Below are 116,520 nucleotides of genomic sequence, written 5' to 3'. Positions count from 1 at the left end.
TCTCCGATAAATTCGAAAATAATTTGATAATACATTGCACTTTCTGTCACATAATTGGCCTGGCCACTGAGAAGATCCGAGCATGATTACTTTTAGCCCACCGAAAACTATTTAGCAACTCTTGGACTTTATGTATTGACCATTCGCTATTTGTCTCTTTCGCACGCCTATGGAAATACTGCTATCCTGCTCCTGCGGGTACGGAATATTTATATCTTATTCACGCGCGACTGAAAGAGACAAGTAGCGATCGGTCAATGTAAGAATTTGTATGTGATCCCTGACCTTCAGATGTTACATAATATCTCATCGACTAAATATCGTGGACGACAGAATCCATGCTTGGTCTGTACTAATTTTGAATATTGAAAAGTTTGCTTATGTTCGGCCAGGCCCAATATAATAAAAATAATTGACATACATAAAAACAATTCCAAAAAATAAATATGAGAGGAACTTAATCTGCTATAATAACACTAATATTTTACAGTGAAAATGCTAAAGACAGCGTAACTTAGTTCTTACAGGACCACACTCGGGTGCTTGCAGATACGCAATGGCCGCGTTCTTCGGCGTAATTTTTGGCACATACGCCGCAAAACCTTTTACTGCGCATGTCAAAATCATGTCATGTCGTGACAACACCAACGACAATGAGTTGTGTACAACTTAACAGTTAATCAAATATATTATACAACGTGTTCGTAGCGTTCGCGTTGCTATGACATGACATGATTTTGACATGCCCAGTAAAAGGTTTTGCGGCGCATGCCCAATAAATCATACCAACGAACACTATTACAAACATGTCGCTGATGTTAATGGCGTTTCAAATATATCACATTTACGCAGAATAAAAATTTAAGAGATCGTAAATGTATCTACCAGCACTGTTGGAAGTTAAACATTTGGTGGGTTATTTCCCAATTTCACCGACCCGTGTTACTTGTAAAGATTTGTCTAAATATCGCGTCTTTGATAGAGATATTGAATATACCTTTATCGAAGAGATGCCAGACGATATAGAAGAGATTCCATACGAGGAACAAGAGAGATAGTATGATATTTCATCACTTATATACTTTAATTGGATTCGGTGAAATCGGTGTGTCGAATACACATGGATGTATCAGACTATCATAGACGAACTTTGAGATTGTGGCACAAATCTTGCGGATACCATAAAAAAAATTGATTCATAACATGCAGATAGCGGACCTTTGTTGTTTGGTCGTGTTATGTCCAGCTAATGTGAGTCGTGATTCAACGGCTAGGCTTGTCATAACACCTTACATTAGTGCCGAATTTTTATTTTTTATGAGAGTAGGCCACTTTATTTCCGCCAACCCATGTACGAAATGCACCTATTTATAAATCCTGGGCAGCATAACGCGACCAAATTACATGTACAAATCAAATTATTCAGGCCCATACTTAGTATAATTTAGCTTAAGCTATTATTGTTATTTTGCACCTTTTTGGTAAAAGGTGGCCCCGTGCGAGTTTCTTACGCCGGTTCTTCTCGGCGGGGTAGTTCCCGAACCGGTGGTAGGCCTCATGTAGACACGACGTTCTATAAGTGTTAACTTTGTTAACCTACTTAGAAATAAATATTTTTCATTTCATTTCATTTCTATGAATAAATTTCTTTGACAGCACAATCTCGTACACCGAGATATCGCTACTAGCCTTTTTACTCACGCACAATCAATTTGTTATCAGGGGCCGTACCACGAAACCGTTTTGAGACTCAAACAATCGAACGAGAATGCCGCATCCTACTCTACAAACGTGAAATGACGTTGTTAGAGCGGGACGCGGCATTCTCGTTCGATTGTTTGAGTCTCAAAACGGTTTCAGAGTAGGCCTCCTGGCTATGTCCTTCCTTTTAGTCTGTGACTACACTTTAGAAAGTATAAATAATATTGTTTCAACACAACTCCACCAATATTTAACTCGACTCATAAGGCACCCTGATATACAACAAAATCTTATGCATAAACTCGACGATCATGCACCATTAATTTAGACATTACTATTACTTGTTGCCATGTCTAAACATAAAATAATTGCAGTTCCGATATAAAAATAAATTCGTTTATAGATGTATGTAAAAACACATATAAATACTCGTGTCTATATCTTTTTACATACTTCTATACTTTTGTTAGTTAACGTTAAGCATCTTGGCGGTAAATAAAATTCTCTACTTAACACTAAGCGATTTAAGTTTACAAATATTTCAGTTCATATTATAACATACAACAATAAAGAGTTTACTAAGAATACTGTAATCAGGAAACATCAAAAACTAAAACTTAGCGCGCCAGGCGGTGGAATTGTGAACTAGGTACTAGTGACGCCATATTGGACAGTCACATCAAACGTCAACTTTGTTTTTTTTTTACTAAAAAGAATTTTCAAATATTTTTATGAGCGAGGTGCCCACCGGGGCCAACAGGCAACAACTATGCTACACAATACTAATAATTATTCACACTATAAGTACACAAACATTCAATATTACTGGCAGCGAATACCCTGTCCTCTTTTTGTAGACAGATTATGTTGTTTTCTGGATATCAGTCTTAAAATTCATATCGTAATAAATGTCCTCTATATTGTCATATACTTATAAAATGACTGAAACACTTTACCGTTAATATTATTATAAGAAAGTCGTGCAGAAATTGTATATAATGTAGACTTTTACAAGGAAATTGTCATACATTTTGTGTAACACAAATCTCATCTTAATAAGCATATACGTCATAATATTGTTAATGAATATTATAAAAAAAATGTATTTGAAGTACAAACGAGACAGACTTCTATTAAAATTAAACCCAACATAATTTTATAAGACTGAACACAATCTGTATGTGAAATATTATATAGTTTCAAAAGTGATTGAAGTTTATACTCATTATTTGTATACGTACAATGGTCAGTTATTACATTGTAACAGGTTTAAAACAATCTTTTTGGTGTTTGATGTCGCGACAGCAGCGGAGCGAAGGGTGTACTTATGGCATCATCATCAATACTTCAGGTAAATGGCATTCATTAAAATAATACTTTTTTGGGCAGCTCATTAAAAATGTATCGTCGGGAGTAAATTTTTTGTAAAAAAAAATACAGGCAGAAAAATCATCTATCGCTCCGCCCCCGGGTTTTCATCGGTTTCAACATCAATTACACGATACACTCAAACGATCCACATAATCGGCCGCACTATAAAAATACCGTGGGATTACCGGAGCCTCCTGCCCGGACGCGGGCAAACTCGGATACATTACGTTATCTACAGTCACATAGGAGCACCTACTGCCACGTCGAGTTGCTCGCGACGTTTGCGTTGGGCGCGCCGAACGCTCCAGGAAAACTCTGACCTAGGCTGAGGCCGCCGAACTGCTGGGCCAGGTTGGGCTGCTGCGCCGGCTGGCCGAACAGCTGCTGGCTCGGCGGGAAGGCCGGCACCGGGGCCGCCTGCGCTGGCGCCGCGCCGAACTGCTGGAACTGGCCGCTCATGGCCGGGAACTGGTTGAACATGCCGTTCTGCCCCATTCCGCCGAACGCGGGCGCCGCCTGCTGGAACGCGCTCCCGAACTGCGCGTTGAACTGCTGCGGCTGGGGATTGAATTGCTGCGGCTGAGGGTTGAACTGCTGCGGCTGGGCATTGAATTGCTGCGGCTGGGGGTTGAACTGCTGCGGCTGGGGGTTGAACTGCTGTGGCTGGGGGTTGAACTGATTCATGGTGTTGCTGGGCGTCTGGCTGTAGAGCGCCAAGATGCTGTCCTTGGTCAGCTTCGTCTTCTCCTTCTCCGTGGGCGCGGGCTGCTTAAAGAAGTTCTCCTCCTCCGTTCTGAGATCAGTTTTGGGCGCGGCGGCGGGCTCGGCAGGCTTCTCCTGCGGCGCGGAGAAGAAGCTCGAGAATATGTCGTCATTGGCCGGCTTGGGGGGCTCGGGCTTGGTGGTGTCCAAGCCGAGCAGGTCCGCAGACCCGTTGGACGGCTTGCTGGGCTCGGCGAGGGTGGGCGGCGTGTTCCTCCCCAGCTTTGGACTGACGGACGATTTGGGTTTGGGTATGCTAGGAATGACGTCTGATTTCTGAAAGATAAAAGTTATATATAAAGCACACCTCATATATTCAAATAATGAACTTCAATATCCTTATAACTCATAATAATATAAAGATTATAAAATACTTTAGCTTACATTATATTTCTTATCTCCTGTGGGCGCAGGCAGTGGTCCGAGACCTGATGTGGTGGCTCTCTTTTTCCTTCTTTGTTTTTCTAATTCTTCATCGATTTCTTTATCCCTGAAATTTGGAAACAATGATTTACAGATAATATCACTACCACACACTACACGGCATTCCTCTGGGGTCTAGAAAAAGCGCACGCGGATGCACGAGAGACAATATGGATCTATATATTTCTTGCACAACCAGATAAAAGTTTGTTGTTATCTAAATATTACGTTACACAAAATTTAGGTTTAAGCCATTAAAAAAACGGGACCCTATTACCAAGATTTCGATGTTTATCCAACATGATTTTTTGCTCTTTTTTGCTCGATATCAATGGCAACACATAGGCACTTAAAATGTTCACAAAATACTGTTGTATTTATACTTTAATAATCTATACTAATATTATAAATGCGAAAGTATCGCTGTCTGTATGTCTGTCTGTCTCGCTTTCACGCCAAACCTACTGAACCGATTGTAATAAAATTTTGTACACAGATAGTCTAAAGCCTGAGAAAGGACATAGGCTACTTTTTAACTGGAAAAAGGGGTAGTAAGGGGGTGTTTATGCGTAAATTTGTTCAAATTAAGTTATTTCCAAAAACTTATAACAGATGGCACCAAGAGCCGCCTAGATCGCGCTATCGCTTGCTCATACGTATTTCTATAAGAGGTGGTACCATTTAAGTAACAATTCTTGATTCAGCTTACAGCTTAGTCAGAAAACAATGTACAGAGTACTGCAACAGAGAGTTATCTAAGTGTCAAAACTTTGTAAAATGATATTGTTATTTTATCGCACATGTCCATCCATAGCAATAGAAAGAATTATCACATCTTAGCACTGGAGTACTGAAATCTGCACAATAAATCGCAAAAACATAGTGCTATAATCATGCGGATAGATCTAGATCTATAGATACCTACACCATGATTTTGGTGCACCTCGGGAGGAAATAACTAAGGATTCTTTACAGAAAATATATTGTGATCGAAATGAAATGCCCTAGAACCTTATTTGATTTTATCAAAAAAAAAATTTTTTTTGAACGAAAATCGCGACGGCATTTAAAAGTAAATAGTAAAGAGCAAATATACAATTATTAATTCTTTACTCACGACAATTTGATGCAATGTACCGTTAATTTTTTCGGGATAAAAAGTATCCTTTCTAGTTTCTTACCGAATTTCATAAAAAATGGTTCAGCATGAATCAAAATCAAAGACGATAGACAGACTATTGTAATATTAGTATAGATTATTATTAAAGTAGAAAAATAATAAGGTACATATTTCGTAAATATTTCAAACACCTACCGCTTGCCATTATTGAATTATTGATGTCAAACAAAAAAGGTCTATAAATCGCGTTTTTGTTTTGAATATTCCAGTCCTCTTAAATATTCATTTTAGCTTGTTTCTATTTGTTGTTATGGTGACAACAATAATACATATTCTTTAAAATTTCAGTTCTCTAGCTACCGCGTTGCTTGATATTGTTACGTGCTATCCACTGGCTCGTCTACCAGCGGCTATTTATATGGGCCAAGACGAGTTCCAGAACGTACGAGAATTTCCTTCCATTCCTTTCTAGAATGTACCCGATTCCCGTATACAAGTGTGGAATATTTCTGAAAACCTAGCGCCATCTAGTATCGAGTAGGGGTTTTATGTTGTTTGAGAGCATAATATCCCCCGATAAGTTCCATCAGTGTGACGCTAGATGACACTATATATGTCGTAAGTTGGTAACATTAAACACCCTGGAGACAGACAGACGGATAGATAGCAAAGCGAAGACTTCCCGGGCCAAGGGTCTCTTTTAGGAACAGATTCCTGAAAATGACAAAGAAAATATGAATATGATCTGCATAACTATAATGAATATTATAATCTAATTAAAAACTTGTCAAGTGGGTCAAAAACGTTACCTTGCTGCAAGTAGAGTTTTCGTTTTTGAACTTCTGGAGGGTGTTATATAGATTCCAGGTGATGCTTCAGCGACAGATACAAGTGATTGTCATGGGGTAGACCCAGGGTTAAATAAAAATAAAAATTAAAAAGCCTTTATTTCCTATAAAATACACTAAAGTTTAAGAATTACATATATTATGTTTCTTACTTTATACGTGGCTTTGCATGGCACAGTAGATACTCAAGGTAACACAAGCTCAGACAGACCCTGGAAGCAAAGCGGCAGATTTTTAAGGTAAACTGTCACCCCGACTCCCTATCTTAAGCCATTTTTTGCCTGCTGTCTTTACTAGGTCATCTGCCCATCTCCCTTTTGGCCTGCCAACTCTTCTTTTTCCAGTAGGTTTCTCCCACTCAGTGGTTTCTATTGTCCATCTGTTATCGTTATACCTAGAAACATGTCCAGCCCATTGCCACTTCAGTTTTAGAGCTTGTTTTAGGGCATCTGTTAGTTTTGTTTTTTGTCTAATTGTTTCGCTTCTCACTTTTTGTACTTTTCTTATATTTAGGATGCTCCTTTCCATAGCTCTTTGGGTTGTTATTATCTTTTGTTTGGTTAGTTTTGATAGAACCCATGTTTGGCAACCGTAAAGCAGACTGGGTAACACGCAGGTATCAAGTACAATTTTTTTCAGGTTTATTGAGTAGTCTCCCTTTAGGATTTCTTTGAGGGACCAGAATTTTTTCCAGGCTATATTTTGTCTTCGTTCTACTTCGTCTATGTTGTGAGTCTTATAAAAAGATATCTGTTTTCCTAGGTATATATAATTATCAACATATTCTATTATTGTGTCCTCTGTTTTTACAGGTCTTTTAATACTGTTAGTCATGACTTTCGTTTTTAAAGCATTCATTTCTAGTCCTATCTTTTTGCTTTCTTGGTTTAATGATTCAAGCATATTTTCCAGGTCTGATGCTGATTCTGATAGCAAGACTATGTCATCTGCGAATCTGAGATGGGTTAAGTATTTCTTGTTAATCTTTATGCATTTGGTTTCCCAGTTGATGTTTCTAAATATGTTTTCTAGAACCGCAATGAATAATTTCGGTGATAACGGGTCACCTTGTCTTACGCCCCTCTCTATACTGATTAGTTCACCTTTCGTTTCCAGCCTTACTCTGCTAGTGCTGTTTTTGTAAATAAGTTTTATGATATTAATATATTTCGAGCTGATGTTAAGCTTGTTTAATGCGGTCCATATTTATGCGTGGCTGATGCTATCAAAGGCCTTGCATTCTACAAACCCGAGATACAGCGGTTTGTTAAACTCCTCGTATTTTTCAATTACTTGTTCTAAGGCTTGAATATGGTCTCAGGTACTGAAGCCAGAACGGAAGCCAGCTTGTTCTATAGGTTGTGCGTTGTCAATAGTTTTTGAAATACGGTTTAGGATTAAAGATGAAAATACCAAAGATTTTCCATGGTTTCCATTGTTTTTATATCCAGCTTTTGGGATCTTCTTCGTCTTTTTGTTTTGGAGTACTTCTTCTTCTTTTTTTAAATATTATTCCTTAATAAGGCGCCAATCATAGACAAAAACTGTGTGCATACTCTGTGTAAGTTTTAGTTTGTTAGTCTGTGCTTTTGAGTTATCAATGTCACTTTTAGTGTCACTGTCACTGCACTGAATGAAAGCCGGGGGTATCTTTGAAAAAACGTTGTGGCTTGTGAACAAAGATCTCTTTTTGATTTGTTATATAGCTATAGAGATGTATAGTTTTTCACTTATTTATTGCACTTTTATACACAACGCTATTTGGTTTCAGTGATAATTTTTCTTGCACTTTGTAGTTTAGATGGCCTTTTTAGGATTAACGATGATTCACTGTGTTTTTTCTAGTTTTTGATGGGAGATTCTTAGAAAATCTTCAGACACTGTTTAGTTAAACTTTCTCTTGACAGCTGCCAACCGGAAGTCTCCCAGGGTTAAGGGCTATTTATTAAAGCTATTGCAATAAACCCAAACACAAAAATATATTTGAACCCTTCTCATTGAGGTCATAAAATAAGCTCCATATTTTCCAGCAGAGAGGGAGCTGACAATGATGAAATTATTGTAGCTAAGAACTTTTGAATCTACTTTACCGAACTTTAAATCGACTTCGGTATTAATACTTTGGGGTACGTATATATTATAATTTACACTGTGAAAGTAGCAGTGCTAAAAGAGTTAGTTTTGAGTGCCATGTTTTTTTTTTCACTTTTGTATGGGCGAGCGCCCCAGCGTCACGAGTTTCTCCATACAAAAGTGAAAAAAATTAGTCTTTCAGCGCTGCTACTTTCACAGTGAACTCTCTAGACAAGGAACACATACACACCCTAAAGTATTATTACTTAGTTTTGTTACACTTTGTATAGGTATGGGTAATACTTTATTTTCTTATACATTGTCTAATGTCTATGTATTTTTTATGTTTGTTTACAGTACAGAACAAACATCATATTTAAATACCTAATACATAATTTTATTATAATACGAAATTCACTAAAGATGTCGTTTATCAAGTGGTGAACATGGCCTCTCTGCTAATCCTTACTCTGTATGTCGAGTTTACCACGTGATCACATTAATTCTGAAAATATTAAAATCGACGATGGCTTGCTATGTAAATATGTACCTTTTGAGCGCCATCTATTGAGCTAGTTTGCCTCAAATTCTAAAACGTCAGTGGCCTATAATCCCGCCTTAATAAACTTTAAAATTTGGTATAAAAAAGTTTAATTTAAAAAAAATATATATTATGTGCACACTGCACAGCTGTTTTGGGTATTTGATTTGAGGGGTACCAGGGTTTTAAAAAGCTTTTTTGACACCAATTTTGTTGACACCGCGCGCTATAAACTGAAGTCCACGCGGACGAAGTCGCGGGCAACAGCTAGTTAATAATAAAATGAAAATTAATTCATCAAGCCCCATACGCTGACCAGTGAACGAGACACAATAGAATATCTATGGTGTCTCTTTTTCCCACGATCGACGGGTTAATTAAATAGTTGAGGAGGGCTCCCATACAAAAAACAAAAATTCCAGCCTGTTTTTCTCTATAGTGGTACGGAACCCTTCGTGCGCGAGTTACTCGCACTTGGCCGATTTTTTAAATACTTTTAACATGTATATTGTATCGTCATATTGGATAAACTCCACCCTCTTCTCTCTTAAGCGGGACATAAGTGGACAGAACCTTTGGGGAACTCACCAATTCACTTTAGGTATGGTAGGGGGCACCCACTCCTTAGCTATATATTTCTTCTGCTCATATTTAGCGCGTATGAAGGCCTCGAGCGGCGCGTCGTTCTGCGGCCGCCGGAACGCGTCGGGCAGGTTCGCTTCATACACCGCCCGAGCTCGGGAGTTACCCATCTGTTGGAGGTACATCTGAAAAGTGTTAACATTGAGTGATTTAGTGATATTGTCCATCGTTGTTTCGCAGTTTGCAGCTTCACGTATGTACACGGTACGCTACGCGACACTCCATTTTTCTTTTTAAAACTCAAACGTTGTGTCATGTCGCTTTAGTGAATACTGAAGTCTCGCCTTAAGGCCTCGAACTCGAAATCAGCTGGCAGCGGGGCGGAGGCGGCGACGGCGCGGGAGCGACGCGTTGTATTTGTATGGAACTGTCCTTTAAAGGCAGGAGCGCGGCGAGCGACGCGCGGCGTACTTGACAGCTCCTCGTGCCGCCACCACCGCTCTCGCTGCCCGCAAAATTCGAGGCTGAGGCCTAACGGCTTAAAGATGGAAAAAACGTAGACACTAGAAAACTTAAAGTGTGAATCATTATGTATCCAGGAAGAGTATTGAAGATAAAAATTGTTGTTATTAAAATAATGTTATCACATCATGGCAATTTGCACGAAACAAAGATAATATAATGTCAGCAATAAAACAAACATAATACTTATGAATTTATCTTATACCTGCGAAATGTCGTAAAATATTTACTATCTTCATAAGTATATGTAGGTAAAACAGTGTACTAGCTATTTTGACTTGACTCAAAAGTATATACCTATTCATGACAAAATTTATGACAAACAGGAAAAATTTAAAGATAATATTAAAATTATTTTCATTACCTGTTCGTATTTTAATATTTTACATTCATATAATGCTAAGTACTCAGATACGGTTTTACTATCGAGTTTTACTCCAAATCGAAGATGACATATTATTATTATTTACTAGCTTTTACTACCGCAAAACTGACAGCTCGAAGCGAGCCTTCGAGCTGTCATTTGTCATTGTTATTGCTCGATTTGGAGTAAAACTATCGAGCAAAACCGTATGTATGTGAGTACTTAGCATAATACTTATATTACATTACTACTATAAATAAAATTAAAAATAATTAAGTACTTTCTTTCTCATATTTTATATCAGCAAGAATGTAGCCCACACTGGAGCATACATAACACAATCATTTAAAATACAAACACAACATTTTAAATTAAATCAAATCTTACCACTTGTTCTGCCGTCCAGGAATCAAGATTTACACTTTTAACTTTTGAGATGTGGACACCGAGATTTCTGTGTATGCCAGCACACCGGATGCACAGGAATATGCCCAAGTTCCATGACGCCCAGCGGGGACCTGAAAATAATATATTATTCATTAAAAAATTTATGTCGCTCAATTAGATTTCTACAGTAAAAAAAAACATAGAGGCTGGGTTGACTTTGTTCAAATTATATTTTTAATATGAAATCCATCTAATGTATATATGTTTCAATAAAAATGGTTAAATATAAACATAGAAAGCATGTACAATGATCTAATGACTAAGCCATATTCAATTGCTTATGTAATTGATAACAACCCAACACATGCTAATATGTTACATATCTGTATTTAATTAGATCAGCCATTAGTTTTGTTACTAATGATACAAGTTTTTATAACACTTAACACACAAAGTATGATTGTATCTGTATTTTGTATGTTTGCTATCCTCTCAAAGAAAATGACATACCATACACATATTATGATTTTAAAATTTTAACCTCATACCTTGTATTTCTTTTTAAATATAGGATAGGCTATCCACAAGTTATTTGACAGATTCTCCATTCTTTATCTGTCAAGTTTAGTTGTGGATATCTGGCACTTATCAGGACCTGTTTCACAACTTTCTGATAGTGTCGAATAGCCTATTCGGCACTTATCAAAAAGTGGTGAAACAGGCCCTTAGCCTTTAGAAGTTTGTTTTGTATTAACAGCAGAATAATAAAAGATTGATTAAATATCTTATACATATATATATATATATATATATATATATATATATATATATATATATATATATATATATATATATATATATATATATATATATATATATATATATATATATATATAAGATTTTCGTGTCACAATGTAAGTTACCATACTCCTCCGAAACGGCTTCACTGATTTTTACCAAATTTTATATGCATATTCAGTAGGTCTGAGAATCGGCTACTGGTTATTTTTATATTGATAAGTTCATTTGTTGAATAAATAATAGTAAATTATTACAACTCGAGATCGACAGCGACCATTTTTTGTGAGACGGGATAGCGATGGACATTGCCATGGTGACATACTTATTTAGTTACATCAATAAAATAATATAGGCGAAATCTATGATATTATATTATTAAAAAATGATGTTTTTTATAATAAAATATCACTGGGCGAAATACTTTAGATGGTAAAACAATGTTTGCCAGGACAGCTAGTTATATTAGTACTACTAACCAACACAACCACAGACAATGATCTGCTTTATTTTAAGTGTTACATTACTGATTGATTGCTGATAAATGCCTAGTTGTTCCTTGACCTCACAGTATTAACTAATAAATGCAATCAATTGAATTTTAGTTGTAACAACCTTGTGCAAATGTACTCTTGCATATCATAATTTTATGATGCAATATTTATTACGAAACCAAAATATATTTAATTAATAATTATGGTAATAACAGATTAACAACATAAAACATTTTGTTTTCATAAATTCTGTACAAACTAGAAGCTAAACACCAAGGCTTAGTGGCTAGTAACCAACAGGACATGATTAATCCAATAACTTGACAAATGTTTCACTATTCTCATTTTTAAAAATTATTTGATATTGTAGGGGTTTGATTGGCTACCAAGAGAGTATATTAGCAGTCCTTACAGTACTGAGTAAGGTAAAACAAATAATTTCAAGACATTTTGAGGATACACCAGGGGCTAGAGAAATGAAAAAAAGTATGTGTAATATCTATAGCTGTCTCCCTTACCTCAAGCCTATACCGCTGAACATGATATAGACAACTGCAGAAAATCAATGATTCGTTGTCCCCTAATTCCTTCTCCAAAACTTAACCGATTTAAATACTTTTTTCATTAAACATTAAAGAAAGGCTTGAGCTGTGTCTCTATGTTTTTTTTGTATAATCTAGCCAAATCTATTTTCTAGATGTTTGAACACAGCAGAAAATCTGGCCATTTTTTTTGGGTTTTTGAACATTCATATCTTATTTAATAAATAAATTATGAACAAAAAGACAACTTATGGACATTGTATTATAGTATATTATAGTATATTCAGGAAAAAAATTATAACTCTACTAGCATTATCCAGGGAAGAAACAGGGGACAACGTTTGTATGGAAAAAAGGGTGGTGTGGACTCCTCTTAACCGATACTGTTCCTATAAACTTCTACTGAAAACTTTTCTACCATAAAATATATTTTAAATAATTCTTCTTTACTGTATACTATTTTATTGCACATAATATAGTGGATATTTAAGGCATACAACTTGGGACCAAAGACATTCACTTACAATATATTTTCAAATATATTATAGTTGAGGAAGGGATGAATCAAGGTCCTTGACTCACCCTTGCTCTAGCTTTTTTAAGATTCCTTGGCTCAAAGAATCCTACTTAGAGTAAACTCATAAGAAACTCACAATGAAACACGCTAGGTGCATGATTCAAACAATAATAACGTTACATTTCACACTTCTTGTTCTTTATTCCTGGAATTTAAGTACAATGAATGTTTGTATGAATAAAAAAAACTAAAATTACCCTTGGCGTCGCAATCAACACAGTATTTATTGTCTTCATCTTTCAGCAACTGCATCAATATATTCTGACATCGATCTTGAATATGTTTAGCCCTATCTTTTTCACTTCTAGTAGACATTATTAAAATTATTTATTGAATTTTTATTGAAATTAATAGCGATTTGGGTGATTTGGTTCAATATAATTTTATGACAATGACATTTCACATTCCGTCCAAAAACCATAGATAACAATGACAGCTTTTGATGAGGTGTCAATGTTTTGTTTTTGGTTGATTGCAAGAAGAAGAAGAAGTTTGCAACAAAGAGAATGTCATATACTACGTAACAAGAGGTCGGACTTAGAAGAAAAAAATTAACATTTATTATTTTTTTAAATTGAAACTAAAGTTAAAAATTTTAAGTGCAAAACGTTCCACTCTAAATATATTAAAAATAAAAAAATATAAAAATTAATGAGCTCAAATAAATGTTTTATTTCAATAAAAAATATTGCACATAGCCAAATAAACACAAAACAATAAAACAGATTTAATCCACAAGGTTTAGGCAACAAATCCGTCCGCTGCGTATAGTGCGTCAAGAATGTCTAGAAGGCGAAACTTTTTTTTTAAGCAATAGCAACACTCTTTTGACATTTGTCCCTTTGTTGTATCAATACTCTATGACATAAAATTTACAAAACAAAGATTTTCAATTTGCTTAAATTTAGTTTTACAATGTGAAAACTACATGTTACTGTGATTAATATGAATAATCAAAGTGAAATACGTGTCATACGTGCTGAAAATTTGAAGATTTTCATTGTCGAAAAATAGTAAAACGCGAAAATATCACTGAAATTCTCGCGTCCATATTTCCGATTCTGATCGCTCAATCGCCATAGTAGCAGGTAATTAAGCGTTTGTTTTATAAATTTTGTTAGTTAATTTTATTGTATAATGTAATTTTAAGTAGCCTGAGTAAGTATTATGTAGTATAATAAAACAACAATTTTACATAAACCTTATGTTTACGTAAACAATGAACTGTCAAAGAAATCTATCATATAACGCGCCTAACAATGATTGATATTTTGACTTAGGCGTATTTATGTATCTTAGATGTATATAAAATTTTCGTGTCACAGTGTATGTGCGTAGCTCCTTTAACACTTTGAAGCAGCGTAATATAATATTATAATTATTACGTTTTATGTTTACAGGTAGCAGAAAAAGCGTTTAACGAAATAGCCGAAATGACTGGGAGAGCTTAAGCTATCATTTTGAAAAAAAACACTGAAAATAAATACAAGGAGTGGGAATTAACCCTTTATTAGGATATTGAAGAGCTGATTATTGAAGATGAAAGTGCCACTTCACTGTGACACCACTGCTGTAACTACATGGACCTAGAAAGTGGCGATGATTCTGTTTCCGGCTGCATTGTGGAATATTATTTGGATGATCATATTTTATTAAAATAACAAAACCCTATTTTTCATTTATTTATTTTTTGTATTTTCTTAAATAAGTAGTTCCTTAATAAAAAAGGAGTGAGCTTCTCTCAGCTCTCACTGGTCATCAAAATAGCTCTGCAGCTCTCAGGGAGAGGGTATTTAAATAACAAGTGTTATAAATTCATAATATTATGTAACACTAGTGACTAGATGAACCGGTGAACTTCGCGTCACTTATAAGCCTTCCCTGGACTTTCAGGAATATTTTAATACTAAAATTAGCAACATCGGTTCAACCGTTTAATCGAGTTATTGCATTTTTATATAGGTAGTCCGTCAAGAAAGTGAAGAAGTTAAAAAGTGGCAACATCGTAGTGTCATCCCTTTTTTCTTTTAAATTGATTTGAAATGGATGACACTACGATGTTGCCACTTTTTAATTTCTTCACTTTCTTGACAGAGACAGACTATGACATATACAAAGATTATAATACTTTACATAGATTAGATTGTTTCTTGTAATGTCGTAAATTAAACACACACTATAACTACATCATAATTATTTCAAATTTTCTTAACTACATAATATATATAAATCATAATATTTACAACGTGTTTTTTAAACTGTATTTAATATAAAGTATCAAAATCTTTTATAGTGACTGGATACAGTGTGGCCATAAGAGGCCACACCGGAAACAAGTGGCGACTCTATTAATGTCGTGACTTTTTTGACGGGCTATACGCTCCGATTCCGATCCAGTGGACGCGCACCTTTATACATACACACATAACTATTATTACTTTGTTTTGTTACATCCTGTACATACGACAGCTGAAATTTATCGCGTGGGCTCAGGCCAGCTGTATACCACCTCACTTGATCAGAGGATTTTCCCTTAGTGGCCGCACCTCTCATAATCCCATACCTTCCTTCTCCTCCTCCTAAAATCTCCATAACAACCATTGCCTGCAGACTAAAATGTTGCAAACTAGTACAGGGACCTAAAAATCTGAAATTAATGAAAAGCTTTTCATTTACTACATTTCCATACATAAATTATTATAGATAATAACCTTAACGTGTAATTAATTACTACAATAAATCAATAGACACATTTCAACACTTTCGTAATTAATTGTACATTATAATATTTTCCATGAAATAATAATCTATCTTTTTCGTATTATTATTGTTTAAGTTGTAAATTATTATACAAATTTGCAAATAATCACTATGACATACTTTGTATTAGAACACGCTATGATATAGTTATGTTTTTCTTCAATTTATCAATTTACGGTTATATTTACATTTTACAATGGCTTACCTTTCGTTTTTCAATAATTAATCCACTAATTTACAATTTTTGAAAGAGTTGCTACAAAATAATTTTCACTAACTGAAAATCGAACTTTGAGTTTTAAACTTCTTCTTCGTCTTTTTTATCAACCAATCACAGTCGATCTTGCTTAAAAATTGTACAGATTATCCAACTTACTTTAGGTGCTACGTTTAAATTTGAAACCCAATTTTTTTTTGTTCGAAAGTTTCACCCACCTGGTTTGCAACATGAATGATGAAACAGTTGCAAAACTCTGTTGCAACTGACGACTGACGTAATGTCGGCTGTACACTCTCGCCGAGACACAGCGAGGCGGCCCGAGTGCGAGAGTGTAAATGGGTGCGCTCGCCTCGCCTCGCCTGTCTCGGACCCTCTCGGTCCGGTGTCGGTATTTTGCGCCCGAGACAAAGGGTCTCGCGAGGAAAGCGAGCGCATTACTGTACACTCTCACGTTTTTCACTACTAGTCGCGCCGCGAAACAGTGCAGAACAATAGCAGAACAGAAAAATAACAATAACAAACGTCATTATTAGTCATTATCTGTGAGAAATTAAATTAGATATGATTATAGATCTTTGGATTACAATGATATCTTTCGATGCATGGTGGATGGTGATCAATGATCATTGATCGTAGATACGTTTTCGACATTTTTTTTTATCTTTATTGTATAAATATTTGGTAATTACTAATTATTATTTATAATTTTCAGCCCACACTAACGTCAAATGCCGTTAATTATCGCGTTGTTGGACGTTAGCCGTAGATGTAGCCGCAATCTGACGTGGGAGAGCCATGCTTGACGTGGGAGAGCCATGCTTCGGCACGAATGGGCCGGCTCGACCGGAGAAATACCACGTCCTCACAGAAAACCGGCGTGAAACAGCGCTTCCGCTGTGTTTCGCCGAGTGAGTGAGTTTACCGGAGGCCCAATCCCGTACCCTATTCCTTTCCATTCAAGCAAAATGAAAATAAACAAAAATATAGGAGTTTCGCCGGGAATGTGAAAGCGTGGTGTTATGTTTTTTTATTATTTTCCTAAAATTGTGTTAACTGGGTTTTTAATGTGTAATATTGGTAGGATATTAATTATTATTTATTAACACAAGTGTAGGAAAGTGATGCAATATCCAGAAACGGGCTATTTTGTGTTCCCTCCAAAACTCCATCGAAAGTTTCAGTAAAGCGTTTACCACTTCATGAACCGACCGACTTTTACTTAGAGTTTGACTAGACTTTCCACCTGACAATAACATAGAAAAACGATACTGAAAACAGGGCTTCAAATACCGGTATTTTTTCATAACGTTATTGCTTCAAGGGCCTATGCCCTTTTCATACCGTTTTACCGTAAATTTTCATACCGTTATCTATATAACGGTATGAAAATTTACCTGATACTAGAAATAACGGTAAAAATTGGAATTAATACCGGTAAATGTTATAACGGTAAATATGATTTATAACGGTAAATATATGTTCTTTGATAACGTTACCTTTTGTAAAATAAGTACCTAATGTAATCAGTCAATTCAGTATGCAGTATGCACAAAATTAAACTAGACGTGTCTGGCGACCAGTAGGTACATATTATAGGAAAAATGACGTCTAATGAGAATGACATGGTCAGTACTCAGTAGTTCAGTGCTCAGTATCTTTATCAAATATTACTAATTTATGGTTTGTATAGTAAATTATTGTATTGTCAGCACGTGCACTGGCATATTTTGCCAATCCCCCGCATTAGCCATAATTAAAACAAGTAAATAAATATGGACATAGGTACCTTGCATCATTTTCTGCATTCATTGACTAAACAAATTGCAGCACCATCTTGACTTGTTAAGTCAAAGTTTTTTTTTAATGAAAATAAGGGGGCGAACGAGCAAATGGGTCACCTGATAGAAAGCAACTTCCGTCGCCCATGGACACTCGCAGCATCAGAAGAGCTGCAGGTGCGTTGCCGGCATTTTAAGAGGGAATAGGGTAATAGGGGAGGGTAGGGAAGAGAAGGGTAGGGAAGAGAAGGGAAGGGAATAGGGGAGGGGATTATGCCTCCGGTAAACTCACTCACTCGGCGAAACACAGCGCAAGCGCTGTTTCACGCCGGTTTTCTGTGACAAGTGGTATTTCTCCGGTCGAGCCGGCCCATTCGTGCCAAAGCATGGCTCTCCCACGTATATAAAAACTGGTGCTCGGAAGTCGGAAGTTGGGCTGCGAGTGAGATTTGGTGCACGACGCATACCGCATACATGATACCAGAAAATATCGTTATATTTACCGGTATTTTTATAACGATATTTTTTGGTTATGTTACTAGGTATCGATAAAAAAAATACCGTTATCTGGCTACCATTATGAAAATACCGGTACGTAACGATATTTTTTCGGGTATTCGATAACGTTATGAAGCCCTGGCTGAAAATAACTATTGTAATATAGAATATTGTTTTCCCGCCATAATATACTCGACACCTAGCCATGGTTAAATAGCCGAAGTGCCATAATGAGAAAAAAATATAAATGTCAGTTGTCAAAATCAGTTGCAATCAGCTGTCAGTTGTCAAATGTCAAAACAAGCTGTTTCATGTTTGCATCTTGCAATTTCTTTGTTTTCTTTTTTATTTTATAATAAATAATATAAATTTTATTCTCAGTTTATCTAATAAGATATGTCGTTAAAACAAAAAGCAATAACACTGTGACTAAAAATCACTACAGACTTAAGAATACCTATCTAGTCAATAGCTGTAACAAAACAATCATAAAGATGGGAAACCAATTGGTAGGTGTTGCGCCCTCACAGATTTATCCAGTGGAACATTATTTGAATGACCACGGAGATTTAGCATTTGATCAGAGGTAAGAAGACAAAATGTGATTACAATATTTTAATTACTTACTGTAAGTAACTCAACCCTCTTTGACAGAAAACCTCTGATGTTCTGTACTCACAAATGGATTCTAATTTCAGCTTAGGCTCCACAAGATTCTTCAAGGTTGCACGGGCAAGAACACGAGAGGGCTTAGTTGTAGTCAAAGTTTTTGCTATCCATGACCCCTCTTTGCCTCTGGCTGAACATAAAGAGAGGATACTAAAGATTAAGGAACAGCTAGCATCTGCTTTCAACTGCCTACCCTTTCAACGAGTTATTGTAAGTGTTGTTTGGAATTTTATTTTTATTTTGAAATGTCAACACTAAATTAATAATGTATCTAGTCTGTCAAGAAAGTGAAGAAATTAAAAAGTGGTAACATCGTAGTGTTATCCCTTTCAAATCAATATAAGAAAAAAGGAATGATACTATGATGTTGCCACTTTTTAATTTCTTCACTTTCTTGACGGACTATATGATAAAACTAAGAAAACTAATGTTTTTAGCTTACAGACAAAGGAGATTGTCTTATTAGAAAATACTGCAAATCCTATGTTTACTATGAAAGAATGTCCATGTTTGTTCTTTATATATTATATGTGAACCCTTTATGCAGTTCATGAATGATCATAAAAACTTTTATATTTTTCAGCTTACAGACAAAGCGGGCTTACTTATAAGGGAGTACTGCAAATGTAGTGTATATGATAGAATGTCTACGAGACCTTTTCTGTCAGTGTTAGAGAAGAAATGGATTACATTCCAAGTGCTGTATGCATTGCATAGAATGCATAAACTGGGCATATGTCATGGAGATATAAAGGTATGTTTTTTTATTCATATTTACTATATTACAGACCTTTAAAGATTTTCTGTAGCCTAATACCATAATCTACAGGTATACAATAGTTCTGAAATAAAAATATTACTGTTTATGAAGGTGTACTTATTTATTTTAATTATACTATTATTTATCTATTAAGCATACATTAAGACACTGGAAACTTTTAAATTACTCTTTCTTGTGACATTTCAGTTAGAAAACATAATGGTCACATCTTGGCTGTGGGTTCTATTGACTGATATAGCATCATTCAAGCCCACATTCCTACCTGATGACAATCCAGCTGATTTCAGTTACTTCTTTGACACATCAAGAAGAAGATTGTGTTATGTAGCTCCAGAGAGATTCATACGAGCTCCAGACCCTATAAGTAGGATTGTAAGTGTATTATTATATTTACTGGCAGGTTTCAGATTTTAAAAACTTTATGGGAAATAGCAATAATTTACAATGTAATCTTGTTGAGATATTTCCTGAGATTATTCCTTTACACATTCCCCTGGCAAGTACTAACTGTCAGTTTTACCAGTCATGACTGTGACTGATGCATAACCTGTCGTGTAATGCAGTGACTGATGGTTGCATGAAGGTGATTGACGAAAATCTGGATACATATCTTGATTTTTGCTTCATGCAACCATCAGTCATGTATTTTGAGTGAGTGTTCTCACATCTGACAAAATAGGAAACAAATTAGAAATGTATTATATCTTTGAAAATTTTGGCTTTGACTGACATAAAACTGAAGAGAATTGAGTGACCGTCTAATACCATTCATCAGTCCATCAGTCACCATCAGTCAAACATAATTCATGATTGACAGAATTGACTGTCACTTGTATGATCGTATAATGGATGTCTAATATCTCAGCAGTCAATCAAATTACAAATTGTACTGGCACAATAAAGAATACATCCCAATGACTTAATGAGTAAAATATTTTTATATTACTTAGGGTGATGACAAAGCTGGTGGGATGCTATTGAGTGAATCACCTTGCAGGATTGGTGAGCTGGTGCCTAGCATGGATATCTTTTCAACAGGGTAAGAACAAAATACATTTATTTTATTTCATCTCAGAATCTATGAACAGTCGTAAATCTCAGTCACATCAACTTTCTAACAAATAAAAATAACAAGAACTAGTTTATTCCCTTGACACAAATATACACACAAAGACTCACAACAAACTTTTGACAATATAACTTATTATCAAGTGCAATATTACAGATGTGCCTTATTAGAGCTATGGAATGAGGGCACCCCAGCTTTAGATCTGACGGGATTGCTGGCGTACCGCAACGGCGAGGAGCGACCTTCCACTTTGACCCTGCCTGACACATGTGACCCTGACCTTAGAAAGCTTTTACATTCTATGACAGAAAGGAACCCGAAAGATAGACGAAGCGCCGAACTTTACCTAGATGAAGCTAGGGGCAAGTAAGTAGTTTTCATAATAACGATTTGTTAGTCTAGTTTTGGATACTGTCAATTTAATTCCTTTTTTTTCAGATTATTCCCAGAGTATTTTTATTCGTTTCTCCAGTCTTATATGCTTATATTCTCGGCACAACCAATTTTACCGGCCGACGAGAAAATTACAAGAATATATCAGGACATAAAGAATATTATCAAAATATTCACGCAGCCGTCAGATGCAAAAAATTATCAGGATTTAGTTGACGAGACGACGGAAGCGAAGAAAGTTGAAATAGATTCGTTGGAGGGATTTAAAGTACTGAATGTAAAAGTAGCGGATATTGAGGATGAGCCAGAAAAGACTCCGGAGCCCAAAGACCTGGGTCCAGACAGTGAGGGTTTGATTCTGATAACATCTTTAGTGACGTCATGTATACGAGGCTTACACCACTGTACCTCTAAGTTACATTGCCTAGAGATATTACAATTGCTCTGCGAAAACTCAAGTTCAGAAACGATTTTAGATCGAATATTACCCTATATTGTAAGTAAAAACTATTTTTACCAAACCACTTATTTAAATTATATTTTAGACTATTAGTATTGGTGGCACCAACTTTACTACTAACGAAACCCCGTGCGATCTACCAAGTTCATACTTCTCGTAATCTTAAATGAAACTGCATAGTTTAGCTTATTAGTCTGGTAGTCCGGTCTAATTATATATATTTTTCGCCTAGCCACGATCGACTGGACTAACAGTCGCGATCGACCGGTTGGCCACCCCTGATATAAGAGAAGCAGTCATAGGATTTTTGAGATAACTATTTAAACTTTCCACTAAATGTGCAAAAAGCTCGGATTTCCCAAAGCTGGTCTAGCATTTCTACATTTCACTCTTCTACTGTTACATAATAAGGTTAAATTTTGAATCGCTACGTCCAAATCACAGCGTCGCGTCCAAATACGTTTACCATTATTTTAGATCCACCTATCCCAAGCGCCCGAGGCGCGCGTCCGCGCCGCCGCGGTGCGGTGCGCGGCGCGCTGCCTGCGGTGCGTGCGCGCGCTGCCGCCGACGGACTGCCACGTGTTCCCCGAGTACGTGCTGCCCGAGCTCGCGCCGCGTGCCGCTGACCCCGCCCTGCCCGTGCGCATCGCGTACGCCGAGAGCGTTGGTGAGTCCCGCCTGCAAAACTAATAGGCCCCATTCAGAGCAACGCGAATAGTTCCGTCGCCGATCGCTCGTCGGATCGTCATGAAGTATCAATTCACAAAAAAGTGCAAATCAGGGGCCTTACCACGAAACCGTTTTGAGACTCAAACAATCGAACGAGAATGTCGCGTCCTACTCTAACAAACGTGAAATAACGTTGTTAGAGCGGGACGCGGCGGTCTTGTCCGAATGTTTGAGTCTCAAATCGGTTTCGTAGTAGGCCTACAGTTTCTGATAAGAGAAAATAACCGTCATAAAGATTGAAATAGCGTAAGCCAAAAAAATTGAAAGTAATTCTTCCTCTAGTTTTACTAATGTAAGCTTTATTCTCGACAGCAAAGTTGGCGGAGACGGCAGTGTGGTTCCTGGACCAAACGCAGAACATGGTTGAGAAAGAGGCTGTCAACATCAACTATGAAACTGAGCTGTCCGCGCTGCACGAAATGGTGTGTATTCATTTGATTAATTTACACTTTTTCAAAATAATATTTTCAAAAAAGCCCTCAGATTGCAATGACAATAAGGACGCACACTATCACATTTTTTCACAAATTTCAGGTACCATTTTAAAGAATTAGGAGTCACACTGCGAGGATATTTTGGTTTCAAATGAAAGATAATATATTCATCTCCACGTCTACACCATAAAACTTTTAAAGCCGCATACCAAATTTTCACATAAATACGTTTTACCTATCACAATAATCGCAAAAAATTTAAAAAATGGGGTCTGATTAGGAATCATTATAGCTAAATAGTAAATAAGTACACTGAACTAAGGAAAATAAATATACAAAAAAAATGGTTGCTTATTTAGTCCCCTGTACGAAGTGCTAAATATTTTATATCACAAAAATAAATAACATTTCCATTTATAAGAAAATTAAAAAACACTCTCAAATTTCTTCAAACATTTTCGCTCTATCAAGAACACGGCGAGCGTCGTAATTATGAATGTTATTTTAATGTCCTTAACGTCGATATTCGTACTGACAGACACCTGCTAATTTTTATATTGTGATAGCTTCCTTAACCTAGCGTCCTAATTATTATTGTTATTGTTAAATATCAAAATAATACGGAAATGTATAATAAATTATCCACTGCGTAATAATTACGTTAGATAAGAGTGTCAATGTAATTTTATATTGCAGGTTAGGTCCACAGTTCTAAATCTCCTGACAGACTCGCAGGCGGTGGTAAAACGTGCACTTGTCGAGAATGGAATCACCAAACTATGCGTGTTTTTTGGGAAACAAAAAGGTAACCGAATGTTATATACTTTACTACCGACTAGCTGTTGCCCGCAACTTCTTCCGCGTGAATGTATGTTATTAAAATCGAGATTTAGAAAATTGAACACCCATCTACGACTATTTTATTTGGATCTACATTACATTATATTAAACGAAATTTTTAATTTACATCAAAGACCCAGGAAACTTGAACCTCAGATACTTATCGTTTTAAAAAATCCTTTCTTCGAAGACCGCTTGGCGTGGACAGGGGATGGGGGCCACAGGACAGGGGAAAGGAACATGTGACGGAGATAGAGGATATACTTCAGGAGACGGGATTTAATGTAGGCATCTATCCCTCTTTAACCTACCTCTTATTCTCAGATTCATAATCTACAATTAAACCACAATTTCGAGGAGTTTCTTCAATTCCATTACTTATCAAGTCACCGTTTTTAGGGTTCCGTACCCAAAGGATAAAAACGGCCGGGACTCTATTACTAAGACTATGTTGTCTGTCCGTCTGTCTGTCTCCAGGCTGAATCTCAAGAACCGTTATAGCTAGAGTTCTGAAATTTTTACAGATTGTGTACTTATATCTGTTGCTGCTATAATAAAAAATAACTGAAAACAAAATAAAATCAATATTTAAGGGTGGCACCCATACAACAAACATGATTTTTTTGTTCGATATCAATAATGACAACAGGCAGGCAGTTGAAATTTTTACAAATTCCTTAATTATATGTGTACTTTAATAATTAATAATAAAATTAGAATATAATAAAAATTTAAGGGGGGCTCCCATACAAAAACACAACTTTTGGCCTATTTTTTCTCGGTACGGAACCCTACGTGCGCGAGTCCGACTCGTTCTTGGCCGATTTTATTGTAAACATGGTATCAAATTCGGGCAATCTATACAAAAAAAGAATTTTGAAAATCTGACCACAAACAGCAAAGTAAACATACTCCTCCTTTTTTGAAAGTCGGTTTAAAAAAAAGTATCTAAGATGTTGACCAGGGATGTAAGGTATCATCATGCCAAATTTCATTGAAATCGGTCCAGCGGATTCAGAGATTAGCCTGTACAAACAGACAAACAGACAAACCGACAAATAGACGAGGAACAAAAATTTCAAAAACAGTTAAAATGTGTTCTATTACTCTTCTACTATACCCCTGACTCGTTTTTTCAAGTTTATTTTCAATGTACAAAAATTTTACCTCTACGATTTTATTATATGTATAGATAATTACTTTACGGCCGTATTGGCCGCGGAGCAATTAGATATTAGTCTATTGACCCATCGCTACTTGTCTCTTTTTCACAAGCCATCTCGTTTACACAATTACGAGATATAATGGGCATAGCAATATGGCTACTAAAGGGTTGGAATAATGCTTTCGCTCTTGCATGAGTAATAATAATAATAGCTCCCACACCGGTTTCGATGACGATGGACGGTTTCATTGAAACCAGGCCAGCTACGCAGGAGTAATTTTATATTGCCAAAGTGTGTGCGCAGTACACAAGAGCACTCTCTATTCCTTTACTCTCATAACCCAGTGGGACGGCAGACCGTCACGACTGGCGAGAGATCAGGCGCAGGACCGACTTTTTACATGCCCATCCGACGCATGGATCATCTTACTTGTCAGACAATCAGGTGATCAGCCTGCATTATCCTAACCAAACTTGGAAATAACATGTTTCCAAGGCGGGAATCGAACCCAGGACCTCCGAGTCAAGAGCCGAGCTCTGAACCACTGGACCACGGAGGCGAGGCTTGCATGAGTAAAGAGACAGCGAAAAGTATCCATGGGTGGATCAACGAAATTCCAAGCGACCTAATTAGGCAATCTAAGCATGGAAACAATTAAGTGCATCAATTATTTTTGTAGCAAACGACGTGATTCTGTCGCACATGGTGACGTTTTTGAACGACAAAGAGGAGGCGGCGCTGCGTGGGTGTTTCTTCGAGCGGGTGGTGGGCGTGGCCGCGTACGTCGGCCAGCACGCCGCGTCCATACTGCTGCCGCTGCTGCAACAGGCCAGTTGCGCCTAATTAAATTATTAAAAATCCCCCCTGATTTCAATCCATACTAATATTATAAATGCAAAAGTGTGTCTGTCTGTCTGTTACCTCTTCGAGCTCAAACCGCTGAACTGATTTTGCTGAAATTTTGTATGGAGATACTTTGAACACCGGGAACGGACATAGGATACTTTTTATGCCGAAAAATGTACGGCTCCCGCGCACTAAAATAACTTAATAGCTTCTAAGGTTGATGTCATAGTTGGTACTACTTATATTATAATTTATAATATATAACTTGAGGAATTCCGCCGCTCTGCTAAAGGTTTACTGTCGCAGTCTATCCGCTAAACGTTTTTTGATCCTTTAACTGTTTTAAAGTTGTGTGTAGCCAAACGAAACCAAGCATGGAATACTTAGTTTTTAATAACTTCTTTGCTAATTTGTTATTACTTAGGAGAAACTAATGAATAGGATTATTATGTGAAATATGTTTTCAGGGCTTAACAGATCAGTCGGAGTGGATAATCGCGAAGGCACTACGCGCGGCGACAAGTCTGGCGGAGCTGGGTCTCCTGCCGAAGCCCGCATTGTGCGACCTCCTGGCTGAGAGCGCTGTATACCTTGCGCATCCTAATTTATGGGTAAAAAAAAAATATTCGTCAAATGTCATTTTTAAAATATCTCTTTCACAGTGACTGTAACTTGTCTACATTTCTGATATTTCCAGATCCGTCACGAAGTGTGTGGGTTCGTATCCTGTATCGCTGGTCTGATGAACCAAATCGACGTGCACTGTAAAATCCTGCCTCTAGTGTGGCCGCATCTCAAACACAAACTCATACAGGTAACCTTCCAACTAAATGATTCCATAATATAATATCCTTTTGCTAAATATGAGCAGTATCCTTGTAATTTCATGCTGAGTGTTTTATCGAAATTTGAAACGTTTAAGAAAAAGCCTTCATTTATCATCGTTATTACTTACTTTATACAAGACACTGTACTCTAGTCTCTCTATTTTAGGTGGAGCGAGCAGAGTTGCTATTAGAAAGTCTAGCGGAGCCGATACCGCGCAAAGTATTGGATGGAGTACTGCGGCATGGTGACGTCAATAGACTCGTGCAGACGCTGCGCGAGCGACGCAACGCACGGCTCAAGGTGAGCGTTGATTGGTGCGAACACGTATACGCGAAGTGCGTACTCGTTTACGTATAAGTACGTCCGCGTGTACGCAGATCTGCGTGCATAAATATGCAATTAACGTACAGTTATTTTTCTTTTTTAATATGAAATGTTAATAAACTTTTTTAATAAAATTGATTGCATTCTTAAAATAGTCATTGTGTAATGATCGTAGGTAAAACAAGGAACAATGCCACAATATTCCGAAATGGGACAGCAACTCAAGAATTTATTTAGGAGATTAGCCTCTGATGGTAAGAAAGTAAACAATTTATGATTTAAAATACAATTAAATGTCAAATGTTAAATAGTCATATCAAAATATTTATTTGTCAGGTATGACAGAACATGTCGAAAATCAGCTACTTGCGATGAGCGCTCACCTTATAAAGATACAGAGCTCCGCTACACAGGTAAACATTTCACTAGGATTATTTACTATTTTTCGTTTACAAGACATTTTCCGTAACTTAATCTGCGCGAAAAGAGATCACGCGGAAAGTAATATGTGGCTTGTCTGATCCTTAACAATTAAATGGTTTTAGAGGCTACCTAATGCCGAAGACAACGAAAATAATATTAATTCGAACAAATTACCTCACTTTGTGACATTATGTAAATAGTATGGTTTTAAAACGTTAGCAAAACTTTTTATTTTGTTCGTTCAGCACGCGTCAGACACTCCGGGTCGCCTGGTGTCCAACGGCATCGGCATCTCCAAGTCCGTCCAACTCGACAGCGGCCCCGCCGAAGCTATAGGCCAGAACGTTGACAAAATGTATGCCGCTACTACACAGAGCAGGTTAGATTATTCTTTAAAAAAAACGTGTGTGTGTATGTGTGTGTGTTAATGACTGAATATGTTCAGTCACAATTTTTTTAAATCAATTCTTTGATTATAAGGATAGTTTGATCTCACTCAGTTTGAGAGCGACGACGATTGACGAAAGAATTGCGTTCCTAATCGCGTTATTATATAATAATCGCTAAACGATATCTAAAATTTTGGTAATTTTATCGTCAATTTTTTTATTTCATATTATTTCATTCAAAATGTGACATACTTACATAAGTAAGAAAAACTTTCTTTTTACAGACGAGTCCAAAAAACGTCAATATCCCAAGAGACGCACATGAACACGGAATGGCAACACATGTTCGGACAGGCCTCAGAACAAGCCTCTACGATCTCAAAAGGTGTATAATAAATTCCCCTCCCGACTATCCTCGTTAAAATTTTGAATAAATTGAAAATCAAAGTGTAGTGCATTTTTAAAACTTGTATCTTGCAAGAATGTGCGTTTAGATTGATACCGGTGGTAAATACACATACTTAAAAACACGTAGGACATTCGAAAGTATTTGCTTCAAAATTATTCGGAAATAAAACATTTTTTATTTTATTTTTATACTCACGTGTCTTTCACTCGTTGTAGCGACGGAGGCGTTGCCGCAAACGGAGAGCGTGCACGCAAGTGCGGGCGCGAGCGTGCGTGCGGGCAGCGCGCCGCCGCCGCAGTTCGCGCAGAGTTCTACATACGTACAGTGTAAGTTGTAGTATAACTTTATTTTGTTTGAGTATCGTAAATATAATATTTGTTTTATTATAATAATATGTATTTTTTAATTTTAAAATATTTATAATACTCTACAGATAATATGGCCCCCTGTCGAGTGGAACTTAGAAATTTAATAGCGCGGACGCAACAGAAATTCCAGAAGTCTCTTAGGTAAGAGTTGAAAAAGAGTTTATGGTGATTTGTTTGATTGTGCGTTAAATCGTTATGTATGAAAATTAATAGTTTAAATTCCACGAGTGAAACAAGTAAAAAAGTCATTCTTTGGCTTTAATACATTGGCACGAGTAATTATTGTTATTATTTTTATAAAAATAAGTGAAATTACAATATTTCCGCAGGTCTCACGACGATCACGTGGACTCTAGCGAGGACCTGTCACCGCCGGCGAGCTGGCGGCCCGGCAACCAGCTGCTGGCCTATTTACACGAACATAGGTGAGTTAACGAGTATAATTGAACGCATATTTAAACGTATTTACTACATGATCCTTTTGGAGATGATCTTTGAACTTACTTTAACATGTTATATAAACAGGAGCCGCGTGAACCAGCTGGCGCGGCTGCCGGCGCACCGCAGCGTGTTCGCGTCGTGCTCCGACGACGGCACCGTGCGACTGTGGGACGCCGCCAAGCTGCAGGGACACGCCTACGTCAACAGGTACAATATTATGCTGCGTCAACAACTACGTCAACATAATAATATGACAGATACAAAATGCTACAGTGTTAGCGTGTTTACACACGCAACGCAGCGGCAGCGGCACCGCCACCGCGGCGGCGCCGCTGCATACTCATCCTTGTACCTTTTTCCACACGGCAAAACGCTGCCGACGCGGCGCCGTGTGTAAAATGTTATATATTTATAGCGACAGTGCTACCTAATGCTTACCCATTAGTAATTTGAAATAGATACTACTGTAGCCTGTAGGTCTGTGGCCGCTGATGCCGCGAAGCTCTGAAGCAGGCCAATACATTTTTTCTTTCCCATTGTCACAACCGGCGTGAAGATGTTATGTTCAATCAAACGATGGTTAAAATTTATAATAAAGCTTTTTCACGATATTTTTGGTATTTTTTCTTCTCATTTTAAAATTTTTTGTATGACTCGTGATAGATAGTGACAGCGATACAATTTCAGATCGAAATCGATGTATAATCGCGGCGCGGGCCCCGTGATCGGGCTGGCGGCGTGCGAGGGCGGACACTCCCTCGTCGCCGCTACTGAGGGCTCCATCTTCGTGCTCAGGTAATGGGGTCATTTGATTGCTTTTAACACATACGATGTAAATTACTAGCTAGCCCTTACTACAGGTTTCCTAACCTATATAGAGTAGCAGGCGCTTCACCTCACTTGATTTTATGTAGTGTCTAATAAATTTTATTTTATTATTATTTATTTAAATTAGTTTTATTTTTAAACTTTCGCATTGCATTATAATTAAAACTTTTTAATCGGGACTTAACGCGACTTATTCAAGTAGTAAATCGCGTTAAATCCAGATTGAAAAGTTTTAAATTAGTTTTGCTAAAGAAAAAACAGATAAAAAGTTCTTGAATGATTAAAAATTGACCATCGACACTATTTATATTGTCGGGATTCATCTCGGAAAAACACCTCTTTTCGGTTGAGTTATACCCAATTGGCACGTAAAGAGAAACTGACGCGTGACCTTCGCATAATTATAACTAAAATGTGATGTAATTATAGGGTGGACAACGCGTCAGGTCGCATGTGCCTGTCACAGTCGCGGCAGCTGAGCGGCTCGGGGCTGGGCGGAGCGGCGGCGTTGGCGTGCGCGGGCGGCGCGGGGGGCGGGGTCATCGCGTACGCCACGTACGACGGCGCGCTCGTCGGCTGGGACCTGCGGGCGCCGGGTATGTTTACTTTATGGGTGACGCGTCAGGTCGCATATTGTGCCTGTCGCAGTCGCGGTAGCGGTGAGCGGTTCGGGGTTGGGCGGGGAGTGCCCAAGTCTATAAAGTATAAGTTTTATATGAAGGCACTCTCAATTTTTTCACAAAAATATTTACACTATACAAATTACCAAGTCTTCTTCTCTCAGTCTGGCATAGTGGATAAGTCACTACATAGACAGAAACAGCGAACTAGAAATAATTATAAGCTGTGTAAATATATTTTAATCAATATGACGATTGACGACACGTCCGTGACGTGAACATGACGATCCGCTTACTAAAACAGCCCTACTCCAGGTAACGCGTGGAAGCTGCGCGGCGACGTGCGGTGCGGCGTGGTGACGGCCCTGTCGGCGCGCGCGGGCTACCTCGCCGTCGGCACCGCCAGCGGCGCGCTCGCCGTCTGGGACCTGCGCTTCCAGCTGCCCGTCACGTCGCTCAGACATCCTAACTGTGAGTGATGTTCTCAGCGCGCTACATCAAAATTACGTTTTTAAAATTAAAGTAAGAATGACTCGAATACACTGACCTCTATAACGGCCATTCCCAATATTTGATCTATCTCTGGTTTTGCCCTACTAGAGATAGGAATAACTCACATTAGACATTAGAGACATATATTTTATGTCAATTGTGAGCTATTCCTATCTCTAGTAAGGCAAAACCAGAGATAGATCAAATATTGGGAACGGCCGTAATACACTGGACAGGCGATCGCTGTCAATAAAATATTCCTATTTGAAAGTCGCCATATTGGCGCTGATTGCTATGTGAAAGCAGTAGTGAGTGTACTTGGAACTACTATTTTGCAAATGGCGGTTGTCATTTTCTATATAAATTAGTTCACAGTACGCTCACCGCGGCGCTTCAAATCAAAAATAGAGGTCAGTGCTCGAATACTATAACAAACTTGTCAAAATCGTTTCCGTCGTATGAGCGCAAAAAGATAGCAAAAAGGTAGCAAATATTTATTGATAATAATATGAGTATGGATATGGTCTAAACTCTTAAGTCACGAGTCGTCACGAGATTTGACCGAAGATAAATAATATATTAATAATTGCACACAGAGGGAGCGCGTTACGACTTGCGAATATTATTATCAGCCAACACGCTTTCTTTAAAATTTTAATTCGTATTTGTACAGTGCTGACACTTGTAGGGCGAGTCAATTAAACACAGAATACTGTATCACTTAACACTTCAACGGCGTGGTGGTTGGTAGAAGAGTGATCGTCACTCCGACTCCGGGCGAGGACTCCCCACCAATCCAACTACTTCGTGGGCGTGTATATCTTTATTTATCAATACACTACAGTATCCACAAAAGTTAGGTGATCTGTGAGTTGCTTAATGAGGTCGAAATCGAATTCATGTAATGCGCGAAATCCATAAATCAGTTTGTAACCCTTACAACATTTTTTCTAGCGGAACGCATACGTCGCATCGTATCCTTCGACAGCGAACCGGGAGGGTCGCGGGTGTGGACGGCGGGGGGACGCGACGCGGCGGCGTGGTGCCTAGAGTCCACGCAGCGCACGCACGCGCTGTGGCCCGCCACCAACTCGCCGCAGCCGCTGCACTATAGCGCACCGGTATGTTGACACCTTTATGTTTTAAATGGGGCTTAGTTAGCGTCAAGCAGCAAGAGCAGAGATGAGACGAAAGATTCTTCAATATTGAAAGAGGTTGCACAAGGTTGAAAGAAACAACATAAATATCTACGTATTTGGAGAGGAAATAAAGTGCTCACGTGCTCTGACCCGCCACCAAATGGCCGCAGCCGTTACACTATAAGGCACCGGTTTGTGACGTTTATGTTTTTAATGCTAAGTACTCACATACGGTTTTGCTCGATCGAGCAATAACGTCGAGCAAAACCCGCGGCTCGGGATTTCGTCCACACATTCAGCATTGCTGATAGTTTTATTCTAAATCGATATATTTGATTCCATCGAGCCGGCTCGATGCGAGCCTTCGAGCTGTGAGTTTTGCGGTCCACACAGTAATTATTACTCGATTTGGAGTAAAACTATCGAGCAAAACCGCATGTGATGTACTTAGCATAAAAGGGAGGAAATGGGCTTTCGTGTAGTTGAATGAAAGAGACGAGACGAATGATGCTTCAACACAAGACGTGTGAAAGAGACAGTGCAAATACCTACGTATTTGGGGAGTTTTGTACGCTAGAAGTAGTGAGAGTTTGAGTGCTTGAGGCGTATGATGCTTCAACATGAGAGTGAACACAGTTAGTGCGAACATCTACGTGTTTGGGAATGAATTTTGAGTATGGACGTAGTGACGTCAATACTCAAAATTCATAATAAAAGTTTATACTGAAAGAAATGATGTACTTAAGTAATAAGTCAAGTTGTTGAATATATATTTTTTGCGAAGCATATTCGTTGTCGATGATAACCCGAGTAATTTATCCATGTTTTAGTTTTCGACACTCTTTTCGACAAGATATTGCCCCAACTTGGTTGCGCAACAATATTATGTTATCGTATATTTATTAATCGTTTATTCTTTCGCAATACGAACTCCAAAAATATTCTATGTATTTACATTCCCGGGTCACAAAGTATCTATATACCTTTTCATCTAAAACGACTAACTGGTTTAAGCGTTATGAACTTATGACCTTAAAATATTTTCATGGATTATCACAAATATGTATCCCTCAGGCGTCGCAATACATATCGGCGTTGTGCGTGGCGGGCGGGCGGCGCGTGATCACGGGCGGGTCGGACGCGCGTCTGCGCCTGTGGGACCTCGCGCAGCCTGACGACTCGCTGCTGCTCGTGCCCGCGCAGGCCGACACGCTCGCGCCGAAGTACAGGTATGGGTCGATTGTAAGAGCTGCTATGTAGCTAGTATCACAGAATACATATTAGTTTAACAACAGAAATCTCACTCCCGAAACACGTTTAAAGAAATAACGACTCATGCTTCGATACTATAAAGTTCAAATTCCGACCGCGCAGTGCTAAGTACCTACTGGCTACTATTATATTCACCTACAAGTACCCTCTCTTTCTATCGCATAACGCGTACCTTTTCTTACAAAATCAAGGTTTTCGCTTTTTAGAAAACAAAATAATCTTTTTTAATTACTATTGGTACGAGTAGCATCACTAGCATCAAAATTTAGTAACCCACCCTATATTTTACAGTAGTTTTATATTCTATTATAATAGTGCAGGAAACTTTGACAATTTAAACATACTTAGTAACTTTATTATTGTATATTTTTGTATGAAATTGGTTTATTTGCTATGTTTGAATAGTTTTTATCTTTTTGTATTTAAATACCTTATTCAAGTACATATTTCATTCGCCTTTTTAAAATGTTCATTTTTATAAAATTTATAACGATTTTGTCATAGCGGCTAAATCAGTATCATGAATTAAATTCCTCTATGATCAGTATCTGGGGGCACGGCAGTGCCCCAGCCAAACTTTTTAGCAAAGGCCGTACCATACTTTTCTCGAAGCGGTTCGCGGCTATTTCACACCCCCTTTATCTTCGATGTTAACCAAGCTAGGGATTTAGAATTTCGGTTACTACTAGCAAGTATTAAAACTAGCTTAACCTCCAAATTACATGAAATTTGGATAAATAGTTTAATAGTTACGGATGGTCAAAGTTACTACATTTTGTCACTCACTGACTGACAGATCATCAAAATTCTAAGGTACTTCTAGCAGACTTAGAACTTTGAAATTTGGTACCCAGATAGGTCTTTATTCAAGGAAAACTTATGAAACCGGCCAAGTGCGAGTCGGACTGGCATAGGGTTCCGTATATATATATATATATATATATATATATATATATATATATATATATATATATATATATATATATATATATAAGAATTGCTCGTTTAAATATATAAGATTTAATTTTTATTATTAATTATTAAAGTTGCCAAGCCACTATAATAATAATAAAATAAAGAAATCTATTGATACATTTACTGTATGTTGATTTATATTACAAAATAAGTTGAAGGCTTGTCTTGAATGTGATCTGAAAACTTTTTACGACAGAAGTATTGAATAGCTATGCAATATTTTGCTTGGCTCCTTTAACATTTCATGTTTTGGTGGGATACAGTAGATGCGCGAAGAAAAATCTTGCGCGTGCGTCACCGCTCGCTTGTGAGTCCCTTATGATGTGCCACCCGCAGGTGGTGCTTATAGTTCGATGCCTAAACGTGCGAGTGGGACAGGCCTGCTAGTATGGAGATTGAGACTAACTGATCAAAATATCCAAACGCAAAAAAAGCGCTACTACTTTCATTCTGAATTACACAATTCTATATTACACATACACACCCTAAACCTAAAGTATTAGTTTCGTTATACCTGTATAGTGTATACAGACGTCATAGTATTGATATGCAAGACGTTAGTTTTGCCCTTGTTATGTTAGGAAAGTGGCTTGACGACTACGTTGTAAGTACGTAACTACAACGTCTCTGTATAAAGTATGTTGATCATTTTATAAGTAAGGGGTACAAACTACAAGTGAGTTTTGTAAACTACCTGCGAATAAAAAATATCTTTAAATTGCCCCCTATAAGATATGCACTTTTCTAGCAGCGATTTAGAGAAGAAAAGTAGACATTATAAAATAAATATCAAATTGTTTCAGGAGCCTAATAATAGATGGCACCACGGTAATACAGGAGTGCTGCAAGGCCAACCCGTCCACGCCAGTGCTGGACGACAACGTCTACCGGCAGGTGGAGTCGCGCACCTTCTACCACACAGCTCCGATAACTGACGTCACGCTGGTCGAGGGGAACAAGTGCTATCTGGTCAGCGCCTCCGCTGATGGCATCATTAATGTGTGGAAGTAGTGGTGAGATAAAGGCAAGTAAGGTAAATGACTAGTAGATTGGACAGTACTAGTCATTGGAAAAAGCACAAAAACACAATATTAATTTAATGTTGCTTTAAAAATTTCCTGTTTTTAAAGTAAAAGAACGCCTGTTTTTAAAGAAAAACAGTCAGTTTTTAAAGCAACATTTATAAATATGATGTTTTTGTGCTTTTTCCAATGACTACTACTGTCCAATCTACTAGTCATTTACCCTAAATGGCGCCTTACTGGCTTGAGTGGCCGAGACGAGAATGCCTTAGGTGTAGTGGTCACGATTTGGCGCCAGCAACTACAATTTACTGGCGTTTATAAACTGATACGGGTAGTAAGAGCCACTGAAGTGTATAGGCCAATGCAGATACCAGTGTCTAATTAGATCGGGTTGCCTACTTAATCAAATTGTATATCGATAATTTCGACAGCGAAGTTAGAAATAAAAAAAACATGGTATTTGCCACAGAGCATAGTGACACGTTATCTCCAATCCCAAAAATTTTTGGTAACTTTTTTTTTATAAAATAAGGGGGCAAACGAGCAAACGAGTCACGTGATGGAAAGCAACTTTCGTCGCCCATGGACACTAGCAACATCAGAAGAGCTGCAGTTGCGTTGCCGGCATTTTAAGAGAGAATAGAGTAATAGGGGAGGGGAGGGGGTTGGGCCTTCGGTAAACTCACTCACTCGGCGAAACACAGCGCAAGCGCTCTTTCACGCCGGTTTTCTGTAAACTTACTTTGCTTTCGAAATTATAGAATGCCATTTGCTTGAGAAATCTGGACTAATTCAGTCATGGAACATGTTTTAAATATTGAATGCATCAATTTGAATTTTGCTTTCCGCTAAGTAATGCTAGAAAAGCAACCAAAACCAAAATGCTTGCGAGCTGCGATAATTGATTACAAATCACTTACCCAATAACATTGAATCAGCCAAAATGCTTACTCCCTTAATTTAAAATATTTATATGGCTTAGCCTAATGTGGATCCAGTCTCCATCTTATTACAGAAAGACTGTTTAGTCTTATACAATTTTTAGTTATTTTTCGTATTTTTTTGTGTCGTCCTTTTAAGAATATATCCAGTTTTTCCTAGTCACAACTACAATTTACAGCAATAAACTAGGTTAAAAAACTGCTTTAAAGAACAATATACATAATATAACTTTTGTCAGGAGTTACAAATAATCAGTTGCTTCACTTTATTGCCACAAATACAACTGAAAAGTGAAAGATATGTTGGCAACCATACATTTTTATCTATTACAGATAATATTTATTTTAATTATAATAAAGGCCTATTATTTTTTATTGCTTAGCTTTTGTTTATGACATTGCTAGTTATTATAGATTTATGTTTTTGTTTATAAGAGTCCTTATCCTCTAAAATAGTACTAATGTACATTTTGCTCATTGTGATTATTTAGGCTAAGTGTTAGTGTAATTGACTATTTATGTATATATATTTAGGCAAATAAAATTTGTTACTATTGTTAGCGTTATTTTATATTAAAGCCCAATCTAGCCTTTGTCACATGAATCTATGGAGTAGAAATGATAAAACAAAAGAAAAATAATCTTAAAATATATTCACCACTAAGATTACCATGTTTGATCACCACACTCATTAAAAATTACAACACAAAATGCATTACAATTTAAAATTTTACAAAATTAAATAAGTATCTGATAAAATGTTTTAAATATGTAAACAAATTCTTTTATTATAGTCAGAATTGAGATACTCTATTAAACTATTAGAGGGATACACCAATTATTTCTATCATAATAAAGTGTTGCAATAAATTCACTTACATTGCATCATTAAAAAAAATTCTAGTTTACAAATTCCTGGTCAAAACCTACAAAATATTTAAATCTTATTATAATAAAAATTGCCCTATAGACATTTAAGGTACTGTACTGTTGTACTTCTGATCATAAACATTTTATTTTACTTATCACATAATAGTAATTAAATTATAAATAATGATCCTTAAGAGTCCGTATACGAAATTTTGCCGATTTCGCTGATTAACAGACGTGATTTAACAGTTAAAATACAGTATTTCTATAAGTTTTAATGCACAACATGTAAGATCATTTCAATTATAATCTAATGTTGGAGCTAGATTTTTGTTTTTTTTAAGTATTTTTAAATATTCCAGCTCAAACCCGCGACAGTTTTGTGATTTTTGCTGTAAAAGGTTTAGAATATCACCTGTTTATGGATTGCAATGACGTCTTAACGGTATGAAAAAAATACAATGTACTGTTGAGAAAGTCGTCTATACAATGTTGGAATTACTTTTTACCACTTTAACATGAAATAGTTGAGTAAAAAAATATGTAACTCGGCAAAATTTTAGAGAAAATGGGCAAAGAATTGCTGTTAATTTCGGCAACTTGGAGCTGTAATTCATAATAAGAAAACGTATAGATAAAATTCTATCCAATTCCAGAAAAAAGAAAAAAAAAGAAAAGCAAATTGTGCCAAAAAACACGATTCAAAACAACCTAAATCTCACATTAGCCTTGCGGCGAGTAATATAATGTGAGATTTAGGTTGTTTTGAATCGTGTTTTTTGGCATAATTTGTTTTTTTTTTCTTTTTTTCTCGAATTGGATAGAATTTTATCTATATAGATTAATTTCTGTCGTTTTCTTCTTTCGGCAAAATTTCGTATACGGACTCTTAATGCTTAGAGGCTAAGTTTGCAGTGTAGTAAGTAAGTTTGCAGTCAGTAAAATATTAATTGCACTATCAGAGAAGTTGATTCCTAGGCAGATGGTGGACCTAAGTAATTTGGTTGTGCTAAGTCAAACTTATCCGACAGATCACAATTATTCACAGCTAACATTAATTATCATTAGGAATCAATTTCCTCAGGTACACATATTGAAATTGACAGATTGAAGTTACTCAAATCTAATCACCAATAATGTGAACAAAATAAATTAACAATAAATCCGATTTGGTACCTATTGATGTCTCTTATAAGTCTAACCCATGTGATAAATGCCTAAGTCTAACATTATGATTTACTGTTCTTACTAGTGCTAGTTTTTACTTCGTCCACATCTTCTAAAAGTTTCTCCAAGTCAATACCTTCAAACTTGGCACTTTGTGAGTTTGATGCGTATTCCATGAAGAGATCCTTAAGAAACTGTAGATCTTTTGTTAAAGTCTTCACTTTCTCTTCGAGCATTTGATTTTCTTCTTTCAACTTGTTAACACGGGTAAAAGTCTCTTGTGTGCGCTGCTTTGACTTGTATCTACTCTTCTTTACTGCCTGTAAAATAAAAAATGGATTTGTAACAGGCAGGGCTGTAGCTAGAGTCAGATTTGACGTAGGGCAGCATTGGTTACAACAGGTAGGGCGGAAGTAAAAAAAAGTCATAATTGATTGATTTTCTTGGGTTTTGGTATTTTTGAGGTAGGGCATTATGATTTTAAGGTAGGGCATTGCCCCCCAATGCGTGCTTTGTAACAGCATAATATTTTAATGCTAAGTACTCACATATGGTTTTACTCGATAGTTTTACTCCAAATCGAGTAATAATTACTGTGTGGACCGCAAAACTCACAGCTGGCTCGATGGAATTAAATATATTTAGAGTAAAACTATCAAGCAATGCTGAATTTGTTGACGAAAGCCCGAGCCGCGGGTTTTGGGTAAATATTACATAATAATTTAAAGTTGTTTCAAGTATTTTGAATACTGAATTGTCATATGGAGACTAACATTATTCATTACCACAATGTAACTGTTATTTAATATTAAGTAATTGTTTTATCTTATCAATAGTAAGTATTTGTAGCTTCTATACATCCTATCGAGATAAACTTGGGTGAAACTTATCACAATCTACCTTATATATTGCAGAAAAAATGTTTGCAGCTGCTGCCACAGTTTCCCCCGATCGAGATGCATGTGAAATCAACTCACCTCATTATTTCTGTCTCTCCGTTTCCTGTAGTCCTCATCATCATCTTCGTGATCGCTGACCCCTCGCCTGCCCCGTTTTACTGGAGGCATCTCGCTGTTATTGTCCAATATCATCAAACGAAATTACAGACACTCCTGAAACTGAACCTTCTCGGGTCTTCAACTGCTGAGCAATGAACAGAATAAAAGTTTCAAAAATATGACGCAACTTTACATAACTTTAACTCAGAAAAACGAACGCTTTCTAGTCAGCCACTCGGTTTATTTATTATTTTTTAAACTGCGCACTAGTTTTTTACTTGTTATTACATGTTGATTTTAATATTAAAATTGTTTTTACGTTATTCGTACAGTCGTACTTGAAACCAAAATATTGGCAACCACAGATTACTGTATATATTTGTTGGCAACTGACGTAAGGCACTATTGACATTTGACAGTGACAATCATATGACGTCAGAGTACACAGATTATATTACCCGCGTTCCAATTGATGTTAACCTCTGTAAATACTCCCTTAGTTGAAACTTTATGTTCATACATTTATACTAACAGTATTAAATTGTAAGGTGTATAGGACTAACCCTAGATTTTTCAACAGTCACCATACGCGTATCATCATACCGTAACCTTCTTTCTTCATAAAGCCATCTCATAAAGTAAAGTCTTTGCCAAAACACCCTGATACTGGCAACTCACAAAGGAGCCATAAATAAAAAAGAAGAAAAACGATCAAAACGCTCAACTTAATGCCTCCTATTTTGAGCGTATTGATCGTTTTTAACATCAAATGCAACGCTCATGACAAAAAAAAAACTTTTTTTTAAGTACCTGTCGTCTGTCGGGCGTAGGCCAGTCTCCACTCTCCAGATGAGTTGTTTTACGCGCGAAGTCTATACGCGCGTTTCAAAGTCTTTTGCATCCAGATACCGCGTTTTACGCGCGTTACTACACTAGGAGGAATCAAAATTCCGTATCACGTAATAAAAGTTATCACGCTCCATCGTTATCAAATACGTCCACTCGCAACGGACTCGCGCGTAGTACTGGACGCTGCAATGGCCAATGGCACCCAACTATCTCGATTCTTGACTCGCGCGTTAAACGGGCGAGTCGAAAGTCCCGCTCCTTACACGCGTTTTACGCGCGAGTAAGGAAACGCGCGTAGGCATCTGGACGGGTTATTATATTAATTATGTAGCTCTAGTATCTCGGGTACGCGCGTAAAATGCGCGAGTCGCGCACTCGCGCGTAAAACGCCTCATCTGGACAGGCTCTAATGAGGATGAAATGAGAAAGAACCGAATAATAAAATAAATAAACGTTTATTTCTTTAACATTTTCTCTAACTGCAACAGTGGTTGATTTTTGCTTTTTCTCTTTTCCCTCTTCAATTCGCCTGTTTCGAGCGCTCTCTTCATAACCTGCAATATAGAATCTTTGTATAGTCTGTCAAGAAAGTCATGACAGGCGGGAAAATTTTTAAATGAAATAAAAAATAAGAGAACTTTATTCATTCGAAATAAAAATGTGCAAGGTGACAACATTTACAATGTAATAGGCGTTCTCTGTGAAAATACAAAGAAAAAAATACACATTTTAAGCGTGATTACGTTTAGAAAATTTTCCCGCCTGTCATGACTTTCTTGACGCACTATAGAAGCGTGGACTAAAATATAAGGACTAACAAGCAAGTAATAAAACATGACTAAAAGTTATTTAATCTCTACAAAACGGTAGAAAACATTAACAAACCTGTAGCGCATTTTCTTCAGTGACTTTAAGCGCTGAGGGATCATTTAATGTAGGATATTTAAATGAGAATCCCTTGGGGAACAGAGGCCGCGAGAGTATCGACTCCAACTGCCTTCTCTTAGCGTTCAGAGCTTTGTCTATACCGGGATCCATCTTCGTCGTTGGACTGTAGAGAGTTAAGAAATATATCGATACTTAATACTAATATTATAAAGCGGAAGAGTTTGTTTGTTTGTTTGAATGCGCTAATTTAGGAACTACTGGTCTGATTTGAAATATTCTTACCGTTAAAATGTACGGTTTCCGCGAAATTCCTAAATTACGTGGGCGAAGCCATGCGGAACATCTAGTTTTTGATATTATTCGAATTTGTAAGTCTACAATGCAACAAATTTTACTTGAAAAATAATCTTAAAACTGAAGACTGCTCACGTTTTGCTAATTTTTCAATAACTAATGATGGTATTTTTTTCTTTTACTTAAGTATATGATCTCTTGAAGTAATTTTCCTATCATAGTAAATTAATTCTCTATCGCCCTTGCTAACAAAAATATTTACGCAGCGTATAGGTACTTTTCAAAATCCGTAGTCTTTGTCAATTGACTTTCTTAGCCAGAAAAAGACATAGACCTTGTATACTTGGTTGTATCAATATTTTTAGTTTTTACTAGTTGGTTTTAGCATAACATCGTAAAGGATACATGTCGTCCTCATCGATGATCATGTCCAGCTCCTTGGCGGCCTTCTCCCGCCAGCCCTGCGCCTGTGTCGCGCGGCGCTTGCGCAGCATGAGTGCGTCCAGCTCCCGCGCGACCGCCACTAACTCCTTGAGCGGCGCTATGCTGTGCAGCTGCACCGGGAATGTGGGTATCTCTGATGCTATGGGGAGATGGTTTATATAGTATATTCCTTTGCTGTACAGTGCATCATTCCCCAGTCATTTTGGGTAACTTTGAATTGCGGTTTAACTTTGAACAATACATTATTTATGACACGAAATTCTTGGTCTTTTGTACCAGGATGGCGGTTCTTCGGGGGTCTAATTACGTAAAGGCAAGAAGGAAAATGATGGTCATAGCGCCCGCACTGGCGGCTCAAATGCGTGGGCGTTAATCGAACGCGTCGGATAAATAACGAGTGTCGAACGATTTGTTCCACAAAAATGCTTGTATCGTAATGCCATACTTCTCGAGTGTGACTTACAGCCCGCCATACCGACGCGAATACATTAATTTAAATAAAACAATTCAACCATTTGTACCAGGCTAATTTTTACATAGCTAATTATCGTCGAGTAGCCATTCTTGAAAATCTCCTTGCCATACTTTTCCGACGTTCCCAATGCCCGCCATACCACTGCAAAGGAGTGATTTTTTTCTTTCGCCAAACGATTTGCGATATATTAGGTAAATTCAAATGCAATACTGGTGTATTGCATTTGAATTTACCTAAAAATATACTTACATCTACTTACATAAACTATTTAACAAATATTAGGCTTACCTTTGTTGAGTGTTCTGCAGAGTTTGGAATAGGAGTAGGCTTCGGCGGGCTCCATCATGAGTATGGTGAGTCCCTCCTTGTTGGCGCGCGCCGTCCGCCCGCTGCGGTGCACGTAGTTCTGTCCATGACAAATATTTTACCACTTAAGTATAAAGTACCTACTATTAATCAAAATCAAAATTGTTTTATTTATGGAAAAAATTAAAATAAATATTTTCAGAATGTCCTACATGATGCCTTCCACCGGTTCGGGAACTAACCCGGCGAGGAGAACCGGCGGCGGTTATAGCCCCAAACACTGATCTCTGTTTTAACGTTTAGGGCCGGTTTACATTATTCAATCCAGTAATCCGATCCATCCATCCATCGATGGAATGCTACTGGAATAATGTAAACGGGCACTGGAATGCATTTCAGCGTATAACAGTGCATTCAAAAACTGGGATAAACCTCAGAAACTGGGCACTAGTCCTGTCAGAGTTTAAGTTTATCCTCCATATCTATACTAATATTATAAAGCGGAAGAGTTTGTTTGTTTGTTTGAACGCGCTAATCTCAGGAACTACTGGTCCGATTTGAACAATTCTTTCAGTGTTAGATAGCCCATTTATAGAGGAAGACTATAGGCTATATTTTATCACGCTAGACGGGGAAATTATTTGAAAGGGCTTATCTCTCGAACTACTGGAGCAATTTTTATGTTATTTGGCACAGATAAGAAGTAGACCACGTGAATGATAATAGGTTGTTTTTTGTGGACTAATTTGTCTGTGAAATATTTAATTTACGCGGGCAAAGCCACGCAGAACGTCTAGTTTTAATAATAAGACCAGACGGACACGCGACTAGACGGCACATCATGTCGCATGTCGATGTCTTGTTTTATTTTTAATAAATACCTCAGCGGTCTTAGGCACTTGGTAGTGCACGACGTGATCTACGTCCGGTATGTCGAGACCGCGCGCGGCCACGTCCGTCGCCACCAGCACGCCGCGCGGGTCGTCACGGAACCTGTGAAAAAGTTCTGAGATTAAGGGCCCTTCCACACGACGTTTTTACGCATACAAACGCAAGTTGAACGCTCAGTAAACGCAAGGAAGCCAGTTAAACTTTATTATATTTTCCAAAACGCGATGAAGACCCGCAGAAGATGAGCGCATCAGAAACGCGCGTCGTCAGCGCCCAAAAAGACGTCGTGTGGAAAGGCCCTGAATATAGGCTTTCTGCTGAAAGGGCTGTTTGGGAACCTGTATATTACGTTAAACACATGGGAGCTGTCAAAATGTTTATAGCAATAACTTTCAATAGCATTACGATTTTAGTAGGCAAATGATGCCTTGCACATGATAGGGAATTGTAGCAGTTTTATATTATATGAGATGTGCTTCTCGGTTCAAATATCTATAAAGTTTTAATATTATGTGATTTTAGGTCTTGGCACATTCAACGACTCTCCTGCTTATCTCACAACAGTAAAATATAAGATTACGGTATTACTTAATCCTTCGATCGTGGATCCTTGGAAATTTATTGTTATTCTATTGTGTCTCGCTCACCGGTGAGCTTAAAGGGCTTGATGGGTTAAGTCCCGTTTAATACCTTTCGAGATTCTTGAGTCTCTGCCGCTGCGGCATGCTGGCGTGTAGAGGCAGCGGGTTACATTTCAGGATACCGAAAAGCTGGGCCAGCCTGAAAAACAGAAACATTAGTGTTGCCTAGCTCTTAAGTTGATTTGTTCCAAAAGATTTCGAAAACTAAAACAAGGATTAAACTTGGAAATATCCAGAAAAAACAAACATAGATAGTTTTATAATTTTTCCTACAGCACCTAAGCAATACAGTGGTCGCTTTTATGGTTTGCCGCGGAACGTCGCCGTACGGTAATCATGGTAATACTATTGACGTTTCAAGTTATTGTGGGTCTTTGTCATCTAAGACTCAATCCACACCGCCGCGGAATGGAATGGAAGCCACCTTGATATTTTCCGGTTAATTCCCGTGTCATATGATGAAATTGACGCTTCGAGTCTGTTCCATTTCAAGGCGGTGTCAATTGAGCTTAAGCTCAATTGACACCGTCGTTAATATTAATAGGAAGGGAAAATATCGGAGTAAGACTCCCTCAACCCACAGTCGTGGCTTCTACTATAGATCTGTTACTTTTCATCTGTTTTTCATCTGTTACCTCCTGACACTGCCGATGGAGTTACAGAAGACGATGGTCCGTCCGGGATGGCGCTGCAGGATATAGTACAGGTAAGCGTCCTTGTGCTCCAGCGAGCACGCTATCTTGCACTCCGTTAGCGTTTCCGCCGTACCTGTTAAATGAAACAAACAATTAACTACAACCTGAATTCACAAATACAAGACTAGAATGATTACGCAAACTATAGAGCTTAAATCTAGTGACAAATCGACCAAAGTCTGATAAGTTATTATTTATTATATTTAAATTATAATAGGTAAGGTATTGGCTATTGCTGTGTACTCTTTGTTTCATTATGTTATATTATGTTTAAATTCAATATGCGGCCTAAGCTAGTTCCCAAATATTGCATTGGTATTTTTCAACATACAATGTCTAGGACGTATGTTTCTTTTGCCTTAACGTTTTATTTATGAATTATTAAAATTACTTACCGAAGTTCTGTGCCGTGATGTCGACAACTTTGGGATCAGTCATGCCGATCATGTTCACCAGTTTCTTAATCTTCTGCTGTGGAGTCATCTTCTCCACTTTTCTGTTTAAAATTTTGCCCCTCTTTGTAACCTGTATACAATATTAATCACTGATTATGATACATAAAGTATAATTTAAAACATACAACACTATAATAAGCAACAATATGTTATTTAATTCGGGTAAATTTTATTGGTCAAATTAATTTTAGTAATGTTTTGGTAGAATGCACCAACATTTAAAATCAGTCTTTTTACTATTGAATTTCCTTGTGCAATGTATTGCTATCTCGTTTGCACTGAAACACAATTAGAGCTCGACAGCAATATTCGTAGAAGAGTGATAGAGACAAGCAGTTATAAATCAATTCAGCATCCTCTGCAGCCAAATTTATGCGTCGTTTAGATTCAGCCCAGTTGGGCAGGGAAGTGTGCAGGGAAGTAAGCAGCTCACTCTGCCAGTCTGCCACTCGCCTAACTACGCCTATGCCTGACGCAGCAAGTATGAGAGGGCTGAGTGTTTAGGGTCACCGCAGTATACAATTTCAAGTTGGCCGACTATCGTACAACTAAATTGCATAGTTACACAATTTAATTGGACAACTTTTTAACTGTGGGTAATCGGAAAGGAATCGCGGTTCTGATACGATTGGCGTCCAATTATTTAGTTGGAAAAATATGCGAGCTCTCATAAGTCGCTATAGCTGTCAGTATACTATGCGATTTAGTTGGCCAACTTGAAACTGTAAGTCTGCGGTCGCTCTAAACACTCACTCAAGTCGCTACTGCCGCAGAAATATATTCAAAACAATATACGGCAGCGCGAGCCCATAACATACGTGGGATGGGATGGGATAGGATACGATGGGAGAGCCGTGCTTCGGCACGAATGGGCCGGCTCGACCGGAGAAATACCACGTTCTCACAGAAAACCGGCGTAAAACAGCGCTTGGGCTGTGTTTCGCCGAGTGAGTGAGTTTACCGGAGGCACAATCCCCTACCCTATTCCCTTCCCTACCCTCCCCTATTCCCTTCCCTTCCCATCCCTACCCTCCCCTATTACCCTATTCCCTCTTAAAAGGCCGGCAACCCACCTGCAGCTCTTCTGATGCTGCGAGTGTCCATGGGCGACAGAAGTTGCTTTCCATCAGGTGACCCGTTTGCTCGTTTGCCCCCTTATTTCATTTAAAAAAATGAAATTTGAACTAAAATATATAAAATTGTGTATACCTTCTTGCCCTTCATGTGGCTGGGCAAATCATGCACCATAGTGAGTGTAGCAGAGAAGACGAAGTTCTGTCGCGCGCTGCGGTGCGTTTCGTCATAGTTGAGCCTCTCCAGCAGTGGCTCCAGCTCTTCGAAATGGCCGCGCTCCACCATGCGGTCGGTTTCGTCGATAGCCAGGAATCTAGAATGTTCAAAACGGCAAATATGCTTGGTCCGCCATTTGTTTGTGGATCAATTTCTCTTAAAGTACAACTCACTTGACAGCGGCCAGCTGCTGCAGATGGGTCTCCCCCTGGTTGAGGAGCTCCCACAGCCGGCCCGGAGTCGCCACCACCACCTCGGGCCCGCTGCGCAGCACCCTCTCCTGCTTCACCGCAGCCATGCCACCCACTATCGTCGCTACACGAATACCTGAAAACGGCAAATGGTATAGGAGACTCTCATTAGAGTTCGATTCTAGTATTAAATCTAACATACAGCTTCAATATAGATTCGATGCAGCATCGATATGAAAAAAAATATCGAATATCGAGGCTGCATATGAAAAAGAAAATATCAGAGATGCAGTACCATTGCAGTACTGATATACAAAGATATAGTAGTGGCTTCTGCCCGATTATTTACTTTAGAGTTTAGAACATCAGAAAAGATTGCAGTAGGTTTGTTCAAAGAAGTTCCAAGAAATATTGTTTATTTAAAGTAAAATATTAAAAATATATTTGAAGGAAATAATAAATTCCCAAATTTTGAATTCAAATGTACAATTCCAGTATGTATTTTTTTTAGTTTTCAAGTTTATTTATTGTTTACTATAGTATTTATGCATATTATTATTTACTATAGTATTCAAGATCATAGAAAAATCCTTCATTACCTGTATATTTAGCAACAGCTATCAGATGTCTGCTGACCTGTATGGCAAGTTCCCTGGTTGGAGTGAGTATGAGTGCATAGAGTGGTTTCCCAGTCTTCACCATGACATGGCCCGGCAACTCAATGTTATCTTCCACTCTCACACAACCAATACCTAAACAGACAATTAATAATCTTATTATAATATAATATAATAAATATACTTAAAAATGAAAAATATACTTAAGTTACTATAACAACGAATCAGTGAATACAATGCACCTAGTCAACATTTAAAGAACGTGTGGATTTGTGAGAAGGTTTTGCTCTTTTCATATAAGTACTTGCATATTGAAGAACTAAAAAGATAAGAATTTATTATAAAATATTTAAATCTTAAAAATATAATTATTTCAGTCTACATATAAATAGGAATTATTATGCTCTGGTCAGATGAGGGCACTACTAGCACATACAGTAAATAATCCGACCAAAAGTCATAATATCGGAATATTAACAGAAACATTGTTAAATGTCAAACAAAACTTTTAGTTACCGTCAATGCTGGTGCTGCCTTTAGCATGAAAACATTGAAGTAATATAATTGTTAATAGGAAATTATTTTAAACATAATTTTATAAGTATGTTTAAATTATAAGTAATCACCTTCTTCAATATCATCAACTTCATCTATGCCCTCTGTTTCATTGCCATCGAATTCATCATCAATCGCCAGATCTTCATCACTAGATGCATCATCATTAGCAGCATCCTCTTCATCATCATCTTCGGAAACATCATCATCTTCAGCAACATCATCCCCTTCAGCATCTTCATCATTTTCAGAATCATCTTCATCATCTGAATTCAACATATCTGACAAATGAGTGTAATTTTCATCATCACTATCATTCCCTTCATCTTCTGAGTCCTTTTTCTTTCTCAAAGGTACATCATATTCTTCTAGAAACTTTTCTTTACTACCTTCATTTAAACCTACACCATTTTCCTCTCCTTCATTCTCATTACTATCTCCACTACTGTAGCCATCTTCAGATGGCTCTTTCAATACCTTTTTAGGCTTTTTGTTCCTTGCTTTTTTACCCTTTTTTATTTCTACAGGTTTTACTTCTACCTTTTTGGCTGATGACTTCTTATATGGTATTTCATAGACATCTAAGCCTTTGGCCAATGCCTTCTCCTTTAATTTCATAATCCCAGTTAAGATTGGAAGACCAAAAGCAAGAGTTTTACCACTGCCTGTTTCTGCTGCACCAAGTATATCCCTTCGACCTGAAAATTTATTAGTAATAGTAATTAATGAATAAAGACTTCTTAGCATTAATGTTGATCTAGTTTTTCAATTCATAAGCATAGGTTCTAAAAATAGTCTTTGAATATTATATTTTTTCTATTATAGGTGTCATTACATGCTGCCCCAATGATATGCAATTACACTCAGTAAATTTTATTTAATGCTGCAAAAAAATATGTTTAAAACAAATCTTATGGTGGGTCCAACACCCTACTACTTAACAATGTTATTTAAATATTATTAAAATATTACTTAAAATATTACTTAACAATGTAACATACCATGTATAGCAGCAGGTAGAGAAAGTTGTTGAATTTTAGTAGGTTTGGTGAATCCCAGCTCCGTCAATGCTCTCATTATTTCATCTGGCAACTTAAACTCGGCCCAAGAAAGCATATCTTCTGGAGTAAGTTTTGAAGTGTCTTCCAATGCATTTTCACCTAATTTCAATTTTTTTGCTTTAACTTTATTTGGGCTGCTACCATTGACTACTTTGGTATCTTTGCCTTTCTTATTTGTCTGATTTTTATTTGTTTTACCATTGTTGGCCTTAGGCTGATTTTCATTTCTTTTAATATCATTGATATTGGTGACACTTGAACCTTTAGATAAACTCTTCTTATCCTTTTTGTTTGGTTTTTTTCTATTTTCATTACTGAGGGATGGTTTAACAGATTGGCATGATTCCACCACAAAACCGTTCGCTAGTTTAAGTTTTTTTGTTTTTACACTTGGTATAGAATCACCGGTATTGGTTACATCTTCTAGTTTACGCTTTTCCCCTTTAGTTCTCTACAAAGACAATTTTACGAAACATATAATATAGGAAAATTTCTTAGGTGGAACAATATTCTATTATGGATATTGTACACAACCATAATATTGAGATCCCTAATAAACATAGCAACTTAACTATAAATACAGATAATTACTTTGTTCTGTATTTTATTATTTTAAGATATCACAAGCCGTTATAAAATATTCTAAACATACCTTCTTTAATTTTTTATTTTTGTCTAGTCCATAATTTGTACATTCCTCAAGACCTACAAACCCTTGAAACTTATCAGTAGTTATTGGGAGACCTTCTAATGCTACTGACTGCCAATTTAAATTTTCAATTTTTCTAGACATTATGAAATATTAGTTTATCGAGGTTTTATCGCAAATGGACAGATTTTTAATTTAACCTCACTTTTGAAAACAAAACATAAAAATGTGAGTTTGACACATGTGTGACAGGCGACAGCTGATCAGTGCACTTGACAGATTGTTTTTTTCCAAAAACATTTTTTTTTTGTTTAAATGTGAAAGGCAAAAACCCTCTTTGCCCATTTGCTTATTTCTATTAGCGTTTTCGAATTTCGGCATCTGAAGTCTGAACTGCCCCGGGGCAGGGTGGGCCGACAGAATACGGAAACATCCGAAGTTCAAATTAGGAACATAAACTACGTGTTGCATAGTACTGGTGTAAATGGTGCAATCGTATGTCTGTCAAGAAAGTGAAGAAATTAAAAAGTGGCAACATCGTAGACCGTAGCACCATCCCTTTCAAAACCTGCACAAATTTAGCACCCCATCGAAGGATTTTTGAAATCAAAATGACCTTAATCGATAGGTCTACGTTAGGTCCACCATAATTGATGATTGGTCCAAATTTTGATAGCTAACCAATCACAGAGCCTGAACCGCGTCTTGAGACCGAGATGCATCTTGAGTACTGACTATTTATACCGGCCTTTGAACTGTATTCACTTTGATTAGTGATTAAGTGTAGGTAACTAGTGGGGGTGATTAGTGATTAGGAGAAAGTAAGTGTGGACAGCGACTGATCAGTGTAAGTGATTAGTCGGCTGCGTAGTAACGAAAAAGGGCCATAAGAAAAATGACACTACGATGTTGCCACTTTTTTTTCTTCACTTTCTTGACGGACTTATAGTTCATGTTCTTAATTTATACTTTGGCTTATGGAGGGTAGATGGAGGAGAACTATCTTATATGGGGGATATTTGAAAAAGTGTCCAGCTGTACGCAGTAAATAACAGTTGAAAAATCCTCCAAGAGTGGCGCTAGCTGCAGCAAAGGGTATGGAATGAATGTAGCCGCACGTGTAGCCGTTGGTGACAAAATATAAATTGAAGTTAGCCGAATAGCCGAGTCAAAGAATTAGAGGGTTAATACCAATATATTTTGAAAAGTATACCAAAAAAGTATACCTGTTATCACTTGTAAAGTCTCTCTTGCAGTGATCTTGCAAAAAGCCCCTAAACCGCCAAGCACGTCCGTTTTATTCAGTCCAGTGGCACCCCCACTCGACATGGCGCCCCACCAGACAGCAAAAACGCGCCAATCAGCGGTCGCCGGATGTCGACTTTTAGGTATTGCCAACAGTAGTATATATATATTAATTCCATGTTATCAGGGCCCCCGCTACCATATGTGCAATGTGTGCAATGCACACGGGCGCCACCCTCTAGGGGCGCCAAATTTCCATCTTTAGGGACGCCAAAACTAAGGTCCCAAAAAACTTGCTTAAAGGGGGTTTTTTGCACACAGGCGCCCGCGCCAGTAGCCCTTACGGGGGCCCTGCATGTTTTACAATATTTTACATACAGAGATAGTTCTCCTTCATCTACACTCCATACTTCGGCTGTATCCGTATCCTGTCGGCCCACCCTGCCCCGGGGAAGTTCAGATGCTAAAAACGATATAATAATTATGATTGTTCCGGACTCCAATGTCAACAGCTTCTAACAACGCGAACGTCGCCCGGGCTATGAGTTGTGCTTGTGACCCGTGGAGGATGACCCGTGATCCTCTATAAATAAATTGGGCCTTCCCTTCCACTTATTCAGCTGTAATTGGAATTTGGTAATGAAAGTAAATAAAACAATAGTCAATTATTATTAATTTGCGGTTTTTTATTATTAATTTAAATATTCTTCCTCTTATAATAAATTGGAATAGATCAAACGATGCTGAAAGTAATAATTAATACGAAGATAAAAAATATTGTTGTATGTTATAATGAAAATCATATAACTAGATTTTATTATTTTTGCTTCGTTTCGCCCGAAGCCCCATTGCGGGTTTATCATCTGTTTTCCTTTTGCTACTTCTTAACTCTCGCATGGGCTCAACGCTTTGGCTTATAAAAGCTTCGCGATACTCATTTAAAGTCGAGTCTATATTTGTATCTTGGTTGTTCGCAAGCGCTTCCCCGGAGACAGCATTCGATGGGTTGCTTAAAACCAGTGTTTCCTGTGACATTTGCTGGTTGTCGATTAATCGGCCTATAGATTCCTGCAGGTTGACCATCTCCAAAGGACTGAGAACTTCTCCCAAAGGGTCGACTACTTCTGAAGTGGATTCCGTGACGAGTCGCTCGACGATATCGATACTGTGGAAGTATTTTTTCATGACGGATCTCAGTCCATCCGGCTGTACATGCTGTGGTGTGTCGATACTGCAAGAAAAATGAAAATTAATGAGAGTTCATAATGTTGGGCCACTGTAGTTTGGGCTAAAGAATACGAGTGTTTGTTATCGAAAGGTAGATCTAAAATAATAAAGAATTCTTTATCTATCGCCAGATGGCGATACGCAAAAATAGAGTATAGCCTTTAAAAGACCGAGTTCTTCCCATTAGTCAGCACGCTGCAACTATGCAGCATCCGTAGCGCGCGTTGTGTTGCTGTCAGCTGTAGAACAGCAGACAGCATTAGATAACTTTGAGGACAGCACTACCTGTCTTTGGAGTCGGGCAGCACGCTGCAGTTGCGTAGCATCTTCATCAAGCGCGCAGCATTGCTGTCGGTTAGTTGCAACGCGACCGCCAGCGCCTCAGCACTAACGGTTGCTGTACCAAGCGAACGGCACCATATCAACGTGCGACGGAATATGCACAGCACCTATTTATAAAACAATTTTACGGAATAAGACGGACGGGGTTGCACATAACTATAATAATAATAATTAAGTATGTTGTATTTCCGTGATTTCTGTATTTTTAAGTAACAAAAATCCATGTTGTTTTATGTAAAGTTAGGTTTATCATGCGTAAGTAGGTATATTATGTTTAATTGACCTAAGGTTAATAATACACATATTATTATATATTTACCTATTAATCGAGTCATACCTCTCGCTTTTTATCCTGCAACGAGGCCAGCTTGGGGTCCGTTGGAACCCTTGTGGGGTCGGCGTCTGAGCACCTCACACAGCAGTGTTCCCGAACCGCACTCGATATCACGCCGTAGCACGCTGCATGTTGGCGAGTGTTGCAGTAGCTGAAAGACGGGAAAGGTTGCAACGCGTGACAATGCAATGCGTGCTGGCGCGTGTTGCAGTAATGGGTAAACAACCTTTTTTTATGAAATAAGGGGGCAAACGAGCAACCTGATGGAAAGCAACTTCCGTCGCCCATGGACACTCGCAGCATCAGAAGAGCTGCAGGTGCATTGCCGGCCTTTTAAGAGGTAATAGGGGAGGGTAGGGATGGGAAGGGAAGGGTAGGGATGGGAAGGGAATAGGGTAGGTGATTGGGCCTCCGGTAAACTCACTCACTCGGCGAAACACAGTGCAAGCGCTGTTTCACGCCGGTTTTCTCTGAGAACGTGGTATTTCTCCGGACGAGCCGGCCCATTCGTCCAGCCGGCCAATCCCAATCTTGAAACATGTAACATGACGTGTGTGTTCGTTATCTGCGTATTAAATAATATTAATATTAAACATACAAACAGATCAGCAGTTCGCCTTCTACGTCGAATCTCCGACACGAGCAGATGAGCTGCGGCTCCGATTCGGAAACCATCATTTGCTCATCTGAACATAAGATATTTTTACATTAGAATTAGTTAAAGTAACATAATTACTTAAATAGTATAGTTATTTTATTTATATTTTTTAGCGAGACATTAAAGCAGGTATGCACAAAAAATTATACATTCAGATAATTTTAATGTTAACTTACCGGACGCATTGGTTTCGTTGAGTATCGGAGGACTTTGACTGGCCTTTAATAAAAACACAGTTTAATTTTAAATACCTATTCAATTCAAGATGTCTCAAAATTTTAAATAATTTATCGTAAACACTTTAAATCCGAAAAACTATATTATGAGGCTATAGCTTACTGTAACATGGATATTATTAGTTTGTGTATATCTAACAGGATTGCTGGAGTTTGGGGACTTCAGCTTTTAATGTTAAATTGTATAACAATGAGGGTTTAGATCAGAGTAATACAGATTTTTGTTTTAAGATCAGAGTAATACAGATATTAGTTTAAGTAGTATTTTTGTTTTTTGATTTTTCTTATGTCTACGTGTTATTCATTCGTGCACGCATTCGTACGTGTGAGCGTGCTAGCACGCAACACGCACAGTGTTGCGTGCGTGCGTGCATGCGATCGTGCTTGCGTGCGTGTGTGCATGCGTGCTTGCGTGCGTGCGTTCGTGTGAGCGTGTATGCGTGTCACCTGTGGCTCGTGGCTTGCGGGCACGTCACGCACGTAAGTGCGGGTGGTGAGACGGTGGAAGGGCGTGGCTACCCAGCCCAGTTTGACCGCGTGCGGCGTGAGCGGTGTGATGTGGTCCGGACCGTCTACTGGCAGGAACCCGGGCGCCTGGTAGTCCGCCGGCGCCGCTGTACGATATACAAATTTATGCACTATACAAGTTAAATGTAAGTATGACGATAATATGTAATTAAAACGAGAGATTGTTATTTATTCGCATAACTGAGGTTTGAATGTCTTTCTACAGTAGCTAGAGAGTCCAAGAAGGTATTTTGTGACATTCTCAAACGAGAAGGATAAAGCCACACAGGCATGGGCGTACCCAGGTTCTGGGCCAGGGGGGGGCAAATCAGATTTTTTATAAGCTAGGTGCTTATAAAGAATAAAAAATTAATAATTTTTAGTTATAAAAATATTGTATTGCAAACAAATGGCAACAATTCGTTTTATTATTTTTAATTTTTATAGATGAAAGTACTAGATAATATACTTAGTAGGGACGTCAACATGATCCAGGGGGGGGCAGCTGCCCCCCCTGCCCCCCTCGGTACGCCCATGCACACAGGCGCGTTATAATCGGTCGATAATATCGCATGCGTTATTGCGTCCTACTTCTATTGCGACGTTATTATCGCAGCAGTATGTATATTCTTATTACAAAATGTACGAACACAGATATATCGCATTAACGCATGCGAGATTACCGACCGATAATAACGCGCCTATGTGGGGGAGCTTTTAAGCTAGTGGGGACGTTCCACGTATTAAGTACCTACCTACAAAGTCTTCGCAACGACGCGCGACGCTCGAACATGTACACGTACCTACAGCATTCAGCGGGGCTAAAATAGTCGCTTTGAAGAATCATGATATGAATCATAATATGATTCATTTTTCTAAAATCGCAAAATGCAACTCTGCTTGCAATTCATTTCTGTATTTTTGTACTGATTTGACATTTGTCAGTTTGACAGTTTTGACAATTCATTTGCTGAATTGATTGAGAGGAATCGCTAAATGTGACCATTTTAGCCCCGCTGGGCTGGCTCATTCATACTGTGAGATAATTGATAAACTGTGGATTAAACGAAATGGTTAGCGACTTACCGTCATTATAATACAGTCGTATACCAAGTTCGTAGTTCTCTGGGAGCGGCTGGCAGGACTCCGTGATGACCACACAGGCGCGGATCAAGTGGAGAGTCCTCTCGCGGACGTTCTCAAACTTGTACATGGTAGAGTGCGAGCCGTCCCGGGTTTTGGACTCCATGCTCATTGCCGTCTCCGCGTCGGTGTATGAAAACTCGAACGAATGGTACTCTATCAAGTTTTCGGCTTTGCACTCTTTGTCGTAGAAGCACAACACCAGTTTTTTTAACTGAAAATATTCACAGCCAATTTATTATTACCTCCTCCTTTTTGGAAGTCGTCCGAAAATCTCATAGAAAATAAAAAATGGAACAGCTGCAAGAAATGGAAAGGGCGTAGGCGACAAAATGGTTTTTGTCGTGTAATTTAAAAACCAAAAATATATTTCATATAAGCTATGGGCAAATTAAAATGTATGCTTGAACCAATCTATGTACAAATTTTGGAAGCTTAAATCTCTCTCTTTTGTTGGCAAAATTAGAATCCCTTTTTTACAGAGGTCTTTTTGATTAATTATTCTATGTTATAAAAGTTGACTAAACGTGTTATGCTATGGGTAATTCAAAGACAAAGACACGATGAATACTGACGATGAACTTTAATTTCTTAGCTTTAGTCATTGCTGAGAAAAATCGATATCGCTACAGGCTACTTATCAAGGCGTCGCCTTCGCTCAACAAAGACAGAATATGAGTCTCGATTTTATTTTGGCACTTGAAATGTGAAATCACGATAATACGTGTGCTTTGGGTGGTCAGGAAGGTAAAAGGTGAAGGTGATCGATGAAGATAGTAAAATTTATTATTATCAAAATTGTGGTACTGCAACCTACTAGGGTCTATTTACGAGACAACGGGTAGTGGGAAATACTCACATATTTTTTATCAATTGCTTCAAACCCTTTTATTAGAGACGTACTTAAGAACTGCGCCAATTCATCTCGACATTTCTTTTTAAGAATTCGCAATTTAACTCCCGCAAAATGTTCTGTCATATAACTATCTTCGGGGAATATATTTTTCAAATAGGTAACGGTGCTAACTGCTACAATAGTCAATTGTTTCATGAACGAAGTAGAGCTTGTTACATTCTCAGTGACTCCTTTAGGAAATATTCGTACCCATTCTGCTACCGCCTAAAATTTTTAAGTAGGTAAGTATACAAAAAGTTAAATAAGTATTAGTACCCTAGCTAAAAGCCGAGCTTTATGAGTGCTTGCGTCGTCTCATCTTGACTGACTGATGATAACACATCTACCTACATAATATACTTAAATAAAAATTACTATGTTAAAGCACAAATCAATAGGCGTGATAATTTTTCCGTAAAGTGTACCACAAAATGTAACGGTTGTGGGATATAAGTACTGTACTTATAATAAGATAAAATGCATGTTTCTCGTGTATGTTGAAATTGTTATTATTAAATTATATTATCGTACTTGTGACGTAGCAGTAGCAGGTTGAGAAGAAGCAGTAGCAATAGCAGTCATCATAAAACTATTTAAAAATCTTCAGATAAACTTGGGAAAATCAAATGTCGAAGCCCGCTGTTTTTCTTAGTTTTTCTTCTCTATGGTGTAACGCCAAATATTTTTTAAATATTTTACAGCACGAAGCACAGAACAATATAAGGACCATAACAATAACAATTATAAAACCTACTCTAGCGAGGCACGAAGAAGAATAAAACACGGTAGTACCGTGTTACATATTAAAAGATTAACCCCCTTACTAATAAACGCTGTTTAGCTTTGAATAGTTATACAGTGTTTTGTCTTCTGCAATCCAATTAAAAATGTCACTTGTGTGACAGGAACATAACACTGTATAACTATTCAAAGCATAAACAACGTTTATTAGTAAGGGGGAAAAGACTAGACTTTTAAATCCTTTTCGAGGCTTTCCACTTATTTATTGTAAATTATTTGTGCATAATATTATAGTTTGGTAAAACTTTTTTTTTTAATTTTTTAAATTGATTTTGATTTAAGATTATTACAAAAATTGTAATTACTTGTTCAGATTTTAATTTAATCCTATAAAAATAATTAAAATCCGATTATGTCATGGATCTTTTAGTTAAAATCTTTGTCAACTGAGATATTAAAAAATAATAAAAGCACGCTGCGGCTGGCCTCCATCATCCATGTACCCATAGACAATTTCAGGGAGGAAGTTTGTGAGTGATCGATTTTACACCGGGCACCGAAAAACTTCCCAACGGCGTTTTTCTTTGTTTGCCCGTACGCGATTTTATATTGAAAAAGTAGCATCGCTTTGTGTCGAACAATAAAAATGGCGAACACGTTTCGCGCGGTGACGGTGTTTGCCGTCAACAACGAAGGTTCTCTAACTCCGCGCTTCAATTTCCCTACAAACGTAAACGTGGATTACGATCCACAAGGTCTAAGTGTAAAAGTGATACGTGCCGATCCCGTGCTAGCCCAGGAGGTGCTAGAATTTCCCGTCCACAGTCAAAGCGAGTGCTCGCGAGTCGTCGGCCAGTCCTATATTTTCACAATAGACAACGAGACTTTGTTTTTCAAGTTCTCCAGCGATGTCGACTCCCAAAACTTCCATCTGCTGGTCACTAAAGTCAAAGCCGGCCGCTCGTCCTCCGTGTTTACTGTGCGGACCGAGGACTCGTCGGCGATGCAGTATTTCCAGTTCTACGGCTACCTGAGCCAGCAGCAGAACATGATGCAGGATTATGTCAGAACGAGCACGTACCAGCGAGCTATACTGTCGAACATACACGACTTCAAGAACAAAGTGGTGTTGGACGTCGGCGCCGGTTCGGGCATATTGTCCTTCTTCGCCGCGCAGGCGGGAGCTCGGAAAGTGTATGCCGTGGAAGCGAGCAACATGGCGCATCATGCCCAAGCTCTAGTCAGAGCGAACGGACTCCACGACCGCATAACGGTGGTGGCAGGTAAGATAGAGGAGATAGAGCTACCCGAAACAGTAGATGTGATTATCTCTGAGCCCATGGGGTACATGTTATACAATGAACGCATGTTAGAGACATATCTTCACGCTAAGAAGTGGCTCAAACCCAATGGTAACATGTACCCGACGAGAGGAGATCTACACATAGCTCCCTTCACTGATGACGCTCTTTTCATGGAACAATATAACAAGGCTAACTTCTGGTACCAGTCATGTTTCCACGGAGTCGATTTAAGTGCATTAAGAACAGCAGCCATGAAGGAATATTTCAGACAGCCAATTGTAGACACATTCGATGTTCGTATCTGTATGGCCAGGTCTGTGAGGCATGTTGTAGACTTTTTAAACGCCAATGAAACTGATCTACATAGAATTGAAGTACCCTTTAGATTTGAATTGACTCAGTCCGGAACCTGCCACGGCTTAGCATTCTGGTTTGATGTCCTGTTCGCCGGCAGCACGCAGCATATCTGGCTATCCACTGCTCCAACTGAACCTCTAACACATTGGTACCAGGTACGATGCCTTCTTGAAACACCAATTTTCGCTAAACAAGGCCAGGCGCTCACTGGTCGTGTTCTTTTACTGGCCAACAAGAGACAGAGCTATGATGTCACTATGGAGATAAGCTTGGAGGGCACTAATATTTCCTCTTCCAACACGTTAGACTTGAAGAATCCCTACTTCAGATATACTGGGGCCCCGGCCGCACCACCCCCGGGAGTCAACAATGCATCTCCGAGTGAGACATACTGGAATTCAATAGAGTCAGCTGGCTCGCTCAGCAACGGACAAGGTGTTATCTTGACTGACGGTACACAACAGTATTGCTCAACACCAGAACAAACTATCGCATATGGAGCTCACCCGAATATGATAAAAACAGTGATGCTTCAAGAGGAGTTCATCAAGCGAATCGGGATAAGTCAAAATGGCGATATATAATCCGCGAAGTCGCGCCGCGCGCGCCTTAGGGCTATAAGGAACCGTCGTAATCGGTTGTGAACAATCTTCCGTTCAAAGTTTCTAGTGTGTAAGAGGACTTATTTATTACAACACCATCACAGTGGACTGCTAGAATTGTGTAATTGATATGTAGGAGAGGCGATGAGCCCAGTACTATCTAATAATTAGGATTTTAACTATTATGATATTGTCATAGGTTTTAAATTACACATCGAAATAAAACTAGTTTCATTTAGATTTACATAGCTTCACTTTGCACACTAAAATTGTTCAGCAATTAATGCAGTGCATGTATTTTTTGTATTTTCAGCATGTATGCATGTTATAATATGGTTTATGTATTGGATCAATGTTTTCTGAGGATTTTTAATATACTTAATAATTTCATGGAAAATGTTCAAATTAGCACCTACACAAATTTTGTTGTTACATGTAAGAAATTAAAAAAAACTAGATTTATTTCAATGTGTAATTTCACAATTGAATATTTGCTAGTAGTTGGAGTATGGCAATTATAAAACGCAATAAACCTTTTCAGTGTATTATTTTCTCAGTTTGAATGACGCTTACTAGTATAATTGGACAGGTTGAAAAACATTGAAAATATTGTATATACGTACGCCTAAAACTATGACAATGTATCTTAGGACATCTACACATGTAGTTGAGCAACGATATTTAAATATTTGTCCAATTGAATGTGTAGACGTTATAAATTGGCCGACGGCAATGACAAGAGCTGTGGAAGCTCTGTAGCTAGGTTAAGTTAGAAGTTCAAGTATACTTGGTAGGTGGTAAAAGCTGGCAAATTATTGCTTTTCAATACTCATATGTCAAACAGAAGGGGGTTTCATTTTCACACAACTGTCTGCCAATGGGTTTGAAATATTTTACAAGTTGTAAGGTCCCACTAGAATGTGTAACATAAGCCATACATGCTACGATCTAACGGAGAGGTCGCCTGTGCAGTTATGCCTGGCACAGGTGTTCTCGAAAGAATTGATTTTCGATTTTGCGCCAGTCGCCTTCGCAGGCTCAAAAAACTGCACATGTCTAGTCCCACACGGTACACACATTCCGGTTTACCTGTGCAGGCATACCTGCACAGTTGGACCTCTCCGATAGATCGTAGCATGTATGGCAGGCATGAAGCGCGATGGGAAGTAGCATAAGACCTTGTTTCTTAGTTTAAAATTGAATACCAAAAAATCTAAATGTGGAAGAGGCAAATATAAAAAGAATGCCTGATTTTCAATTATTTCTCTTTTCAATATTAGGTTGATGTCTAAAAAAAGTCAGTTTTAAATAGAATTTGACCCTAGTGATATTTCAGAAATTTTTTAAATTTTTTTATGTTATTATAAAATAGGAATGTGAAAATCAAGCCATTAATCAAGTTAGTATTGGTTCTTTATTGTGATCAATTTTGTATCTGTATAGTGTAGTACAGAAAAAAGTTATTTGAGTTACTTTTCCTTTTTTTGCTTTTATGGCCAAGAAATCATCTGGTGGCTAGGCTAGTGAATAATAAGCAATGGTGTAGTTGATTTGAGCATATGAAAGGCAAGGACTTTTTGTACATATATCATGACGATGATCTCAAATGTAGTAGACCATACATTATCTATTTAACATGCATGTTGGTATACCCTTACAATTTTTTCTGTAAGCTTTTCATCTGGTTTAACTGGAAGGCCGGCCATACACGGTTGCCGCACGGCGATCTGCAGTTTATACGGACCGCTTAACGACCGTTCTTGAGCGGTCTGAGCAGTCGCTCTGCGTCCGAGTTTCGTTGTGCAGTCGAACAACAAAGTGTGGTATTATAATGACGCGTCTGACAGCGCGGTTGGTAAGCGTCGCGGTCCACGAGCTTTGAGTACCTGATCGTTACATAGTACAATAAACCACCCGGACGGTGTTTCGGCCGCGCTGTTCTCAATGCGACTGTACGAGGTGGCAAACCGCGTGGCACTGAACTCGTTTTATAGTTTCGAGCGAGTCATCCCCGTGCTTGCGAGCCGCGCTTACCACCAGCGCGGACGGTACGCGTCACTGTAAACTAGCCAAAGGCATGTATGATCGACTGCACGATGCGGTCGTGTTGCAGACTGCAGTCGTGTACGACTTCAACGCGACCGCTCTAGAGCAGTCGATCTCGACTCCAACTTGCGGGATATGGCCAGTCGAAAGCAAAATGTTTCTTCAAAATATTTTGTTAAACTGTAACATGCACAAAGGCTATTTAAAAATATGGCTGTTATTTAATAATTCTTGGTTATCGCTTGTGTATTTTAACAGCTGATCTGGTTTACCACTTTTATTAAACCTTATCGCAAAGTAAGAAGTGGCGAATCTGATAGCGCCTATACCATGAGAAGCTGCTTCGTTTTATATCAAAAGCAATAAATCATAAATGTTAATCTTTATGAAGCATACAACATTTGTATTGTATTTGTGATATACATAATAATATATTATATTAATAATATGTGCATTACAATTTAGACCAATCATATTATATAAAGTGAAAAAGTTTGTATTTCTTTTTGATTTTTTTATTCATACTTCTACTACTTATAGTGTTATAGACAGTAGAAGTATGAGTTGAGTACAATTATTGCATACTAATATTTTGAAATTTATTGGTTTGTTTGTGAAATGTGTACCTTATTAATTTGTGACTTGCTCACATGTTTTTTTTTTCATTGTTTTGTCCTCCTGTATTTAACTGTATAAGCCACAAGGTATGATTCATTTATTTACTCCATTGCAATTTGTCTAATGCACTGCATGTTGATTTCATTGCAGACATGTATTTCATTAAATATACTTCTAGTTCTCTGCCAATTCTTATTAACTTTGGTCATATTTTTCTTTTTTTTTTGCCATCATAAGAGAAATTACAGAATTCAGTGATTTTGTGTTACCAGTAGTTACTTACAAATTCTTCCTTTACAATATTGATATTATCATTTACTTCAAATATTATATTTAAATTCCTTTTAGAGAACTTAACAGCTATTGAATCATGGACTGGAATCATTCATGCATATTTTTTGCAAGTATATTCTGATGCTAAATTTAAAACTGCTACTGAATCAAAAACATTACTACCTCAACTTGGCAGATAGAGCAGACTACAAATGAGTTTATTTCATTTTCAATACCATGACAACTGGCTAAGTCCAATCGGCAATAATATAAAGTGATTTCATCCGTGGACATATTGTATAAGCAATGTTTGAATTGTAATGAATAAACAAATTTTGTCACAGTCCTTTTGTTTTTTTTTTACCAAATAAATATTTTTTATCCTACAAATAAAGCTATTTTCTAAGGTTTCTAAATTAATACTAATTTAGTATTGTAACATTTTATTAATATAGTTTAAATTAGTGTAACATTTAATAGATTTAAGTATCAAGAACTATTTCAAATAATAATGGCCTGTTTCACCGCTTCCTGATAAGGTGCCCCCCGATAGGGTTATTTGACAGATTTTCCATACTCCATCTGTCAAATTAAGTGGTGGATAGCCTTATCAGGAAGCGGTGAAACAGGCCCTTATTATACAGTGATAGCTCTATGATTTAGTAGAAACTGAGGCAAAAATGTATGCCTAAATAGCTTAACTGATTTTGATTTAGAATTTTATGTACTATCAGAGAAGTTGATTCCTAGGCAGATGGCGGACCTAAGTAATTTGGTCGCGTTAAGTCAAACCCATCTGATCAATCACAGCTAACATTGAATTGACATGAGCCAACCAAACGACGTAGGTCCGTCAACTGCCTAGGAATCAATTTCCTCGATGGTACAACGCGGTCAAATTAACTTGACGCATCGCTGGAATGCAATGCCCTGCCCGCTTGGCGCTTCATAATGACGTCATCAACCCATGCGTCAAGTTAATGTACCGCATTATAAGTATATTATATACTAGCTGTTGCCCGCGACTTCGTCCGCGTCAGCAAAATGTGATAACAAAGATAATAAAAAAGAGAAAAAAAATCCCTTTTGAGGTTCCTTTATAAAAAAAGTAAAATATATCCTCCTTTTCGGAAGTCGGTTAAAAAGTAGCCTAAGTTATTCCTTACTACATCATCGGAACAAAAATTGTAAAAAATGTTGTTTTGGTGTCTGTACCCTATTTACATTCATATGAATGTAGAAAAAGACGGTTCTTTCAATATTACAAACAGACATTCCAATTTTATTTATATGTATAGATATTATACAATTCTCCTGCATAATTACGTGAATAATATACATATTATAATAATATCACAACTAGACCTAACCTACTGGAGCAAGCTTCAGACACTCGAGCACATCGGGTATAGTGTCACTTTTATGCTTGCACAGCATCCGCAGGAGGTTGAGTTTCTTCTCATTGGTCTTGGACGACTCCAGCTCGTACAGGGTGCAGAGATTGACCAGTAGACTCTCGTTGAGTCCCCGCTCTGGGTCCGAGTGGATAGCCTTCTGGAGAACAGCTATAGCCTCCTTCAGCCGGCCCATGTAGAGCAGACACACAGCAAGGTTATTTGCCACCTGAAATGTGTCAGTGTTATTGTTAGATCAAGAGACTATTTTGCCAGCATCAAATCTCTATGAATAACTTCAGTAACACATGAGAATCTGCGTTTCCTTTGAATAATATTAGTGTTTATTTATTATTTTTTTATAGTTTTACGACTTGAATTTATCAATTTAACAGCATTGTCGATGGTTAATTTTTCAAACCTTAGAGCCAGTCCACACGTCGCGTTGCGTTGCGTCGTCGCAACGCAAATATTTTGACACATAGCCTCACGGGCGTTACGAAGCAGTCTTAACGTCAACTCCCGCTTCGTCTCGGGGGCTGCTGTCCAACATGTGTGCGTTGCGACGACGCAGCGCGCCGTGTGAACACCTTGGTTATTTTTTTACTTATTAGTTATTTGTATATGAAACAAAGCAACGGCAGTGCTGCGTCGACGCAACGCGCCTGTGGACTGGCTCTTAGCCAATCATACTGACCAGAAATAATTTACTTAATTGTAATTAAATGAAGATTTTGCCATAAGCTCCACACATTATAGGCAAAGTCTTCATTAAATTGCAGCAATCGTCATTAAATGTCTCTGAATGCGGCAGTTAGACACATAAAAAAACCTCAGAAAACCGCGCGTTAATCGTGTCAATTATGCTATGTCAGTGGGTCAGTGTTCATACCATGATATTGGTGGGCTCCTGGTCGGCGGCCTTGAGGAACGTGTTGTAGGCGTCCTGGTAGCGACCGTGCGCCACCTCGATCAGTCCCGCGTCTACGTACTCGCGCACGTCGGGCGTCGGACAGCTGATGGTTATAGATAATAATTAATTAATATTTAAGTTACTTAGTTTGTAATATTAAAATAACCATACATACATATATACATACGAGGGCTGCTATTTATGTATCCGGAATTAAAAAAAGAAACAAACATATATCATTTAATATGGTTTTATTGCTTTTCAAAATATTCGCCGCGATGATCGACACACTTTTGCATACGCTGGAACCAATTTTCATAGCACTTTTTCCATTCTGATTGAGGTATCTCCAAAACGTGCATTTTGAACGCATCAACAGCCTCTTTGCGGCTCGAAAAACGTTGACCACGTAATTCGTTCTTCGCGTATGGAAATAAAAAGAAATCGTTAGGTGCCAAATCAGGGCTGTACGGCGGATGACCAGTCAATTCGATCTTTTGACCCTCCAAAAACTGAGTGGTTTCAGCTGAGGTGTGACAGCTAGCATTGTCGTGATGTAATATGATTCTGCGTTGTCGGTTGTCCTTTCTTATTTCTTCAAAGACTTCTGGTAAACAAATGGTCGTATACCATTCAGAATTAACCGTTTTACGATTCTCTAATGGCACTGTAGCCACATGTCCATTAATTCCAAAAAAACAGGCGACCATTTGCTTCAAAGTACTTTTTGCACGAGTAACTTTTGTTGGTTTCGGCTCATCTTGGAACACCCACACCGTTGACTGTTGTTTAGTTTCGGGGTCATATGCATAGATCCAAGATTCATCACCTGTGTAGATATTATAAACGGCTTTTGACGTACCACGGTTGTATTTTTTTATCATTTTTTTGCACCAATCGACACGAGCCCGTTTTTGATCGATTGTCAAGTTGTGCGGAATCCAACGCGAACATATTTTTTTTACAGCCAAATGTTCGTGTAATATCTTATGTATGCTCGTCATACTTAGCCTAAGGACGCCTCTATCTCGCGATATGTAACATGACGATCACGCATTATTAGTTCCCGCACAGCATCTATATTTTGTGGGACAACAGCTGTTTTTGGGCGACCTTCTTTATTTTCATCCGTGAGCATAGACCGCCCACGATTAAACTCACTGTACCAGTGATAAACAGTGGTTTTTGATGGTGCTTCATCTCCAAAAGTTGCGGTGAGTTGAATAAAGCACTGTTGTTGATTTAGCCCACGCCGAAAATCGTAGTAAATCATTGCACGAAAATGTTCACGCGTTAAATCCATGGCAAATGAAGACACGCAATTTTCAAAATGACGACACAATGGAAAAATAATTGTCAGTCACATGAAACAAAATGTATTCTTCAACCAAAGAGTTGTATTTTCAAATGTTGTAATTACTTTTTAAATATTGTTCTTGTAAGTGGCCAGTTCCGGATACATAAATAGCAGCCCTCGTACATATTTACAAATAATATTTATAAATAAAATTGGAGTGTCTGTTTGTAATATTAAAATAACCGTTTTTTACCACATTCATATGAATATTTAGACGGTACTTACACCAAAATAAAAATTTTTAGAATTTTTGTCTGTCTGTATGTCTGTCTGGCTGAACCGACCGAAATGGCTGGACCGATTTTGACGGGACTTTTATTGGCAGATAGCTGATGTAATAAGGAGTAACTTAGGCTACTTTTTAACCGACTTTCAAAAAGGAGGAGGACATATTTTTACTTTTTTATTTTTTACCTATGTTTTTTACATTTTGTTGACGCGGACGAAGTCGCGGGTAACAATGTATTGTATAGTTCTTGTCTATGAAGACATTTTAAAATTTCAAAAACGAAAAATTGTATAACTATAAACAGGATCTTTTATTGTTACAGGGCAACAATTATCTTTATTCTATAGATACTAATATTATAAAAGCGAAAGTGTGTGTGTCTGTCTATCTGTTACCTCTTCACACCCAATCCGCTGAACCGGTTTTGCTGAAATTTGGTATACTTTGAGTCCCGGGAAAGGACATAGGATAGTTTTGGCGCAACGGAGTAGCGGGCGTTACCTAGTTTAAAATAGCTTACATGTGATGTCTCGCTACACGGGCCTCCTCAAGGTACGTAGTAGCGGCTCGCGTGTGCCCGGCCAGCAGTTGCAGCCGACATAGCGCCGCGCTCACACTGCGCCGCGCCGCCGCCGACGCCGCGCCCGTACGTAGCTCGCACAGTATACGCGTCGCTAGGCGGTAGTCCTGAAAGATCATTGACAATAATTGAAGACGTGAGAGGAAGAACCCGGTAAGTAACATTTAAAAAATTGAAGTTCTTTAGCATAAATGGAGGCATTAGGGCCGGAAAAATGATTTGTAATATAATACCTGTGGATTTTATGTGTAGCTAGATACATAAGCCATGATGAAGTAGATAAGCTACATGGTTTGTTCAAATTATAAAGGAAAAAATTAGTATATACTTAGTTCTTATGTTGTAATATATTAGTTACGTGGTTTATCCATCTCGTCTTCAATTATTACAAGATTGGCATTCGAGCGAGGTGGCAGGAGTGCTCGATCAGGCTAAAGTCCTCTGTAGTCATTTCAGATGGTATATTATTTCGCGACCAGTTTAGAATATTCGATAGCGCGGTGCAGGTTTGTGCTCTTTGGGCTAATAACTAAATACACCTCACCTATAAACTGAAAGAGTTTCAAGTTTTGGCCAGTCAAATTTTTTACCAGTAGAGTCTCATTGAACCCCACTCTGGTTTCGATTGGAAAGCCTTTTTTTAGCATTCATCCTCGTGGCACACTAATAGCAGATGCTAGCTAATTAATTTTACGCTTCTACACCAGCTACCTTACTCCCGACAAAATTGAATCGAGAATCGAATCAGCTCGATCTCAACAGCTTTCGGTACTCCGTACTTCCGACATAATATATACTAGCGCAAGATCGTGCTGCCGCTCAATTTGGAACTAGTTCGATCTCAACGGCTTTTCCCACTCCTGACAGCTATACTAGCGCACGATCATACTGCGGCTCAATTTGGAACTAATCAGACGCGTAGATGCATTTCTAAAGTACTGAATTGACAGATTTCAATTGCGTGAGACGTCTTGCAAATCTGTCAAATTCATACAAACTTAGAACTGCATCTACGCGTCGCGTTGCGGTCTGAAATGACCCTAAGAACCAGTCCACAAGGCGCGTTGCGTCGACGCAGCGCGCAACGCACACATGACCGACAGCAGCCCCCGAGATGAAGCAGGGGGGGTGTTGACGTTAAGACTTTCGTAATAACGCTGCGGTGGGGCAGCGCCCGTGTGGCCTGCTATGCGTCAAACGGCAGCGCTGCGTCGACGCAACGTTGACGCAGCGCCCGTGTGGACAGGCTCTTAGGCTGCAGTTTTCCATGACACATTACCTTAAGCGCGATGGCGCAGTTGGCGATGGAGTGCATGACGCGCGTGCGGCGGCCGCCCCACAGCCGCAGCGACTCTGTCTTGTCCTCCTCCGTGATGCTCCCACTGCCATCCTCGGTCTTGCCTTCCTTGAGGTTGCCGATCATCTGGAAAGTGTATATACGAGTTGTTTTACTAAATTAAACATATTATAGGTATTAACTATTAATTCAAGGACGTCGCCAAGGGGGCGGGGGGGCAATTTCAAATTGTAATGTCACTCTATATATTTATTTTTGGGTAATATACAGGGCACAGGCTGTATTAAAAAGTTTAACATACGAAAAATACAACCAGCTTTAAAGTGTATTTTGCAGTATGCTACTGAAATTCTCCATCATTCTACATAATATAATATCTGAGGCTAAGCCTAGAATATGAGATATCGTTAGGTTTCGAAGGTGAATTGAAATGTTAGCATTGTTAAAGATAATGCACCCTCCGTAATTTTATACTTATGCATTTTGAATCGACAGATTTGAAGTATACATGCCACTCAATCAGGGAAGCGTGTATAAATAATAAATATATTATTTTATGGTTCTATCGCTGTCCTCCGCACTGCACCCCAATACTCTGTCCTCCGCACCGCATCGCCTCGCTGTATTTTTATTATGAATATCCGCTCAGCTCTGCTCCACCCCGCTAGTGCTGTTTCCATTGAGGCGGAGCGGAGATTTCGAGCATAGTGATTGGTCAATTCGGGCACCGCTAAGCCCTTCTCCGCCTAGCTCCACGTCAGTGGAAACGCGGCCTATATCTATACGGTACATTGGAACGACCGCGCTCCCGCGCTGCCACCACTGCCCCATTAGCCGCTGATTTCGAGACTGAAGCCTTATAGAAATGAAGGGTCATAGCAAATAATTGATACTTATACAATTCACAGTTTCAAATTGGACGACTATCGTACAAATAAATTGCGTAGTTTCACAATTTAATTGGAAAACTTTTTAATCGCGGTTCTGATACGATCGGTGTCCAATTATTTAGTTGTAACTTGTACAATTTAGTTGGAAAAATGTGCGAACTCTCATTAGTCGCTATAGCTATTGGTGTACTATGCGATTTAGTGGGCCAACTTGAAAATGTAAGTCCGCGGTCGCTCTTAAGTCTTAGTGCTCTACGACAAAGAGATACAGTGATAAGTATGCGACAAGTAACCGCACTTTAGTACCGTGTCAATGACATGCAGCACGGCATACAGCCTGTCCATGGCCTGGTCCGGTCGGCCGGCGTGGCCCGGCAGCTCCGCCACCAGCAGCCGCAGCGAGAACGGCACCAGGCTGCCCGACCGGTCACCGTGGGACTCCGGGTAGAACTGCCAAAGGAAAGCATATTATGAAGCTTGATAAATCGCAGGCTTCAAGCCAGAAGGATAAATCTTTACAACTGAAAGCATGTGTCTATGAAAGTACTACCTTAATACGTGAATTGATCTTTTGTACTTTAACTACTCCAAAACTCAAAATATTGAACTTACATCTATTTTCTTCTTATAAAAAATTTTTTATACGCCCTTCTGGCTAGAAGCCGCGAGCTAGGCCCGCGATATGGAGACTATTTTTTCCGTTTAAGTCTTTGTAGAATATCTTCTATGAAAGCAACTTTTCAACATGAAACAATTATATTTTGTATGATAGAAAAGTCCTCAGCGCGTTTGTAGTTATGAGCTTGTATGTACAATACTAGAACAATTTATAAGGAATGCTGATCCGAGTAGAGGTACACTAAAAAATTTAAATCAAGTTATGTAAGAAGGGTAATGATTTTGTAATGTTTGGTGCTATACAACTACTGATAAAGAAATATAACATAATTTTGTAATTTAATTACGAGGGTTATACTTAAACTAGTTTTTTCCAACCTGATAGAACATATCCGGCTTGCTGAAGTCCCCGAAGGGCTCGGCCTCCTTCATGAGCGGCTCGTACAGCTTGATGCGGCACAGCACCGCGAACCGCGTCAGCCACAGCTGCAGCGACCGCGCCGTGTGCTTCGTCGGCCGGTGCATGCGACCAGCACCTACACAGATGAATGAATGAATGAATGAAGATCCTTTATTGCACCAAAACAACCATGACATACAGAACTTAGAACTATTGAGTAAAAAAGTACAAAAGGCGGTCTTTTCGCTACAAGCGATTTCCTCCAGACAACCTTATTTATAGAACTATAATAATATATAAGATATATAAGAGTGATTTTTTCCAATATATAAGTATATTCCACTGTGTTAAGTAAAAATACCACAACTTTTTTTAATATTAAATAAGGGAGCAAACGGGTCACCTGATGGAAAACAACTACCGTCGCCCATGGACACTAGTAACATAAGAAGAGCTGCAGGTGCGTTGCTGGCATTTTAAGAGGGAATACGCTCTCTTCTTGAAGGTTTGCAGGTCGTATTGATTCGAAAATATTGCTGGTGACAGTTCATTCCAGATTATATATTGATACTTAGCATATTCAGTTGAGAGTCAAGACGCGACGGCCGATCATGCGACACATCAGGCTCCGATTTATAAATAGGCTGTAAAGGCTGCGGCCTAGGGGCGGCAACGTCCATAGGAGGCCGACAGACTTAGTACATACATGGAGCGGCGGAAATAAAGTGACTTACACTCATAAAAAAATATGAATTCGGCACTGCGATACACACATCCTATTGCAGTAGTAGAATGGCGAATGCCGCGGCACAGTTTTAATGGGGAATGCGTTTTGTCTATTCTATTGTGTACACAACAACATTTAAAGCATCGGTCTCTAATGATGTCAGACGTGTCGTATCCGCTGCCGCTAGGCTCCCCAGTACCCTGACATGAAAATAGTCAGATACTATAATAATAATCTTAATTCTTATAGCATTTTTTAATTGTGGGCCACGACTTGTCGACCAACCGCAGCCCTCACAAGATAAAAGCAGATCAGTGTAACCATAAAACAAACAAAAACCATTTACAATATCAAGCCCCATCATTGGACTACCGATAGCGCGATCTAAAGACCGAAAAGTGACATCTGTTGATGATAACATATTTTATTTTTGCTTTAATTGAAACTACCCTCAATAAAAGAAATAAAAAAATTCCCGCGAATTTTAAAAATGTTTGTCGTAATTCTTAAAGTACACTACTAATCTACGATGTAAATGGAATTTTTATTAATATTTTGCATAGGGTGGGTTGCACCAACTTACTTTAACCATAACTGTAACTTTAACTACAATGCAAAATGTCAAATCTTTGGTTAAAGTCAAAAATGGACGCCATATTTAACCATAACCATAGAGCTCGACAAGGCTTTAAATGCACGTGGCGAAAAAAGCAACTTACGCTGTCATCATAAAAACGCCATTTTGGCAGTTCTCCTTTACCAGCAGCGCCCCCACCCACATTAATTTAAAGCCTTGTCGGACCAGCAACATCTTCTGTCAAATTCTGTGGTGTGTGTATGGTGTAAAGTTAAATTAGACTGAACTATAACCATAACTTTGACCATAACTTTAACTTTAACCATGCCTCTGGTGGAACCCACCCATAATATATGAATAATGAATTTCAATAAGTAAAAATCATATTGATAGGTTAAAAATATTTCCAACCTTGACCAGCTGCGCTTAGAAGTGTGGCAGTGAGGTTGACAGCGGAGCGCAGGTACCCAGTCCTCAGCAGCTCCCTCAGTCCCGCCTCATCACGACTCACATGTTCTGCTCTGACCACTCCACGACTTCCCGCTGAACTTACACCTAGGTACTTCACTGCTACTTCTTGTAATGCATCTGCCTAAAAGAAATAATAATCAGTGGTATGCTTGTCAGTTAACTCAAAAAATTATATGGAAATGTGCATAAAAATATAAAATAGTTTTAACCTTAGTAGGGCACAGGGCTGGCTTAAAAGTGAAATTTTTAAGTGTTTAATTAAAAATAACTTACTAATTCTTCTTCTAAAACAATTCCTGGCATTGTTAATACTTCTCTTTCTGGGAAGAAGGAGCCTTTTGGTGATGATTGTGCCTAAAACAAAAAGTTTTAATATTATAGCAGTATTAACAATTTTGTCTAGTATAAAATAACATCAAACATCAATATAAATTTTCATTTGCAGAATATTATTTTCTAGTACAGTAATAAATAAATAACTTACTTTTAATAAAGTTTTCTTTGCTTCTTCATTTGGAATCCAGGCATCTCTTCTTCTATCTCCTTCTTTATCAACTGGTTGGTTCTAAACATAAAAAAATAAAAAATAAATTAACATTCATAAACATCAAGATGAGTAGAATAATTAAAAAAACGAAACAATTGAATAAATCACCTTTAAGCTGAGACCATCCATTGCTTCGGTTAGCACAGTGGGTGGTGGTACGGTCGTCTTCTGTGCCTTGCTTGGTACAATGACAGGTTCCGGTCCTATAGCGTCAAAGAACGTGGACGGATCGGGCAAGCTAGAAGCGAGAATCGATGTGGTGCTACTGACGGTCGGTACAACATTCGCGAAGTTCAATTCTTGACTTGATTGTTGCGTAAAAGTGACGCTCGCGTTTGACGAGAACACGCTCGTGGAAGTGGTGGGAATACCTATTGAGGGCAAATGTTGCAGATAAGATAACTAACAGACCAATACAGTGATATTACTCATAATAAACACAAACCTTCTGAATCCCCCAAATAAACACTTTGGATCATGTCCGACGGAGATGTTCCTATTTCGTCAAAAAACTGAGACGCTGGTGGCACTTCTGCGCCACCAAAATATTGGCTTAATGATGGTTTGTTATCCATTTTAATGATAAGTTATACTGAATTAATCATTTAGAAAAGTATTTTCATTGATTTTTCGTACTTTTCTTGTGTTTTGACATATTATGACAGCTGAGCTGACTGCTGACATTTGACAACAACACGTCGAAATCGTCAGCACTCAGCAGAGGCGATCGGATACCGATGCTAACTCTAAAAGTATAATATTTAAATTAGCTTTATTAGTGCGAGTTTTATTCGATCATACGCATCGAGCACGTTAACGCGAATTTATATGGAATAAAAGCAGCGCCATCTACTGGCTAACGTGGATACTGCTTTGATCCCATATAAATTCGCGTAAACGTGCTCGATGCGTATGATCGAATAAAACTCGTACTAACCACCGACCACCGCGGTAGCCAATCAAAACTATGCATATGGTCCGGCTACACCGGCCAGTATGCTGATATACACACTGAAACACCCGAAATGCCAACTTAATTTGACAATTGACATTGACATAATATTTGATAATCAACATTTCTGATTTCTGCAACACCCACTTTGAATAGCTTTGAATCAACGAAAATTTCCTAATAATCTACAAATAGTTTTATCAGCGTCTTTTGTGATATCAGTGAAGTGCAAACATACCGGTAAGTATAATCTAAGACACCAGGAAGAAGTAACATGGAGACCTTTCAACATCCGTTTTTGTATATTTGGTCAAACGTTAGTTTACATCGTCCGCGATTGCTAATTATTACCTAAACCTAAGCTCTTCACTTATGATTAAGAGGTTTACTGTTGTAGGCACAAATGACGAACCAGACGTCTCCTATTGAGGAGCAGGAGAAGCTCCTAGATGAGGCCCTAAATGTGGTTAAAGTTCAGGTAACTTGCAATTAATATCTTTATTATGATACATCAATCACATATAATCTAAAGTTCAATAGAGGCCCATTATGTATAATCTTAAAACTAAAATAGATTGTAACAAGTAGTAGTTCATTTTACATAGATAACATTGTAAAATAACAATAACATGTACAAAAACAAAACAATAAAGAGGTAAATATTGTTTCATTTGTAACAAACTGATATATTTTGTATAATCATTTTAATTATTTTTATTGCTTAAAAAAATCTAAATATTGCACCCCCGGTGCGACACTGGCACTTATGCAAAAATGTAGTTTTTCAGGAGAAGCATTTAAAACTTTGACAACTCATAAAACAATGACCTAAGAATATATAGATGAGATGAACAGCTTATACTACAACGTCAACTTTTAACTTTATTTTTTGATAAATATTAATCACTTTATATTGTAAAATATATACTATACCATTATTTAAGCCTTCCAACCCCCTTAGAAGTGACGTTGTGGCCCTAAGAAAAATTATAACTGAAGTTGTGACACAATGAGTTAAAAAAAAAACAAGAACAAATTGTTTACTAAGTTTTTTTTTAAATGAAATAAGGGGGCAAACGAGCAAACGGGTCACCTGATGGAAAGCAACTTCCGTCACCCATGGACACTCGCAGCATCAGAAGAGCTGCAGGTGCGTTGCCGGCCTTTTAAGAGGGAATAGAGTAATAGGGGAGGGTAGGGATGGGAAGGGAACGGAATAGGGGAGGGCAGGAAAGGGAATAGGGTAGGGGATTGGGCCTCCGGTAAACTCAGTCACTCGGCGAAACACAGCGCAAGCGTTGTTTCACGCCGGTTTTCTGTGAGAACGTGGTTTTTCTCCGTACGAGCCGGCCCATTCGTGCCGAAGCATGGCTCTCCCACGTATATAAAATAAGTATAAAAATAAAATAAAATATAAAAATAATAAAAATTAAATAAGTCAGTTTTGACTTCTTCAAAATAAACATAAAAACTTTGTACTTCGTAACATTTCTATAAAGTTTAGTACTAATTTCCACTTAATAAAGCAAGTATAGAGTGCGTGAGCTGCAACCTAAGCAATTTCTTCAGAAATGTATTTAGGATGCCTAGATGGTAAACATACTAAAAGTCCCCGCCCCTAGGGGGTGAGCCGGGGTCGGGGGAGGGGGTTAAAGTTCAAGTTTTTGAGTTTTTGGCTCATATCTTTAAAACGGTACGTCGTAAAGAAAAAGTGTCTTTTACATAATAAAAGCTAATAAAATTTACTACAACTATGTCATTTACACAATGTATCTATCTCCAATAATTGCCATGCTATGAGCTTCTAAAGTTGTCGAATTTCAAAAACACACATCAACTAAGGCTAGGGATATTTGTATTTTATGAAAGTTATCAGGATTTTTAAAGATATTCAATAAAATAATGATAGCTTATTTTATGGTGTTTAATAAAACATAAAAAAAACTTTCCGGATTTTTTTTTCTTTCTATGAAAAATCTATGGCCACAGAAAAGTTATATGCCTACAAATCTTTATTTCGTTATAAAACTGAAAATTTCATTCGAATGAGACAAAATCTTTTATACTTATTGATAATAGTTAAAAATAATAATAAATAATTAAATCAATACTTAGTATTGAGTATTTTTACCTAAAATACATTTTTTGAGTCTTTCTTCGGTATGAGGCCCAATGTTCTTTGTAATTTCAAGTAATCTTTTTTTCTTACTAGAAAATCTCTGAAAATATTTAACATTGCATATCCTAGTCACCATAGATAGATTTGATGTCAAAAAACCCTGGAGACCAGGCCAAAACCAGGATAATCTGGTCAAATCAACCGAACATTAAGTCGATGCAACACGTAAAAAGGCTCCAGGAGAGCAACCAGTCTCTAGAAACCAACCAAACCGTGTAGAGGAGTTTCCATCAAGTTGGTCCTTATGATGTCAAAACATTTTGTAATCCAGCATACAAATGTGGAAAATGCGGAAGGTTGCTTTTTCATGATTTTGTGAGATTGATCATGGCATCACTAAGAAATTGTCTCTGATGCTGGTGCTGATAAAAATCCCGGCTCGAATTTCATCCCGATTTACTGTAATCACTTCTTCGGATAATGGGCATTGTCCAAAAAAAATCACATGCACTTTTTATATATTTTTTAGTTAAAATAGGGTATTTTAAGAATCTAAATTAAATAATTTTGAAATTCATTGGCTAGTTTTTTCTCAATAAATTTTTAAAGTTTCGCTCTGACGTCATCATCGGCGGCCAATAATTGACCTCTGCAGTATGTTTTTTTCCTTTCAATCTTATTTATAATGGCTGGTTTGTCAAAATTGCTAATTTAACGCCATTGAAGGTCAAACAAAGGTTAATCATATTTGTTCTAAAATATAAGTAACTAATGGGTATTTTTTCGTTTATATACAGAAAAACGTACACTGACCTTATTCCTCGAAATGTTTTTGTAATGAACAAAATTAAAAAAAAATGGACAATCCCCATTCCACGGTGAGTATACCACCTTTAATCTCCTCCTCTGGAGAGCCATTATTCGTCCCATTAGGTTTTACCATTATAAATCTCCCAAACTCATTAAAAAACAATCTTCCACATTTTCCACATTTCAATGCTGGATTACAAAATGTTTTGACATCATAAGGACCAACTTGATGGAAACTCCTTTACACGGTTTGGTCGGTTTCTAGAGACTGCTTGCTCTCCTGGAGCCTTTTTCGACTTAATATTGAGTTGATCTGACCAGATTATTCTGATCTTGGCCTGGTCTCCAGGATTTTCTGACATAAAATCTATCTACGGTGACTAGAATATGCAATGTTAAATACATTTCAGACATTTTCTAGTAAGATGGATACCAGAAAAAAAGATTTCTTGAAATTACAAAGAACATAGGGCCTCATACCTAAGAAAGACTCAAAAAATGTATTTTAGGTAAAAAATACTCAATGCTAATTATCTATTAAAATTTATTAATTTTTGTGTATTATGTGGCACATTTATTTTAAAAAAGCGTAAGGATTGGAGAAACAAAGTCATTTATCAACAAAGGTCGTTGTAGTACAAAACTAAACATTGAAAGATGTTTAAATATTGGGGAAATAATGTCACAACTGTACTTTAGGTCACTATTGCTCCAGAATCAAAATGCACTGGCAGGAGGACCGCGCGCAACTGACCAATCAAAAATCAAAATCAAAATATTTTTTATTCAGAGTAATTTTTTTACAAAAATATTTCTGAACGTCGATACTAAGGTGCCTACCACCGGTTCGGGAACTAACCCGGCGAGAAGAACCGGCGTAAGAAACTCGCACGGGGCCATCTTTTACTAAAAAGATGGAAAATTACAATTTGAACATGTGCACCAAGGCTTTAAATGAATATGTCAATGGGCGCTGCTGGTAAAGAAGAACTGTCAAAAATGACGTTTTTGTATGAAAACAGCGCTAGTTCCCCCTCTCGCCACGTTCATTTAAAGCCTTGTCGAACTGTAATAATATTATGACTTAAATCTATTAACAACAGGAATTATAAAGAGTATTCAAGTAGCCTGTAAGAACATCCCTATTCCCAAGGTGTGTTGTCGTCGATGAAATCATTGATTTTTATAATAAGCTTTAGTACACGAACGTTCTTTTACAACTTTTTTAAATTTATTGATAGAGAGATTTTGAAAGTTTACTGGGATTCTATTGTACAGGCGTATACATTGGCCTTTAAAAGATTTGCTGACTTTGCTAAGTCTGATTACTGGTATTTCTAATTTGTTCTTATTCCTAGTGTTAAAAAAATGATTGTCGCTATTCTTTTTGAAATTATTTAAGTTCTTTCTTACATACAATACATTATCCAAGACGTATTGAGATGCGACGGTCAGAATATTTATTTCCTTAAACTTTTCTCTTAAGGATTCACACGATGACATCTTATAAATAGAACGTATCGCTCGCTTCTGCAGCACGAATATTACATTAATGTCCGCTGCATTTCCTCATAGAAGGATTCCATAGGACATAATGCTGTGGAAGTAACTAAAGTAAACAAGTCGCGATGTGTGTGTGTGCGCAATAAAACGATGTTGCTCCCAGCGGCGCGTGATTCGCGCCAAAACGGCAATGACACTCACGTCCTCATACGAAAACTATGCGTACTACAAAAGTAACGTCAACGCACCATTTAAAAGGGTGCTTTAGGATCATTTTTAGACATTTAACTAATTTTTGCATTTTTTGCAAAAGTGCCAGTGTCCGGGGCCACCGGGGGTGCGATATGAGGACACTTTTGATTTCATTTTGAATTTTTCTCTACATTTGCTAGATATTTGATAGTTTTATAATACTTATTTGTATTTCAGGCATTTCAAATGAAAAGATGTCTTGATAAATCCAAGCTAATGGACGCCCTGAAGCATGCCTCAACCATGCTGGGGGAGTTGAGAACATCACTGCTGTCCCCAAAATGTTACTACGAGCTTTGTATCCTTTATAACTATAAAAATAATTAAGATTAACATTTTATTGTAAGTATTGCCTTTTTACTAATAAAATAAATTATATAAAAAATAATGTATGCTTTGTATTTGCATGTTAAACATTTTTTCCAGTGCATCAGATATGGAAAGGTTTTATTAGTAAGTCTGAGCCAAGGTTATATTTTAAACTAAAAATAATAAAAAAAAACATCTTTGACTCTAATTAAGACATGGCAATAACTGATGAGCTACGTCACCTAGAGCTGTACCTTCTGGAGGAATTCCAGAAGGGTCGGAAGGTCGCTGACCTGTACGAGCTGGTGCAGTACGCTGGCAACATCGTGCCTCGCCTGTACCTGTTGATCACAGTCGGCCTGGTCTACATCAAGACTAACTCTAGTTTACGAAGAGATTTGCTTAAGGTAAATATTAATTACTTATTTCTTTATAAAATAAATATTATATTTAATTTTGTTAGGTTCATTAGTATTATCACACCACTATGTGGTGATATTACTTTACAGCCTAAGTAATGGTATTACTATGCTAAGTATTTATTACATCTGGATAAAAATAGTGTATAAACTTTAATCAGCTTTTATGAAACAAAGTATGTAGGTTCTGCAGCAATAAAGTTATATTTCATATTTACTTTGCCAGGATTTGGTAGAGATGTGTCGTGGTGTCCAGCACCCACTGCGTGGTCTGTTCCTGCGCAACTACCTTCTCCAATGCACCCGGAATGTTCTGCCTGACACCATGGAGGCTCCAAATGAAAATGAAGGCACAGTAAGGTTTTCCTTTGACTTAAGAGTTATGTTCAGAGATATATTAAATACAGATTTAATTAACTGACCCGGCAAACATTGTTTTGCCATAATATAAATTATTTCTAGTATCAACATAAAAAAACAAATAAAAACCTATTCTCAGGCCTTACAAAATGTATGTACATAAAAAAATTTCTTTAAAATCGGTTATGCAGTTTTTGAGGAGTTCGCATACAAACACTGTGACACGAGAATTTTATATACTTATTAGATATGTCTTCATACAAATTTGAATGCTTTCGCCAATGTGGCACACATGTGTGTTGACAGAGAACCGGCACATACGCTCATATTCAAAAGGGTTGCTGCGCAGCGCGGCGATTTGTATGAAGATGTTATAGTGTTTTTGTACAGTTTTACTTTACCTTAGAGATCCAATTTAGTTCATACAGGGTGCAATTAAACTTTCCTGCCAAATTTTGATATATTATTAATCCTTGTTAAAAATGAAAATACACGTATTTTTTCTTTTATAATCACTAAAATGTTGAGAAATAGCTACCGAAAGTTATCCTAAAAAACACTATAAAGACACTACAAGTCACCCGCGCGTGCGCCTCCTCCCGCGTCAACCCCACAGACTATTAAGAGATACTACGTCAACCCGCTCAAACTCACCGCCGCGAGTGACAGTTCTGCAACGATTTTGAATGTCAATAGAAAAAAATAACACCTAATTTTTTTTTCACATTTTCCTCTATTTCTTCGCTCCTATTATGAAACCGCCATAGACCACGCGCATCTGGCCGCACGCTGTCAAGCGGCCACACCAAACTTTCGATGGCCGCCGCGGCCTGGCCGCTAGTGCGCGCCCGGGCTTAGCGTAATAAAATATAGTCTATATCCTTTCTCGATAAATGGGATATCTAAAGCAGCCTCTACACGTTGGCCGTGTTTGCCGAACAGAAGAGGACGGCGCTATACTAAAAAAAGAGATTGAATTATTTGCGTCTTTCTTTCTGGTATAGCGCCGTCCCCTTCTGTTCGGCAAACAAGGCCAACGTGTAGAGGCTGCTTAACACTGAAATAATTTTTCAAATCGGACCAGTAGTTCCTGAGATTAGCGAGTTAAAACAGACAAACAAACTCTTCTGCTTTATAATATTAGTATAGATGATAATATACTACGTCTTTTTTAGGTGAGGGATGCCATTGACTTTGTGCTGATGAATTTTGCTGAGATGAACAAGTTGTGGGTGAGAATGCAGCACCAAGGTCACTCAAGGTAATTCATAAGCCGTAACTCGTTCTTACTTTTTGGTCTTATACAGGGTGCAATTAAACCTTCCGGCCAAATTTTGATGATTGATTACCAAAGTATGTATGTAAGGTAGTAAAAAATTATTTATTGATACTATTTTTGTCTCATTATCTTGCCAAAGTAAATATATTTATATATTCACCTCTTTGTGACTATGTTGAGTCTCAAAAAAAAGGTAGAGTCCATAAGTTGTTTTTTTTAATATGCCGGAGCGGGGCGGGCAGCTCAAGAACGAATGGGTTTTCCATCATGAGATAATAAGATTAGGCTAGATCGTCACTTTGTAGGCGTTGGGTAAAACGTCAGAGTTGCAAAGACTAATCATAATCGTTTAAACTCATCAGTACTCAATTTAGTAAAGTAATAGTTGTACGCGTTCCTATCACAATATGTGTAAGCAGGTGTAATGTGTTACATATGCGCTAATAATAATATTATACTGTGTTTTTATTTTTCTACGAATTCCAAAAAGGAGGAGGTTCAATGTTTGACTGCTTGTATTTTTCTAGGCCAGATATTACTAATGAAACATCATTTCATCCTTACCAAAATTAAACTTATATTTCACTAGATGACGCCCGCAACTCCGTTGCGCCAAAATTCGTTTATCGCGCGGAAACCGTACATTTTTCCGGTATAAAAACTATCCTACGTCCTTTCCCGGGACTCAAAGTATCTTTATACCAAATTTCAGCAAAATCGGTTCAGCGGTTAGGGCGTGAAGAGGTAACAGACAGATAGACAGACAGACATACACACTTTTGGGTTAATTATAATATTAGTATGGATTGTGACTGCATAGGGACAAGGAGCGGCGCGAGCGGGAGCGCTCCGAGCTGCGGATACTGGTGGGCACGAACCTGGTGCGGCTGTCGCAGCTGGAGGCGGTGGGCGTGGCGGACTACGGCCGGCTGGTGCTGCCCGGCATCCTGGAGCAGGTGGTCAGCTGCCGGGACGCCATCGCGCAGGAGTACCTCATGGAGTGTATCATACAGGTACTGGATGACCACTTTCGGAGCAAAATTGGATCGGTCGCCCAAAGCAGTTAGATTTCCGTCACGAACCAGCGGGCAGCGGGCGGCAGGGGCGGCGGCGCGTTCCAATGTATAGATTTATAATTTTAGCGACGCTCGCCGCGCCGCCGCCGCTCCCGCCCCGCCGAGCGTTACGCATACATTACTTCTGCGAGGCTAATCAGCTTTGGTCGGGCGCATTCACGCGAATTCGTGCGAATGCGCGCGCCTTTTTAAATTCTCAGAAGTAATAAAGTGCGTTAACGCTTTGGAGTTAAGGTTGAATTTGTTATGTTCAGTTTTAATAATTCGCTTCGATGCGCTTCGATTCTGCGCTGGTATAAATTGACCCTTAGAAGTTTAAAAGTTTTGGTGCTTGACGTTATTGAATTAGTGCAAGCATAGATTATAATTTTAATTAATAAGGGGATATGTTTTGTAGGTGTTCCCCGACGAATTCCATCTGGCGAATCTGCAGCCGTTCCTCAAGTCGTGCGCGGAGCTGCAGCCCGGAGTCAACATTAAGAACATCATTATATCGCTCATCGAGCGATTGGCCGCTTACAGTCAGGTAGGAAATTCAATTGTATGTCTAGCCATGAAATTCAATAGGGATGATGACAAGGTCAAAGATTAGCGAATTTTGTTAATAAAATAAAGAAATCACGGTAAAAAATAAGTGTTCCCAAAATTTCAGCATGATAGCATTTGTATTTTTTTTGTTATGCGCCTTCAAAGTTGGATATTCAAGTCGAATTTTTTTCAATTAAATTTCTTAATATTTGTATACAATTCGATAACTTATGCAATTAAAAGCAACTTTTGTTATGAAACCACTTTCATAAACGCAATATTTAATATACCTGTCGAACAAAGTTGTCTCCCGATGCGTACAAACTACGAAAGACTGACGTCATACTTTCGTAGCACTTTGTATGGAGCGTTTTGAGCAGGTCTTTTTTATGAGATATTTGAATTGTCATATCTTGGTGAATTTTTAAGCTATCAGAGTCATTCTCTCAACGATGTTTCTATTTCTCATCGGAAGCATTCAATCAAGGAGAAGAACCGATCATTACAATGCGCACCTTATATACATAATATTTTAATATAACTTGTAACCTATAATTTGACATTACACGAGAATGCTCGTGGGGCAGGGAGGTAGTATTGTAATGTAATGCTCAAAGTCGAATCTTTAATGTTACATTACACGCAAATGCTCCCGGTGAGGGAAGCACTTAAGGCGAGGATAAACGCCAATTTGTTATTCCGTGACTCCCGGTTTACCTAGTTCCAATATAATAACAAAGTGTTAAAAAATATGAGATATAAAACACAATATTTAAAATACCTTAAACCATAAACATTTTAATAAAACGTAATACTTTGGCTGTAATTAATTTACAAACTCACCTCCGATAAAAATCTATTTCATCGAAATATAAGTATCAACTAGGATAATTAATAATTATACATTTTATTTGAATAAATTGTTAGTAAATCTATATTAAAATCTCCTTAACCGAACAATTTTGTTTCTTAATGTTTATTTCCAAAGATATTTTAAAAAAACATGAAAAATAGAGAAGATCCGCCCGAGTAACTACAGTTTTATGTTAAGCTTAAATGAATCTTATTGCGATGCGCATACGCTTGGTCTTTGGTTGTGTGCAAGGTTATCGTTTTGGATTGAGATTAATCCCCGCCTTAATGCTTCTTGTCGTATTTACTCGTGTTCAAATAGATTTAAGTGAAAAGACCAAAAGCTTGCCATAAACATATCTTCTAATTTTTTTGCAGAGAAACGACGGTAACATAAACCTGAACGTGGTGATGGAGGACGGCAAGGAGCAGGAGGTGCAGCTGTTCGAGGTGTTCTCCGACCAGGTCGCCGCCATCACTCAGGTGTGTACGAACTGGCCAAGTGCGAGTTGGACACGCCCATCAAGGGCTCCACACAAAACTGCTAAAACACGGTGTTATGTCGTTTTGTTGGAAATTGGAATTAAATGCGCTTGATTAACTGAGATAAAACTGTTTAGCGTAATATCCAATATCTATTTAAGGAAGGGGGAAATAATTGTGAAACAACTTATTATGAAGTTTATTTAGAGAATGAGGGAGAGAAAGTTACTTTATACTGCGTACGCAATTTGGCACCATAAACTTCTGCTTATAAATGTGTAAACTGATTTGTAAATATTGTAGAGTCGCACCGATATGCCGTCGGAAGACATGCTGGCGCTACAGTTGGCACTACTGAAGCTGGCGCAGCGCTGCCACCCTGACAAGCTGAGCTACGTGGACCGCGTGCTCGCGCATACCGACAGGATCTGTGCCGATATTATACAGAGCAGGTAATGATGGCTTCTGCCTTCTGGTATTGGGATAAATGTAGTACTGTTTGTGTATAATATCATTGTCTTAATTAAAAAAAAAAAAACAATTTAACATTCGGTTTTAAAAGACATATCTTCTGAAAATTATCGCTTGGACTGTAAATGGTTATTATGGCACCAAGTCATTTCTAGCTATTCACCTCATCACATTGTAACGAAAAAGATGATATCATGTGATTCGCACTAAGTTTGAGTTTAGGTTAATGTTATATTATTTCATAAGAAAAGCATGGTATTTTAATACACGATTAACTTACTAGAGCCCAAATGTAAAAAATTATAGCAAGAAAAATTCTAGTTAACTAATCTAAATATGAATTTCAGTGGCAAACCCAGCTTGGAACACAACACGCCTGTCTTCAAGGAGCTGATGAAGATCCTCAAGCTGCCGGCTGATCACTACAAGAACATACTCACGCTCATCAAGCTGCAGAACTACGCGCCGCTCATCACCAGGCTGAACGAGCCCGGCAGACTCATGATAGCTGTGCATCTGGTTAACGATGTGCTGGAGAGTGATACTACTATATCTACGCCGGAAGATGTGAGTAGTTGTTGTATAAAATATAGTCTTAAAATTCTGTAAAGTAGATTCAAAAGTTCTAAGCTACAATTCAACATCGTCAGCTCGCTCACTGCTGGAAAATATAGAGCTTATTTTACGACATCAATGAGAAGGGTTCAAATATTTTTTGTGCTTGGGTTTATTGAAATAGCTTTAATAAAATATAAGATGTAGACCCATGACGATCACATAAATGATCAAAGTAGGATCTCAGACAAAAAACAAATTATTTGGTCTTTTTTGCTCTATAATGATAAATCGCGCGCGGGTCCGTCTCGCACTTGGCCAATTTTGTTTGTTCCTTAATTTAATTAAAAGCATAAAAGTGGCTTTTATGTTGACTGTATGGGACTATGGGAGTGAACAAGACTAATAATAATATGCCAACTTATCAACAACCTACGTATGTACTATGTAACCTACATTGCATCAAATCGTCGTGAGTATGTGAGAATTAAGTTATAATAAGAGAATTAATAATTGCATAAAATGCAATCTCTTTACACTTTACTTTTAAATGCCGTCACGATTTTAATTCATAAAAAATATTTTGTTAATAAAATCAAATATTAAGGTTTTAGGACATATTTTCATTTCGATCATTATTATTTTTTCTGTAAAGAATCCTTAGTGATTTCCTCTCGTGATGCACCAAAAATCATGGTGTATCTATAAATCTATATCAATCCGCATGTTAATATTATTTTTACGATTTCTTGTGCAGATTTTACTACCCCAGTGCTAAGATGCAATGATTCTTTTCATTGCTATGGATTGGACATGTTCAATAAAATAACATAATCTTATCATTTTATAATGTTTCGACACATACGTGATTATGACGTATGTGTCTCTGTGTAGCGATACTCTGTACATTGTTTTCTGACTTAGCTGTAATAATGAATATTTACATATTTTTATGACTTTCAAACCTACCAAAAACGTAAAAATGATCGTTTGGTGAATGTAAATTATCAAATAGCATCTTATTAGGTAGTCTCTCACGAAATAATTAGGAAACAAAACAATATTGTAATATTTGTATACCAAAAATGTTGACTAGGTTCCGAAAAAAAACCCAGTATACTGACTAGTGCTCATGACGTCAAATTACGGCGTTGTATTGTACTGGTATTCCACTAGTTAGACAAGTGTGACGTATTGTAATTATATCAAAACAGAGATATATATACGAAAAAGCACTGGCAAATATTCCGAAACGAATCAATGGTAGGGGACCACGGCAATTCCATACAATTTCTATACCTAAGGAGCTCTGGCCAGTATACTGGGATATATTTGTGAACATACTTTAAGTTTTCTTTAATAGACAATCAGTCACTGATTGACAGATTTGGATGATTTTCATTCAACCATTATCTATCAAAACGCCTGTGGATTTCTTGTGGCAAAAAATTCAAAGCAATATTTGCTTTTGAATATCAACAATTTGTCCGAATTTGTGATCTCAACGATTTATCATTTATTGTTATTATTTATCAAAAACGAAGACAATGTCTGCCTTCGAAATCATAATTTAAACATTTTGGCATAAAAATATTTTTTCCTGTATTTGTTTTCGCTGAATGCTAGAAGAAATAAAATTTTGAAAGTATTATTTTTTAACACACTTTTTCAGTGGTAAAATGCATATAAATCAAAATTTTAAGACAATGACTACCTTAATAAGAAACGTAACAAACCTACAAAAAATGTTTGAATGCTTATAATTACTTCTGGTCAAAGATTTATCGAAAATAAAAACATGAATTTGCATAGTATAGGGCCTTAAATTATTTAATTTTTAAGGTCTTTGTTTTAGAAAGTCTAACAGTTAAAATAAGTGCTCATAAAACTCTCTAAAGTTTGTAAGTTCCTTAACCCTGTCACATCTCATCTGGACGAATTGACAGTGTAAGTTAAAATGTATCGTGGATTCATACCATCTTATCACTCTTTCTTTCTATGTTCAGGTGGAAGCAGTGCTGACGATGCTTGATGTGTTAGTGAAAGACCAACCCGACCAACCCGCCATGGAAACTGACGACGAAGACTTTATGGAGGAGCAAGGATTGTTGGCAAGGTAAAATGAACATGTTTTAGAGCATCAACATAAAAGTTTAAAAAAAATCATAAACTAAATTAAACAAAAGGATTTGTAATGTATAAAATTCGTGTAGTGACTCATGACCCATTGTTAGTGTGTTTCTCTCAGGCACATCTACAATTTTTACAGATACGCCATAGAGGCGTGGTAGAAATATTTTCGAGTACGATTGAAAGAGACAAGTAGCGATGAGTGTACGAAAATATATGTATGCGGCCTTTACTTTCGACTGCATTATTGTAGCAATGATACAATAACTGACACTACAAATTTCCAGACTGATTCACCATTTCCGCTCGGAGTCCGCGGACCAACAGTACCTGATGCTGAGCGCCGCACGCAAGGCGCTCCAAGGAGGCGGGGCCAGACGCATACGCCACACCTTCCCACCTATCGTATTCCACGCCTACCGCCTCGCTTTTCACTACAAGGATTTGAAAGACCAGGTAAGTACCATCGAGGAAATTGATTTCTAGGCAGTTGTCAACTCAATGTTATAGTGAGTGTGTTTTATGATGATATGCGTGACACATTATAATTGACAATAGTAGGGAAGTTACATAACAAAAATTAATCGATAATTTAAAAATATCGAATCAGTTCGTAAAGGAATTGCAATCGAAATTATCGATTGCGTACTGACATTTCAGTGGTGCCAGCGATTTAAGATGGTTGCCCTTTTTATCGATTTGATTTCGATTCAACAGTCAATCTCTATTGACATATGTTCCGTTTCATGCATCTGACATTTTTCAAATGTTTTCGTAACAATAATTTTATACTCCTATTTCACAGTTAATATTTATAATTTTATATTAATAAGTTAGCATTTAGCAACTTTTCATTTTTATTCATTTGCAAAAATAGGAAACATTTGTTTTTGTAGATGGAATATATTACATTTTGTTTTTTTTTTGTTTTCTTGTAAAAAAAACCCGTAGCAAGGAATATGAAAACTGTCACCCATATCATCTTAAAACGCACAAACTATAGCTGTGATCGGTCGGATGCGTTTAACTTAACGCGACCAAATTACCTAATTCCGCCATCTACCCAGGAATCAACTTCTCTGATACTACATTTTGTTTCAAATATTTACTGGAAGTTTAGCAGATGCGTATTTTTACTCGCATTTATTTTTCTCTTTTTTTTTCCACACGAAATTCTTGCCTAAAGTTGTGGTAACGAATGGATTTGTATTCTTAATATTTATTTTTTTCCCAGGATGAAATGTGGGAGAAGAAATGTCAAAAAATATTTCAATTCTGTCATCAAACGATCAGTTTATTGGTCAAAGCAGAACTAGCGGAGCTACCACTCAGGTTAGTTATATATAATACATCGCCGACGAACGCGGCTAGGGGCCACATTTTAAACCCCCAACCTGGGGTCATTCACATAGTGCCTCACAGCGCAAGGGAGAGGAATAATTGTACTAAACGTGACATCATAAGTTCTCTTATCTTAAAGAAAATGACGTATGGGTACAAAATGTCGTATTAAAAACTCCTTAACAGGATCATAAACATATTTCAGACTATACCTCCAAGGCGCGCTGGCTATCGGCGAGATCGGTTTCGCGAACCACGAGACTATCGCGTACGAGTATCTGTCGCAGGCGTTCTCGCTGTACGAGGACGAGATCTCCGACAGCAAGGCGCAGCTCGCCGCCATCACGCTCATCATCGCCACATTCGAACAGATCGACTGCTTCGGTGAGATTTTACCGCTTATTAAGTGACAGCTACGGTATTAGGAGGGTCTTTTACCACTCAGATCATGCAACCAATAAAATCTGCCAGGCTAAGAGCTACTGCCTATAGACTTATCAGAATTTAACTAAACAAAGGCAATGCGTAAAAAATACGGTATTCTGTTGAATCAATCTAAACCAAATATCAAACATGAGAGAAATGATGATATTGATTTAAAAAAAACATTTCATGATAAAATAGGTGCTGAAAATGCGGAGCCGATGCGCACGCAATGCGCGCTGGCCGCCAGCAAACTCCTGAAGAAACCAGACCAGAGCCGCGCGGTGGCGCTGTGCGCGCATCTCTTCTGGAAGGGACCTAAAGATGGCAAACAGGTATGTGTTGTTTTAATTGAATATTTCAAACTAAGCAAAGCAAATCTTACCTTAATAAGTCTAAGCTTAGTTTAAATTTAGCTAAGTAATTCTAAGTTAAGTAAGTCTTACTAAGGCCGTTATAAATAGTCAGTACTCAAGATGCATCTCGGTCTCAAGACACGGTTCAGGCTCTGTGATTGGTTGGCTGTCAAAATTTGGACCAATCACAGAGCCGAACTGCGCACTGAAAGAGTACGACTACTCTGAAAGAGTAAGAGTACGACTTGAGACCGGGTCGCATCTTAAGTACTGACTATTTATACCGGCCTAAGTCTTAGCTTAGTTTGAAATGTAGAAAAATGTTTGCTACGCTCCGCCCGTTTCTGCAGGTAGACTGAAATCAATCGAAAATTATATGAAGGTTCGTTTAGTGTTTAGACTGTCTAGTAAACAGGTTTTTTTCAATCTCTAATTCATCGGAAGAGACAGTATACAATACAATCTTCTTTCAGTGGCCATTGAACGAGGCAAACCGTGCACTGGACTGCCTGCGCAAGGCAGCGCGCGTGGCTCAACAGTGCATGGACGGTGGCGTGCAGGCACAACTACTGGCCGAGCTGCTGGGCCGACACGCGCTGCTCCGAGAGCGCGGTAATCCCGCTCTCACCGCGCCGCTTATTGATGCCGTAAGTACATACACAGAGTGTATATGTATTATGAATAATTGTATATACAAGCTTTCGATGAGTACTACTCTCAGTGCGCGCGGTACGCTCTCAGTGCGCGCCGTACGCTCTCAGTGCGCACCGTACGTCTCAGTGCGCGACGTGTACGCACTCAGTGCGTACCTTACTCACTCAGTGCGCACCGTACGCTCTCAATGCGTCCCGTAGGCTATCAGTGCGTCCTGTACGCTCTCAGTGCGTCCCGTACGCTCTCAGTGCGTGCCGTACTCTCTCAGTGAGCATCGTACGATCTGTGTGTCCCGTACGCTCTCAGTGCGTGCCGTACTCTCTCAGTGCATCCCGAACGCTTTCAGAGCGCGCCGTACGCACTGAGTGCGTACCTTACTCTCTCAGTGTGCACCGTACGCTCTCAGTGCGCATCGTACATTCTCAGTGCGCATCGTACTCTTTCAGTGCGCATCGTACGCTCTCAGTACACGCCGTACTTTTCAATGCGCGTCGTACACTCTCTGTGCGCACCCTACGCTTTCAGTGCGTACCGTACTTTCTCAGTGCGTGCCGTACTCTCTCAGTGCGTGCCGTACTGTCTCAGTGCGCGCCGTACTCTCTCAGTGCGCGCCGTACTCTCTTAGTGCGCACCGTACGCTCTCAGTGCGCATCGTACATTCTCAGTGCGCATCGTACTCTTTCAGTGCGCATCGTACTCTTTCAGTGCGCATCGTACGCTCTCAGTACACGCCGTACTTTTCAATGCGCGTCGTACACTCTCTGTGCGCACCCTACGCTTTCAGTGCGTACCGTACTTTCTCAGTGCGTGCCTTACTCTCTCAGTGCGTGCCGTACTCTCTCAGTGCGTGCCGTACTGTCTCAGTGCGCGCCGTACTCTCTCAGTGCGCGCCGTACTCTCTCAGTGCGCACCGTACGCTCTCAGTGCGCATCGTACATTCTCAGTGCGCATCGTACTCTTTCAGTGCGCATCGTACGCTCTCAGTACACGCCGTACTTTTCAATGCGCGTCGTACACTCTCTGTGCGCACCCTACGCTTTCAGTGCGTACCGTACTTTCTCAGTGCGTGCCGTACTCTCTGAGTGCGTGCCGTACTGTCTCAGTGCGCGCCGTACTCTCTCGGTGCGCACCATACTGCAGGATTTCACTCAGGCTACTTTCTTAACTTATACAATTGTATTTTAATAATATACATCTATCAACATTTTTTTCTCAGATAATCCAAAAGATTCGCGAAGAACTTGGCAACTTAGATCAATCGGAGGAAGTAGAACAGATCACGAAGCATTTCCACAACACGCTGCAGCATTTGAAGAACCGAATGGAGTGTCCAGACCCTGACGGACTCGGCTACGAGGGTTTAGTTCTGTCGTAATAGCTCCCAAGTAACCGGCGGTTATCTCAAACAACTAGCAAATTAGCCACTTATTAGAGCCGAAAATTAATAATAATTTGCTTATAGAAGTGCAAAAATGCAGATCATCATCCATCAATATCTATAAGTATATTCTTAGATAGGCAGCGTAAATGGGAAGCCAATAAAATGTTTTTAGTGGTAATACTATAGTTTGTGCGTTTTATGATGATATGCGTGACACATTATAATTGACAATAGTAGGGAAGTTACCTAACAAAAATTAATCGATAATTTAAAAATATCGAATCACTTCGTAAAGGAATTGCAATCGAAATTATCGATTTCGTACTGACATTTCAGTGGTGCCGGCGATTTAAGATGGCCGCCCTTCTTTATCGATTTGATTTCGATTCAACAGAGTTGACTCTGTTGAATCGAAACGGAACTTATGTCAATAGAGATTGATCTCTATTGACATAAGTTCCGTTTCATGCATCTGACATTTTTCAAATGTTTTCGTAACAATAATTTTATACTCCTATTTCACAGTTAATATTTATAATTTTATATTAATAAGTCAGCATTAGGGATTGCAATACGGAGTCATTTTCAATCCGGACCGGATTTGACCGGATTACCGAAATTGATCTAAAAACCGAAAATCATCCAATTTTTGCTTTCTACTTGTAGCTGATCAATGCAATATTTTTCAAAGCGAGATAACCACTCTTTAAAAACTGTAGAGCATGGAATAATATTTTAAATGTCCGTATGGTTGCTCAAGCACATTACGGCATTATCGCAACCTAGTCGACCCAGCCTAGAAGAATGAGCAGGGTAATTGCACCCTCCCCACCACCATTCGTAGCTGTAGTCAATGGCGAGTTGATATTTAACGATATACATCCATTTGTTGCTTATCATTTAAAAGCATCACTTAGCAAATAACTTCTAATAGAGCTGCTGCGGTTCCGTAGTCCCGCTAGTTTTTGATAATTTTGTATAATAATAATAATAATAATATCATTTATTTCTCACCTTAAAGTAGCAAATTCACTATTTGTAACAGTTTTACAGTAAGCGTTTAGGCGGGTTGATGCCTGAACTAGGAGTTCCTGTAGGAGTAGGAGTATAGTCAATGAATATACATTTATGACGTATTTTACACTACTAACAAAATCATCTCAGTCACGTTCAAAGGAATTTGAACGAAAAGTTCCTTTATACTTCGTCGAAAACATTTTTTTAGATGATCAACTATCACTCAATAACTTTCAAGTCTTCTTAGCCGTGATAATTTTTCTTTTAAATTCAGCACATTTCCTACTCCCGTGATTTTTTCACATTTCTAGAAGCAACCGTTTAGATGGTAGAAGGGGGGGGGGGGATACACTGGACGATTTTTACCACTTTAAAACTTCATATTGCACAAATGGATCCCTAAATCCGAAAATGATCTAAGAATACTCGTAATATTTTTTAAAACCTTTCCAACGAACACCCCACATGGTGGGGTGGACGTGAAAAAAAATGATCCCCGCTTCATGTGTATGGGAGGTACCATAGAAAATATATATTTAAAAAATTTTATATACCATTTTGTTGGAATCATTAATATATATATATATATATATATATATATATATATATATATATATATATATATATATATATATATATATATATATATATATATATATTAATGCCAATTTACAGCTTTGTAGGTCCTATATATATTCTCTGAGCTAAACCGCGGACAGACAGACGGACAGACAGACCGAAACTATAATAATAATAATATGTTTATTGCCAAAACTTTTTTACACATAACATACCGATTCTATATTACAATTTACTTAAGACTAGGATTTTTATGAGAAAACAGTTTGCAGCGGCCTTTGCACTAAGCACAGCTTGTGTCGCAAAAACCAGATAATGAGATACCAATTAACCTGCTCAGATACAATATTACTAACCACTAAATCTAAGTTATTTTTAATCTTGAACAAAGACATAATAAGGTTTGTTAAAGTGTGTTAGTGTGTGTTGTGTATGTGTGTAAGTGTTGTGTGTGTGTGTGCGTGTGTGTGTATGTCTTGTATAAGTGGTTCAAGGCAATAAGAGTTCAGTTTCTATGTAGTCTATTAACAGCCAATCCTCCAAGATTTTCTTTGATTGCCTAACTGTTGACTTAATAAAGGACGGGACTTTTTTACAGACTTCGTTATACAGGTAAGGTATTAGGAAGGGTGTATGGCGTTGTGCAAATGTCGTATGTACTTGAGGAATTGGAATTTTGTAAACTCTGCGGTCGAGAAGGGAATGATACTTTGGGGAGTTTATAATAATTTTGTGTTGGAAGGTGGCAGCTCTTAGGATATAAATTTGTCTGACACGTAAGACTATTTTCTTTATAGAGTAGGTTGGTTGAGTATCGAAAAGGCCTTTTCAACATAACTTTAAGGACAGATCTAACTAACTACTGGTAACTAACTAGATAACGGTTCATTGTTCACTACAGAACCCTAAAAAAGTGAGAAAAAGCTTATCCAGGGGTAACGCATTTAACGTAAGTTATTATGAACAACAAGAAGCGGGGCTAAAATGGTCACATTTAGCAATTCCTCTCAATCAATTCAGCAAAACTGTCAAATGTCAAATCAGTACAAAGATACAGAAATGAATTGCAAGCAGAGTTGCATTTTGCGATTTTAGAAAAATGAACCATATTATGATTCATATCATGATTCTTCAAAGCGACCATTTTAGCCCCGCAGATCAATTTGCCACAAATTAAAGTATATTATTATTTTTAGCAATATTCTACGAAATAAACCTCAACTTGTAAGTATATGCTCACTCATGTACTTACAAGTTGAGGTTTATAGGTACGCATAGGCATGCGCAGCACGGCATACACTCACTCATTTACTTACAGGTTGATGTTTATTTCGCGGAATTTTGCTAAAAATAATTAATATACAAAATTTTAAGCTATGGATTTCCGCAAAGTAACGCTTGATTCTATTAACTATTGCCACAAATGCTAACACCGGTCTCCGGATCCGGTATATTGGGACCGGATACGGTTTTCCGGATTGCAATCTCTAGTTTCTCTCTCTCTTCTCTCACTCATTTTTATTCATTTACAATTATAGGAAACATTTGTTTTTGTAGATGGAAAATAATTTATTACATTATGATTTTTTTTTTGTTTTCTTGTAAAAAAAAACCTGTAGCAAGGAATATGAAAGCTGTCACCCATATCATCTTAAAACGCACAAACTATAAGAGGTTTTTAAGTTGTAACTTGTAACTTGTGACACCCAGAAATATAATATGAATGATTCTTTTTTTTCACGTCGGCTGTAGCCAGACGCCAAGCAAGATAGTATTTATTTTGCGCATTTTTTGTTCTAACAAATAAAAGACAAGGAGTATTATTCTATCAAATATGCGTTTGTGCAGGTGGTACCTAGTTCACATATATTTTAAAATACGCATACTTTTAATCAATTAGGTACCGATTGAGATTTACGAAATTTTATATCTTATTTTATATAAAGTTAATGTATTTAGCTTTAATATATTGTTAATATAATGAATTATGAAATATATTAAGTTTATCTATACTTTGTTTTTTATAACAACCCTAATTACCTTACCTAAATTCAAAGTTTCTGTATTATGATGAAGGGTAAAGAATTAAATTAAATATTTATTAAAACTATAAATATATAATAATTCCTATAAAATATATTATAGACAGAAAGTGGTTCTTAAATTATAATATTTTGTTTCCCTGAACATTATTTCTATTGTTCATCATGATTTTCTCTTGTCGTTTCTTCTCTTCTTTGAATGCCTCTTTGTTTGCTTTCTTCTCTATTCTTCTTTCTTTCCTGTACTCCTTCAAAAGGCGTTTCCTTTCTTTCTTCTCTTCGGGTGTTTCGTCTTTAGCTCTGAAAATAAAAAAAAATATCAGTAGCCCGCGTGAAGTTAAACCATTTTGTAATTCACTCCCACCAGCAAAATAGTGCAGTCGTGAATGTTTTTCCACTTTGAAACCTCAAATCTTGAAGATTATTTATATACTTTAACCCCAAAAATTTGGGTTGCGGCCCGCGACACCAAGACCAAAACGTGTTTGTGGCCCGTATAAAAAAAGGTTGAGTACCACTGCCCTCAAGCAGTCAGTAGAGAACAATAATCCTTACTTCGAATAGTATACACAATACTATTATGAATGCAAAAGTGTGTTTGTCTGTCTGTTACCCCTTTTTAGGCTTTAACTGCTGAACAGATTTTTATCTACATAAAGATTCTTTAAGTTCAGAAAAAGGCCATAGGATTGTTGCATACCCCAAAAAAGTGCTCGCGCGATTATTTTTGGGCTAAATTGCGGACATCTAGTAATTAACAATTACCTTATAGACAACACACTGAGTGTGGACAGGATAGTCTCCGCGTTAGTTCTCTCGTCATCAGAACCGTCGCTCCCCGCGTCCTGCAGCGCGTTGAACTTGGCCAGGGATTTCATCGTCAACTTGTTGTCTTTGCCTAGCGTATCTTCCGGTAGTCCCGTCTTGGTGTTGATTTTGATTTTACGCGGTTTCTGTATAATAGATCAAAATTGTTCAAAGTTCTATGAAATATGTATTACATAACTAAAGGATTTTAATGCTTTTAAGATCCAAGAGAATGCATCACAAGTCATCGAGCAAAGAAAAGAATACAATATATTGGAAAAAGAATACAATATACAATATAAGAAAGGAATTCAGCAATTTTAAGATATACATCATAGCAATGAAATGAGTTTTTACTTATTAGGCAGTAAGTACCTTAGGCTCCTCTATTATCTTTGGGTGATTGTAAAGGTTGGAGTATGTTGACAGGATGGTCTCGCAGTCCCATTTCTCCTTCGGTTCCACTTCCATTGTCACTAAATCTTCTTCAGATTCCTCCTCTATCTCTTGCAAGCGTTGTATTCTGTAAACAAATATAGATGTTGCTAAAACAAGGAATAGTAATATTGTAATTCGCGTACATATTTTTCGCAAATGTGCGTGCACATACGCAAATATATCCGTGTTTGTAACACATTGCACAAAATTCGTTTACCCATGTGTTACTTATATATTTCAGCGAATAAAATATACAAGCTGTTTTTGTCTGTTCGACTTGTCAGACAAAGACATTTCAAGTAATTCAGTGTAAAAACGCAGTTTTATATACGTGGGAGAGCCATGCTTCGGCACGAATGGGCCGGCTCGACCGGAGAAATACCACGTTCTCACAGAAAACCGGCGTGAAACAGCGCTTGCGCTGTGTTTCGCCGAGTGAGTGAGTTTACCGGAGGCCCAATCCCCTTCCCTTCCTTTCCCATCCCTACCCTCCCCTATTACCCTATTCCCTCTTAAAAGGCCGGCAACACACCTGCAGCTCTTCTGATGCTGCGAGTGTCCATGGGCGACGGAAATTGCTTTCCATCAGGTGACCCGTTTGCTCGTTTGCCCCCTTATTTCATAAAAAAAAGTAAGAGAGTAAGCCATTGTATACCTCGCGATTTCCTTCTCCTTGTCGAGTTTATATTTCTTCTGTGACTGTTCGAACTCCTCTGCGGCCTGTAGCAGCATGTTGTGTGTCTCAGGCATGTATCCCTCTATCTCTTCCAGGTCTAGAGCGCCTACTTCTGTATCGTCGTATTCAGCAAACATCTACGAAATTATTAGTAATAATAGCAATTCAATTTACTTTAAGGCCTACTGAATTCGCTGTTTAAGGTTAAGGGAGGGATGGGAAGGGAGGGAAGGGACTAGATGGTTGCCTGATCACGTTATTGCGCAGTAATCACTAAAATATATATGGGCATGATCGTTATGCCATTGCGTTATCCGTGAATAGCGATTTACGGGCGAGGCCTCTTAAACGCATTTAGAATATTATTAGTAATTATTACGTACAGGGTGCAAGTAACCCTTCCTGCCAAATTTTTTCCAGGGCTTGGTATCACTAAGAGTTCATTTAACAAAAAAAAAATGGGGTGTTATATTTTTTTATCAACATAATATTTTATCCGATTTTAAATCGTTGCAGAACGGTCACTCGCGGCGCGAGGGAATGAGGGGGTACTGCGGGGGGAGGCGCGCGCGCGGGGTCACATCACGCGCGGGCGACGCGTCGTGTCCATTGATTGTAGTGTTTTTTAGGATAACTTTCGGAAGCTATTTCTAAACATATTAGTACTGAGTGATTATAAAAGAAAAAATCACATGTATTTTTATTTTTAACAAGAATCAATATATCAAAATTTGGCAGGAAGGTTTAATTGCACCCTGTATAAATAACCAAGATTAGACCATACACTTACCCTTTCAAATCTATTGTCCAGAAGAGAAAGACCTTCATTTCTCCTGATGACACTGGAAGACATGGAATACTGGGAGAAGCGAGATTTTGTGTCATCTTTGTCCCACGTCTGCATTCTACCTTGTTGAACCTGAAAAATTTATAATTTCGAAAATCGTCTACAAACGGCAATGTTATCCCCCCCTTAGATATTAATTTTATTTTGTTTTTAGTATTTGTTATGGCAGCAACAATATTATGTAAACATTTCAGAAGTCTAGCTATAGTGGTTATTGAGATACAGAGACAGACAGACAGACAGACAACAATGTCTTAGTAATAGAGTCCCGTTTTACCCTTTGGGTATGGAACCCTATAAAGAACATATAAGGTTAAATTTAAATACCTCCTCCTTTTTGGAAGTTGGTTAAAAAAAGCAAACTTTTGAAAGTTATTTGTTTACAGAACAACTAACAAAAAACCCAAATATATTTTCATCATCTCAAAATGGCATGGCATAGTTTTTTGTTGATATAGTTAAAAGAAAATATTATAATTTACCTGTGAGTCACTATCATCATCAGAATCAAGGTCAGAAACAAAGGCTTTATCAGACATGTCCCCGTCATCATCCGACATATCATTATCATCATCTTCATATTCCTCATCACCAGAACCTAAGAAATGTTAAAAATATCAACAAAACCAGAACCTAAGAATAATGAAAATGTTAAAAATATCAAGTTAATATAATTTTTTAAATATAAATAAATACCACATCCTTTAATTGATTTTGCATCTACAATCTACATACCTATCTTTACAGTCTGTATCACTCTTAAAGTCTAAGGTTTAGGTTTTAGAAACACATGGCCCGTAAGTCCACTTTTGTACTACAATACGCATGAAGGTTTAGTAAAAAAATAAATGTAGGTAACTTTAATTTTACCTACATTACCTACATTTATTTTTCAATAGCCAAATTTCTTTTTTATCCTGCAATAAATAGGAAATTTGGCTATTGAACTTTGATTTTAATTTTGTTATAGCTTGATTTTTTTACATGCACACTAAAATATTGGTAATACAACTCACGTAAAAGTAACATCAATAAGGTACCATTTATATAGGTTATGTGGGTAAAATATTAAATTAATAACTCACCCTCTCCCATAGCCAGTTCAATGAAATTGTCTTCTAGTTCATTTTCAGGATCATCAAAGTCAAAGTCGTCATCCAGAGCAGCAACCACCTCAGGATCCAAATTCAAACAAAGTCCTGAAAACCAAAAATACAATTAAAGTCACTGCAGTATAAAAAATTTGCATTTGCCAAATAAGTTACTATGAAGAATATGTTCCTTACAAGGAAAACTATCAAATGGCAGGTAGTCAATTTTTAAGGCATGAATGAAGAATAAAATATCACAGTTTTAATTAAAAAGTTGATAATCATTCAATTTGACTTTCTTTATTAGCTATCATATTATATATTTTGTTGCCTGATTAGATTTTATGGTGCAGACTTGTATAAGGCTTAAGTAACCTCTTATCACAGTGTTTTCTAACCTTTTACAACCACATACCTCTAGGAATTCAAGCACAGTTTTCATGGATCCCTTTAATACAATAAACAGCAAAAAAATTGGATTATGTATGGTCCAGAGATGACACCGCAGACCCCCACACATATACTCGCGGTCCTCCAGTGGTCTGCCCTGCTTACCTTGTGATGCAGCCTTATTCAGCATACCAACATCCTCTTCCACTTCAGAAGCAAACACTGAACTGGGAAGATTTAGTTTTACAGTTGAATCTTTCTCAGTTTCTGCATTCTCTTTTATTGGCTTCTCTTTCCTTTTGTGGGTGGCTTTCTGTTAATAATAGACAAACACATATTTCACAAAGAAAATATTTGGATGTTTTTATTGATAATTTTCAAATATGTGAATAATCAAAAGAAAAAATATTATTGGAATTTTGGATATTTGTTATGAAGTCAAGATATAACCTAAGAATTGATGTAGTAACCACTTACAGGTTGCATAACCATGGTGACTTCCCTGGTATCTTTGAGATGCTGTAAGTAGTTGTAATCATCATCAAAGTAGATTCCATATTTGATCTGTTGTTGCTTGCGTTGCTCTGGTGTTAGTTCCTGGAAACATTACATAGTTATTGATATATCCTTAAATACAAAGGCAGAAAATGAATAAATAAAGTTAGTTTTTAGGGTTCCGTACCTCAAAAGGAAAAAACGGAACCCTTATAGGATCACTTTGTTGTCCGTCTGTCCGTCCGTCCGTCTGTCAAGACCCTTTTTCTCAGGAACGCGTGGAGGTATGAAGCTGAAATTTATATCAATTACTCAGGTCTACTGTCCCTTGAAGCTGTGAAAAAATCAAACTTCTAAGCCAACGCAATCAAAAGATACAGCCGTTTATGCCGCAAATTTTCGACACTTGCAAGGGAATCAAAACCTACAGGGTGCTTCCCGTGAACTCAGAATCTTGAAATTTGGTACGAAGCAACGTCTTATAGCATAGATAAAGGAAAAATTACGAAAACCATAAATTTTTAGTTACATCACATAATATTTTTTTTTTTAATAATTTTAAACTTACTACCCATTTCCTCATAAACGCGTAGAGGTATTAAATTGAAATTCATACCAAATACTCAGGTCTATAATACCTTTAAGCTGTAACAAAATCAAACTTCTATGTCAACGCAATCAAAAGAAACAGCAATTTAAGCTGCATATTTTGAAACTCGCAAGTACTCGCAAGGGAATCAAAACCTAAAGGGTACTTCCAGTCGACCTAGAATCCTGAAATTTGGCATGAAGCAACGTTTTATAGCACACATAAAGGAAAAATTCCGAAAACCTTAAATTTTTAGTTACATTACAAAATATATATTTTTTAATAAATATAAACTTATTACTTTTTTCCTCATGAACGCGTAGAGCTATCAAGTTGAAATTCATATCAAATACTTAGATCTAATTGCCGTTAACCCGTGAAAAAAAAAAATTAAGTCAACGCAAAAACGCAAAACGCAAAAGTACAACCATTGATATTTTTGAACCAGATTTCTAAATAGTGACTAAAAAACTTAGTAAATAAATAACTTTAATAAAAGAACTTTCGCAAGTCTGCTGCAAGGCTAGTATAAGTGTTTCAGTTATATTATAGATAAATGATATGTGTTAATATAAAATAAAGGATTACTTAAACGATAAAGAGATCTTTGTCTTAAATTTATGCTCCTCCATCTTTCCCCATTGTAATGTTATGAATTTCATTTTGCAATAAAAATACCATAGTTATGACTCGATTGTCGTAATGAACGAACTTTGTAAACCTTGCAGGTTTGTACGGAACCCTCGGTGCGCGAGTCCGACTCGCACTTGGCCGGTTTTTTTGTCTATTCAGAAGCAATTTTAAACATTATAAAGAACAAAAGCGATGATGTTTTCAACTTGAGTTTGATAGACGTATTACTTAAATACTTAAGGATAATAATTTATAAAGGATCTTCTTGCTTCTCTCTTCAGAATCCGCCATGGAAAAAGGACGTAAAACGTACAAGCCTTGCTCACTATGATCAGAATACAGAACAAACTTGTAAAGCTTACCGGTCCTTTATCCTTCGGTGGTGGTACATTGGCATTAACTGGAACCAAAACACGTTGTGGCGCACTCTCATCAGCTACCAAAGGATCTTTTTGCGAACGGTGAACTAGATTAAAAGTTACTGCTTTCTTGCGATCTATAAACTTTTTCACCTTCGGCTAAAAATGAAAATAACAAATTATTCCAGTAACTAAAAATGTTAATACAATTGCTTTTTATCATTACGTACCATTTTTAAGCAATATAAGTATAAATTTTAGAAGAAAAACATTTAGATTTCTATTTTATCAGAAAAACATGTGTTGTTTTGAAAAGAGATTGATGAGAAAAAGAGGTTGACGAATGACCACAGATTAATAGTATATATTTGTACGAATGACGTCCATTCGGTTGACACTTGACGTTATGTTGACGTTTAAGGTACGTCAAAAATATACCATAGACAATATACTTTTTTATGATAATTTCACCAATGCCTTATGCCGATTGCCGCGGCCGCACATATATACGTCTATCATACGATTTACGAAGCTTCGTGCAGCTGCAGCGTGCTACGGCCTACGAGTTACGACTTACGACTTACGAGACGATACCATTGGATGATACTTGAATGATACACGCAGATCGTCCAATGGTATCGTTTTAAGCACTACACAGCCTGTGTACCACAGGTGGGGCTCGAGAATTAGGCATTAGCAGAATCAGCAGTTATTGAGCTTAGAAAAAATTATCAACTGCATATTAATTTTTACCTATAGTTGGTATGGAACCCAAAAAAAATCTTTGTCAATGTCAAATTTGACATTTTACCCGAGAGGAGGAAGAAGTTTGCCGTAAATAAAAGAAGAAGAAGAAGAAGCCAATTTGTAAATAAATTGAAATAAACATTCGGATTCAACAAAAAGTTGATTTTAATTTTTAAATATGATATTGAATAAAAATTTGCTTTTATTTGCACCAAGGTACAAAAAAATCGGAACAAAATATGTATCCCTAATTTATACAAGATCCAAAAGTTCAGCAGAGCCGAAAACTAAAACTTATTCTCACACTATTTTATTCCCGAAAACGAATTTTCCGACTAGAATAAATCAGATTGAAAAGGAGAAAATACAGAAGGTAAAGTTATATATTCTACTATGTAATTTATGGTACATCCAAATTATAAACTTTTATATACTTAACCTCTCTAGGTAGCCCAATTTTCGAAGCTCTACAACTGGCAAAGAAAAAACTTGACTGGGCCAGAATTCGTTCTTCACGATGGGCCGCCTTACGCAAATGGTGATTTACACATTGGCCATGCAGTAAACAAGGTATTCTCATTTTGATTTCAAAATACTGTTGATGGTCATTATAGTGATGAAATAAAAAACCAAAACTTATCATTTTCAGATAATCAAAGATATTAATAATAGAAGTCAAGTGCTACAAGGCAAGAAAGTGCACTATGTACCAGGCTGGGACTGTCACGGCCTGCCAATTGAATTTAAAGCTCTCAACACAAAAAAGAACAAAATTGAGGCATCCAGCCCTGTTCAAATCAGGCAAATCGCACGAAATTTCGCCTTGGAGACTGTGGAGAGGCAGAAGGCTGCATTTGAGAGCTGGGGAGTCATGGCTGACTGGGACAAGCAGTGTTACCTGACACTGAACAAGGATTATATCAAAAACCAACTCAGACAGTTCTACAAAATGTACAAGAAGGGATTAATCTACAGGGCACTTAAACCTGTTTACTGGTCCCCTTCTTCAAAGTAAGTAAAAAGTTTTATATTTTTATCATTGATCATTCAAAAATGTATGTGCAATGTGTATATAAAAATCATACTCACACTATGTTTAGTCCTTGTCTGATACCTGAGAGAAGTAACAAATGTAGTAACTTGTTAGTATACAAATGTTGTATAACTGTTTCTTTCTTCAGTGTTTCTTCAGTCTTATTATAATAAAACTTTATTTTTTATTTATTTCAGAACAGCCCTAGCAGAAGCAGAGTTAGAATATGATCCTCAGTTTAAAAGTACTGAGGCTTATGTAAAGTTCTCTATCAAAAAGTTATCAGATGATCTCAAAAACTTAGCAAAAGGGTAAGAAAGCAAAATAATGAATTTTTTTATTTGAACCGAGATAGGTCCAGAAAATTAGCCAATGTTTTACTTTTTTTTTAAACAAAATGGTATGTGGATTTGGTACATAGTTTATTGATTTTATATTGCCCCTGTGGAAAACTCTTAGTAAAGTATTAAAATAATATATTTTAGGAAGCAAATATCAGCTCTTATATGGACGACTACACCATGGACGCTGGTAGCCAACAAGGCAATAGCGTACAACCCTGAGATGAAATACTGTTTTGTGACCATAAGTTCTAGGCCAGGGGAAGTTTTTGTTGTTGCTAAAGATGAGATTGAGAATTTGGAGAAAGTGTTGGGAGCAGAAATTGTTGTTTCAGCAGAATTTAATGGTAAGCCTTACTTATAGGTCTTTTATTCCAGCACAGCACAATTTTTTTTTATTTGAATGTTTAATATTTTTAAGTAAACAATAGAACATAGTACAATAAATGAATATAAAACTTGTTATTAAGTGCTAAAAGTGTCACAAAAATAAGATTAAAACTTGTTACATCTTTAAGATTTTCCTTCCTCTTTTTAAGGTCAAAAGTTAAAGGGCTGTACCTACACCAATGAACTGACAAACGAAATACTCCCGTTCTTTGAAGCCGATCACGTGACAAAGGGCAAAGGCACGGGCCTAGTGCACACCGCACCCGCACATGGACCAGAGGACTTTCTTGTCGCACTTAAAAACAATATGACTGTGGTGATTATATCAATAAAATGCAAATCTATTTTGAAAACTCATCTCCTCTAAACACCTCAAAAGATCGTCTCATTGTGTCGGAAAGCAACGACACGCCGCAGCGAATCGTATATTGCGTAGGAATATTGGGCTACTGTTACATATAATTATACCTACTGCTATTGCGATTGGCTAGCCTCATCGCAAAACGCTTAGCGTGAGTGCGTTACGACGCAATTCGATTCGATATAATATTTGCGAACTCAAAACATTAATAGATAAGATAGTTAATAGAATCAGGCGTTACTTTGCGGAAATCCATAGCTTAAAATTAAGTTTGTTATTATTTTTAGCAATATTCCGAGAAATAAACCTCAACCTTTAAGTGAATGAGTGAGTGTACACTGTACGCATAGGCATGTGTACAGCACCTCCTTCCTCTCCCACACTGCCTATGCGTGACTTGACGGACTTTTTTCGTAGAGTCCACATCCTGAGGATGCTCCGGTGTTGGGGCGAAACGCGCGTCGATATTTTCAACCTGCATGGTGGTGAGGGGCCTTGCACGGATTTGCCAACATTATTGCTTGTGTGGTGGTGGTGTTTGCAGGTTCTTGCATGCGAGTGTACGCATAGGCAGCGTGAGAGAGGAGTTAGGTGCCGCTGTACGCATGCCTATGAGTATACTCACTCATTCACTTAAAGGTTGAGGTTTATTTCGCGGAATATTGCTAAAAATAATAAAAAAACATTTTTTGAAATTAACAGACTAGCTTTTTCCAAAGTTGTAACTTCATTAAGGTGGATTTGTTACCTATATTTGTGTTTTTTAGCTTATGCCTTTTTTCATTTCCCAGGAATGCAATGTAGACGAGCAAGGTCGGTACATCAACCTGGGGCCAGGGTTAGACGGCCTCTATGTCTTGAAGGAGGGCCAAGAGGCCGTGATACAGCGGCTCGGAGACGCACTCATCAAACGGGGCACGTACATCCACTCCTTCCCTCTCGACTGGAGGACGAAGCAGCCGGTCATCATACGAGCTAGCCACCAGTGGTTCATTGATACTGCGGCGTTGAAGGAAAAGGCGATTGTGAGTGAGCATAATTTAAATATTACGATTGTAAGTTTTAATACTATGGCACACAATGCAACGAAGTAGTATGACTTCGACCTAATCTAGGATTTTAACCAATATACTAATTATGGTACAATTGATTACAAACAAGTACAAAGAAATACAATAAGCAACAGACTGTCGTATTCTTGACAATTCACACTCCATTTTCTTTCTAAAAAACCTGTATACAATTGCAGGCAGCCTTAGATAAGGTGTCAGTACTCCCTCCGTCCACCGCGGAGCAGTCCCGGGCGGGGTTCCGCGCGCAGCTGGACAAGCGGCCGTACTGGTGCATCTCCCGCCAGCGCGCCTGGGGCGTCCCCATACCCGCGCTGTATAGAGGCGGCGAGGTTATTGTGGACGAGTGAGTATACAAGGTGTCAGTGCTTCCTTCGCCCACAGCGGAGCAGTCCCGGGCTTTAAAAAACAACACAAATATTAACACTATGCGCAAGTGTCTGTTTGTTTCTTCTTCTTTACGTTTAACCTGCTGGACCGATATTGATATAATATGATACTTTGAGGTCCAGGAAAGAACGTAGAATTTGCAGTTTTCTGTGCGACCGCGGTTGCGGACCTTGACATTTGTGGCGTAATCTGACGCCATCCTGTGTGTAATAGGTGACCAAACGCTTTACAAGCGTATCAATACTTGTCATACTTGTCAATGACTAGTTAGCTGTTAGAGTCAAAAGCCTGTATAAAATATCCCTTTAATACGATTTTAATGTTTAATTTTTTCAGGGAAATAGTAGAGAAGTTGTGTTCTCTAATAGAGACACAGGACTCTGATGTGTGGTGGACGTGTGACACCAGAGATCTGTGCACGAGCGGTGTTGTCAGCAAATACAACATAAAGGGTGATGATGTTGACAAGGGAAAGGTGGGTAGAATCTCAGAGCAGGCTTGTAATAGAGGGAGCGCTAAACGACTATTGTGTCCTCAAATATAATATTGACTTGGAGTCCAATTTTGTGATTTTGTAATAACGACTTTATTGGACACACTATAGTTAAGTTTTAAATTGGTAATGGTCATATTGGACTTCAAAAGCAGAACAATCTTAGAAAAGTGAAGAGTCAAAGAATATTATCTTTTGCTTTTACTGCGTTCTTGCCCATGTGATAAATTTCACTCTTGTTATAATAACAATTTTGCTTTCCTCAACAACAAAATTAGTAGGTACCAACAACATAATTATTATCAACAACATATGAGTAGGACTTAAAATATCTTTTTAGGATATAATGGACATCTGGCTGGACTCTGGCCTTTCCTGGCAGACGTTGGACGGTAAGAAGGCGCAGCTGTACTCCGAAGGCATCGACCAACTGACTGGATGGTTCCAAGCGTCCCTACTTACATCTATCGCCTTGAAAGACGAACCGCCTTACGAGTGAGTTTTATAAGGCTTTGGAAGCTAGAATGTCAAATGCTATTTTTTATATAAAATAAGGGGGCAAACGAGCAAACGGATTACCTGATGGAAAGCAACTACCGTCGCCCATGGACACTCGCAATATTTGAAGAGCTGCTGCAGGTGCGGCCAAAAATACTAACTAGTTTACAAAACGGTATTTTGTCTGTAATGTAACGTTTCCAATAAGCCAGACCTCGGTCAAACTATACACTCTCTAAATATTTTTTATCAGTATGGAGTTTTGTTTTACGACATAGAATACGGATATTTTGTACGCATTTTGTACGCACTTGCGTAGGCACGTGCATGCAAAATTGTGTTATTAAACAATAATATAGCCAACGTACTAAAGAATACTTTAATATTTATTTACAGGTCCATCTTCGTGCATGGTTTTGTAGTCGATGATAAGAAACGTAAGATGTCCAAGTCGATCGGCAACGTCATCGATCCCAAGACGATCATCTACGGGGATGACAAAAATCCGGCATATGGAGTAGATACATTGCGGTGAGTTTACTTGTTTACTAAGTAGATGACTCATTTCTCGCGAGGGAAGCGTACATTTTTTCGGGATTAAAAGTCCTAGATGTCCTATCCCGGGACTCAAACTTTTCCATACAAAATTTCATTGAAATTGGTTTAAGTTTAGTTACATCGTCGTATAGGTATAATCACTTTTTAGTGATTGTGTGTTATTCTTTCTTTTGCAGGTGGTGGGTGGCCAGCCATGGAACGCAACACACACAAATAATAATAAGCAAAAAGTTCCTACAAGATTGTCAGACGGAACTGCACAGGCTAAGGAACAATTTTAAATACCTTCTGAGCGTCATCAGCGATTTGGAACCCGAGCAATTCGATCAGAAACCAGAACTTAACTTTTTCGATCGGTATATTATTTACGAATGCGGGAAGTTTCTGGAACAAATCAATGGACACTACAACAACTATAGATACAACTATGTAGCCCAAAACGTACTGCATTTCGTCAGCAATAAGATCTCTGGCTTATACTGTCACTGTGTAAAAGATCGGCTGTACTGTTCTCCGAAGAATTCCCCAGAAAGGTTGTCGGCTCAGTTGACTATGAATACGATATTTGTGACCCTAGCCAAAGCTTTGGGGCCTATTTTGCCTCACCTGATCGAAGAGACCTGGCAGTATCATCCGTTGTACAAGGATCCATTCTATTTCACGCGAGAAATTCCGATTTTGAAAGTAAAAAATGTCGACACGTCACTCATGGACGCCATCTTGGATTTGAAAAAAGACGTGCACGTAGCCGCCAAAACTGAAAGTTTGAAGAAATTCAAATTATATTTACAAGTCGATCAGGGATTGTTTAGTAAATTGAAAGTTTTAAACGAAACGGACGGGTTGAACGATAGTGTTTTGAGTGAAATTCTAGAAATGTCCTTTATAAATTTAAGTGAAAGTAAAAATGGCGGGAGAATGGAGATTGAACTGACAAAGAACGAGAGCGAGCAGTGTCTGCGATGTCGAAAATACAATGCTGCAGAAAATAGTGATAAATGCCTAAGATGTGAAAAAGTTATAATGTCTATGTAATTTATTGTATCTAACATGTTATATAAAGAGTTTAGCTAATTATAATAAGTTCAAGTTAATAAATTATTATTGTTGCATATTGACTTTAAGTGATAATAAAATCAAAATGATTTTTTAATTTATTATGTACGGTACTCAACAAGTAACACACTACCTATATTACTCCCCAAAAAAATCAGTAACTAGACGTTCTGCGCGGCTTTGCCCGCGTAAATTAGATATTTCACCGGCAAATTATGTAGTCCACAGACCACAAAAAATAGTCTGTGATTCTTCACGTGGTCTACTTCTTATCTGTGCCAAATAACAGAAAAATTGCTCCAGTAGTTCGTGAAATAAGCCCTTTTATATAATTTCCCCCGTTTTTTTTCCACATTTTCATCAAATTATACGTGGGAGAGCCATGCTTTGGCACGAATGGGCCGGCTCGACCGGAGAAATACCACGTTCTCACAGAAAACCGGCGTGAAACAGCGCTTGCGCTGTGTTTCGCCGAGTGAGTGAGTTTACCGGAGGCCTAATTCCCATCCCTATCCTCCCCTATTCCCTTCCCTTCCCATCCCTACCCTCCCCTATTACCCTATTCCCTCTTAAAAGGCCGGTAACGCACCTGCAGCTCTTCTGATGCTGCGAGTGTCCATGGGCGACGGAAGTTGCTTTCCATCAGGTGACCCGTTTTTGTCCCCTTCTTTCATAAAAATAAAAAAATAAAAAATGTATTCGCTCCTATTAGTCTTAGCGTGATAAGCTATAGCCTATAGCCTTCCTCGATAAATAAGCTATCTAACACTGAAATAATTTTTTAAATCGGATCAATAGATCCTGAGATTAGCGCGTTCAAATAAGGCCTTCAAATAATTTCCCCCCGTTTTTTCCACATTTCCTATATTTCTTCGCTCCTATTAGTGTTAGCGTGATAAAATATAGCCTACAGCCTTCCTCGATAATTGGGCTATCTAACACTGAATGAATTTTTCAAATCGGACCAGTAGTTCCTGAGATTAGCGCGTTCAAACAAACAAACAAACTCTTCCGCTTTATACTATAATTAGTATAAATATAAGTAGATATACAAAAACACAATGTCATAGCTGAGTCATAATATGAAATATATTTTCTAGAAATTTACCTATGTCGTATTGTTTAGCTCCTAGATCAACGGATGGACGGATGGACGAAATGAAATATATTACTTATATATTTTAGCGATTCCTCGTACTGAAATCCTTAAAACTCATAAAAGGGCGGTCGGCGTGCGATCCGGCTGATTTACCTACATTCGCATTTAATTTTGAATTACGTTAAAATCCATACTAATATTATAAATGTATGTCTATCTGTCCGTCTGTAACCTCTTCACGCCCAAACCGCTGACCCGATTTTGCAGAAACTGGGTATAGATACTTTGTGTCCTGCCTCCCTAGCATACGCCAACGAGATATCTCACTCTCGAGATAATTAAAAACTACTCGTCTCATAATGTCAAAATCTCGACATTATCTCGACAAAACTCTATAAAAATGTGTTATTTCGATGATAGATCTACGCGAGAAAGAATGTTTGTCATGCTAGGGTCAATAGAGATGAAGAGCCAAACCATCAAACATCGAGAAAACATGTAGAGTGAGATATCTCGTTGGCGTGTGCTAGGCAGGCTGGGAGAGTTCATCGAGTACTTTTTATTCAGGAATATGACAAATGTACGGTTATCGCGAAATAAACGAATTTTGGCGCAACGTAGTTGCGGGCGTCGTCTCGTATTTTATACAGTACAGAACTGGCACAAAAACTATAAAATTCTAAATGGAACGTACTAAATAAAACTCATGCAGTCCCAGTGTAATTTGAATCTCTGGTGGCAATTTGAATTCAAATCGGATAGCAGCTTCATATCCTGCCGGTATCAATATTCAATCGTCTATCGGACGCCGCTTTCGAAATAACAATGCACTCAAATATTTATCAAATATTTTCAACATGGTATTTGATGTCTATAACGGTCTACTGCCGTGATTGAGTTCCAATAAAAGTTCTTTGATTATTGTGACGACTGAAATATAATGAAACAGTTTGAGCGAGGACGGGACGGGGAAAGTGGGAGCGAAAGCAGGAGTGGGAGCGCAAACGAGAGCGGTATCGATGGCGAAGGTGTAGATCAAAGGTTCCCAAACTTATTTTATCTACCGCCCACTTTAAGAACAAATTATATTTTAGCGTCCCCATTGTTTCAATTTTAAATGCATCCTGATGAAATAGGTAAATCACCCCCCAAGCCTCTACACAACGCCCCCAATTTTTTTTCTGGGTTGGGACCAGACATGGACGTATATTTCCCTTAGTCTATGGATCCAGACAAAAAAATTGGGCGCCGCCACACTTCAGACTTTCAGCGCCCACAAGAAGGCGTTATTGCTCACTTTGGGAAAGGCTGGCGTAGATGAAAGCGGGTGCGAAAGCGGTAGCAGGAGCGTAAACAAGAGCGGAAGCGGATGTAGAAGCAGAAGCAGAAGCGGGTTCAAAAGCGGACGCGGGAGAAGAAACCAAAAAATTATGCTTTTTATGTAATTGAGAAATGAGAACACAATCATTCTGTTACGCTAGGCTTTTTTTTACTCAAAAATACCTTTTTATACTTAATCGAAGGAACAAATTCCATGTTGTTTTAATTATTCATTTAACATTATAGTTCTCGCTGATAAATTTGAATGGGCACCGCAATAATCGTGGCCACTTATTGAAATACCGCCATAAATTAAGCCCTGAACCCACATCTGCCACTCAGCCTAATGGTTATAGTTTCATTGATAGGTTATAGGTACCTACCTACAAGCGATCGCATTTTGATTTGTGGCCGTGGTCCGGCCATACTAATATTTTATATTATAAATGCGAAATTGTGTCTGTCGGTTTGTTATGGTCTGTTACCTCTCCGCACACAAACCGCTGAACCGATTTTTCTGTTTGGCATGGGGATACTTTGAATCCCGGGCAAGGAGGTAGGATACTTTTTATCCCGGAAAATTTTACGGTTTTCGCACTATAAACTAGTACTAATTAATTTTATTATCAAATCAAATATCTTTATTGCCAGAATGTTATTAATATAAAGGTCTTATTAACTAGGTACTTATAGTTCTATCATTCTGCCATAACAATGGCGTGCAATTAAATGAAACCCGCAGAAGTGTCGCTAGCATTTCTGAGGGTTTTATAATATTGATATTTTGGGGACGCTGAGATGGTCCTCATTCTTATACCGTAAAGATGTAAAGTAAGGTTTCGTCAAGATTTGTCTAAGTGACTGTAGAGTGTAGTACTACTGTAGGGTGTGAGATTATATAGGTACTTAACTATGATAATTCTCTATTCATGGGCGTACATATACCAGCAGCATACTTACCTGTTTTGAGAAGATGGTCTGGTATAATATTGAAACAAAAATCATGAAAATTGACTTTTATTAATCTGACTGAAAAGATATTTTGTTTTCAAACTTCATTTTGGGCAGAGTAGGTAACACGTTTTTAATTCCCACTTGCCAGGAAAATACGCCCTACCTTTATTATGTTAGCCAATGCTCAGACCTAACCTTTAAATTAGGTAAGTACTTAGTTATTTTAACTTACTAAAACGAATAAGTTGGCTGATTTCATTATCAATTCATCACCAATTCACCATGCATCAGTGTCATCATCACAAACTTATTATTATATTCTAATCCCTATTCTGCGCATAATTAAGTACCTATGTATTTCAATATTGGAATTTGGAATATCATTTGAATTTCGAATACGGCAAAAATGCTTGTGGGTGCGCCGATTTTCATAGTTTATCACGCGGAAACGGTATATTTTTTGGACAAAAACTATACTATGCCCTTTCCAGGGCACAAGGCACAATACACCTACTTAATTAAAATCGGTGAGGTATTACATAGTAATATTTCATATTATGATGATGAATCTTAGTTTGTTGCGGTCGTCAATGATTTTTAAATCCAAAGTCCTAGGAGAGAAGAATAAGGTACTTACTTAGTATCTACCTAGATAGCTACCGGGAATTTTGGAATTTCCAAGTCACAGTCCCATAGATCAGGAGCAGCGGCCCGCGCGGGACACACTAAATCACGGCGGCCACGGGCTCTCCGACTATGTTAATGAATACAATTTGTACTGTGGTTATGAGCATTCTCTTATTTAGTACTTCGTGTTATTGCAACATAAAAATTGATGATGTCTGGCTGAGGAATTAGGGTTTAGGAAAAAAACTTATTTTTTCGTAGAAAGAGTTAGAAACAGTTTGTTTGCTGCATTTTTAACACGAAATTAAAACTTTGAAGTTATGAGTGCAGGCCGAAGTAGATTAAAAAGTCCTTTCTTATCTGCTTGTGTGCTTCTTCCTTAGGTACGGCAAAATGTGTAAGCAAGTCCTACTTATTCTGCCGTTAATTAATTGTAGGATTTTGTTTATGTTCTTTTATTAAGAGGAGTCCATACCGCCCTTTTTTCCATACAAACGTTGTCCCCTGTTTCCTCCCTAGATAATGCTAGTAGAGCTATAATTTTTTTCCTGAATATCTACGGCCACTAATACAATGTCCCTATGTTTTCTTTTTTTTTCATAATTTAATTATTAATTAAGATATGAACGTTCAAAAACCCAAAAAAATAAGCCAGATTTTCCGCTGTGTTCAAACATCCAGAAAAAAAAAACAAAACATAGGAACACAGCTCAAGCTTTCTTTAATCTTTAATGAAAAAGTTACTTAAATCGGTTAAGTTTTGGAGAAGGAATCAGGGGACAACGAATCGTTGAAATTCCTCAGTTGTCTCTATCGCGTTCTGCGGTATAGGCTTGAGGTAAGGGAGACAGCTATAGATATTACACGTACTTTTTTTTCATTTCTCTAGCTCCTGGTGTATCCTCTTAAACAGTGGCATCGCCTAATGCGATTGTCTGGACATTTTATTTTTAATGGGTTATCAACTTATCACTTATCACTCGACCGTAATAGGTACCTGTATGTAAAGAAATTTAACTATAACTGTAACTTTAACTATAACTTTAACTACAATGCAAAATGTAAAAGTAAAAAATAACCATAATAACCATAGAGCTCGACAAGGCTTTAAATGCACGTGGCGAAAAAAGGAACTAACGCTGTCATCATACAAAAACGCCATTTTTGACAGTTCTCTTTTACCATCAGCGCCCCCGCCCACGGTCATTTAAATTTTAAAGCCTTGTCGGACCCATAAAGTTAATATACCTAGCGGAATAGAGCAACAATCTCGAGCTGTCAAACGAAACCAAAGTTAAGGTTAAAGTTAAATTAGCCCTAACTATGACCATAACTTTGACCATATAACTTTAACTCCACGCCTCTGGTGCAACCCACCCTTAGTGATTGATTCAAAACAAAAAGTACCTATACCTAAAGTCGAAGACCGCTTGGCAATGTACCTTATTATATTTTATTGGCGGTTCAATAGACAACTTATAGATTTGATTGTAGCGTCAGGATCAAGAGATCTTGGAAGTTATCCAGTTTTATTTCCAAGAGTATCATTTTACAAGTATTGGCAGCAACTCCGCAACTATCCTGAAAGACGATTCACTGGAGCACTTACTCTGAACACTTCAATTTGATAAGTTAACGTTATTCGGGGCCAGAGTGACTGAAAACAGTTCATTCTAATATTATAGTTTCGTACTAACATAATTTATTTATTTTTATAGACTCACCAACAGAACAGCATTTGTGACATTTTTTGTACATAAATATGTTTACAGATAAAATGAGTTCTAATGACAGGTGAAGTACAGCGTGCGTATGCGACAAAAATTAGACGAGATGAGATGTAGTGAATATGGTGATAAATGATAACGATAAAAATATGTGTGTAACAAAAAAGATATCTTGTTTTTTTAAACAAATAAAACCTTGAAATGAAACTAATACTAATATCACAAAAATTTAAATTTCAACTGTGACAGTACACCAAGTAGTTAATTATATAATCATTATAGTAGTTTCAACTTTACTTGACCGAGGGATATTTATTAAAATAGTGTTTGAGATTTCTCTTAAAATAATTAAGCTTATCAGAGAATATACAGATGTCGGGATAGTTGGATATAGCATTGTAAGCTCTGCACAATCTTCTGAGTGGTGCATAGTGACCCAGGTTTGTTCTGGCAAGCTTTACGTGTAAAGGTTTGTATTTATTTTTTCGGGGTAGTCTTGTAGGAATATTTATAGCTATTTTGCTCAGCAATCTAGTATTGTCCGTAGCACCAATCAGAAGTTTGTGTAGAAAAATTAGTTCTAAGTATTTACGGCGGTCTAAGAGTGAAGTAAGATGAAAATATTTTAACCTATTGGTGTAATAAGGAAGTTTTTTGACTAAACCATGTTTGTGGGTGAGAAATAACAGAAAACGTTTTTGGACCCTCTCGAGACGGTTTGAGTAGATGGCATAGTGTGGGTTCCAAGCCGGACTGCAGTATTCAAGCTTGCTCCGTACCAAGGCATTATAAAGTACTATAGTGGTAAGTGAAGGATGTGCAGTTTCGTTTTATAAAACCTAACATTTTTAAGCTATGACAAACGATGTGGTCAATGTGTTTATTAAATTGTAATTTGGAATCTAGTTTTTTTTTTTTTTTTATTAAATAAGGGGGCAAACGAGCAAACGGGTCACCTGATGGTAAGCAACTACCGTCGCCCATGGACACTCGCAACATCAGAAGAGCTGCAGGTGCGTTGCCGGCCTTTTAAGAGGGTATACGCTCTTTTCTTGAAGGTTTGCAGGTCGTATCGGTCCGGAAATACTGCTGGTGACAGCCCATTCCAGAGTTTTACAGTGCGCGGCAGAAAGTTACGCGAAAAACGCACTGTGGAAGACTGCCACTCATCAAGGTGATGAGGATGGTATGTTTTTCGTGTGGGACGATAGCGAAAAGTTGCAGGTGGTATGATTCCGAACAATTCCTCAGAGCACTCCCCGTGATACAACCGATAGAGGATGCAGAGTGAAGCAACATCTCGGCGTAATTCCAGGGGGTCCAAGCTGTTTGAAACACTATGGCAGTCAAGAATTCGAGCAGCCCTTCGTTGGATACGATCCAGAGGGAGCAGTTGGTATTTTGGCGCCCCTGCCCAGAGATGAGAACAATATTCCATATGAGGCCGAACCTGCGCCTTGTAGAGTTGTAGGCGTTGGTTCGGACTGAAGTACTGTCTCGCTCTGTTAAGAACGCCAAGCTTCTTTGAGGCTAATTTGGCCTTACCCTCAAGATGATATCGATACGATACCACAAATTCACCTCGGTAGATTGAGCGCAATTCAGTCAGCAAACCTCTAACGAGACTGTTAATTTTTTAGTTCTAGATTTTAAGATCACAGACGCGCACACGCGATATCTTTCAGGCGGCCATATATATTTTTTCTTGCTCGCGCGCAGTGATTGGCGGGAGGCGATACGCGCGGTTGGCGGGATATTTGAAAGTGGGAGGAATTTAAGGAATAGGCTCATGTCTATACACTATACGTATCCACAAGTCCTCACAGTTGCTTTCAAAGTGAAATATTCTTACAGAAGCTAATTCTTTTTTTATAGCAACCATAACACCTCCACCAAATTTATGTTTATAAAATTGTGTAGAGCAACGGTCGCCTCTATAAACTATGTAACGACTATCAAGTAGTTCACTGTCAAAAACATTAGAATTAAGCCAGGTTTCAGTAATGATAATAATATCGTAATCAAGCAAAATGACATTGTGCATAAATTCAGTTGTTTTAGTATTGAGGCCGCGTACATTTTGATAGAATATATTTAAGGACGAGAATGTTAGTAAAAAGGAAAGTTGTTGCATGATATGTACAATGCGGTAAATTTTAATTTTTAATTGACATCACTAACCTGATTAACCTGGCTTAATTTGTTCAAGGTCTCAATATTTTTTACGTATACGTAGTTCGATGTTTCAGTTTTTCTCATAAATATTCTGCCATTTCTAGTCCACACAAACTTAAATTTTAGTTCCTTTGCCTTCATTCTTGCAGCAGCCCAAGTATGTGCGCAGTACACAAGAGCACTCTCTCTTCCTTTACTCTCATAACCCAGTGGGACGGAAGGCCGACACGACTGGCAAGAGATCAGGCGCAGGACCGACTTTTTACATGACCAATGACCATCCGACGCATGGATCATCTTACTTGTCAGACAATTAGGTGATCAGCCTGCATTGTCCTAACCAAACTTGGAAATAACATGTTTCCAACGCGGGAATCGAACCCCCGACCTCCGAGTCAAGAGCCACGCTCTTAACCACTGGACCACGGAGGCGTATAACATTATTATGAAGTGTCTGTCTGTCTGTCCGTTCACTAGCTACTCAGTTTGTGTATGTCTGTTACATCTTCTTGTTCCATCAACTTCCAAGCGGCACCCGGGTGCCGCATAACAATGAAAAATCTATTGTGTCTGCGATTCCCAAGATCGAGGTATTACAAACGCGTAAAATAAATATACGTGTATGTATAGGGCATACAATATATTATGCCACATCACCCCTCCCCAGAGGCCGTCACAGCGGAGTACCATGAAAGGATAGTGTTTATTTCGCCATAATGTAGAGTTATCCTATAATCCCGCGACCACTTAATTCTGCTAATGGAGTGACGTTAACATCTAGTACTTTTGTTGCACTAGGTATACTCCTAACTCGACATACAATGAAAGCAAGTTCTAAGTACTACATTATAGTATTAGGGTAAAATATCTAGGTCATATATTCTAGAAGCTAGAAGTTTACGGATTGAGGCGTTGGGCAGGTGCGCTGCTCGCTGGATGTCAGGATTACAGTATTAATGTACTAAACTAACTCTGAATACGGTACTAAATACTGCATGTTATTATTTTTCACTCTATCTAGCTCAAGAACTACACTACATGGTAAAAGTGTTTCTAGATACTTACACTAATAATATACTTATCTAGATTACTATACCTAATGTAAGTAATGTCTATTTGTACCTATATTCTAATAAACGCCAAAAAGTCTAGCCCCTTAGCCAATATGTTGTCTATGTCACTTCTTTAGGTTTAGATTCGCCATAAGCGTTCGACAAAATAAAGTCGACATTCGCCTCATGTTATGATAATTTGATCAGCGATTCTATAAAGAAGCGATAAAGAAAACTTCTTGGCTAAATGGTGGACCTACATAGATAATATTACATACTTTGATTTCAGGCGCAGTTATTATTATTATTATTTTTTTTAATGAA

The 116,520-nt window shown here is 37.8% G+C and overlaps 10 protein-coding genes across 10 annotated transcripts; 4 read left to right on the top strand and 6 right to left on the bottom strand.

Moving 5' to 3' along the window:
- Nucleotides 1–2,904: 2,904 nt before the first annotated feature.
- LOC121733821 (stromal membrane-associated protein 1) lies at nt 2,905–13,492 on the bottom strand. Its single transcript, XM_042124541.1, has 5 exons — nt 13,303–13,492; nt 10,695–10,825; nt 9,428–9,606; nt 4,219–4,324; nt 2,905–4,110 (listed from the first exon to the last, which is right to left on the bottom strand). Exons 1-5 carry the CDS (start codon nt 13,418–13,420, stop codon nt 3,325–3,327), a joined length of 1,320 nt encoding a protein of 439 aa, XP_041980475.1. The 5' UTR covers nt 13,421–13,492; the 3' UTR covers nt 2,905–3,324.
- A 5,210-nt stretch (nt 13,493–18,702) lies between these two features.
- LOC121725218 (phosphoinositide 3-kinase regulatory subunit 4) lies at nt 18,703–35,337 on the top strand. Its single transcript, XM_042115889.1, has 28 exons — nt 18,703–18,947; nt 19,060–19,240; nt 19,614–19,784; nt 19,998–20,183; nt 20,762–20,850; nt 21,037–21,246; nt 21,319–21,769; nt 22,211–22,403; nt 22,778–22,887; nt 23,596–23,704; nt 25,585–25,733; nt 26,219–26,362; nt 26,449–26,565; nt 26,745–26,879; nt 27,079–27,157; nt 27,240–27,316; nt 27,572–27,705; nt 28,000–28,100; nt 28,340–28,450; nt 28,558–28,633; nt 28,822–28,917; nt 29,018–29,140; nt 29,621–29,728; nt 30,191–30,357; nt 30,697–30,852; nt 31,828–31,994; nt 33,087–33,241; nt 35,063–35,337. The coding sequence occupies exons 1-28, from the start codon at nt 18,856–18,858 to the stop codon at nt 35,268–35,270; spliced, it is 4,095 nt and encodes a 1,364-aa protein (XP_041971823.1). The 5' UTR covers nt 18,703–18,855; the 3' UTR covers nt 35,271–35,337.
- A 2,789-nt stretch (nt 35,338–38,126) lies between these two features.
- LOC121736344 (CCAAT/enhancer-binding protein gamma) lies at nt 38,127–39,607 on the bottom strand. The gene is made up of 2 exons (XM_042127882.1): nt 39,240–39,607; nt 38,127–38,582 (listed from the first exon to the last, which is right to left on the bottom strand). Exons 1-2 carry the CDS (start codon nt 39,351–39,353, stop codon nt 38,325–38,327), a joined length of 372 nt encoding a protein of 123 aa, XP_041983816.1. The 5' UTR covers nt 39,354–39,607; the 3' UTR covers nt 38,127–38,324.
- Nucleotides 39,608–40,545: 938 nt separating this feature from the next.
- LOC121725219 (ATP-dependent RNA helicase DDX24) lies at nt 40,546–49,799 on the bottom strand. The gene is made up of 14 exons (XM_042112465.1): nt 49,565–49,799; nt 48,853–49,363; nt 47,923–48,549; nt 47,279–47,431; nt 46,662–46,815; nt 46,408–46,585; nt 45,139–45,268; nt 44,684–44,816; nt 44,098–44,187; nt 43,398–43,509; nt 42,499–42,616; nt 41,697–41,874; nt 40,995–41,160; nt 40,546–40,663 (listed from the first exon to the last, which is right to left on the bottom strand). The coding sequence occupies exons 1-14, from the start codon at nt 49,703–49,705 to the stop codon at nt 40,565–40,567; spliced, it is 2,790 nt and encodes a 929-aa protein (XP_041968399.1). The 5' UTR covers nt 49,706–49,799; the 3' UTR covers nt 40,546–40,564.
- A 1,762-nt stretch (nt 49,800–51,561) lies between these two features.
- On the bottom strand, nt 51,562–56,743 carry LOC121727591. The gene is made up of 9 exons (XM_042115890.1): nt 56,680–56,743; nt 56,113–56,373; nt 55,197–55,467; nt 54,051–54,217; nt 53,544–53,586; nt 53,308–53,395; nt 52,713–52,860; nt 52,319–52,482; nt 51,562–52,037 (listed from the first exon to the last, which is right to left on the bottom strand). Exons 1-9 carry the CDS (start codon nt 56,731–56,733, stop codon nt 51,614–51,616), a joined length of 1,620 nt encoding a protein of 539 aa, XP_041971824.1. The 5' UTR covers nt 56,734–56,743; the 3' UTR covers nt 51,562–51,613.
- A 650-nt stretch (nt 56,744–57,393) lies between these two features.
- LOC121730570 (histone-arginine methyltransferase CARMER) lies at nt 57,394–62,435 on the top strand. The gene has a single exon (XM_042120037.1). It carries the CDS (start codon nt 57,536–57,538, stop codon nt 59,132–59,134), a length of 1,599 nt encoding a protein of 532 aa, XP_041975971.1. The 5' UTR covers nt 57,394–57,535; the 3' UTR covers nt 59,135–62,435.
- Nucleotides 62,436–63,272: 837 nt separating this feature from the next.
- On the bottom strand, nt 63,273–72,736 carry LOC121726818 (trafficking protein particle complex subunit 12). The gene is made up of 11 exons (XM_042114751.1): nt 72,535–72,736; nt 72,198–72,460; nt 72,027–72,107; nt 71,816–71,896; nt 71,483–71,663; nt 69,746–69,903; nt 69,056–69,199; nt 67,842–67,985; nt 66,503–66,669; nt 64,376–64,499; nt 63,273–63,712 (listed from the first exon to the last, which is right to left on the bottom strand). Exons 1-11 carry the CDS (start codon nt 72,662–72,664, stop codon nt 63,455–63,457), a joined length of 1,731 nt encoding a protein of 576 aa, XP_041970685.1. The 5' UTR covers nt 72,665–72,736; the 3' UTR covers nt 63,273–63,454.
- Nucleotides 72,737–73,168: 432 nt separating this feature from the next.
- Nucleotides 73,169–90,522, top strand: LOC121726002 (vacuolar protein sorting-associated protein 35). Its single transcript, XM_042113576.1, has 18 exons — nt 73,169–73,281; nt 73,439–73,519; nt 77,903–78,023; nt 78,248–78,441; nt 78,680–78,808; nt 79,989–80,074; nt 80,913–81,105; nt 81,566–81,694; nt 82,927–83,031; nt 83,335–83,483; nt 83,850–84,069; nt 86,064–86,173; nt 86,475–86,643; nt 87,422–87,519; nt 87,734–87,912; nt 88,153–88,286; nt 88,781–88,954; nt 90,178–90,522. Exons 2-18 carry the CDS (start codon nt 73,445–73,447, stop codon nt 90,334–90,336), a joined length of 2,424 nt encoding a protein of 807 aa, XP_041969510.1. The 5' UTR covers nt 73,169–73,281; nt 73,439–73,444; the 3' UTR covers nt 90,337–90,522.
- Nucleotides 90,523–94,091: 3,569 nt separating this feature from the next.
- Nucleotides 94,092–100,619, bottom strand: LOC121733011 (protein LTV1 homolog). The gene is made up of 11 exons (XM_042123460.1): nt 100,536–100,619; nt 100,309–100,464; nt 98,707–98,826; nt 98,395–98,542; nt 97,834–97,947; nt 97,231–97,346; nt 96,692–96,820; nt 95,881–96,038; nt 95,163–95,310; nt 94,746–94,933; nt 94,092–94,280 (listed from the first exon to the last, which is right to left on the bottom strand). Exons 1-11 carry the CDS (start codon nt 100,536–100,538, stop codon nt 94,103–94,105), a joined length of 1,458 nt encoding a protein of 485 aa, XP_041979394.1. The 5' UTR covers nt 100,539–100,619; the 3' UTR covers nt 94,092–94,102.
- Nucleotides 100,620–101,199: 580 nt separating this feature from the next.
- Nucleotides 101,200–107,296, top strand: LOC121739764 (isoleucine--tRNA ligase, mitochondrial). Its single transcript, XM_042132709.1, has 12 exons — nt 101,200–101,425; nt 101,500–101,622; nt 101,702–102,063; nt 102,283–102,396; nt 102,571–102,773; nt 102,966–103,132; nt 103,969–104,202; nt 104,427–104,593; nt 104,974–105,112; nt 105,471–105,625; nt 106,025–106,159; nt 106,363–107,296. Exons 1-12 carry the CDS (start codon nt 101,231–101,233, stop codon nt 107,219–107,221), a joined length of 2,853 nt encoding a protein of 950 aa, XP_041988643.1. The 5' UTR covers nt 101,200–101,230; the 3' UTR covers nt 107,222–107,296.
- Nucleotides 107,297–116,520: the final 9,224 nt, after the last annotated feature.

The sequence above is a fragment of the Aricia agestis genome, chromosome 1 (assembly GCF_905147365.1).
Source record: "Aricia agestis chromosome 1, ilAriAges1.1, whole genome shotgun sequence".
In the NCBI taxonomy this organism is placed as follows: domain Eukaryota; kingdom Metazoa; phylum Arthropoda; class Insecta; order Lepidoptera; family Lycaenidae; genus Aricia; species Aricia agestis.
Note: the sequence above shows the minus strand (reverse complement) of the source record. Positions and strands in the feature narration are given on the sequence as shown.

Coding starts and splice junctions, on each gene's coding strand:
- LOC121733821 (XM_042124541.1), bottom strand. CDS start 13,420: ATGTCTACTAGAAGTGAAAAAGATAGGGCTAAACATATTCAAGATCGA. Junction 9,607..10,694: donor CCTGGACGGCAGAACAAGTG/GTAAGATTTGAT, acceptor AACACTTTTCAG/ATGTACCTCCAACAGATGGG. Junction 4,111..4,218: donor CAGGAGATAAGAAATATAAT/GTAAGCTAAAGT, acceptor TTTATCTTTCAG/AAATCAGACGTCATTCCTAG.
- LOC121725218 (XM_042115889.1), top strand. CDS start 18,856: ATGGGAAACCAATTGGTAGGTGTTGCGCCCTCACAGATTTATCCAGTG. Junction 21,247..21,318: donor CTAGATGAAGCTAGGGGCAA/GTAAGTAGTTTT, acceptor CTTTTTTTTCAG/ATTATTCCCAGAGTATTTTT. Junction 26,363..26,448: donor TTGCGCATCCTAATTTATGG/GTAAAAAAAAAA, acceptor TGATATTTCCAG/ATCCGTCACGAAGTGTGTGG.
- LOC121736344 (XM_042127882.1), bottom strand. CDS start 39,353: ATGATATTGGACAATAACAGCGAGATGCCTCCAGTAAAACGGGGCAGG. Junction 38,583..39,239: donor GGAGAGACAGAAATAATGAG/GTGAGTTGATTT, acceptor TTTATTTTACAG/GCAGTAAAGAAGAGTAGATA.
- LOC121725219 (XM_042112465.1), bottom strand. CDS start 49,705: ATGTCTAGAAAAATTGAAAATTTAAATTGGCAGTCAGTAGCATTAGAA. Junction 45,269..46,407: donor GCCACATGAAGGGCAAGAAG/GTATACACAATT, acceptor TATTGTATACAG/GTTACAAAGAGGGGCAAAAT. Junction 42,617..43,397: donor AAGTGCCTAAGACCGCTGAG/GTATTTATTAAA, acceptor TGTCATGGACAG/AACTACGTGCACCGCAGCGG.
- LOC121727591 (XM_042115890.1), bottom strand. CDS start 56,733: ATGATGACTGCTATTGCTACTGCTTCTTCTCAACCTGCTACTGCTACG. Junction 54,218..55,196: donor ACGACTGTATTATAATGACG/GTAAGTCGCTAA, acceptor TATATCGTACAG/CGGCGCCGGCGGACTACCAG. Junction 53,396..53,543: donor CAACGAAACCAATGCGTCCG/GTAAGTTAACAT, acceptor TCTTATGTTCAG/ATGAGCAAATGATGGTTTCC.
- LOC121730570 (XM_042120037.1), top strand. CDS start 57,536: ATGGCGAACACGTTTCGCGCGGTGACGGTGTTTGCCGTCAACAACGAA.
- LOC121726818 (XM_042114751.1), bottom strand. CDS start 72,664: ATGGATAACAAACCATCATTAAGCCAATATTTTGGTGGCGCAGAAGTG. Junction 71,897..72,026: donor CAAAGAAAACTTTATTAAAA/GTAAGTTATTTA, acceptor TTTTTGTTTTAG/GCACAATCATCACCAAAAGG. Junction 66,670..67,841: donor ACTGCGCCATCGCGCTTAAG/GTAATGTGTCAT, acceptor ATGATCTTTCAG/GACTACCGCCTAGCGACGCG.
- LOC121726002 (XM_042113576.1), top strand. CDS start 73,445: ATGACGAACCAGACGTCTCCTATTGAGGAGCAGGAGAAGCTCCTAGAT. Junction 78,809..79,988: donor CAAATGAAAATGAAGGCACA/GTAAGGTTTTCC, acceptor CGTCTTTTTTAG/GTGAGGGATGCCATTGACTT. Junction 88,287..88,780: donor GACCTAAAGATGGCAAACAG/GTATGTGTTGTT, acceptor ATCTTCTTTCAG/TGGCCATTGAACGAGGCAAA.
- LOC121733011 (XM_042123460.1), bottom strand. Junction 97,347..97,833: donor TGAACTGGCTATGGGAGAGG/GTGAGTTATTAA, acceptor AACATTTCTTAG/GTTCTGGTGATGAGGAATAT. Junction 96,039..96,691: donor TGGACAATAGATTTGAAAGG/GTAAGTGTATGG, acceptor ATAATTTCGTAG/ATGTTTGCTGAATACGACGA.
- LOC121739764 (XM_042132709.1), top strand. CDS start 101,231: ATGATATTGAATAAAAATTTGCTTTTATTTGCACCAAGGTACAAAAAA. Junction 102,397..102,570: donor CTCAAAAACTTAGCAAAAGG/GTAAGAAAGCAA, acceptor AATATATTTTAG/GAAGCAAATATCAGCTCTTA. Junction 104,594..104,973: donor GGCGAGGTTATTGTGGACGA/GTGAGTATACAA, acceptor TAATTTTTTCAG/GGAAATAGTAGAGAAGTTGT.